The sequence below is a fragment of the Poeciliopsis prolifica genome, unplaced genomic scaffold (assembly GCF_027474105.1).
Source record: "Poeciliopsis prolifica strain line A6 unplaced genomic scaffold, Auburn_PproV2 SCAFFOLD013, whole genome shotgun sequence".
Taxonomy (NCBI): Eukaryota; Metazoa; Chordata; class Actinopteri; order Cyprinodontiformes; family Poeciliidae; genus Poeciliopsis; species Poeciliopsis prolifica.
In genome coordinates, this window is record NW_026562388.1 from 7,036,149 (window position 1) to 7,180,327 (window position 144,179).

General features: G+C 38.2%; 6 protein-coding genes and 1 long non-coding RNA gene across 13 annotated transcripts; 6 read left to right on the forward strand and 1 right to left on the reverse strand.

The window, feature by feature from the left end:
* The first annotated feature begins 618 nt into the window (after positions 1-618).
* LOC129365143 (kinesin-like protein KIF6) lies at positions 619-54,085 on the forward strand. Of its 2 annotated transcripts, XM_055038104.1 has the most exons (24): positions 619-779; positions 2,723-2,832; positions 4,442-4,516; positions 8,979-9,126; positions 9,586-9,695; positions 11,307-11,436; positions 14,822-15,028; positions 15,503-15,646; positions 16,161-16,247; positions 20,639-20,742; positions 21,955-22,060; positions 24,248-24,407; positions 30,002-30,613; positions 38,657-38,759; positions 38,974-39,029; positions 45,213-45,263; positions 46,680-46,764; positions 46,900-47,035; positions 48,499-48,587; positions 51,037-51,126; positions 51,251-51,334; positions 52,001-52,116; positions 53,255-53,945; positions 54,020-54,085. In XM_055038104.1, the coding sequence occupies exons 1-23, from the start codon at positions 720-722 to the stop codon at positions 53,263-53,265; spliced, it is 2,874 nt and encodes a 957-aa protein (XP_054894079.1). In that variant the 5' UTR covers positions 619-719; the 3' UTR covers positions 53,266-53,945; positions 54,020-54,085. The 2 variants fall into 2 exon arrangements, with proteins under 2 accessions (XP_054894079.1, XP_054894080.1); XM_055038105.1 differs by lacking the exon at positions 54,020-54,085 and having other exon boundaries at positions 24,251-24,407; positions 53,255-53,546.
* Positions 54,086-56,887: 2,802 nt separating this feature from the next.
* LOC129365144 (potassium channel subfamily K member 16-like) lies at positions 56,888-59,644 on the forward strand. Its single transcript, XM_055038106.1, has 5 exons — positions 56,888-57,100; positions 57,949-58,063; positions 58,144-58,310; positions 58,404-58,572; positions 58,749-59,644. The coding sequence occupies exons 1-5, from the start codon at positions 56,888-56,890 to the stop codon at positions 58,958-58,960; spliced, it is 876 nt and encodes a 291-aa protein (XP_054894081.1). The 3' UTR covers positions 58,961-59,644.
* Positions 59,645-60,116: 472 nt separating this feature from the next.
* On the forward strand, positions 60,117-66,104 carry kcnk17 (potassium channel, subfamily K, member 17). Its single transcript, XM_055038555.1, has 5 exons — positions 60,117-60,434; positions 62,642-62,756; positions 63,980-64,146; positions 64,248-64,416; positions 64,513-66,104. Exons 1-5 carry the CDS (start codon positions 60,219-60,221, stop codon positions 64,761-64,763), a joined length of 918 nt encoding a protein of 305 aa, XP_054894530.1. The 5' UTR covers positions 60,117-60,218; the 3' UTR covers positions 64,764-66,104.
* Positions 66,105-84,615: 18,511 nt separating this feature from the next.
* Positions 84,616-95,154, forward strand: kcnk5a (potassium channel, subfamily K, member 5a). Its single transcript, XM_055038851.1, has 5 exons — positions 84,616-85,083; positions 90,469-90,580; positions 91,667-91,833; positions 91,919-92,087; positions 92,448-95,154. The coding sequence occupies exons 1-5, from the start codon at positions 84,898-84,900 to the stop codon at positions 93,386-93,388; spliced, it is 1,575 nt and encodes a 524-aa protein (XP_054894826.1). The 5' UTR covers positions 84,616-84,897; the 3' UTR covers positions 93,389-95,154.
* Positions 95,155-103,109: 7,955 nt separating this feature from the next.
* rab3gap2 (RAB3 GTPase activating protein subunit 2 (non-catalytic)) lies at positions 103,110-114,905 on the forward strand. 4 transcript variants are annotated; one of them, XM_055038369.1, is made up of 36 exons: positions 103,110-103,282; positions 103,374-103,499; positions 104,084-104,175; positions 104,366-104,483; positions 104,574-104,655; positions 104,740-104,787; positions 104,861-104,936; positions 105,023-105,124; positions 105,224-105,323; positions 105,945-106,043; positions 106,514-106,662; positions 106,754-106,833; positions 107,131-107,223; positions 107,300-107,439; positions 107,559-107,754; positions 107,839-107,982; positions 108,185-108,267; positions 108,352-108,416; positions 108,508-108,598; positions 108,714-108,835; positions 108,913-109,123; positions 109,888-109,985; positions 110,077-110,185; positions 110,266-110,426; positions 110,512-110,686; positions 110,874-111,044; positions 111,130-111,236; positions 111,851-111,917; positions 112,035-112,105; positions 112,183-112,218; positions 112,293-112,421; positions 112,612-112,827; positions 112,902-112,991; positions 113,078-113,302; positions 113,880-114,044; positions 114,557-114,905. In XM_055038369.1, exons 2-36 carry the CDS (start codon positions 103,391-103,393, stop codon positions 114,713-114,715), a joined length of 4,179 nt encoding a protein of 1,392 aa, XP_054894344.1. In that variant the 5' UTR covers positions 103,110-103,282; positions 103,374-103,390; the 3' UTR covers positions 114,716-114,905. The 4 variants fall into 4 exon arrangements, with proteins under 4 accessions (XP_054894344.1, XP_054894346.1, XP_054894345.1 ...); XM_055038371.1 differs by having other exon boundaries at positions 112,293-112,367; XM_055038370.1 differs by having other exon boundaries at positions 104,087-104,175.
* Positions 114,906-115,024: 119 nt separating this feature from the next.
* Positions 115,025-125,125, reverse strand: iars2 (isoleucyl-tRNA synthetase 2, mitochondrial). 3 transcript variants are annotated; one of them, XM_055038374.1, is made up of 24 exons: positions 124,714-125,125; positions 124,148-124,270; positions 123,854-124,007; positions 123,623-123,771; positions 123,186-123,235; positions 122,982-123,091; positions 122,822-122,909; positions 122,057-122,172; positions 121,790-121,959; positions 121,579-121,669; positions 121,350-121,501; positions 121,089-121,249; positions 120,525-120,627; positions 120,185-120,278; positions 118,921-119,001; positions 118,356-118,464; positions 118,171-118,273; positions 117,728-117,850; positions 117,513-117,644; positions 117,313-117,419; positions 117,089-117,234; positions 116,829-117,019; positions 116,025-116,169; positions 115,025-115,774 (listed from the first exon to the last, which is right to left on the reverse strand). In XM_055038374.1, exons 1-24 carry the CDS (start codon positions 124,981-124,983, stop codon positions 115,629-115,631), a joined length of 3,114 nt encoding a protein of 1,037 aa, XP_054894349.1. In that variant the 5' UTR covers positions 124,984-125,125; the 3' UTR covers positions 115,025-115,628. The 3 variants fall into 3 exon arrangements, with proteins under 3 accessions (XP_054894349.1, XP_054894348.1, XP_054894350.1); XM_055038373.1 differs by having other exon boundaries at positions 122,822-122,912; XM_055038375.1 differs by lacking the exon at positions 118,921-119,001 and having other exon boundaries at positions 122,822-122,912; positions 124,714-125,124.
* Positions 125,126-137,903: 12,778 nt separating this feature from the next.
* LOC129365443 (uncharacterized) lies at positions 137,904-139,000 on the forward strand. Its single transcript, XR_008606516.1, has 2 exons — positions 137,904-137,993; positions 138,434-139,000. It is a non-coding gene; the product is annotated as an uncharacterized LOC129365443 (long non-coding RNA).
* The last annotated feature ends 5,179 nt before the right edge of the window (positions 139,001-144,179 follow it).

The following is a 144,179-nucleotide window of genomic DNA, read 5'->3' on the forward strand; positions in this document are numbered from 1 at the left end:
TGGTGACCTTTTCATAAACATTAAATTCCAAGTTTTCTTTAACACCCCCCTGCCCCTCCCCACACATGCACATATATACATACATATATTACATACATTCATATATATTTCCATACATACTTTGCAAAGATGTTTCAACTTTTTTCTTTGATACAGCTTTTTGATGGAACCCTGAAAGTGGATAAGTAGGGAAAACAAGCTCAAAAATTACAAACATAATATTTGTAAATGTTAACATTGCCAAAGCAAAATATTTCATTTGACTAGGTCAATGGTTTCTGATACAGTCAAAATTCTGCTAATTTTAACTGTAAAGATCGAAATCAGCAGAAGTACACAGCTCAAATATATAACTGTGGGCATAACAAATCTAAAAGAAAAAAATCTGTTAAAAAAAGATAGATAGATAGATAGATAGATAGATAGATAGATAGATAGATAGATAGATAGATAGATAGATAGATAGATAGATAGATAGATAGATAGATAGATAGATAGATAGATAGATAGATAGATAGATAGATATGTATATTTGGTGTCACTTGTTGTTCACTGTGACGTTTTATGTCACGGTGAATCATCTTGTCGTTCAATAGACGATCTTTGAGGTGACCACCGTCACCTAGCAACTAGCTTGTTGCTGGTTGTGAAGGTTAGCTTCTGGGCTAGCCTCTAAACCTTTTGAGGATAGCCTAAAAAGTTTAGTTTTATAGTAGAAAATGGTCAAACAAACGATACAGATATACGGTCGAATTAAGCCCACGAATAAAACTGCGGCGGTAAGAGCACAATTCTCGGCATTCAGATGTATGTCATGGGAAATAGAAGTTATTTGGTGTTAAGATTAGATGAAGGAGAGGGCTACTGCCCGTGGCGTTTAGTATACACAGTCTAGTCTTTATTCAGAGAAGCTAGACTACGCATACGAAACACCAGGTGTCAAAATATGCAAATGTTTACATATATGTTTCATTTTCTTCTTAACAACGACACTTTTTTTTCCCACTGAATATTTTGTTACCTTGGTTTGTCAGTTGTAACTTTAACGATGATGGATCCTTTCCATAAGGTGTCCTAATAAATTATTCGGATGAACAGGAATCCACAAAAGGCTCACAGCCTTTCGAGCTCTGGCACACCTGGAAGGAATGAAGTTGTTTCAGATTGTTTTCAGTGACACATTTCATGGGCGCCTCTTGCTATAACTTGTCTGTTACGAAAACAGTTCAGGCTACAAAGTCAAAATTTTCTTGTCTTTTTTTGCTTTCTAAAACACAATTATTGTCGATGTGTTCTATGTAGTTATCAAATTTGAATGTTTTTATTTTATTGACTACAAATACAATGCAATACAGGTCCTCTTCTGGCAGCTTATGTTGCCTTATTACAAATGAAAGAAAATGACTTATTCTCCTTAGTAAAAAGTTGACTTCATAATATGAAAATTATTTACACTGCCTCTGACATATTTCTATTCTTTGATATGTTTGTACATTGTCAAACAAAACATTTTAACTTTTTTTTTTTTTAGATTTGTTATGCCCACAGATAGATATTTGAGCTGTGTACTTCTGCTAGTTTTGATTATTACAGTCTACAGCAAAATAAAACAAAATTATTTGTATCAGAAACTATTTATCTAGTCAAAAGAAATATTTTGCTTTGGCAATGTTAAAGCTTACATGTATATGGAAACATTATGTTTGTTTTCTCTACTTGTCCACTTTCAGGGTTCCACCAACAAGCTGTATCAAGGAAAAAAGTTTAAACATCTTTGCAAAATGACTAAAATCACTTTACAGTAAATTTTGTAAGAAGTTTAGGCTCCTGTGAGAACATTCGCTCCACATTTTGCATGTAAACATTGGTTCTCATAGGATGCAGAGCTAAAACTGTAATTTCATCTTATTGAAGCGCTTTTCTGAACAGAGCCCCTATTTTAAAAAAAAGTCCAACATAGTTTTGTAGTGCTTTAGTGTTACCTGACAATATCCACCAAAATGAAAGAGCACAGCTCCCTCCTAGGGGCTTTTTCAGGGTTTGGCACACATCTCTGGAAAAAACAGCGTTGATGAGGAGGGGAAAGCAGCAAACAGGGTGACAGTGGAAAACCAATCTAATCACTGGGACCATATCTGTTTTTTTTTTTATTCCTCCGGCCCTGGATAATGCTAATTACATCAGTGTCCATTGGAAACATATGCCAGAGGCTCAAAAACAGAGAACATGGGTGTTTAGAGCACTCCAGCCAAGCCCACGTAAATGGCCTCCAGTGTTAGAGCTCAGTCAATATTGGTTTAATGTTCTACAATTTTCTTTGTCTCCCTTGGGGCCTGCTTTGGCTTGAATCTGCAGAGCCTGCATTCTCGGTGCACTGATCCTGATTGCCTCTTTACTGCTGTTGCTTTCCACAGGATACTTGCACCATAAACTGCCATCTTTTCATTTCTGGGCTTTTTCAATGTTCAAACCACAAATGTCCAAACCTATATTTCTAACTAAAGATGATGTATAGACTTTATGTTGAAGTTGGACTGCAAGTATGACTCCTCATACAATTACGGCAAAAAATCTGTAAAATATATAGCAGACTAGTACATGAATGTTTATTTGACTGCTCTTACATGCTTCCTAAAATGTCATTTTATGGTACATTTTCTGCCTATGGTTGCCATTTTCAGAAGTTATCTGCCTATGTTTATGTTGCCTCTGGCTCCCTCAGGTGTACACTGTGAACCACCAGGAGGAAACAGGTGCCTCTCTGGAGTTTTTGGTGCCCAGGGACCTGGCTGATGGCATTGTTAATAACAAGAGGGAAAACTACAAGTTCAGGTACATTCATTTACATAAGTGTTTGTTGCAAAGAATAAATCAAAATACATATTTGCTTGTGTTTGTCAATGATACTTGGGAAGGCAAAGCATGTTTGTTTATATAGCACCATTTATGCACAAGCTAAGGCAAAGGCTTTCACTGAGAAATAAAAGAACAGGGACAATAGCATTGAAAAGAAATGACAAAAAAAGAGAACTGTTAAAAAATGTATGCATGACATTTAAAGAAAAACAATAAAATCCAAATTTTAGACATAATGAAAGTGAACTGACAAATTAATCTTCAATCTCTATTGAAAGGCTGCGGTAAATAACAATATCTAATCTAACTTGCTGTGAAATAAAGAATGTGGAAGAACTGCAACTTGTGACACATAAATGTGAAGTTGTGTATTGTCAGCATGTATGTGCAGGAAGACATAATGATTCTCCAGTTATCTGAGATAAAAGTAGAATAAGGATTCTGAATTATAGACGCCTGAAGAAGGAACCTTGGGGAACTCCACATGTGATCTTGTATAAAGTCATTGCTGTTTGGCCATGCAGAAAACTGAATGCAGCTTGTAATAAATTTATTTTTTCCATAATCAGTACAAAAAAAAAAAAAAAAAAAAAAAAAAACAAGGGCAAGTAATTAAATATTATTGAGAAATGCAGGTTAAGTCTACAAAATAATTAGCTACCTAAAATATTTCAGGTGAAACCCAGATAAAAAATGTTTTTCTGTAATACTTGTGAACACCAGGTGGAAGATTTAAAGTTATTACAGTTTCTCTCAGAGACACACAATTCAGTGATTGAAAATAATCAAGATGTAGTTACAATTCTGGAATCATTGAGGATGTAAGCAGATTACCAGAGACGGAGCTACATTCTGCTTGTGTTATCCTGGACAATGACATTAGAGTAAAGTATTTTTTTTTAATTAGGCTAACAGTGATTTTAACTAAGACTAATCTGTGACCAACCTAAGTATCAAATTTGTGCAAAAAAAAACAAAACAAACAAACAAAACATGATTAATTTTATGTATGAGGAACAAATATGCCAGATGATCTTAAGTGTAAAAAGCTACAACAAGGAAAGCTAACACTCAGACCTGGCTCATGTGGCTCCATTTGAACTGTTTCCCCATGAATAATTCATCCACAAGTCCTGTCAGTGAAGAGCCAGAACATCTGTTTAATGCTCAGCTGCAGCCTCAAATACCCTCTGTGCAGGGCCCATGCCACGCTTCCAAACCTTAAATTCACAGTTAGAAAGTCAGACAGAAGTGGACACTCAGAGCCTCTGAAAACCACATGGTCTTATAATAGCTTGCAGAGGTTCCCCTGTGCCCTTATAGCAATACAGTTTCCACTTTTAACAACCGTCCTTGGGTGGATTCTGTTCACATTTCTCTGCATCCTTCTGTGGGCTTAAACACGATGCAGCTTTGTTTGTTTTACAGAACAGAACCACTTAGATAATCCTCATCTATTTAAGACCGTAAATATTTAACAATCAGCTGTGGATATTCCAAATAAACTAATTTTTTTGGACTGTTCTTAGCCTGCTTCATTAAATGTGTCATAATAATACTGTGTTTTTTTCCCATTTTTCTCCAGGTTCCAAAAAGTGTATGAACAGCACATTAAACAAGATGTGATATTTGACGAAATTGCCAAACCAGTTGCAGAAAGGTAAAACAAATCTTTGATGTTTGCCTAAATTCTTATCTTTTTTGAAACTTTACATGACACAAGTGATAGAAAAGATCTTGTCTGTGCATTGTACACCCCCAGACTAATGTGAGGCCACACAGATTCAGCCAACCTTGTTGACAGGAAGTTAGTAAAGCTCAGTTTTCTTTAAGATGGAAATGGAGGGTGTCTGTGATGTTTGGCATGTTTTAAGCACTTAAACCACTAAGTGGACGGAGCTGGCAGGCAAGATGGCACACTGTGCCATCACGAGAGTGAAAGCGTTTTCAAGCCACAAAGCTGTAGTCTGTATTTAACACATAGGCTTACAGTAAATGTACACGTGAGATGAATATACTTCTTTGATGCTGTATTATTTTCTAATCTACCATCATAGTTTTTATTTTAGAAAAGGGAAGTGATGGGATAAACACAGTTTTGTTTGCCATATACTGATATGGTCTGTTGGTTGTTTTATTTAGAGCTTAGTTTTATTTCCTGGTTCTTTATTTTTAGTTGGCTCCAATTTTGGTTTCCTTATCGAACTTTTGTAACAGTCTTGTTTTACCTTCTGCTATATTCAAATTTGTCAGTTGTTTAAGCATCTATTTTTAATGTGTTATTATTTTTGCATAGTGCCTTATCATTACTCATGGCTCAATATAAGCTGCCATCTTCTATTCCATGGGGCCAAATGATGTGTTACCTAGATAATAGTCCTGGTAGTGCCTGTGTTTGTCCACTTTATTTACTTTAACATATTGTTTTTGTTATCCGGTTGGATTTTATCTTTCAGCAGCACTTTCAGTTTACTGTTTGTACATTAAACTAAGCTTAGTTTATATGTTATCTTAGCGTGTGCTTCCATCACCATTTGTATTGTATATAACTTTGTCCCTAAATCTGATTTAAAAACACAAGGACACAGAAATTCAGGCATTGTTACAATACATGTGAAAAAAGTCTACCCAAAAATAATCTTTTCATTAATGTAATCTCATACTAAACATGTTGAAACTATTAAACAACTGAGGTTGCAGTCGTTTACTAGAACCCGCTCCCTCATCTTCGTCACTCTTTCTAGCTTCTTCATCCCAAGCAACCAATCAATTGTTCAAATTCTTGCTGAAATCAATCAGCAATTCCCTCCACTTTTTTGTGCTCAGCCTTACTCGTTTATAGTTTGACTTACCTGGAATACGACATAAGATGACACTGCTGTTTGACCCAGTTACTTCTGAAAACATCCCCACTCTGCATTGATGATATTCTGTGAGAATGATTTATTAAATGTTTTTGTCTACACAGAATGAAAGCACAGTAGTTCATCTTTTTAAATAAATAATTTAAGTGGTTGTATTGTGTCAGTGACACTTTAAGTTTTACTTATGAAATAAGACAAGACAATCAGGGAAAGACTTGGAATTTTCTGAACTCAAATGTTTGTTGGTCAAGGTTCTTCCTTGCTTTGTCCCCAGCAAAACACGATGCAGCTTTGTTTGTTTTATCCAGTTGACTTAAGAAATCACTTAGTACAGATATTTGCTCTACCATCTTCTCCACATTCCACCCAACCGTCATTATTACTCTGGGACCTATTTGTGGAATCCCACAAGTACTTTGGATTTACTTAGCTATTTGGAGACATATAAACAATGGTTGACTAATTAGTCTGATGTGTCTGACCTTTAAGGTATTAAATTTCCATCCAAAGCTAGCAGTTTTAATGCTTCTCATTTTGGTGTGGCAGCTGGGATACATCAGCATAAAATCAGTAGTCACTGGCAGGCAGCATCTTTCCACGTTAATTAAAAACTTCTCATGTTCAAGTCTTTGAAATGAGCCTCCTGTCTGTAGTCTAATTACAGAGGCATGACCAGGCATGACCATCCTGTCTCCCTAATCAGACATATCTTAGTCCATCATTAGCTCCTTGTAGCCTCAAGAGAGATCCACGTAATACAAACTCTGAAAATTCCATGGCCAAAGAAGCTAGTTGTTCAGAGAATTGTTTTCCTAGAGTATTGATAGAAAGTTGAGAGAAAGGAAAAAGTGTGATTGAAATTGCGGTTAGCAACTGGGCTAACTGCTGACCTCGAGAGCATCATCAAGCAAAATTCATAAAGGATTTGGGTGAGTTTCATAATAGTTGAATTAATCAGTGCATCTACTGCCAGCATGAAGAGATGAATCCCACACATAGGCTATAAGCGTCTTATCTGGATTAAGGATAACAAGAAATGGACTGTTGGTCAGTGGTCCAAAGGCCTGTTTACAGAGAAAAGTAAAGCTTGCATTTTATTCGGAAATTAAGATCTCAGAGTTTGGAGGAAGAGTAGAGAGGGACAGAGTCCATCATGCGCTTGTCATGAGCCTTGCTTGTGTAGAGACTGTTGAACGTCAACTGCTTTTTTTGTTCCAGGGTTGCCCTGTATTTACCTCCATCCATATTCAACTCGAACTACCTCATCGTCCCTGACGAAAAAAAACAATTACACAGGATGACACTTTCAACACCCTCTTGTTTGGTGTGGGCATTGTGCTCAGGGTCATGTGCTGTTGTAGTTTTCTGCTGCATTTTGCCCTTGGCTTGAAAGCTACACATGTATTTGGGTCTCATCTCACAAATTACGTGAAATGTTAGCTTCTTCCATATGAGTCTATATTAGAAGAGAGTATAACGGACAGTAGTTGAATGTGAAATTCAAAAGAAGAAACCTGAAGTAATATGTTATTGTAGCCCATGTGTGGGATTCATCAAAGCAGCACCTATCATATGAATCTGATCGTTTGGGGTTGGTATTTTGCACACATGGACATTTTGGTTAGATATATTACGCAGCTCTGCGTAACCTCCTTTAAACTTATTTAGTATGAATTAAAATATTAAAAAATAAACCACATGACGTACAACTACTAATACTGCGCGTACTAAATTCCCCGCAGTACTAATTGGCCAAGCAATGTAACGTGGTCCTCTGCAGCAACAGATGGTCAAGCGGAGCATATCATCATGATTTTACACAAACGTGTCTTTGCCTCCACGGCAGAGGCTCCGCTGAATCCTTGAGACTGACTCATCGAACCCCTGGGGTTTGATCGAACCCAGGTTAAGAATCACTGCTCTATGTCCTTCACAGGAGAAATGATTTTGTGCTCAATTGTATCTGTACTAAGTGATTTCTTAAGTCAACTGGATTTTATTTTGGGGTATCAAAAAATTAGGAGGACTGAATACTGTTTTAATTATTTTAATTTGTAGGAAATTAGGAGAGCTATTTATTTTATTTTCTCTCCACAAATATGCAATTCACTTCTGTCTTGCTGTGGTGTAACATGAACCTCTCTGTTCGTGTCTCATGAAGTAGTTTAAAAGTTGTTGGTGAAGAGGAGCCAGTTTGATGATATTGGGCTGACAGCACAGACCAACTGTCTGTATTGTGTGATCCATTCCACAAGGCAGTGAGACCTGCAGCTGAAGTTCAGACATTTCTGTTCAGTAGCCAGGAAAGCTGAGGTGTAAACAGGAACAAGAGCTGGGAAACGCCCAAACCTCAGTGGCACGGCCCAGCCCGCATCATTAGTACTGACATTAAGCTAAACACTGAGCTTGCGTCTTTTCTCCCCACTGCCAATCACCATCATGACTCAGACTTGATTGTACTGATGCCCAATGGCCATCCAAGTGAGTGGATAGATGTTCTATTATAGCTGCCTGTTTTCCTGCACTGCTATTTCACGTATATGTGGAAGATATATGTGGTTGTCAAAAACAAAGTAGAGCAACAACTGCAGTTTTGACCACTTTTGATGTTTTAATCTCACATCTCACAATAGTTTTGTCATTTAAGAGAAAAACTGGTTTCAATCATTCTGTGCACGTGTAGAAGAGCAGCTTCATGCCAAACCCAAATACAGCAGTCCCAGCCTAGTTATGAAGGTTTGGGCTCCTTCTGTCAGTCATACTCCAAAGCACTCCATCCTCACCAGCAGATGTCTGCCGCCATTGGAGCTCTGAATTCACTGGCATGCTTTAATGTGGATTTTACGTGTCAGGTTTTATTCACAAAGACTCTTATTGGCTTTAGGTTAGTTTCAGAAATTAAAACAGAGATTGCTTATAGGGACTAACTTGCTAGTGAGAAAACTCTTCTGAAAATTATTGAACTAAAAGGAGGAAGTCCATAGAAGCAGATTCAGGATTTAGCTTGTCTTTTCTAGTTTTTTGTGTTAGATTAATGAAATATAACTTGCATACTTGAAGATGAATTCATGTATTTAGGATCAGATGTTTTAGTGATTAATAAAACCTTAGAAGTACTCATTTAATCACAACTTTTTGTTTGAAAAAATAGTTCTGCAACAGTTTTGTACATTTGCTCATATTCAAACTGAATGTAATAAATCTGCAGAAAAAAAATGCTTTGAAATTTTCTTGTTGCTCATGATCTGTTCTGTGCAGTGTATTGGCTGGCTACAATGGCACCATATTTGCTTATGGTCAGACGGGAAGTGGGAAAACATTCACCATCACGGGAGGAGCTGTGCGCTATGAAGATCGTGGTATTATACCTCGCACCCTGTCCTACCTGTATGAACGCTTGAACCAGGTCAGAGCAGGCACCTCTATTTTTTTTGTACAGATTCCCTAAATAATTTGGAAAGATGCATGGGTAGGCTTTCTAAAACCTAAAAGCTTTCTATAATTTAGAGGCTACTTTCTGTAATTTGTTTCGCAGAGATATCTTTCTAAAATGTTCATAAAATTTTCTGGAACTGATATGTAACTTTCTGGAACCTACTTTTTGGAACTTACGGGTTACTTTCTGGAACTTTCACAGTAGTTACAGGTTACTTTGAACCTAAATGTTACTTTTTGGAAGTTAAGGAAAGTACCCTGAGTTCCAGCATAATGTAAGCTTGACAAAAGTATTGATTGTTCTATGCATGAATACTTTTTTTTCTTGCTAAATGTAACAGATAAATAAATAGTAATAAATATAAATAGTAATAAAATCTGATGGCTTGTACTCCTACCCTGTCTCGATTTATATAATTTTGCTTCACAGGAGAGCAGTATGATGTACACTATGCACATCTCCTATCTTGAGATTTACAACGAGGTGGGATATGACCTTCTGAATTCCAAACACGAGGCGTCACGACTGGAGGACCTACCGTCAGTTTTTCTCTCAAATTTTTTTGTTTTCCTTTGTAAAACTGGAACCTAAAAATACATTGTTAGAGAAAAAAATAAGGCATATGAGTCAGGCTTTTAGACTTTACATTAACTCATACATGAGTTTCACTGTGATAGTATGTATTTTTCATGTACCACTTCATTTTAAGTCACTTCTGGACTTGAAGTCAAGGTTTTAGGTACCCACAAATCACAGTCTTCTGGAAATAGCCAGTGCCCGTTGTGAACCATGCTGTGGCCATACTTGCTGAATCATAAAGAGGCAGTGGCAGTGACAATTGCCCCATTTTACGTCTGTCTCCATCTTTCCTTCACTCCCAATAATGAATGGTCTCCTTTCTTTCTGAAATTTTTGTACTATTTGATATTGCTTTACATTTGACTTTCCATCTGTTTTCATTACGCACTCATCTTTCCATCATCTGGATTCTTAAAAGTCTGCAAATTACCCTCATTCATTCCATGTTTATATCATTTTTTCGCAAAAGCCCAATAATCAAATTATGTCTAAGGTTGGCTTGGTCGTTGCGGAAAATTAATCTGCCAGGACGCAGCTCTGAATGACAATAAGATTAATATTGTTTTATCAGACCACTTGAATTACCTACACATGTTAACATAATTATCTGCATGTGTTCTCCAATCATTCCTCCTGTTTGACAAGTCAGTCAAGTAGTTGCACTCTCACATCACCGGTGGCTGGATGGAAATTATGTGGTAGGATCACGGGAGTAATTTAGTCCCATCTGTGTTTCAAATCGCCTGATGTGGGCGAGAAACAATCACCTGTTTGTTTTTAAGATCTGGCCCTGTCTGTTATCAAGTTATGAACACCCAGATAGATAAATCACATGTGAGACAAGTCTGCAGGGCAGACTGTTTGGATTTGGTGCTGAGTGACGCCAAGGCCCTGGGAGGTAAATGGATGACATAATTGGCACATTTAACATTGTGCTTTTAGTTTTGTGTTAAATTTTGAAGTATGAAGTCATTCAATAAATGTGTGCAGCTCTGACATTTTTATTTAATATTCCAGGTTTAAAAAAATCTAGGAATCAATCCTACTAGTCTATCAAAAATAAAGAATTAACATTCTTTATTCAAAATAAAGAATTAACATTCTTTAATTTTTTGTAATCACATACAATGCCTTTCAAAAGTGTTCATATTTCTTGAACTGTATTTTTTTTCACATAAAAACTTCAATGTAATATTAGGATTTTATGTAGTTGTCAAAAACAAAGTAGAGCGTAATTTTAAAATGGCATAAAATACTTGTGATTTCCAAAATGTTTGTTATAGGGTCACCTGCAAAGCTTTTGAGTAGAGATAATACAATTTTTGCCCATTTGTTTTTCTAAAATAACTTTAAAAACAGATTGTTGTTTGGATTTAGTTGTGGTCTTTGACTAGGACATTTACCTCCAGCCATCTGGCTAACTTTGGCTATTTTCCCTCTCTCTGCTAAGAAATCATTGCCAGCTTTTGCTCATTATGTTTTATTCATGACTTCAGATTTTTATGATGCATGATGTAATCTATAATTGTCTTTTAAAAGTCTTTAAAAAACATTTTGCTATTTTTTGACAGGAAAGTGATAATTATGGAAGATACAGAACAGAACATCCATCTCAAGAATTTGTCTATGCAGCAGTCTGATAATGTAGAGGAGGCTCTCAATCTGCTTTTCCTGGGTGACACCAATCGTATGATTGCTGAAGTAAGAAAAAGGGAAACATACATACACACGCACACGCCTGCACACACACACAATTTATGCAGTGATCCTCGTCAAGACTAAACCGTAAGCAAAAATTCCGCTGGCCACTTTCAGGGTAAGTGGCATAAGGAATTATTGTTGTTGTTCCTAAAATGCAATATACATACTAAAAGCTACCTTACTACCCTTCTAAAACATAATTTTGGTCCACATTGGGCCTTTTTATCAGTTCCTTTTCCCAGTAAAACGCAGCTTTCTCTCTGTAATTTATGTTTATAATGTGGTGCCTTTTCTTCACTCGCCCAAGCTCCCCTCAGTGATGACAAGATGTGTGGTGGCTCAGCCTTAGTTTTTCAACATGACATTCATGAGGTTTTGGAGGAAAAAAGCTGATTTCACCTTGTTTACTCTTGTCACTGGTTTGCTGGCACTTTTACTGTCATTAAATAGATGACAGTAAAAGTGACCCAGATGATAAGGTTTCAGTCACAGACTGGTTGACATTGACGTCAATTTTTGATGTGGTCGGGATTCTTCCATGAAACAAAAGCATGACTCAGAAATGTGATAGAACCTTGGTTCTTTATTAAGGGGAAATGTAAACTGAGGGGCACGTGTTTGACTTAATGTAATCCATTTGTTCTGTTCCACCCAAATGACACCCTTCTGGGTTCAATTCTGTAAAACTAGAAGGGATATTTTATTGGAAACAGATTAAAAAACGGAAATGAGCTTTCCTTTGGGGAGACTCCACAATCGTCCACCTACATAGAGAGATTTACTTGCTTGTTTTCTCTGGAATTCCATCTCTAGAAGTCCCCCAGAGTTTGAAACAAAGAACCCTTAATATTGTTCATTTATCTCTGACAGAATCCCCCAAGAAGTTTGTTCTCCACAAAGAGCTTCAATAAAGTTAACAGCAATGCCTTCTTTCTTCTCATAATCCCATCCATGTGGATAAAAGATGACATCCATTCATGTAAAACTCAGAAGACCTAACCCTTCTGTCAATGTTTTGGGGGATTTTTTTTCTCCCATCTGTTTTTTTCTGACTTACTTTGTCATCCAAATGGTTTTCTCCCTGCAGTGAACCTGTAGGAATGGGTGCATTGCAGCTTGTCTAAATCTGAACTGCATACTTGTGTAACCTTTTTATGTGTTTCACTTTTAGTCACCAGAATGTCCTTTTGTGATGTTCCCTCCCAGCACTGTGTGTGGTCAGAAAAGCCTGTGGTGCAAACAGAGCAGTATGACTGCAATGCAGTGTGAATTTATGATTGTAGTTTATAGCTTGTAAAATTATAGTTGTATGACACCTTCGGCATCGTCTTAGGTTTTATGCTTTACTACTCTTGCATACCATCCTTATACTAGAATCCTATCATCTCTAGTAATATGAAAATTAGACTATTATAGTGCACACTCTCATCCATTATGGACAATGCAATCCTATTGATAGTGTCTTGTTATTAACCATCATTATCTTGGTGAAAAGAACACAACAGTTAGAGATCGGAGCAAATGGTGAGACCTGCAGAAAACAGCTGGTAGATGTGAGACTATTAACTGTTGAATGCAAAAAGACATATTTTATCTGCTTAATTTTGCTTGGTTACACATTTAAGCAGTTAAAGATTATGTGCAATCCACTCTTCAAACCTTTGCTAAAAATCCCAAAATATATTTTTTTTGTTTCTGTTATTTTTAATTGTTTGTGTTACTTTCAAAATATGGTGAACAATTCAGACATACAACTTTAACATAATCTACATTAAAGTGTAGATTATGCGGCGACGCACAGCAGAGGGAAAATTAATATCGCAATAATTTAAAAACTTCAATAAATTACAAAAACTGGACTAACTGCCTCTGTTTGTTTGTAATTAAATCATCAAAATAGGATGAAATATTTCACAAAGTACAGGAGCCATCAATGGTTAAATTTGAATAAACCAATATAAAAGTATGAAATTGGCTAATATAAAAGATACATTTGTTTAGTTCTTTCTTTCATCTTGACAGAACTGACATGAACCAAACTGTTTATAGATTTATGTCTAGGGAGAATACATATTTTCCTTATCAAAACAACAGTAATTTTCCCATCTTTGATTTAAGCCATATTTTATAGAAATTGGGTTAGAAATAAGGGCACTACTACTATTTTTGTGACAGATTCCTGCTCATCCAACATTGGAACAGTATGGCTTTGTGTTCATGATTCAATGTATTGATGCACAGGAGCACGCCACTAGATGCAACGGTTCATAGGCGATGTCCAAACCTATAATGTATATCAGTGGATAAATCCTACAATCGCTAAAATCGAACGCTACTCCCTTTTTGTTTATATTTTGTGGTCCTCTTCATTCTTCAGAGGTTTAGTGTTGTTTCCTTCAGTAGTTTTTGGTGCAGATCCTCCACAGGCGAAAGGGGGAACAGATTTTTTAATTAGTTTGGATCGTTGGACACAGTATGATGTGACTGTTTATAGATATCTTAATATAGACATATATTTATCCTTCAGTTTTAAAAAACATTTTTTCATGGTTTTAGATGGAAATCAACATGGCCTTTTAGTGCTTTTTAACAGGATTTTTCTTTTCAGCTCAAATGAAACAATCATGGTAATCCACAGAGGTCTAGTGGTGCACAAACTAAAATTATTTATGAAGAATTTCTCTCTGTCCCTGTTCATGACCTTACAGTCATGCCTTTTAAATACAGAAAAGGATCCTATTCTAAACTCCAAAGGCTGTCTCACATTTCTTTAGGGATACACTCTGGACAAGTGCAGAGTGAGGGAATTTGGTCTGAGGAAAGGGAGGACATCTGCAGGTTAAGATAGAGAAATGTCTGTCATTACCTTCTGTGACCCTAACAAGCAGGTGTTGGCACATTTACGTCAACTACTTATGGCTAAGGGAAACCTTTTTTCCAAATTAAGGGGCCTGAGATGTCATGTGTAAATTTATCAAATATTTTTTAACAGAGAAAGAAAAAGGTTTTTCTTCTGCAATGTCTTTCTTAATCACATCATAATAACATAAATCTAGAGGCATGTGCTTTTCCATTTAATTTGTTGAAGTGGCTCAGGATAAGAAAATACAATGTAGTGTAGATTCCATCTGTTTTCCCTCTTAGTGTGGGTCTCGGGAGTCGCTCATCCTCTTTTGGTTAAAGATGTTTTCATGTAGAAAGTGAGTCATACTCTATTTCTGTCTCTCTCCTAAGACCATCCATAAGCCACCATTATCTGTGTACATTGTGTTGGTCCACATGTTTGCAGCTTTCCTGTTAGCTAAGAGGGACAAACAAGATCTATCAAAACTAACCTAAATGCCCTCTAATGTATCTTTTTGTTCTTGGTTCTTGTCTTTCTCAGACCCCCATGAATCAGGCCTCCACTCGTTCGCACTGTGTTTTCACCATACATCTGTGTAGGCGTGAACCCGGCTCAGCTACCCTGTGCCGATCCAAACTGCACTTGGTGGACCTGGCCGGGTCGGATCGAGTCAGTAAGACGGGCCTGGATGGGCAGTTACTCACTGAGGCCAAGTACATCAACCTGTCACTCCACTATCTAGAGCAGGTATACTCATCTTTATTTAAAGATTGTCCTGATTTTTAACAATTTTTTCATCTCATCAGGAAGTAGTTTGTTAGTAATAAGGAGCAACAACAATAAATTATGAAAAACAGGTTTTAAGTTGTGTTTACAGAATAAAAAGGGGCAAAATATGACCTAAAACATTGCATCATAATATCAAAATGTTCTGATAACACTATTCCTGTCATGCAACCACTTATTCCATCTGGTGCTTTTTTGGAAATCATCTACATATTTCTAATTGTTTAAGCAAATTAAGTTGTTGGATTGTGTTGCAAACTGAAATAATCGATGTGTGTTTCTGCAAAGAAGCATTTGAAGGGAAAGTAAAAACTATTTCTGTTTCCTGACTGTTTTTGTACCTATTTTTAGATTGTCTAACCTTTTTCTGATTGACTGATTGTAAACACTCCTGTGTATCATAGAAGTGGTTCATTTTCTGGGTCCTGTCCTCAGGTGATAATAGCATTGTCAGAGAAGAATCGTTCCCATATTCCATACAGAAACTCCATGTTAACATCAGTGCTAAGGGACAGCCTTGGCGGCAACTGTATGACCACCATGATCGCCAACATGGCGGTCGACAAACGGAATCTAGATGTAAGTATCGGCATCCATAACCCTGTTTGGATACCATATTCTGTTAAACCATTAAAAAATTGTAAAAATGTTAGTAGGTAGAAAGAAATAGGAAGAAAAATAAGAAATCAAAGTGTTTTCTGATGTCCAAGTTGATTTTGAAATGCCAGAATGCTCATGTGCCTCCAGTCACACCAAATATTTAGGTTCATCACAAGTATTTCGAAAAATGTTTGGTATATGTAGAAAAAAAAAATTCAACAGCACAATGCGAGTAATTTTTGTTTTTAACACCTTACATAGACAATGCTTCACAAAGTTCTTTTTTAAAGAAAAAAAATAATCAAAATTACAGCTAAGAGATGTGTGCAAAAGAATATCGTCAGCAAGATTTTATGCCAGGCAGCTCACTACGGAAGATTGAGCTTATTTTGAAAAAGTTATTATTATCAAATCATTACATGAGTGTTTTTATTGTCTCCCTTATTGTCCTCCGGAGAAACAGCGACTGATTGTTAAAATTGTTTTTGTTCAGGAGTCAATCTCTACTTGCCGCTTTGCTCAGCGAGTGGCTCTCATCAAGAACGAGGCCAAACTGAACGAAGAATTGGATCCTGCATTGGTGAGACTTTCAGAATCATGTTGCACTTTGCTTGAAACAACACGTCAGCTAGCCCACCAACGACACAATCTTGGCCATTCTAAAGTGGGTCGTCAAAGCTTTGACATTATCTCTAATTTAGTTATAAAAACTAAATGTTTGATTTTGGAATGAAATTATATTTCCAGTGTTAGTCACTTTCACAGCAGGGATTTTCACATCTTAGACCACATGAATATCTATCTAGCTTATGGTATTTAGACAGCTCACATGTCGTGTTTGCATTTTTGTCTATCCTGTTCACTTTTAACAAATTGTTGTTTCGCATATTTTATACAAATACATTACATTTTTTAGAGGAAACATTTCAGTAGGAAAATGTGTATATATTTATCTGCCAAGTATTATGGAAAAGATCATCGACTGGATTTAAGTGACTAACCAGCCCCTTTAAAGTTCCATGACAATGTCACAGCTTTAGTTTTTCTTTGCAATTTTTGATTTATTTTTTTTTATGTGCCTATAACTTTGCATCCTTATGCTCTTTGTATTTAACTTTATCAGGTTTATTTAGTCCCTCTTGAAAGGTTTGGAAAATAATTAACTTGATTTTGGTATTTTCTAGTTCTGAATAAATATGAGAAAAAGAAAGTGAAAGTCTTCCTGCCCTACTGTCAACATGATAAACAATACAGTATATTAAAAAAATGTTATTCCAACCCAAATTATGCTCATTTTTAAATACGACACACATAGAAGTGAGCTATCAATTCACCTTCCCTGGTTCCCTGTAGAACATCTTATATGTAACACATAAGTGTTGTGGGATAATCTAAAATTCATACTCAGATTTTGTATTTATACTTACGCAATGCCTTTCAAAATTAGGAACTTTGAGTTTGGAGATGTAAAAAACTGGGTTCTGCAACAGGTGGATATGGAGCAACAAGTTGCTTTTTCAAGCTTTCGCAATAGGTCTTTCTTTGGCTAGTAACAATAAGGAACGAGATAATGTAGTGAGATATAGAAATACTAATTTTTTTTAATAGCTACAATAAGTTTTGAAATATTTTCATAAAATTCCAACAGTAGAGCAATACTAATAGTACAAGTAATAATTCTTGAGATGATAAAAAACAGTTGGGTTTCATCACATCTTTAGTTCCCTACTAAAGGTAACGTCTTAACTTACTTAATCTAAAACTAGATTTTTTTTTTTTTTTAAGTAGCAAATTTTCTGTGTTGTATCAAAAATATACATTTGCAGCTATAATTGAGTAACTGTAGCTGGACTGACTCCTCTGATTGCGAAGTTGTAAACCTTTAATTTAGAAATGTAAATGTGAAAAATGTCCTGTTTTATACAACACAGTTTTTGACATGCTGAGTGTAATTTACATTCTTTCCCTTGTGAACATGTATCATAAACGTTATGGTGCTGGAGTGTAGCTGAAAGTCAACATGGTGTTGAAATGTCCCTCTGAAGGGATCAGTTCTGAGTCTTCACAGCTGCGTCCACGTCCTCTGCTTCCACTCAGATCTTCCTCAGAATCAACTGCTACTGTAATCCTGCTGCTAAGATTTGGCTGTCCACTTGCAAACCCTTGAGAGGTATTTTTATAAGAGTCTGCGGCTGGCCCCAGTAATTGTGACAGCGTCTGGCTGCTCCCATTTGGGTCTGACAGAGTTACAGCTTCAGGCAAACTCAACCTCCTTCCTCTGTTTATAAGTTTTATCTTGTCTTTTGCTTTTTCTCTCCTGTTGCTGCCTGCTTACCATCTCTACAAGAAAAAGTGTGAGAAGGAATAAAGCAAAGCCTGGAGTGTATTTTATCATTTATAAAAATGTAATTTATTGAGGTTCGGGATGTCACTTTACACGACAGCCTATTGGAGAGCTGTTAATCTCCTATTGGACTTGCTTATTGTGGTAACTGATTTGAAAAGCTGCAGTTTTCACATCACTATTATATTTGCCACATTGCCTAATTAATGCTATGCTGCAGCCAGGATACTAAATGGATTTCTGAAAAGCAGGAAACCAACCAGACCAGACAAAATATTTAGCAAGTCTTTCATGAAAATGGGAAAGAATGAGGTGTTGAAAGTGACCTGTGCTTATAATGAAGTCTGCTGCAGTGACCTGACCATATTAGGGTGTAATTTTCTCTAAGGGCACAAAGGTCAGTTGTAGACCAAATGCTGGTTTTTGTTTGCCAGTGGAGATTTTCTGCAGTCATTTGCTCTTTTAAGATGCCTCCACAACTTATTGTTGCATTTATTTTGTGTACCTTAGACAGACGACTCCAATTAGTAGATACCTGTGACTCAAACAGAAATTTCCTCTCACTAACCAACACGAGAGTTTCAGAAAGTGGGTGCAACATCTCCTCATGTGTTTGGAGAAAGTTCAGTCAAATGTTTCTGCTGTTGGAAGCAATGAGTGCAGTCCACATGTAGCTGGTAATAGGAAATTGTGCCTCCTTTCCCCTCATAAAAAGAGGCCCCTGTAATAGCAACATGTTTGGGAGTGGGATGCTGTATACATGCATTTAAAGTGAAACCTGTGGTTATACTGCAATGCTTACAGTTTATTGTGGGTGGTTTGCGTGTACAAGAGGAGGAGGTGTATTCTAAAGTAAGCACTGTGTTAATGTTTTACATGTAATTGTGTAACGACATAGTTTGAATTTTAGGTGATGGCAGAGCTGTTCCAAAATTGCACATTTACAGTACCTAGCAACTGTAATAACACTCTTTGCACTTTTCCACATCTTTTTTAGATTTTATGAACCAAAAGTTTTTATTTTTTAGATTTTATGTAAATGATCAACACAAAGTGAGGCATAAATTTACAGAATATATATAAAAAAAGCATACACTCTTTCTAAACTCAAAACTTGTGGCATGTATTTGACTTTTTTTGACAGTTCGGATGAATAATTTTGTCTTGGTGAATTGTGCCTTACTACTTCAATTTGCATACCAATAATTGAGCATGCCTGACAGAGATGTTTAATGTCTGAGCAAAGGTGACTTTATTTACCAATTAGGTGACCTATGAAAGTAATTGCTTGCACTGGACTAAAATGATTTAGTCCATCTTGAACCCAGGATTTCTTGCACTCTTTGGACTGCCATTTTTTTTAGAAAGGCCTTTGTGCATTTAGAATACATTATTTTACATGTTCCAGACCTAGACTAAAGATGATTGAAGAACATGCTTGCCACACAGTGATATTTTTTTTTTTTTTTTTGACAAGACAAAATGTGAAAAAGTTCTAAAGCCTATTTTTGCAAGGCTCTGTACATCTTCTGATATTGTCATTACAGTGTGCTGCATTGGTGCCCTAACATGAGTTTGTACAAGAAAAACCCAAAACTACCTCATCATTTTTATGGCCTAAGTCATTTTTTAGCCTTAGAATATGTAAGTCTGCCTTGGTACTGTGGTGCCCGTGTGGGATTTTTTGCTCTGAAATAGACTACACCATCCCGCTGACCAACAGCCAGCGGTCAGATTTTTAAGGATGCAGCTGGGAGAATTACCATCAGAGCAGTGGTTCTAACAAAAAGAGCCAGGGAGCGGCTCTGGTGAAGGAACGGTCAAGCCATGATATTCAGTGTTGAAACATACGATATGGGGTGGATTAGGAACATAATCATTGTTGAGTGAAATGGCACCCACTCAAAAACCTCAGCATAGCTGTGTTTTCGTTCTGTAGCATCCTGAATCAACAGTATCTGGGCATTTTGCTCGTTTTAGATCAGCTAAAATTACCACTGTTTACTTTCGTTAGATCACTTAGTCTGACCTTTGACCTTGTATTAGCTATTACTTAAACTAACCTAGTTAGAATTTGAGGAACACTGCTGAGTTAGTGATACACAGTTGGTATCTTCTGTTAAAGATACCAACTATCCACAGGAAGAGGACAGTTGATGGTAAAAGAGGACTGACATTAACCAAAATGTTTCTTCTGACTAGAAAAATTACTGGAATTTTGAAGTGGTCTAGCTAAAGTCCTAGCTGATAGCTATAAGCATACCAAGCATTTGATGTATAAAAAAACTCAAAACTTTTCTTTCCGCTTTTTATTTATTAATTACTTTTTCTATCACATAAAATTAATACTAAAAACGGAAATAGAATTGTATTTGCAATGTGACCAAAATATTCAAACAGAGCTGGAAAAGTCGAGCATTTCTCTGGCTGTGTTGCGTTGCTTTTTGCCCTCAGGACATCTGATGTGAATCCTCAAACTAATGCTGTAGCTTCTGTTGACACACCATGAACTCTATGTTGTATTCTTTGGATTATAGTAAAAGGCCAAATAAACAGGACAGGATCTCTTCATTTGTGGACTTCGATTTTCCTCTCTTATTGTGTGTCAAACCTCTTGCATCTTTCAGCTCATTGCACGTTTGAGAAGAGAGATCCAGTTCCTGAACGAAGAGCTGGCAATTGTGACAGGAGAGCAGAGACAGGAGCAGCTAACTGAAGAGGAGATACAAAAGTATGCTTTCTCTGATTTTCAAAAATGTCATTGTTGTTTTTCTTTTCCAAAAAGCACCAAAAATTTAACAAAACAAGCATTAAAATAAAGCAAACCAAATAATATGTATCTTGTCTGTGAAACAAAAAACATATAATTATCTATTCTGGTTAATATCATAAAAAAACTGAGTGTCCAAATATTAACTCTGCATTTTTAGTTTACTTTTATTTAGATATCAAAATGCCTCAGGTGTTCTGTGAAACAATCAGACATCTTAGTCCTAAATGTCTGGAATTTTCTATTTCAAAATTTGGGAATTGCAAATACCTGAACAGCCAAACAGGATTTATAAGAATGTAAGAATATAGGATCCATTAGGCTACTGCTTTTACTGATAGATATTCATCAGGACTTAATTTAGATTTCATCAACTTAAACATATCTGGTTGTCTTGGGCGAGACCACAGGTTTCATTAAAGACTTGGAAAATTTCCCCTTCAGTAGCCTCTTTCACAAAAATAAAGGAGATTAGATTGAAGTTTATGTACATTTTTGATAGACCTAGTGCATAGATGTGAATGTAAAGGAAAAGGATACATGACTCTTGAAAGTTTTGTAAATAAATCTTAAGGGCTTGCATTTGTAAGCAGTTCATAAGTAAAACCCACTGCAACCAAATGCCCACATTGTTAATCACTTAAATAATTTACACACTTAAATTGTTTGTAACGTAAAACTTAATTATATTAGGAGTACTTTTTTATTTGTTGTTTTTATAAAATAATTGTGCATGACATCAAGAAATTTTCAGAAAACTAAAATCACAAACTCTCGAAGGCCAGCATGTTTGTGTTAAGCCCTCCATCATATAAACCTGGCCTGTTTCTAAGCTGGACATGTAACAGAAAATCAAGAACCGCACATTGTCATGCCTGCATTTGATCCGTCTGGATGGATGCTTTCTGGTCTTTTCTAGTGGCTTCATCTGCATGTTGGGATGCAGTGTTTGGACTATCATTTAGCGATAGTTTATCAACAGGTCGCTCCAGTGGAGCTGAAACTCACGTTGATGTAAATAGTTTTCTTTGACGAGACCCACATTTTAAACTGCCCGGATGAAGCCATTAAGCATTTGGGAGCCTGTTCAGGGAATGTGATGGAAGATTATAACATGAATTTTGGCATTGCTAAAAGTAAGTCTGTGTTTATTTTTGTATCTTGGCTTTTTAGGTTGGACGAGTTAGTCAAAGCCTTTCTGAATGATCCAGATCCAGATGTGACTCTCTCCCTGGGACCTGACATGAGAAAGATACAGCACTGTTTCTTCCTGATGAAGGTAAAATGATCAGTACTGCCTCTGTTTGTGAAGTGACTGCAGAAATGTGTTTTGTATAACCTGCCTTTTGCTTCTGCTAATTTTATTTATGAAATATTGCCTCCTTTTTTTAGTTTTCTGTCTTGCCACTGTGGCACATGATTCACATCCTATGACAATTTCAGCTAGTTCATTTGTTAATTTTTTCATATTTCTATGAGAAAGTTATTGCTCTTAACATAACTCGTACAGTTACGTAAAAAAACACAATGGATCTGATCATCGTGTCTTACTATTATCCAAATATGGATCTATGAGACAGTTTTAAAAATAACGAAAGTTTCATTTTTTTTTTACTTTTTTCACAAGTATTACAGTGTTGCATATTTTTTTTTTTTGGTGTTTTTTTCATCTAAGATATAAATCAGTAAATATAAACTCAAGCTCAAAAACAAGTAAATTATCAGTTATTTAGAAGAACATATATGTCATGAATTATTGTCCATGATGGTTTTTACACTAAACAGTAAATTTGATATGTTTCATGAAGCTCTTTTGTTATGGTATCTGGACAAAATGATTGAGTGCAAATGTCAGTTTTTTTGGTTTTTTTGGACACCATTTTACAAACAGAAAGTGTATTGTTGCTGCTGCTTCTACTGCTGCTCCAAATGGCCAAGAAAAAAACTTATCCAATACTCACTCTGGTTTGGTTGGAGCCGAAGCATCCACCAGATGCAGTGCCAGATCTCATGTAGTTGTCTGTTTATATTCCCTACAGCTTGTTATGATGCACAAACTCTATCTCCTGTTCAGTTTACATTCCTGCAAGTAACACCTCAGTTTGGTTCCAAGAAACCTGTTGAAATGTGTCTGGTTTAAATTCCATTTCCTTCTTCTTTGGTCCTGACATAGGATTCTGATTCTCAACTTGTCCTTGTTTCAGGGTGAACTCTGATGTGCAGTGTTTTTTTTTTTTTCTTTTTCATGATTGTTTGTGTTGACAATCACAGTGAACTACAGTTCCATAAATTTGCCAATCCAGTTGAGCTTCATGAGGTTTTATGAGCCTCCCAAAAGTATTCACAGCCCAAGAAATATTTCACATGTTGTCATGCTAAAGCCGCAAGCTTTAGTATAGTTTATTGGAATTTTATATAACTGAACATAAAATACAACATAACGTGGAAGAAAAAAGGCTTTTTTTTCCTATTAAAATTCTGAACTTCCTAATCTCTTGCCCTCCACAAATCTTGTTGAAATTGTTGAAAAACCTAGTGTGTTCAATCATGCATGGAGTGCTCCCAGCAAATATCTGTGAGAAAGTACTCTACTAACTTATATGAGGCATATAGGAAAGGAACCTGGCACCTGGTGGTGGCAGCATCATCCTTTTGAGGATGCTTGACAAAGTCAGCAAGTACAGAGGGGATTCAAAAGAAGATCTCCTCAATTCCGGAATAAAATCTGTTTGAGGCTACAAGACTTCAGAGTTTGGTGGAAGTTCACCTCACTGTGGGAAAAAAAAATCCTAAACATCCTACCAGAGCTACAATAAAACGATTTATGTCAAAGCATATGCATATGTTTGAAATTAATTTGGGAATACATGGTGCTGAGCGCTAATTGTTTCTACCCTTCTCGGCATTTTATCCTCACACTTTTCGGTAACAAATTAAAACACGTACCTATTTTATACAAGCACAGATTCACACTTAGACACCTTGATAAATAACCAAAAACGCTTAAGATCAAACAGACACATGTTCTTACTTCAATATTTGTGGCCTGTCTTTTTTGTTTCCAGATGCAGCTTTGGTTTAATAACGTCAGTAATACAGTTAGAATCTTCTTTGTTGAGCAAAGCTCCTCTGTCACATGAAAGCAACCTGCTTCTGCATATGACATATATAAAATCTATACTTCAATAGAGTCTCCGTCTGGAGTTTGGGGTATTTCCACATCCAAGTGGATGTGATTTTTAATGTCATGAATTCTGGTCTGCAAAGTGATATGCATTTAAAAATAGAGCAATACTTTTTCAATACACTATAATTTTTAAAGACAGTATATTTAGGTGTTTGAAAAATTTTGAGAAGCCACTGCCACATTACTAACAATATTTAGTTTTCTGAGCAGATGGGCTGTTCAAAACCTGCATTTATCACAGCTGGGTAAGCTTTCTCTTTCTATGTTCTTTTTTTTTAGCAGTCAGTGATTTTGGACAGAAAAGGTGCCAAAACTGGACGCAATGATCAACAACTGTTACCAACTGGAAGTAGAGAGGAACCCCAAATCAGCAATTCCAGTTCAGCAGCAGAACTGACTAAACTGAACGAAATGCTTAAACAACGTGACGATGAGATTAGTATCCTTTGACATTGTGACCCAGCTGAAATGATCTTTAATTTCTGTTTATCTTTTTCTGACAATGGTTTTACAATGAAACATAAAGTTGATCGATAAGCTATCATTTTTCAGAACCATATAAAGTTAACAGCTCTTGACAATTTTTTTAGGTGGTCCAAGAGTAAAATTGGCTTTCTGGATTGTTAAGGTTGCTGACCTCTGATCTGTACAACTGAGACTAGTTATGAAGGTTTTTGGTTCAAGCTTGATTCCATGGATTTAATTTCAAGCTTGTTACTTTGATGTAAGAAAGAAAATTGCTCTGTTGTGATGACAGAATCAACTAAGCAAGATTTGTTACTGTATCTTGCTTACAAAGGCATAGAAGAATCCCCCAATTTTTTGTAAGTGCTTTAAACGCTGTGACCTGCTAATGGTTACTAGTTATAATCATTATGGTGTGTATTTTTTCTGTCTTGACTGCATTTGATCATCGCTAGTTCAAAATCTAAAACACCTGAACTGATTAAGTATTGTTCTACACTGAGCATAGATTATTAAAAGTGTTAAAATTAATCAAAAGTCTTTATTTTGGCTTTTGAACAACTTTAGGATTAAAAAAGCAAAATAAAGGAAAACTTTACATAGACAAGTCAAACATGGATTCAATTATTCTACACTTAAGAGTGTCGTACAATCCAACAAAGTTTGCAATGTGTGAAAGGTTTACACTATTTGGACAACAAACAGAAAATGATTCTCAGTTTCCACAAAAAAAAATAACTAAACCCTTTTCTGCTTTTATTCTTAGGGAGATGAACATGTCAAATCCATCTCCCTGAATGTCTTGTTACACTTCTAAACTTAGGTTTTGTTACTTATAATAACTCATACACTCATTAAGCTCAATTGTTCCACAATAACAAAAGATTGAAATATTTTCAACTGTGCCACTTTTTGAACTGTGGCAGCACTCTCTACCAAACTGGAAATATCTAATTCATTCCATTTCTTTCTTCTTTCACTACTGACACAAGAATTTAGGAAAATTATAGACAATTTAGAAAGTATGGGAATTACAGACTAATTCCAGTAATAGGATAATTTGCTGTTTTCCTCACTTTTATCAGGAAAGTCTTCCTTGCAGAACTTTGGTTTATTATTATTGCAAAAATATTTGTTTAAAAAATACACTTCTTTGCACACTCATAATGTACTTTTAATACTACTACATTCTTGCCAAGTTCTCCACAAATCCAAAAATATCTTGAAGTATTTGCTCAGATATGTTTTCATGTCATGGCTTCTGTTAATGATAAACACTGTTGATCATAATTATAGTTTTTAAGTTTGAATATAATATTTCTGAAGACTTTAAGGGTTTATTCTCCACTCTACCCCTCTCGTTGTGGTTTCTCAATAAATCCCAGCACATATGTAGGAAAACTTGAGATATCTACTTGATTATTTAACCCGCCAAACCTCAGCTCACTAAAATAAACTAAATATTATCATGCAGATATTTTAGCACAGTGTTTCTTGGACCAAATGTGTGTAATGTGATTTCCTCACTTTGTATATTTTCCCCTCTCAAACTGTCACTCCCTGGTTTTTAAGGGATGCAAATGTGGTCCACGTCAGTGCCCCTATGCGTGTCAGAAAGCATATATTTCAGGTAATAATGCTCCCACTCTACTGACAAAGTATGTTATCTTTATTTTCTTTCATTGGGGAGTTTGTATATTTAAATACAGCAGCCTAAACTGTGAGTCTGTCAGTCATGGTGGTCTGTCTGCCATGTGTAACATTATAGGCTGACCATGCTTATAGGCGTGTCATCACTTCCAGCCACTTGTATTTATCAGCTCATCCCCCTGGTGTCCATGCCTCTAAGTGTTTCACACCTTTAACTTTAATGTGCCAAAGGTGTTTGCAACAACCACCAGTGCTTGTGCTGTGGGCTCACACTTCCCATACTGACAAACAGTCTTTATAGGGTTAATTGCAGGAATGTTGCCTGTAAAAGTGTATAGCTATCCACTCCCCACTGTAGCACCTGGTAATGCTTAGCTGGCCCTGCTGGTGGGATGAGGCAGACGCTAATACATGATGGTGGAACAACAAAGGGGACCAATAAACATTGGGGTGACATTGTATTCTCGTGACTAACCTTAGTTGTTGTGGTATCTGGCATGAAAAGTCAACAAACGCACAGCAAACTGTTTAGGATTTGATTTATTTGTGATGCTATAAACAATCTTGTCTTGGCAGTGTTATGACTTATGGGTCAAACCAAATGGGGCTAATGCTTACAGCATTCTAGTGCAGTTAGATTTACTTTACACAATATATGGGCCTCCAACTCCAGTCTCTGAGAGCATACCAACACAATGACATTATGCAGATTAGCAAACTTGAACGAATTAAAACAGAGTCTGTTCTAAATTAATTTCCTTGCTAGCACTTGTTGTGCTAGTTTTACTAGCATAACATACTCTCCATGGATCTATGTGGAGTGTATGTTGCTTTAATTGAACCTAAAGCAACAATTAACCCCTTCATATGTTTCCTTTTGTTTCATCCCATTGCAACAAACCAAACTGTACATTTGACACATTCTACCCTTTTATCCATTGACGTAATTTAGTGTAGTTCCACAGATCATACAAAGCCTGGGAGGTTTACTTGTATTTACTCTTAGCCGGATTCCTATGATTTGTGCAGTATAACTCAGGATTTATATTGTACTTACGGACTTTTTAGAGTTTTCAGCAGAAGAGCCAAACTATTCATCAGCCATATTTTGCAGCTGTGGTGGAAAGTGAGGATAAAAGATTGAACAAGAGCTCTCTCTCTCTGGGCTATAAAGTGGAACAACTGAGTCTTCTAGAAAAAAAGAAGAGATATATTCACAAGGACAGATGGCTCAATTAGATTTTTCATGGTGCACTTCTGTTGACTGTATCCCAAAAAGATTTGGTTCATGGAATGGAGGGGGGCATGTCTTATACCGCCTTTTGGATATCTCCAAACCTTTTAGCAGGTCAAAAGGTTATATAAATTCAGGAACATATTGCTTCTTAATTTTGTTTGCTCCATTTGTCTAAAGAATCAATTAATCTGAAGGGATTTGAGCAGAAGACTGTCTAATAATTAAAACCAGCATAAATGTGAACCCATCATTATTGAACATTGGGTTTAACTGCTCTGAAGAAAATCTCCTGGATTTATTAACATGTTAGAAATATACGATCTAATTTCAGACGGGCCTCATGCAGCAGTATCCCAATAGTCTTTATAGTCTATATAGTTATCATTACTAGACCTTTTATTGAGTTTATGAGTATGCCAACACACCTTATATTCAGGCATTCAAATCAGCCCTTAGAAGGTCTATGTTGTTGCTGCTTAGCTTTAATTCTATTAGTATTGTTGTTAGCAAATGAATCAATATATGGTTTGAATGCTGAATGCAGGCAGGAGTTTTTATAGACAGCCACATGTTTTTTTTTTTTTTTTTTTACACAAATAAGTGCTGATTGCATAAGATTATCTAAATTGTAGCTTTTGCACACTGGAACTGTTAATTATACTGATTATGTGTAAACATTTAATTGCTTGCAGAGAGTGTTGTATTAACAGAAGAACTGGCATTGGCTTGTCAGCCGTGTCTGCCAGCCTTAGTCTAGCTTTTGTAGACCTGTCCTGTCCTCTGCTTCATATCTATTTTCTGATATACTTTGCATTCAAAAGACATATAGATATTTAATATTGGTAACATTGTAGAACCTAAAGATAGAGAGGTGCAGTGCCGTGTAACAGTACTCACACCTCACAGCCACAAACATTGATTTGTTTTATTGGGATTTTCTGCTTTTCAAATTTTGTTGGATATTCCGTATAAGCTTTTGTTTCTTTTAAAACACAAGCCATTTTGGTTTAATAAAAAATACTTATAGAGAACCAATATGATCAAATTGAGATTTAGGCTCTAAGAAAACAAATGGATAATTCAAATTTTTTAGACTTTGTCAGTCTGAGAAACAGAAGGTATTTTATAATTGTAATTTAAAGAATGATCTTGACTAGGATTTTAAAAAAGCTTCACCAGAAGCTAGTTTGAAACAGTAGTAAGTTAGTCATTTTAATTGCATTTTTAATCAAATGAATATGAACACAAGCTATTAATTTAAGTTTTCATCACTAATGGGATACTTATAGTGTACACTGAAATTGTAGCAGTTTGTGGTAAATTTGTCAGCAGTTACTTTCAAAGTACTTTTATTTTCTGTGATGTCATTGGACAGTTTAATGAGGAGAGTTGAGAGAGATGAGGAGAGCGCTTTGTGACAGAGTTTGACCACAAAATGTTAAGTAAATGACATGCGAAGCGGTCCACAGATCTTACGTGAAACCTTTCAACAGTCCCTTGGGTTTTGTGGTCAACTTTACCATGATGGGATCTTGGTATTAAAAAAGCAGCAATCAAAGGCAACAGGCTGTATGAATTGAAGATTATTTCATCATTAACTATCTAACTAAAGAGGGAAAATTAATACAAGTGTGGTTTTAGATTAGATTAAACACAGGCTGTATTCAAATATGCTCAACAGATTAAGATATTGTTGTGTGATTGAAAAGAAGAATGGAACAGTCTATTGAATCTAACCAATAATCAATTATTTTTTTATTGTTACTTTTTTTCTATGAATAGAAATCCACCTGGAACAAATACATTTTACATTAATACATAATTTATTATTTTACAAAGAAATTGATTTTTTTGAAATATACTTGTAGAATAAAGAGGGCTAGAAGTAGTTTTTAAGTAATGGCTGATCTATTACAATTTTTAATAGAGGGCAGACTTTGTATTATCAACAAGTAACATTTTTGAAGTCCTCAGAAAAGTTGTATTTTGCTGTAAAACTTGGCCTTTGTAGGTCATTTGATATGTTGGTATTGGCAGTTTTGGAAATGGTTGGTTTTCGCTGGAAACATTTTGTTACCACTGACATCCCTTTTGTGTTGACTGACAAGGACATAAAGTAACTTCTCCAGCTCCTTTAGAAAATTATCTACTCATCATCCAAAAAATTACTCTAATTTGAAGATCCCAAAATATCGGGTGACCATGATAGTTACAGTCTTGCCACAAAGACGTCTGTTATTCTCACTGTAAGAAAATTTAATAGCTTACTAATGTGCAATGTGACTTTAAATTATGAGTAAGGAAAAACTAAAACATAGTAAAGGATATTGCAATATCTGGACAGTATCACTGCTGTCCTTCTGGAACTTCTGCTCTCCACTAATACATTCCAGACCGTGACACCATTCCAAGGCTCTAAGACCAGATACTGAGGACATGTCAGCACTCTAAAATATCATTATGGAAATGTATGATCAACTGGAAAAAGGTCACTTATGAGTTGGATTTTACAAAAAGAGCACAAAGTCTAAACTTAGCTTTCGGGGTATTCCTAAATATCTGTCCAGAGATGTTTATTTTAAGCTTTTTATTTTTGTTCTTTGTGCATTATAATGCATTCGCTATTAAGTTAAATATGTTCTCCTTGCTGCGTTTGCTGTGTCTTTAACCAGTTGCTGCAGGTATCCTTGTGAGAAGACTGAAGAAAGAAAAGGAAAGAGCAGATGATGCCATTGCACGGCTTTCTTACATTACTGATTTACCTCATTCACAATCTAAAACAAAGATGGAGACATTTTTCAAAAACTATGGAGGACAAGGATTCACAAGGCTTCACTTGAGGAAAGGAAATAAAACTTCAACAGCAGACCATAATAAAAGAATGTTTAGAATGCCACAGTTTAGAGAAGGGAAGGCTGACATCTCTGCCACCGGCCATGCATGTCAACCATATCCAGTGTTTCAGAATAATGAAGAAAATAATGAAACTTTTACAGAGGATCATATCGGAAAGGTTTCCGCAGCACTGCAGTTGGAAGAGCAAAATGTGGACACCTTACCAATGAACCAAAGAGAAGAAGTGTGCACAGGCCCTTGGCTTAGTGAAGGAAATCTGAACAGCTTTGGAGTGGACCAGGAAGGCCAAGCGTCAACAGCAGTTCAGTTAAAAGTGGAAAACATGGTAACTCTGCTGGCAGGGGACCAAAAAGTGTCCACAATGCCACAGTTTAGAGAAGAAAACGTGGAAACGGTTCCAGTGGGACGAGGACGACCTGGGCAGTATATGAAAAAAGGTATTTACACATTTTGTTCTTTCTCTTGTTTCAGAAACTTGATTTTAATAATAATAAATACTTGTTTATGACACTGCAATTCTAACAGAGTAGTTCCTCAGTTGAAAACTAAATTAATTTTATGATATTACACAAAAGTGGCCACTTTATTACTTGCATTTTACTGGATTGTTTTTAGAATGACCTTAATTTGTTCTGGTTTTGATTAAGCACATTGTGCAGAAAAATATAGAACAGATATGCCCAAAAGGCAGAATAATGACTCCCAAACCTACAATTGTGGCAAACAGCCAATCAAATTGAGCTGGAAGTTTCCAAAATTGTAGCCTTTCACTGCCACCAGGCAACAGTAAATATAGCTAAAAGACTTTCAGAAAAAATTTCAACGTGACATCCAACCTTCCAGATGTGAATCAAGTGATAAGTTTGTGATAAATTGGGTGCTGAGTCTTCAGGCAGGTGATCTCTCCCAGCTGGAATGTAGACAACTTTATGCAGTCATATAGACTGTGGCTGTCTATTGTGAGCTGTGAGCCATGACCAGGATCTTGGATTCCGGATCTGACTTCACACGTCTTTAATTTCTGCTGAATGCAAACTGTGGGATTGTGGGATAATTACAAGATTTATTTTTCAAACTATCTCGTTGTCTCAGCAGCACAGCTGTAGACAGCACAATATATTAGACATGTAATTTGTTGCTTGTAAAAACTTGATGAGTTTGAAAATTGTACTTCTCAGTGGATCATGTCGGGTGTAGCAGAGGCCAAGAGAACTTTGCAATATTTATCCAAACACAGCTCAGACAGTATCTCATCATAATAGGACCTCTATTCAACTTAGTTTGCAGTTTGTAAATCCACAATAATTACTTAAAAACTCTTATTTCCTTTGTTTTCCTTCTAGTCACAAAGTGCTGGAAACAATTTCGAATATGAACTAATGAACCAGACTGCTGGTCACTTTTGTCTTCAATTGATTTCCTGACATCAGTTTAAGATCTCAAGCTTAAATTGATTAGATACCCTTCCTATTTTTCTCGGGGACACAGATTACGATCTACACCTTTGAAGATAATAACAATGTTCAATTGCAACACTTAACACAGCAGATGTTTGTACATTGTGAGTATTGTTTTTCTAGCTGTTTAACGTGAAACAAGAACGCAGAGGTTGCTGACATTTAAGACAATTGAGCTTTTATGTTTCAAGCCAGAGGCAACAATTATTTAGCTTTTCCTGGTTAATTTTGCTTCAGTGGATCTTTAAGTGTGATGATAAACTCAACCCCTTTAAAAAGTTTGGTCATAGCCATCGAGCATTGATGTGTGAGCCAGAAACTCATGAAGCTGTGCTGTTGTCTGTCCGAACCACAGCTCCCTTATATACTTTGACATTTTTCTGCGATAGTGCCCAGTTTTGGTAATAGAGCGAACAAAATGGGGTCCCTGCTGAAAAACAAGCATATGTTTTAACTCAGACAGAATTAATGATCAGTCATATAAAGGGGCAGAACAAAAGGAAGAGCTCTGAGGTATGCCTGCAAACCAGCAGTTGATAAAATCATTCATAAATAATGTGCAACCTTCATTAATCACTTTGTCATGTCATGCCATAAAGGCTAAACTTTGTCATCCAGGTAGTCCTCGCAGAAAAATTTAAGTTTTTGCTAACTTTTTTTGTCCAATTATGACTCACCATTAAAAAATCACACTCCTATTTTAAGGGGTAAAAAAACTAATGAGCTGAGTATTTTTATTCAGCATCTATTGTCCTGTTGACATCGATGAGCTGCTAACACAATGTTACAGTCAGAAGTTATGATTCCATATATATTAATCCAGTCTGGAATTGTTTTTGTGATTCACTTCTAGTCGTATCAGGTTTGGAATTTTCTCTTTTCTAGACTAATTCTCTGACATTCAAATTCAACGTCAATAAAAATCTCAGAAAATGCTACTAGACCAACTATAAAAAGTGTAAAGTTAAACAAGCAGAAGGCATCTTCAGAGCACAAAAAAGTGGCAGCATTCCTGTGGAGTACAGCAGTGGCTAGTTAGTTTGCAGTGAAGCTGTTCCCAGTTGTTTATATATAACTATATAGTAGCACAAATGCAAATTTCTAAACTAACGTCATGGAGATCTGCAACAGTCTTAACAGTGATGATGTCACATACAAGTCAAACTCAAGAATCACATAATAGACACTAATGACAAAGGTAATGACAGCAATGTATCTTGCTCAAGAAGTAGTTCATAAGGCTTTTGTTCCCTTTTTCTGGCAAGGAAGTCATGAGAAATGTTTTAAGAACAGTACTTTGGATACATGATATACTGGTACTCAACCCAGGGATTTAAAAGCAGTATGTAAGGAGCTAAATGTGCTTGTAATTCACTATAGTGGTACATAATACCTTGCAATATGTAAAGGGGAAAAAAAATTACCTGAATTGTTACTTTAATATCCCGCTGAAAGTCTGACCGTTCTGTGGGATCAAAAAGTGTGTTTTACTCACAGTGAGTATAATAGCATAGTTTTAATGTAACAGTCAAAACCTTATTTCAAAGACATTGTTTGCCAGTAAGCTCTCTAAGCTAGTCTACAGTTCGATTTATTAGAAATATGTGCCTTGGTTTTAGATAGACTTCTGACCCAAATGCAAAATACTCTTAGGAGACAAAGATTAAATGGCTAAAAAAATGATTATTAACAAGGAAGTCAGTGGTGGAGTTCAGGGCGTTAGTTTGCATGGTGGAAGGTAGGGTGGGGCTGGAGCTCAGGTAGGAGTGGACCGAGTTTCCAGGTAGAAGCTAAGAGCTGGTTCGATGCCAGACAGGTGGGTTTGATGAAGAGATGAAGTGGTGGGTCTGATGATGTGATGAAGAGAAATCTTAAGGTTGTTGGTCATCGGAGAATGATGCAAAAGTATTCTACGACCAACAGGGAAGCAACAGATAAACGGAAGATGGATGAATGGATGGATGGATGGATAGATAGATGGATGGATGGATGGATGGATGGATGGATGGATGGATGGATGGATGGATGGATGGATGGATGGATGGATGGATGGATGGATGGATGGATGGATGGATGGATGGATGGATGGATGGATGGATGGATGGATGGATGGATGGATGGATGGATGATGGATGGATGGATGGATGGATGATGGATGGATGGATGGATGGATGGATGGATGGATGGATGGATGGATTCACATGCTTGATACACACAGCATAATAGAATACAGACAGTAATGTTAGCTAGCTAGGAAACCTGAATAACTTAAAGATTATGTGCCAGGAGCACACAAAGAGGTAGCCTTCAGAAAGAGAGAACAGGGAAGGAATTATCATAAAAGTCAAATGCATAACGTAACAAATAGGGAGCCCAACGGAAAGCTGAAGGTGCCAGAGATGTTAACACCCAGGCAATGTAGCCACTTTCTTTTACTCGGCCATTAATGAAGCTTGGTGCACTGCAGTTGTGTGGGAGTACCCAGCACACCCCCACCCTCCAGCAAAGAAGAAAGACATGACATCATGTATTGTATCTAAAATCTAAGATAATCTTACCCTTTTTGTGGGTCAAAAGGAAGTTAAATACTGATAAAGAATCAGGCCGCAGCTGTAGTTAAATGCTCTTGTTACTTTGACTCATACTCAGAACAAATTATTCTGGACCACAGCTGATTCTCTTAACTAACCTTCCAGGAGGAGCGTTTAATGGGGCATGGCTCCTAAGAGTCATGTGTCAAAAAAATTATTTATTTTTACAAAATTACCCTATCCATTTCAAAAAATGGATTGATAATTAAGATGGATTTATACTTCATTTTTTAAAGATTTTGATATTTTCTGTTGCTTTTGTAGTTTCTACTGAAAAATCACACTTTCAAGGTTGCTAATTAATATCTTAATGAGAACTTTTGAAGTTTGCATGTTTTTCCTGTGGGAATTATGAATGGAAATAAATGTGTTTAATTAGAATAAATCTGCTCCTTCATTGTTTGGAAATGGTGATCAGAGAGATTGTTCTCTGAAAGAGATTAAGCTTAAATACTTACTTCCGTAACACTATGATGCGTAAGTGGGTTCTTTTTTTCTGAAAGAACAAGGTCACAGATAGAAGTGGCCAAAATTAGTTTTCTCCGTAGGGTGTCTGGACTCTCCCCCAGAGAAAGGGTGAGATGTTCAGGAGAGACTCGGAGTAGAGCCGCTGCTTCCAAAGTGCTCGTTCACCCTCCTCCCCACCCCCATGCACGCATACAGACACACACACACACACACACATCATATATATCCATTATTGACATTTCATCATTGCTGTTGTAAAATTGATGTTGTCATTTTGTTTTAAAAATGTTCTACAAATTGTCAAAGCATTATTTTGAATCAAAATGACAAAAGTAGCATACAAACACATTGATTGTAACCCAGGTCAAAAAAGACCCACTCACAGAAGACTGTATAGTCAGTCAATCATGCATCGGAGGGTTAATTAGCTGATTTTTAAAAACATCATTGCAGTAGAGTATCTCATGGAAACTGAAAAGCTTCGGTAATAAAGTTAATATTTGTGACAGCAAGAAAGTAATTGTTCTGATTTTTAGTAACAGTTGATGTTACTGTTGGGAATATTTTTTTCCAACATTAAGTTGATGTCCTGGACTAAAATGAGATAGGACTGTATTCATAAACCAAATTGTACATTAGCCCAGTTAGGTATGTTATCCATGAATATTGATTCCATTTATTCACGTTAGGAAAAACAGAATTCCTGGGTCCTGCAAACCCTTGCTAGCAATGATCTTTCTGGTTTGGAATGCTTCTCTCATTTCATCACACTTCATGCTGAATCTTCTCTGCTTTGTTTGCTCTAACAGTTTGAGCAGAACACACTTTAAGCTCTATCAGCTGTTAAGCAGCAGGGAAAAGTTGATGCTGTGCAGACGAGCTTTGCAATTTGGGAAATAAAAAAAATGTTTTCGAGTCCATTAAACTGTTTCAGGAGGATTACTGAATAAACTTTATTTGCCTTTGATGGTATGGACTATCACTGTGCAGAGATCCAGAGTCAATTCAGCATCATAAAACTGATGACTATTGACTAACTTGTCACCAAACAAACCATTGCATTATCTTTGCATTAAATTAAAACTCTACTCATTTGTCAGTGTTTCAGTCATTAGGACACTTTAATAAATAAATCTGGCTTGGAAAGAAGTGTTTCTTATGTTTGTTTATTTTTCTTTGATTCTTTAAACAAAAATAAATAGTAACAGTTTTTGTTACTTTATATTAAATTACAATAAGAACCATTTAAAATGTACAAAAACATCAGTAGTGTGTTACTGACTTTGCAACGCTTCTTTTTATGATTGAGAAGATAAAAATATATTTTTTGTGACCTTTGATATGATCTTTTCTTAAAATAACATTATTTAAAAGAATAGTTGTTAAAATCTCAGCTTTATTGATTACATTTCTTTAAAATACACAGAATGTCTAGAATATTTCAGGAATTGAATTTTAATGTACTGCAACATTGATCATTCCTTGGCATCTGGAAATACCAAACTATGTGCATATTACATCATTCGTCATTGCTCTGTTTTAATCCAAAACAAATGTGCTGCAAAGGTCTTTGTATATTGCTCAATAGGTCACTAAATGTTTATATGTTGGAGTTTAACATTTATCCAACACTTCATGTTCTGCAGTCAGCAACCGTTTTGATTTCTCTGTGGCAGATTCTGTTGTGCTTCTGCATTATGGCCAATCTATAACCTGTCATCTTTCCAAAGGACATTGTTGCCGCAGTATTGTGACTCTTCAGGTGAAAATTTGTAAACTCAAGTTGTTATGCTATTTATTTTAGAGGTACAAAATATTTTTTCTTTTATGTTCCAAGCAAGACACATAGTCCTTTTCTGATTATGCTTTCATAAACTTTTATGTTTGCTGTGCTAACTGAGGCCTCTAGCTTCTGAAATAAAGTTAGAGTATTTTGCAGTTCCTCTCAACACTGCATGCTCTAACCTTGGTGAATTTGATCAAAACTTTGCTTGATGTTCAATGTCAGTAAAATTAGCAACTGTTTTTTTTTTTTTAAATGGTTTCCATTTACGAAGACTCTTTTTTGACTGTAAAAGTAGTGGTTCCTAAATTGTTTGGCTTGGAAACCCACATTGATAGTCAGTAGCAGTTGCTTCCCTGAGGTCACTGCTGGTGTCCTTCTATCTTGGCATTGTGTTAACTCAACTAGTTTGCTGCAGAGCAGCAAACTGCAAAATGAAAAAAAAAGTTTTTATAATAAGTTCAGGAATTTTGTTTGATGTTTAAATAGTAAAAGCAGGACTTCCCCCTGGCCTCCCTTCACTGCTTTTCATTTTTTATGGTTCATTAAACATTGTCTGTCTACAATGAAATTGAGAGTTTCAATATACTTGAGATTAGATTGTAAAAAAAAAATATTAGGACCTTTTATATCTATGCTCATTTTATTACATGCTTTTATTATGTAATGTGTCGCCATTACATAATTGAAATCCACAAAGCACACAGATTAAATAAAGTTATCCACATAAACATGAAAAGAAAAACATTGGTGAGTCAAATTCTCCAACTCTGAAGATTAGTGCCATCTTATCTGTTTTAGGTGGTTGTGATTTCTCAACACTTGAAACAAAGAGAAGGGGAAAAAAAAGAGACAGTGTCATTGTATCTGTGTAGTTTTAAATACATCTCTTGCTATGTTAGTGTATGAAATGATGTGATGTTTCTCTAAGATATTCTTGGTATGTTGCTGTTCATGCAAGCCAAACGGTTCCCCTGTGAAAGCCCAAGAGTGAATTGTTGAGATTGGCTCCAACAGTGTATGTCCACATGTTGGCTGCTGGTTTTAGTCAAGACTTTCCAAAAATGAAGAAACACAAATCATTTACTAAACAGCTATAATTCTCAAACAAGTTAGAGTCCTGTGTATGTCCCTCTGCAAATGTCACAAAAGTAACAATAGTGGAAATAGTGGAAACTAATGTCAAGTTTGGGGTTTTCCAAGGTTGAGCATTTACTTAAGTCTGCGTCTTGTGCAAAATAGGATATTCTTTCCATCTTGATAACACGTTTGTTAAAACAAGGAGTTTTGGATTACAAAAAAAAAAACACACACAAAAATCTAGAATGACTCTCTATGAAAATATGTTCCAAATAAAAAACTGTATTTAAAGCATAGATCTATATTTAAATAGATCTTCAGGAAAAATCCCTATTAAAATCATTACGAGCATATAAAACTGTGAGGATGTGGGGTTCAAAATAATTTAATGTCCTAATTTGTAGAAGTTTATGTTGCAGGGGGTGGGCTGTAGTAGGTGTTGCTGACATGCTGTTTATCTTTGTGTTTATATCCCTCCTAACCCTGAACAACAGTCTAATTGTTCTTGTGGTTTGTCCTTGGTAAAAGGTGGAAGGTTGGGGGGTTCAGCCCACATCTGGCTGCCAGATCGGAGTCAAAGGATGTGGGAGAGACCACAGTTCTGTCCAATTTTCCCATAGTTATTAGGTTTGTTTTAGGGGAGTATGACAAATACAGACGTTGTAAATAAGGTAATTTGAATGATGGGTTTAGTTAAGCAAATATTTTAGAGATTAGAGTCCCATACTATGTTTTCCATTGAGTAACAGCCATGATTCAGGATGGAGTGTAAACTGTTTGCTGGAGGCAGTTTAGAGATAAAGATCTCAGCTCTAACCCATCATGTGCAATTATAATTGTCTCTCATTTGTCCAAAGCTAAGCATATCTGTTTGTCACTAGCTAAAGATGAAACACAAGAAATCAATAAAAATCTGATATTATACCTAAGTAGTATCAAATTTGATTTACTGGTTTTAAAAAGATTATATGTGACTTTTAAAATATTAATATATATTTTCCATGGAAACCTCAATGTGGTGTACTACTAACGTAGTATTAATACTTTTGAATGGTGCTTTATGAGTAGTTTGTGTTTCAGTACAGATTTTTATTTCCTCAGGTTCAAAGTTGTCAATGGGAAAACTGGAAGCATTAGAGATATTCATAAAAAATCACGAGGAACATCAAACCATTGAAGAGAATACGAATATACAGAAACAAAGGTGAGAGACAAAAGAAACAAGATATTCCTCACACAGTGTTATATGGCTTTTGCTTGCATTTAAGATTGCTTCTGATACAGTAAAGTTACAAACACGACAACATATAATTTTATTTGATCATTTTCATAATTTTTGCACTTCAAAGCATACACCTTGGTTATTTCCTTAATTGTAAATTTAGTGTAAAAAATATTTGGCTTCTTCTTTTTACCAGATCAGAGGAGGCCAGAAGACTTGGAGAACAACTAAAGGAAGCCAGGAACAGAATCAGTGAGTTCTTTCAACATTTGGAAGTTCTTCAGTAGATATTACATTACAGTTTTTAGCTGTGAACATCTTTCACATCTACAATTTGCTCTCAGTGTTATTCCTGTGGTACCCAACCAAAAAACATCAACACCAGATCACTGTCAGGGTGTTGAGTCCCTCAAGCGTCAGAATATCTTTCACAACATTCCTAAGTTTTCCCAGAACTGGGAGGCATTCAAATTTCCATCCACTTAGAGTGGGCTTCCAACCTGTGCTTTTTACGAGACAATTTCAGGCTGTTTTATGACGATTCTGTTAGAGCTCCCCTGAGTTCTTCCTGATAGTCACTAACTTAACTAAGCCAAAATGAGTCCTGGCATTAATTTGCAATGCAATGTGAATAAATCCAAAGATGTTCACAGTCTCTCTGTTGCAATTTGTGAACACATGTACTTCTTATAAAGCTATGTGTAATGATAGTACAATGGCCTAATTTTACAGTTCTTTGTCTAAATACTAGGTAAATATAAAATTTAACAGCTTTGGGATGTAGTTTTTAATTCTTAGAACTAAACATGTAGATATAAAAGAATTTAGTAAAAAAAATTAAATTGCTTCTTTAAAAAAATGACAGATACAATCTTTCCTCATCAGATGGACTTGATGTAGTGTTCATGAACTTTTCTGAGCTCCTCTATAAAAGCAGACGTTTTGGTAGTTGTTAAGTGTGGGGCGGTTGGGTGTGTCTGATAACAATAGGTAAGTCCAAATAGCTAATAGGATCACAAAGAAGCAGTAATTCCTGTCTATCAGTCAGTTAAAACATAATTTTTTCTACAATGCAGAACAAAACAAATTTTCAAATCAAATTTTCAAGATTTGATGCCTCAGTATACTTTACCCCAAGGCTAACCCATTTAATGCTCAGAGAAAAGATGAAAGCCCCTAAAGCTACATGCGATGCTTTAGAGCCCTCCAGGAAGTTATTCCTGACAGTACAGTTGAAAAATGACTGAATAAGAACAGCTTGCTTAGAAACATCAATAAGGCTCTTCTTTCTAAAAGGAAAATGGCATAAGACACAGGCTTAACACATTTTAATGAACCATTCCCAGCATGTCCTTATAGCAATTTACAAGCAACCTGGTGGAGAGGTAATGATATGGGCTTGTTTTGCAGCCACAAGAGCTAGACATGTTATTACTGAATTTTATTTTATACCAAAGTACGGTATTTTAGAGTAGCCTGTCCATCTTTCGGATATCTGAAGTTTGATCGAAACTAGATCAACAGCAAAAATTATGCCTGAAACAGCAGCAAATATACCAGAGATTGGCTGAAAAAGAAAAAAAATCAACATACTTGAAAGTCCAAACCTCAAACTTAATGTGCTGTGGTGGAACTGTAACCAGAATAAGTAAACCTCATTGAAATTAAGCGTCGAAAAGCAAAGAAGTTCCCCAAATTTCCCCACATTCACATAAGTTTGTCAGCTGCTTATTACAATAATAACAATAGTCTTCATTGTCAACAGATTTTGAAAATTGACTTTGGCGTTTACATAGTGGTTAAAAACTATAAAATAAGTTTTCTCCTAAATTAGAAAGAGAAGCAGATTCTGATTGTGTAGTTAATAATGTCTCACAACTGTTTCCACAGAAACACTTGAAGACATCTGAAGACAACTTTTGTATGTTATTGTCTGATGCAAATTTATACAGTAGGTAGAATGGAATTAGAGTTTTATGTGAGCTACATTTTCTGTTACAAAAAAAAAAGTAAATTTTAAAGTTTTCTTTACTCTTGTGATGCATCCACTCTTGTGTGTTTGTGGTTCACTTCACCCACCAGTAAAATAGGTATGTTTACAGCATGACCACGCCTCATCCCTGCCTTGGATCACTCTCAGTGGTTTGGCCGTTTGTGCCCGTTACCCTCATATATGCCACCGTGTATTTATCACTCCTGCTATGTATTGTTTTCCTCCTTTCACCCCAAGAAGTGCTGACATGGCCATGTTTGTTTTGCATCATAACGAAATGAAGTCTGTCGACGTTTAGTAGCCCTTGTTGAGCCGTTTGACCCACAAACAGTAAAATAAAATGAGGATAAACATTTATATGATGTTCTTAGTTGAAATGTAAAATATATATATATATTATAATTTTAAAATGTAAAAAAAAATGTCATTTTCAAAAAAATGTCTCAAAACCATCTGCAGTCTGTGAATATTATTACATTATCTTTCAGATGCAACTCCATTCTTCTTATATTAGACACCGTTTTTAATCAAAACAAGTGCTGCTTCTTTCGGCTGGTAACTCAAAGCTTCTTTGTCGTTTTGGAAACCCTCCTTGAACACTGTCAGCCACCTATGTCTTATGGGTAATGTACGCCATGGAAAATTTTGATGTAATATTGTGAATTTCATTTGCTGTTGGATATACCCAGCTTAGAGGGTTGGTAGCAGGGGATAAAAAGAGAGATGGAAGCGCGAGGAAACACCAGTGTCTAAACATTACTCTATTGTACTTGGCTACGGCACGTAGGTCTGGAATCCAGTCCCATTGGAAGAGGATACATTTTGAGCCTTTCAGTTCAGAGAGTGCATGCATGTGTATGCACTCTCAGAAAGATCAGTGATTCGCGTCCTCTGCAGTATAAAAAGTGGAAGGCAGCTGGAAGCAAGCAGCATTTCCTGATTATTTGGCCAGATGTTGGAGGATTTATGCAGCATACTCTTAGGTAAAGCATCTGGTATCTCTTAGGTAATACACTCTGCTCACCTTTAAATGAATGACCTTTAAGCCCAAGATGTTTCAAACAATATATCATTATCAAAAAATATATCATGTGAAAGCCTCCTTTATTTTTTCCTTCCAGTGATCGAGGCATTTCTTTTTTACATGGTCTTGATCAATAGTTTTTCATGTCTTCTAAACCTTTCACTCTGGCTCTTGGCTTTTTCATGGATTAATTATGCAGTTAGAGATAGTTCTTACAGGGCCTCGAAAAAGTAAAAAGACTATGTGTTATGTGTGAAGCTAACATGACCCTGAACAGACAGGGGTCAAAGTTGATTACAAGATGGAAGGGGGTAAGTGAAGGGCAATCAGGAAAGACAATTTGTTAGAGATCACAAAAGACTTGAGACTAGAGTGACGGTTTCACCTTCCAGGAGGAGAACATGCAGCCAGAACTACAATGAAATGATTGAGATCAAAGCAGATGCATTTATCAGGATAGTCCAATCAAAGTCCAGATCTGAATTCAATGGAGAATTAGTGGCAAGACTTGAAAATCAATGTTCATAGATGGCCTCTAGCCAATTTGACGAAGCAGGAGCTATTTTAGAAAGAATGGGGAAGCTCTATTTGTGTCTATGTGTGTAAAGCTGATGGAGAAGACATAAACCTCGCTTCTGTAATTACAATAAAAGATGTCTGTTTGTAAAGGGTGCCAGAGCATGCACTCTGACACCCCGTAGTTATCACACCTAATATAAATCACACCTAAACTTTTCAGTTTTTTTGTTTTTTTTATTTCAGTTTTTTTGTTTTTTTTATTTTTTATTTTTTTATCCTTTCCACTCACAATTATGCATCACTTTATGATGGAATGTCATGTAAAATCCCATTAAACTATGTAGGATGCTGTGGTTGTAAATTGGGTCTTTGGGGATTTTGCTACCACAGCCTTTCACAAAGATGTACTTTATTCCCCCTGCACTGATGAAAAACATCAAAAAGACCCTTTGAGAGATGATGATCTCAGAACGGCAAAAACAACAAAATAAGGAAAAGTTACAAAGTATTTAGCCACACTATAACTATTTCAGCTGTCATGCGTCACAGTTTGGCATAATAAACTAGATTCCGCATCAGTGTTATGATTTATGCACTACTCATGTTGCAAATACAATTGTTTTGCATAAAGTTTTCATGTACAGCTGTTGTAAATACAGCTATTCAACAAACAAAAAAAACCAGAAACGAGACTGTTTAGTAAAAGTTTTGGTTTACTATAAATAACATTTTATGTTTCATCTCTTTTGACATGTAATATTTGTTGTAGTAACAAATATCTGTAGGTTTTTCTTACTGTTAGGTCGATTGTTTCTTGGCACAAACAATATACCCTTCTGTTTACATCAGAAGCTGGTCTAGATCCTTGATTCATGGTGTACTTTAAATCCCATTCAAGAATCTTGCCACCAAAATGTGGGTATTTATTGAAACTTATAGCTTAAAGCTTGTCTTCAGAGAGGATAACCCTTACCATATGCTATTCATATGCTATGTAAGTTCAGTTGCAGTGAGTTGCAAATAAAAGGGACATTGTGAGGAAAATGTTTCTCCACAATTCTGTATGTGCTGAGTGGACACTCACACTGCTTGTTCTTTATCAACAGGTGATTTGTTGCATTGTTACTCGCTCAGTTTAGATTTTTTCCAGGATGGGGAGAGTGCAAAACTATTTATATTATGCATGCGGTTCTCATCAACTCTTTTACTTTGTTGCAGATGCAGTGCATTTCTTTGGCATATAAAGCGGCGGCTATTGAAGGAGTTTATTGCCAGGATTTCAGTTGCATTTAAATTGAATCTGTGGTGCTTTGTCTGGCGACTGCTTTTTACTGCTCCACAAAGCCAGCACGCAGGACTTGTCAGATATTACAGATTTGTGGCCACAACTACTACACTACGTAATGGCAGATCACAGGAATTTCCCACTGTGGTTCCTTTGTTTTGATCTTAGTGTTGGCGATTCTGAAATGCTTATGTACATGCTGTGATGGATTTAAACAATACAGACAGTGCGCTCATCTTATCTTTATGAACTCCCTTTTAGAGTGAGGGTTTAAACATCTCTTAATCCTTTAATGTTCTTTTGAAGACAGACTCGACATCAGTAGTGTTTTAGAGTGTCGTGTTTGTTAGAGAAGGCCCAGGCTACCCACCTGACCACAAAATGAAGCCACAGGGCGTCTCAGATCATTTACATTCTCAGCTACCCAAATACATGGCTTCATGAGAGGATCCCAAACTCTGCTTTATACTTCATAACCATTTGGAAAAACAGTCTTGTCACGGGCACCATATGACTCTGTGTGTCCTGTATAATGTTTCACTTCATCTGTTCAAGTCTCTGCTGTCTACAGAAACCCCTAAAGTGGTTTACTTTGAATGAAAGTGCTTGTGATGCGCTTGGAAAGATGAACTGGTTGCACTGGCATTTTGCAAACAATTTTAAAGCTTTCTGAGAGAAAGTGCTGACTAAATGCAAAAACCTTGTGGGTTTAGAATCACTTCAATCCAACTATTGTAGGACAGCATGGGTGGTATTTAGTGTAAAGGTACTTTTACAGGAGAGGACTTCATCTGGATTTCTCATCTATGGAGCTTAGGCCTCTGATTTTAGATTGGACATAGCATCACTTTGCAGGGCTCAATTACTGAGCAGTTTTTATGTATAAGACCTAAGGGATTGTGAAAGAAAATCACAGGCCCTACCATTCTGCTACCCTTCATGTCTGTTTGTGTGTGACCCAAAAAAACCAAACATCCCTTTCATGCTTATTCCTGACATTGTTTGCACAAATAGCTACAGACACTCTCAACTTAGCAACTCATCCAAAGTGGTGAAGGCAATTTGCCAAAGTTCAAACTCAGCGTCAGAATTGGGAAGCACTGGGGTTGGAAGTGACTTTGAACAGTCCATGGCTGTTGGGGCTTTACAGGCCAGTCCAAGTGTTTCTGAAACTGCTGATCTGCCCAGATGATCACAACCATCTCACAAGCGTACAGAGAACGGTCCAGAAATTATTTCCAGTGAGTGGAGATTATGCTGATGTCAGGGTCTGACTTGTTTGAGGTGACAGAAAGGCAACAATAACACAGATAATGTATAGAGAATGTCTCTGAAGATTCTCTGCACATGTTGAAACTTGAAACAGAAACATCAGCTGAGGATTAAAACCTTTGTATCTGTGAAAATCGCAAATTGAGGAAAATGTGGAAATGCTCTTAAAGAGGCTTCAAGTGTTGCTGTGTTTGTTACCACAAATGTATTTTGTTTTCAGCTTCCTATTTAATATCTCTTACAGACTCCTGAAAGATTATTTGAAAACACATTTAATGTTGAAAATGGTTAAAAAAAAACAAAAAAAAACATGTTTTTGTCTTCATTCTTCTTTGTCTTCAGCTGAATTGAAGAAGCAGTTGGAGACACGGAGGAGACAACGAGCAGCTCATGGTATGAAGATGAAAACTTACATCCATCTATTCATCCCTACTGGGTTAGGGAGGGGTGCTGGTGCCTATCTCCAGTGAACGTTTGGGCGAGAGGCAGGGTACACCCTGGACAGGTCGCCAGTCTGTCGCAGGGCAACACTGAGACAGACAGGACATACAACCATGCACACACACAGTCACAGCTAGGGAGAATATAGAGAGACCAATTAACCTAATTGTCATGTTTTTGGAATGTGGTAGAAGGCAACCCACGCATCCACAGGGAGAAAATGCTAACTCAATGCAGAAAGACCCCAGCCCAGCAAGTACCTTCTTGCTGCAAGGCAACAGTGCTACTTACTGCGCCACTGTGCAATAAAAACTTACATGATTGTTAACAAGATAACTCAGATGTATGTTATACCTGCACACAATGGTACATTTTCTTTACAGCTTGTTTAGAGTGTTCCACCATCCTTCAAAATAAAAAAATAAAAACATTTGATGCATGTGAATGAGACGTAAGGTCAGGCAAATATATTATTTTATAAACTTTCCCATTCCTGCATTTAGAGCGAAGAAAAATATAAGTTATAAAATACTTTAACTGTGACAAACAAGGATAAGAAAGGTTGATATAGTCGACAAGCTCACTAAAAGAGAGCAGCTGCATCTTGGGGGCACCAGGCCTTCATTAGAGTCTCTCCAAGTCATGTAAACCGTCTGTTTGGGAGAAGGACATCAGAAAGCCTGTTGTCACAAATGTAGTTGTGGAGGTTTTATAAACTTGACCTTTAACTGAAGCATGTCCTTCCAGCACAGAAAGATTAAACTTTTTCCGCAACAACCTCTCCAGATGTGTGTGGTGTGAAACACAGAATGAAGAAACAGAAAAACATCACACGCCTACTGTTATGTATGGTGGAGGATCTGGCATGGGGCAGAGGAGTTGTTTCACGATCGAATAAGTTTGATTTCAGCTTTTTCCTGACCATGTGTTGAAGTGCCTTTGAACATTTGTACACTGATGCCATATCAGTGTATGGAACATCCTTTTATTGTTTTTCTAAACTTGTCACTCCTGAAAGGATGGAAACCCTGAACTTTCTGGTTGCTTTTGTCTTGTGTGCATTAGTGGCCACTTCAAAGTTTTTACAGAAGGCCTAAGTGACTGAAAGCTTAAATACCAAAGCTACACTCTGTTAGCTCCTCTTCTGATGGTTTTGATATGTTACATGCTTTGATGAAAAAGTTTGCTAACATTTTCCTATGGTTTTGACGTCGAAGGGCTTTTCTTGTTAGTTAAAATCTCAACCCCAGGGAAGAGTTCATAGTAGCCATTTTTTATTGTACATGACCAAAATAACATTTAACTTACATTGTACTTCTGGATGCAAATTTCTGAATATCTGCATGTTTAAATAGAATTACCTTATAGCTGTAACAGGGAATGATACACAGGATGAGGAGAACGACCCCCTGGAAGAAAGCCTTCGCAAACAAATTAAGCAAGAGAAAGTGACGTGAGTTGTCTCAAATAACTTACCGAATGTTATTCCAGTTTCCCCCCCAAGACCCTGGTTGGTCTGATTGAACACAGCAGGTGCTGTGTAACGTCAACTAAAGATACATTTTGCACTGTTGATATCCCTCGTCAGCTACAACAGCACTCTTGGCCGCCTAAAGCCTCTGAAGACAGAGATCGAGCATCTGCAGCTGTTGATGGACAGGGTGAAGGTCAAGATCCAGAAGGATTTCCAGAAGTGGTGGAGTCAGGAGGCTTTGAATCTGCAGGTGACTGGCCTCTTTTCTATCCTTGTGACAATGCATCTTACAGTGTCTTTTGCAATTCATACCCTTGGACTGTTCATGTTTTGTCATAAAAACAAAACAGAAACATGAGTATACTTTACTCAACAAACCAACACAATGTAGTGTGTAACTGTAGTGGCTGAAAAAAAACACTAATACAGATTTTTCAAAACTTTTCACAACTAGGAACTTATAACCGTCGAATGAAAGAAAGACGACTATAGTGCCATATTTAACTCCCAAGCTCAGACACACACAAACAAAAAACAATTTTGTAATACATGTTAATGTCTGTCCCTCAGGTCAGTGAAGGGGTCTGGCAAAAACGACAAATAAAAAAACTTGTTTTAGACCAACAGGCAAACCAGTGTGCGCTTAGATGTAGAGCTTGGCGCAGAGCCGGCGGTCCGACAGAGACTTTATGCTGATGCTCCTAATTAAACAGTTCCAAACATCTTAAATATGCATACACACAAAGATCTGAAATAACAGTAACAGCAATATCATGCTTGCTAAAATTAATAAAGAACATTGTATCCAAATGGAAGGACATTTATACTTTGAGACAAAGTGTGAAAAAGTTCAAGATTTATCAAAAAAATTGTTAGGAGCTGTAAATCTGCTCAGATTAGAATGAAACAACAAAAAAATGTGATTCTGATCCCTGGTTTGTATCAATGTTTTTCTCTTTATGAACTGGGTTTCTTGCCATACTGGTGTTTGAGCAGTGCTGACATTTAGCATGTATACTACCGGACAAATGTGCCGATAGCTGCCGCTGTCACAAAGCTAAATGGGACTTAGTGGGAAGAGTAGGAGGCAAACAGAGATGCATTTATTTTTTTCCTCAATTCCATGTGACTCAAACACTAACAGAGTGGATAATAACATGAGTCAGAATCTATTTTAGTGTAATATACAAAAGATTGCAGAGAGGACGTCTGACAAAGGATTCAATTGTAACAGTGACTCAGTGAGGAGTTTGATAACTCAACCTTTGCTCAGCCTGGACAACTGTTGAGCACATTTCAGGCAACCAGCCAACAAGAAGATGTAAAGCAGGAACATCTGAGGAGCAAATTCTGCAGACCTTGTGAATGGAGAAGAGTGTCTCTCTCTTTTAACTCTGCAACATTTGGTTATGAATTTCTGAATGACAGACGGTGAGGAAGTGTAGCAGACTTCACACATGCAGCTGTGCCTCACAAAGCTGAGCATTTTTCTTGCCAACTTATGCCCAAAAGCACTGATCCAGGATTAGGTGCACACATGCACTTGCTTAAACTTTGCATTTGCTAAATAACGAACCAGAGCAGTAAACCATCAGAGGCGCTTTCTTTGATCTGTTAGATGTATGTAGCATGCTCATGTTATTCTGTTGGGCTGTTTTTTGTTGACAGTTGTTGTAGAAATGTTTCAGTAATTTTTAAAAACATTTTTATTAGGAATCTGAGTCGGAGGCTGAAGCCGGATATACCTCTGCATCACAAAGTGAAACCTTGCAACCATCTTTACCTGGCACTCCAGGATTTTGGTAAGACCTTTTCATATATATATTTTTATATATGCACTTTTGCTTTTCTACCGAGTATTGTGAATTATTACAGGTCTCAACAGCCTCTTTTACACAAAATCTGGATTTTTTTGTCACACTTCTGAAATTCCGGATGAAATCTTGGTGACGTAGTTTTGTCAAACAACAACAAATTACACAACTAAAGTCTTCCTTTATATCTGGTCTTTTCATTGTTTTCTTTGCAGCTATGTGCTGCACATAGAAGATAATTATTTCCTCCTCTTTTTTTATTCAGTGTTTGTTTTTAAACCCTGAGGACGTCCTTGGACAAATAACCAGCTGTAATCTTCATCTCCTTTAAATTCAAGGAGACTAACATAGGCAAGCTGGCTAGCATTTTGTCCGAATTGGAAAAGTGACAAACTTTTTTTCTTAAATTCTGAAATTCTTTTCCCCTTTTATGCTCAAAATTGGAAGATTTTGGGGAACAATTTGTTGCTTTTTCAAAGAATTTTGAAGAACTTAAGACAAACAAATATATGTAACTCCTTGAATTGTACTGAGCTGTGAATTTCCCTCTGGAATTAATGAAGTACATTCATTCATTGTGGTAAACACCTTCAAAACATACACCTTCTGATTAAATTTAAATGGAGAAGAATTGCTTGTAAGTCACAAGTTGCATAAAAAAAAAGCAGTTGTCATCAATTACTTATTTCTGCAAAATACATTAATGTTTGATCTTTCATAATTAGTTAAATTACTCACCAACATGCTTCTGATTGCTGGCTTCCACGGAATAGACATTGAATATTTGTCATCACTTGCAGGCGATTATGTGCATTTGCTTCACCATCTGTCTAACGCCGTCAGCCAGAGGACATTCACAACATAATCACAGCCCGTTATTATTATCTTAAAGCTGCAGTATCTCTGATGACAGTTATTAATGCACACACAGTGAGGGAACGAGTCCAGAGTTTGTCAATGCTTTCCTCAGAGACTGATCACAGAAACTGCCCTTGAAAGGATTCCTCTCATGTCTGCTGTTCGCGAGTGTTTACTACCATATGGCCATTTTACAATATGCTACTTTATTTGCTGACATAATGCAACCAGAAAGGTTTTAATTTTTTTTTGTTTTATTTGCTCCTGTTTCTTTCTCTGACCTGTTATATTTTCACTTTGAAATAAGAAAAACTACAAAGAAAGAACAAAGAAATTGCAGAATCCATGTCAAGTGTAAATTCCTTTTGCAAACTGCACTTATACATATGTCATGGTTTGAAGCTTGCTCAGAACTGGACAGAGAAATCAAACCACTATCATCACAATTTTGAAATTGTTTTTTTTTCCATTTTTCCATTTTCCAACCACAAGCTTCAGCTTCAGTATGTTCACAACGTGTGTGAAGTGAACAGAAAAGGATACATCATTTTCGAAGGGAGGCTTTAATCAGAGAAGCAGTTAAGAGGGCTTTTGTAGCTCTGCAGAAGATGCATCTGTTGCCTGGCTGGTGCACCCCACAATTCTGACTTCTATAAAGGAGCTGGAAGGAGAAAACCATAAGAAATCCTGTAAAATATCCCACAAGCCATGTAGGGTACATTGCAAACATTTGGATAAATGGGCTCTGGTCAGAAAACCCAAAGCTGGACTTTTTGGCCAACATGCAAAACATTTTGTGGTAGAAAACTAACAATGATCATCACCCTTAACACAAAATCCCCACTACTTATCATGATGGGGGCACCATCCTGCTGTGGGAATGTTTCTCTTTTACATGGCCAAAGAGGACTGAGTTTAGCCTGGAAGAAACTTGCTAGAGAGCCCAAAATAATCAAGACAAATTGTTCAAAAGGTCAAGCCTAAACACCCAGCCAGATCTAATTTCTACAACAAGAACATCAAAGGAGAAATCTTGGTTCTGGTATTGCATTGGAAGCGTGATTACAACAGATAATATTAGCCACTCACTAGAATCAATATTTTCTGCATGTACACAAACGTTGGACAAAAACACCATTAAACTTTGGTATCCTCTCTCTTCAAGTAACCTGTGTACAAGAAAGTTGCTAGTGACAAGGAATTATTTTGGATTATTTTGCAGGTCTAAAATGCAGCAGCAGATTTTATTTGAGTTATGAAATAAAAATGATAAAAATCACAAATTGTTTACACAATACATTGGAATAAAAGTCAGACATGCCATATGTTGTTGACTCAGAAAAACGTTCAAAAAGCATGTATTTGGCCTTCTGGCATACTTTTCTCAGTGTTTTAAAAAGAAACCTTGTGTTTAATTTTGATTAACCTGCAGAAGAAAAGTTTTGGCTGCTTTATGCTGTAGCTCCATCTGGTGGTACAAAGAAGAGGACACAGATAACTTCCATGTTTAAAATACAAACCTATGCTATTACTTTGACGTTATCTCTGTCTTTATGAAAGGCTCTGACTTCTTCCACAGCACTCCTGCTCTAAGCAGCACAATGAAAGAGTCTCCATCAAAGGAGGACACACATCTGGACAATTCAGTCTCTTCTGCTCTGGGTCTGAGGTCAGTCACTTTTTAATTCTCTCTTCTTTTATTTCATGAAAGTATGTCTGCATTGTACTACATTGCAGTATGTGAACTAAAAAAAAGATGAGAGTGGAAATAACTAAATTTGTCTTACTTTCAGCTGTCTTGCACACATAGACAAACTTCCAGCACCAGTTTGGTCAGCCTGGAACAGGTCCCAAGAAGAGAGTCAGAATTCCTGGAGGTACATAATCCAGACCTAAAAAACAACCAGAATATGTCAATTAAACCAACTGTTGCTCAGCTGAAAAGTTAATTCGAAGAAATGTGTTATTTTTCTGGTATCTATTGAATGAGCTGTGACTCCTTAATTAAGCCACAATTTTTTGGCCTAATTTTTTAATGAATACTTTCATACAAACCCACACACACAATGGTATGTGTGCAATGACTCCGAAATCCATACATACAGCCCAGACCTGCAGATTTTATAGCTGTTCTGTGTTTTTTCTTCACTCACGAGAGCTGTCATAAATTTTAATGTCTTTGTGAAGTAATGTCTGCGAGTAATGTTCACAAATCAAAAAAGTCTTGCTTTAACCCACATGCTGAAAGCCCCTTTTTACAACCACTGTTAAACACTCACTGTAATATGTATATGCTTCCTCTTAAACAAGCATTCGCAGCACAAACCCACTTTTGTTCTGTAGCAGGGCTCTGACACACAAGGAGCTGCTCTCTGTCAAAGTTTCTGATTTCAATTTTGCTCCATGAACAGTTAACATGTTTCATACAGGGCTCATATATGAAACCCTGAATGTTTGTTTGCTTCGAAACAAAGACGACCGCTTTTTAAAAAAAAACAAATTTCAACCCTTGGCATGTTAGAGTAACCACAAGTATGTTTCAGGGACCTTTCCACAACAACCCTCACGTCTTCTTCCATTCCATTGACTGGAGATCATGAAGTTGATTCTGACATCATGGCCTTTGTTTTGGCCCGAAAAAATTTCCTCAGCAGGATAGGTAACACACACACATGTTCTCTCAGATCTTTCTGTCTTCTCAAGAACTTTGCATTGACTTCCATTCATTTTTTTTATCTATTTCAATAACCTGCACCCGGCCCTTACAATTCTCACCTTGGTCCTAAACCTAACCCCTAACCCAAAAGCAGCACTTGTTCTTATTGAGACTTAAAGTGTATTAAATACAAGGTCATATACAGAGGCATGCACTGATACAGTTTTCACACAAAAATCGGTGCAAACTGTTCTCATGGGTGATCATCACTGCACTCTAGTGGTGTGATGAGTTACAATGCATCACAAAGTTTTGTTCGCATTAAAGAGCTTGAGTTCATCAGACAATACAGTGCCTCAAAAAAACTTGAGTTTTTCCAAGTTTTGTCCCACTGGATTTCAGCGTGGCCATTCTGACACGTCCATGCACTTTGATCTAAACCTTAGCGGTCAAACTCCAGGCCTTCTGCAACTTTTCGATGCATCTCTCGTCCTACACCCCACAACCACAGGACTCTGTAGAGCTTGAGGGGATGAGGAGGTGATTCAGTCCTTACATTAAGGTGTGTTGGACTTGGGACACATCAAAAAGTTGCAGGACAGCAGCCCTCAAAAACTAGAGTTTGACACCCTGAACTAATTTTATTATTAAAATTTGGCCTATTGGCTGATTTTGAGATTAAATGTCTCACAGCCTCCTAGTTTTGGTGCAAACCTTAAACCTCAATCTACCTTCAGTTCTACTATTCATTTTCCATTTTCTGATATTATGGTTATAACAGTGTTGTTGTAGAATAGTTTGACATATTTACTCAGAGAAACACCAGCTCAATACATTTGTCGGTTCTCCTATTTAAAATTTTGTGTAGATGTTTGCTTTGCCAACAGCAGATTTTGTCGTCAGATATCCAGAGAAGCTGAGGTCATAATCTACTTGAGCTTTTACACTACTTTTTTTTTTTTACAACACAAGAAAAAACAGTCTGACTTTTAAGGCATCTTAAACTCAACAGCTGAGTTGAGTTTAGTTTTTAACTAATAGAGGAAAGGAAAAGTGCACCAAGTGTTGCTATCTGTCAAATCTGTGCTGTGTTAGATATGATAGCCACTAATCAAGTAGGTCTGTGCTTTGTGTATTTTAGGCCCCCGTTAAATGAAGTGAAGATCTAACAAGGAGCCATATCATCACTTCCAGCCAAACGAATGGTCTGGGAATTTGTATTGCCACACACCACTCATGCTTTCTTATTCTGGACAGCAGCATAAACCACAGACTATGTCTAACGTTTGATCTAAACCCTTTTACTAATAAAACAACAGAGAAAAGACATAAGAATAACCAGAAAAGAGCTGCAGTATTTGTTGAAATCTTGTGAAGCTTTTTAATTGGTGACATGATGTTTCAACATTTAGAAAGAAGTGCTTTTTTATATTTCCAGCTGAGTTTGTTCTATTAATTTTTATGTGAATTAATATACAACTATGGGATGTAGTGTGAATAATAAAGCTCTTCATTACTTTGCCCAAACAATTAAGGCAAAAATAATGCAACTGTGAGATCCTGATATGTCTGAACCATCACTTCATTGTGCTGTTGTTCTGCACTCTAGGAAACAAGTTGCTGCCAGGGTGCAAAGTTTTTATTTTTTGTAGTTTTGTCCTCAGAGAAAAATACTTTTGCGATGCTACAAATAGCACCTGTGCTTTGTGTTGACCTTTTTATCCTATTTTCTTGTTCAACTCACCAGGACAGTTTACCTAGCAAAATTTTCTCAATCTCAAAAGGGGATCTTCTGTGTAAGAGGAAAATTCAGGAAGACAGCCCATTACTAGGTAAATTTATTCTTAATTTCTGGGAAAACCTTGAGGTCATTGTATAAAAACAAGTAATCGGCTGTGTCCTTTAGATCTTTAGATCTCCTTAAAGCCACAGGGAAGAAGATCCAACCAGCCACTGTGGAACCACTTCTACCTTTCAAACAACTTGTCAACATTTTGCATTGCTTTGCATTAATTTGTTTGACGGATGACAAGAAGTTGCACACTTTGCATTCAGTTCTAGGCTCTTGTCGTTGCCTTGGATATTTCACCAAGACAACTCACCCTTCAAAGTCGTATCTGTTACATCGCGTCGCCATAACGTTAAACTCCATTTTGACGACTGCATGAAATGTTTTATGATCTGTTTAAATATGGAGTAGTAGAAATCCATTCATCCATTAGCTAGAAGACAGAAGGCGGGTACAAAATTCAGTTTCTAGACAGAAACTGAATTTTATTTAGTTCACATTACAGTATTCAGTTCCTGTTTGTGTTCAATTCATATATTTAAAATATAAACCAATATGTATATATACAACCAATAACATCCATGCATACTGAGCAGCCATAGAAACTGTTTCATTTTCATCTTAATTATTAGAGGTCGACTCACCGTCCCCATTGCAATGGGAATCACAAATTACTTAATGGATTAAATATTTATTGGGCTATTATGCTTAAGGCACCAATGTTGCCTGATGATAATATATTTATAACCATTTGCATTTACTTTTTACTTTTAATGCTTATAACTAATATAGATATTTGTGACTGTTATCAGAATGCTTATTGATAGTTATATATGCATTGTGATGATAGAAAAAAAGAGTTGGAAGACAAATGTGCTTTTATCACAGCCAGTATTGCCACAATATTTAGAAATAATATTGCAATATCATTCTTTAATGGTATGCATTCCTGGTCATTTTAATGCCATCTATGCTGATTCATTTGATTTTTTTCCATGTCACACAAGGAAACAATGTGTTTGATGTGTTTGATGCGTGGCCCCACCAGTACATCTGCACGTGGAGCCACAACTTAACTTAAATGTTGTGACAAAACCATCATCCTAAATACGTAAACACCTCTGCCTTTTACGATACAAATCATTTGAGGAAAGTATTAAAGAACTTCTGTCATTATCCTGGCATTTAACTAACAAAACCCAGGTTTTTTGACGAAACTCAGATAGTTTAAAACCAAATCTACACAATAGTAAGAAATCATATGTAAACTTGGTTTGTGGTGGTAGCAAAAGCAGCAGAAGAAGCATATCCAAGACATGAGGCCCATCTACACTGCCATGACTTAGAAGAGACCAAAGTGTCGAGGTGAATTATCTCTTTTAAGTGTAGCTGCATCCCAGTGCTGTCCCATAGAGTTGCTTAAGGCTGCAGCTGTGGGTGTGGTGTATTCTTTGACAAACTGGGTAGAATCATCATAGTAAAATACTATTTGTAAACAGGAAGGCATTTTAAGGTTATGGAAAATAGCAGGCACATTTTAACAGTGTCAAATTTGCCTTCTCTTTAAACAAGGTTTTCCAAATTTCCAGTAATCCAGCTAAGTTCTAATTAATCATGATGAGGCTATGATTAATTATAATAGCATCACTATTCAAATGAAAGAAAGCTTAAAAACATTCTGAAATTAAAACCTGTCACCTGCTTAACACAGTTGGTTCTTAAGAAAAAGGAAACGGTTTTCACTTTAAAAGGATCTTAATTATTTTGGATAATTTGGAATGTCTCTGAGCAGTAGCCAGGTGGTACAGTAAGCTGCAGCTCCAGCGATAATATCTATTCAGCCACATTTCCACATAATGCTGTTAAAGATCTTCATTCTGAAAAGCTTTTTTAAGTCTTTAGTTTCTGGTTTATGTTCAAGAAATGTTTCAAACTCCTCCCATGTGACAATGAACAGCTCTGGTTCCAGATGTGATGGAAAACGTGCAGAAACTGTTCCAGCTGAGTTGTAAAAAGACTGAGCATTTATACTGGTAAGACTTTAAAAGCTAATTTGTAAAGAAACTGAATCAGACGAACGAGACAAAATACCACATGTATCCAGGCCTGCATCTGAGACTAAAAGTGAAATACTGTAAAAACAAAACCGTTGGCCTCAGATACAAGCTCTGATACGTGGGATTTTGTCTAGTTGAAATCACAACCGTCAGAGTGTTTTATTTGTGTTTTTGTGTTTTATCTGTCAAAAAGTAATGCAGTCCTTAGCAGCCCCACCTTCTGACTATTGACGGCTGGACTGTATTTTATTTAGGCATCAAATGAAATGCATTAAAATTCTTGGATGTAACGACACAAAATGGGATCAGATCAAAGGATATAAATTCTGCTCTCAATTTATTTTCTACTCCGGACGTCAAGCGTTGCAATAACTTCCAGACCAGCTCCTCTAACATATTGACAGATTTCACATTTATACAGTTAAAGCACCGCCAACCTCCAGATCCCAAAGTAGGAGACCAGCATCCGAGGGTGTCAAATGGAAACAGGTAAAACATTAACTTTTGTTCTGCTGACAAGATACTGCCACTGCTTCCTTATTAGTGGAAACAGAGGAAAGCTTGGGACCAGATGTCGCTCGCTAATTGAGGAAAAGAGTTTGCCCGTTACCTCAGTAACCCAGAAATCAGCACCCATGCTCCTCTGATCAATGAGACTGAAGACTTTGCCATTCAGAGAGAGATACATCAGCCTGAGCGGCTGTGAAGTTAAGCAGGACTGCTTTTTTCAAAATACCTCCCTTTTTCTTTTAAGAATGCATTTTTCTAACGTAACAGGGCATCTATTTGGAGAACTTCACAAGAACCGCTGAACATAGAAATCCAATCTTCCTCTTTTTTTTAAAGTACTTTTCTGGGGGGTTTTTTTCTGAGCTTGAGCCCCAGGCATTTTTGTCTTTTTCTGGTGTTGTGGTGGGGAGGAGGGTTAATGGCGTGGTTTCATCTGGCTCGGGTCAAAGTGAACTGGACAGCACTTTTAATTTTGGCCCACTTCACATACCTGCTGATCGGGGCTATCATCTTCCAGATTCTGGAAAGAGAAGCTGAGAGCAACAATAGAAACCACTTCCAGCTGGAGAAACTACATTTCCTGACTAATTACACCTGCTTGGATGGTCCTGCCTTGGAGAAGTTTGTCCAGGTTTGTTTTTTTTTTCGTATTATTAATCTGAAACATTTTTTTTTAGGTTAGGAGAGGTTAAAATGCATGGTTTAGAGTTATTTTCCACTGTGTGGAAATAACAAAGGCTTCAGCCTCATACAAATAAAACCAATTCATTATGTCAATATTTGGTACATTTGGTTTGTAAAGCTGAAAAATCAATTTTATTATTAGGTCAGGCTTACCGCATTAAATGGTTTTACAGTAACTGGTTTGAAAGATCAATAAGTTTGTCGTAATTTACAACATTTGACAAAATCATTACCCAAAGTGATTTATCTCAAGAATTTAAATGGAGTGGCTTCCATAAAAAGATCTGTTAAAATTAATTTTAAAAATGATTGCAGTAAAATATGTTCATTTCCAATCTATTGGCTTATCTTTATTCATCTTGACAATGGTGGCAGTGGTGTAATTATTTATTTTTTATTGACCTTTTTTACCTTTTTAGTTTATTTAGATTTTTATGGTTATATATTATCTGTTTTTAACAGTACGAGTCTTTTTAAAAAGTATTATGAAATGTCTAATTTATTCCCTTTCAGTTGTGTAAGTTTTGCTAATTGAATAAAAATATTTGAATACTACCAAGCCTGATGTAATTTACCCTGACAAATAAATGACATTAAATCAAATAAACTGAGGAAATCAGCTAAATCATTTCTTATTTCTAAAAGAAATTCATGTATAACTCATTGTAGATTTAAAAAAAAAATGTTTGTTTCACAACCTTCTAAACCCAAGCTTGGTTATGCAAGAATATTTCTGTTCAAGCCTGTCAATCATTGCTGATTTATGTTTTAATGTGCATTTTACTCTGTATGCAGGTGATTTTATATGCCTGGGAAAAGGGAGTGAACCCCTCAGGCAATTCAACCAACCCCAGTAACTGGGATTTCAGCAGCTCCTTCTTTTTTGCTGGCACAGTTGTCACAACCATTGGTAGATTGATGTTTTAACCTTTCAGCTCCCGTTGTTGTAAAACACGATGCTTCATTACATCTTACTTGTCTGCTTCACAGGTTACGGAAACCTCTCCCCGAGCACAGTGTCTGGTCAGGTGTTTTGTGTGTTTTACGCACTCTGTGGTATTCCTCTGAACCTGGCTTTCCTGAAACAAATGGGCAAGTGTCTGACCATTCATCTGGGTCGACTAGAGACAGGAATAGTGGCGGTTGTTCCTCACAAGGTTCTGACATGGCTCTCTCTTATTTTGCAATTCAGCGTATAAGTGATGGTCTCATATATTGGCTAAATAAACAGTTTTTTTTTTCTGTCCCAGAAAGCCGTGGAAGCGCTGGCAGTCAGTTTGTTCTTCATCACCGGCAGCCTGCTGTTTCTCGTCATCCCTCCTCTTCTGTTCAGTTATGTGGAAGGCTGGACATTTGGAGAGGCCTTCTACTTTGCCTTCATTACCCTCAGCACCATTGGTTTTGGAGATTATGTAGTGGGTGAGTAGAGACAACAAACCACTAATGTGCTAGAAAGGCTGCAGCGGTCACTTCTGTCTACCTAAAGCTCCCAGGTCTCATTCTGTTGAATAAGTCAGCGAGGCGTTGGAAGATTAATGTGCGCTCTGAACTCAGACAAACTCTCTTAACATGTTCTTACATGTTTCTGCTTAAAGGCACCGACCCAGGGAAGGAGTACATCTCCCTGTACCGCTGCCTTGCGGGCATTTGGATCATCTTCGCGCTTGCTTGGCTTGCGCTCATTCTTAACATGGGAGTGAGGATCATAGAGAACCTGGTTATCCTAACTCACCCAGGTTTTAAGAAGCATGAAGAAGAGGATGAGGAAGTTTCCTCCAGTAAATTAGAAGTCACATCAAAGATCTGACAATGGACTTTAAATTTTTTCAAGCAATATTATAATTTACTTAATGTTTTTTTTTTTCCTTTCTCTCTCTCTAAGATCTCTCTTAATACAAGAAGAGGCAACAGCAGTTTTAATACATGCATATATTAGTGATGTATTGTGTTCTACCTCAGTGTGAAAGGGTTAAGGCTTGGCTTGATCAGGAATCTGTTTTTTCCATTCTATGTTTCTCTTCTTGTTCTCTTCTGATTCCCACCCGTATGATTAGATGTTCAAACAGGAAGCTCATATCTGGGCTGTTATTTCATGACACCATGTCAGATTGAATGTGTGTGCGTGTGTGTGTGTTCATTGTCAGTCCACATCTGTGCTTGTGTGCTGATGGGAGAACCAAGTGAATTGAGCACGGACGGCTATCTTAAACCAACACATTAATCAAGATGGTGATGCGAGGTGGAAAAAAAGGAGGATGGCCCTCACCTGACACTACCTTATGTTTTTCAGAAGACACGATTAAAAACACTAAATACACATATCTGACATTCATTCAAGATGCCGTGCAAAGGAGCTCATACAGCTGGGACTTTTTCACAATTTGTCATGTATTCACAAACTTTTATGTTTTTGTTCCTATTGTATTGCACAATGATGGAGTAGAAGGAAGAGGACGCAGGGTTCATTAGAAATAAAAATCTGAAATATGTCATATGTCTTCATTCCTGATGAATCAATACTTTTCAATACAACCTTTCAGTGCATCGCAGCAAACTGGTTTAGGTTTTTTTGGGGTGGATCGCTATCATCTTTGCAAAGCTGGAGACAGACATGAACATCTAGATATATTCCAAGATTAAATCACATTCTGCTAGACTCTGTTTACTTATTCGGGGATTGCCAAAGACAGTTGATGGCGCTATTTTTTATTAAGGGGTATTATTTTGAAAGAGATTGTGTTATCACATAAGATCTCAAACTTCCCATTAAAGCCTTTGGTTCTAAGCTGACAAGATGTGAGAAATTTTGAAGCGAGGTGCATATCTTAGTTTTCCTAAGACATGGTACATTCCTACTTGTGCTGCCGTGTCTCCCTTATCTTACTTTGCTCCTCAGGATTTGCATGTCAGGCCAATGAAGTGATTCAAACAGTAGTGCTCTGGAAAGGTTGATTTGCCTGTGATGTGAGTCCACCAGGTAAACTCTCTCTACTCTTTGCACCTGACTGCAGAGGCTGAGACTCCGAGCTAAAATTGGAGGTCAACGTTCAGACTGCCAGGCCAACATGGGAGTGAAGGAGATGTTTAATCTGGCCCGGGTGCCATCCATTCTCATGCTTGGTTTGATTTATGTGGCCTATGTGCTGATTGGTGGTGTGATTTTCTGGAAACTGGAAGGAGATCTTGGAAGGAAGGATCTCTCCAAGTTACTCCTCAACAAACAGAGGCTGCTGATGACGTACAGCTGCCTGAACCAAGAAGGTCTAGAGGAAGTGGCTCAGGTAAGGTACTCCGAAGTCTGATTATGATTCAATGGATTAGTTAGAATAATCTAAAGTGTAACATAGACGTGTAAACTCCTAATTCACTTGTCCTTTTAGATATCGCTGCACTCATAATGGATCACAATACACTTCTGTGTCATTTGCTTAGTAGATTTTTAAACATAGCGAGGTCTGTTATGTGATTTTTAAATTTTGATTACATTTAATGCAGAGGAATTCTTTCTGTGACTTCACAATCATTTTAAAACCTCAAACAGAAAATCAAAATTAAAAAATAATTTGTATATTTTGCCATCAGATTTTAATTTAAGTTTCAACTAGAAACCTTCATTCTATCATTAGAATAAACTCATAAACTCACTACCATCAAACATGCTATGATATGCATCAGATGATCAGAAAGACAGCAAAAAATGTAAACAGTTGGGTCCATGTTTACATGGTTTTGGGACAGAAGAATCTGGATAAAACCATCCAGGTTGTCCTGGATTTGTGATGATGCGGTGGAGCATCACAGTTTATTAATAACCTGCAAGTGAGTAAAGGTCCTATCTATGCAAAAGCAAATTGGAATCCACTATGTTCCTGCATACATTGATAGTCTTGATTGTTATACAATAATAATAAGGTTACTATAAAGACACATAGATTCCATTCTGAATCCTAAAGGATCTTGCAGCCGCATTATCAGCCCTGATCAGGTGTTTTGTGCTTTTACATCTGAGAGCACATTAAATGTGTGTTAGGATATGTGGTCATAAAAAAAATTGAGGTGTTGTGAAATATCTCATCTAAACAAACGTAGATACCTTACTTGTTAGTCCTGAAACCTAAAATCATATCTGATGTTCTCTCTGCAGAAATGCTAGTCCAATTTTTCTATGATTGTGTTCCAGTTTAGATTTGGTGTCTTGTCTGTGGGTAAAGTGATCAAAACTGAATCTTAGTACACCACTAATATAATGAGAAAGACTTTGCAAAGGAGAAAAAATCCACATAGCAGAAAAGTTATACTTTAGATACTTAAGCCAGTTTGAAAAAACACAGACACAGAGTCAGGTGTTTATGATCCAGCTGAATGCAAAGCAGGTGTCCAATCCCTTCATCTAATAAATCATTAAAATACCCATTAGCTTTACTCAATTGAATCCCAATGGAGTGATTCATCCTGTGAAATACAAAACAAACCTAGAGGAACATGACAAAAATATTAGAAAAATATCACATCTTATTTTTAAGGTACCAGGATACCACACACAGCTGTATTTCTGTGCACAGTGGAATAATTTATTGTAATATAATTCATAACAGAGTTGAATGTTGAATCCATTAGAAGAAATGTCTTCATAGGAAAATTTAGATTTTATTAGTGACAAAAATAGGCTTTTGTAGAGCTAAAATAAATCTCGCATAAAATTTGGAATTTTGGTTTGAGCCTTTTGAAATTTGGGAAAATTAAGAAATTTGCAATAGAAGTTCGGGAACAGACACAGACTTTTCAAACATGACTGTTTGATTTGATATCAAATCTAAGCAATAAAGAAAGGGGGTGGGGAAGCATGTAATAACAAACAGGCAACCCCTTTTTCATGCAAATATCTTGTGGAAACTTTTAACTCTGCTTTGCCTACATGAGTCAGACCTGGAAGGCGTTGACTGGCCACAAAAGTTCTCAATGTTCTGTTAGGAGAACGCGGGATTTATTAAAACACATAAGAAGCACACGTAATATTGACGTCTGTTCAAATTTATGTTAGAACTTGAAACTATTGACCAGGTGAATGTCCTGCCACTCAGTAATAGAAAGACGATTATTTGTATTGTTTTAAAGCAAATCCAGCTAAATTTGTAAAGAGGAAGAACAAAAATCTCAGATATAAGCTAACTCCCTGCATATTTACTTGTAAAGCCATCGGAGTGTGAATAAAACAACCTTAACGTAAAGTATTGCAAACTTTGACCCTGTTATATGCAGTATTTTTAATATCTCACCTTTGGTGCTGAACTCTGAACACAGAGGTGGGAAGATATTCTACTGTAGAATGCTGATTGCAATGATTTATTGACCAGAATAGCTCCACGGTGTTCTAAAAGTGGAATAGATTACTGTGAACAGGAGTCACACGTGGTTAATAAAGTATGATTATATTGATAAATGTAAACTGTAGAAAATTTCAGCCTTCCCTTTTTTTCCCCTCTTTTAGGTTGTTCGAGATGCTTCAAAGGCTGGTCTGAGTTTGAAAGGCAACCAAACCTCGGATGGCTTCTGGAAATTCACCAGCTCGGCTGTGTTTGCTGCCACTGTGGTTACAACTATAGGTCAGGACCACATACTTTTACACACTTCCTGTGAAGTATGACCTGCTGAAAATGACAGCCTGCCCAGTTATATATCAACCTAATTTTGGAAATGATATCTAATCTCAAAAGAAGGCCATTGTGATAAAAATGTGTCTAGATGATTATGTTTGGCTCACTCTGTCAAGATTATTAGCTTTCTGAGTACAGCTAGAGTAGTAGTTAAAGGCTAGACCAGTTATGCACCATTATTCTAACATGTTATTTTACTTATTCTATTTCTACGGTTTACTGCTATTTCCTCCCATAGTAAAAATCTCGTAATTTAATGTGTTAATTTTCTACTAAAGTGGATTATCCAACAGAGGTAGAAAAGTACTTACAAGTGCATTTACAGGAACAGTTTCCATAGGATTTAATTTTAGGAAGTTATCAGCTGTCCAAATTGACTAAAAAACTGATCATCAGGTCTTTGGAAGAAAGGGAACACCTTTGCCAACCGCCATTGAATTTCAGGAAGAATAAGGGACACCGAAAACATGCAGGACAGGGATACTTGAGGATGAGGTTTGGGAACATTTTTTGCCATGAATGTCAACACTGGTAAATAAACAGCACCATGCAGACCCAGGAAAACAGCAGACAGGTCAGGGATAACGTTGTGGAAGAGGTTGAAACAGGGCAACATTGTAAAGCAATATCCCAAACCTTGAACATCTCACTGAGTGCTGTTCAATCCATCATCCAAAAATGGAAAGAGTATGTCATAATTGCAAACCTTCCAAGAAAATGGCAATCCACTTCAAATAAAAGGCTTTGTGTTGGCCTATCCCAAAATGTGTCAGTGGAATATGTGGTTCTATAACTCACATGTGGTTATAACATGACAAAATAAAAAAAGTTCAAGGGACATTTATAGTTTTGTAAAGTATTAAAGGACACAGTCTTCCCAAGAACGAACCTCCCAGCAAATTCACTCCAAGGTCAGACTTTGCAAAACTGAGAGTAATGTCTGAAGTCCAGTAGCTCCACCAGCATGTTAAATGAGACCAGATGTCTGGCCATAGTGCACACCTAAGGCCATGAACTAAGGACGATGTTGGGGTGTTGGTGGTACGGGCTTGGTACATGCTGTCAGTCTGTAGGGTAATGTTATTTTTAATCATTCATATTTACAAAGATAAAGATAAAGCAGTCCATCTGCCATCAAACGGTGAGATATTATAATGTTTCTATTTTAACAGGTTATGGAAACATGAGCCCCAGTTCAACAGTTGGTCAGATCTTCTGCGTCTTCTTTGCACTCTTTGGGATTCCTCTTAACGTAGTGGTGCTCAACAGAGTGGGCAAGTACATGCTCGCATTGGAGAGAAATGTCTCAGACTTCCTAGAAGGCAAATCTGGACGAAAGGTAAGCAAGTGATGAGGACGAAATAAGTATTTTTTTTTTTTGTTCTGTTCCTTGGAATGTGGCCAACGTCACTGTTCTCTCTTTCCCTGGTGAAACTGTAGGGGTGCACACGGTTTTTTGTCCACCTGTTCTGCTATGTCTGTGGCACCGTCCTGTTCTTCATCGTGCCCATGCTTGTGTTCCAGCAGCAAGAGGGCTGGACCTACTCCCAGGCCATCTACTACTGCTTCATCACCCTCAGCACCATTGGTTTTGGGGATTTTGTAGCAGGTACAGCACCGCCCAAAATCCCAAACATCCACCTTACTGTTTTAACTTTTATTCTTGATTGTCACAAAGACACAATTCTTTGGTGTTGCTTTCTAGATAGTAATCCAGACAAAGACTACCCTGACTGGTACAGCGTCCTCATGGCCTCGTGGATCTTTTTTGGCCTGGCCTGGCTCGCTCTGCTCATCAACCACTCCATTGACATCCTGGAGCGGCTTAACTCCCTCCTCAAAAAAGGCTGCTGCAGTGAGAAGACACAGGAAGAGTCTGAGAGCACAGACAACAACAACCCTGACACTCAAATGGAGGATGATGATGAGATCAAGAAGACTCCAATAACTCAGTAATCTATAACAACAAGGTGTAGGTTTTAGTGAGTCAATTACATGACCATTAGCCCTATATTTAGGATATGGGAACTGGTGACAGGCTGTGAATGCATGTGTTATCAGGCTATAAATGCTGTAATTCTTCATAATCACCAGTTCATTAGCTGATCAAAGGTTGCAAAGTTCTGATAAGTGGCCAGCGAGCCAAAAAAGAAAGCAACATGTCTCATTATGTTCCACAGAGGAGATACAGTTTGTGTTTGTAGTTTGCGTTGTACGAGTCACTTGTACAAATTTCCAGAGATGCAGCAAATAGTCATACATGAATCTGTGTAAAAATAATGATCTATATCATTAAAAACCTATGTTTCATTAAGATGTAATGCTGATGATGTTTTTATACTCCTCATTTAGTTTTGTCTTCTTTAATAATCACTTAACAAAAATCGGGCATCTGTTGAAAAAAATTTAATTTAAAAAACTAAACTAAATTTAAATTTTGTTGACCACTCCAAACAGTGATGTGTGTCTTACATTAAACTCTAACTGGGTGATTTAGGACTTGCAGATTTTCAGAGACTTAGGTGCAATTTTTATTTAGGCTTTTTACTATTGAGCATCAATTCAGCAGATGACTAAAAACTGTTTGTTTTTTTTATTTCCATTTGAGGAATATCTCAAATAGACTTTAACTAATGAGTCATCATTAGTCAAAGCTTAGACTAATGATGTCAACAAGTAATCTTAAGATCATGATTCATTCCTTTGTCTCAGCTGGACTATTGTAATGTCCTTTTTACTTGTTCAGGAAGAATAGGCTGGCTGCTCTTCAGGTTGTTCAAAACTGCAGAGAGACTGTTGGTGGGCTCACACAGAGGATCTCATATGGCATGTTTTATAGTTGCTACACCGGCTGCCAGTCAGATCTACGTTTTAATTTAAAATGTTAGTCTTAACCGTCTGAGCTTTACATGGACAAGCTTCTTCACCTATTGTTGATTTGATTTAAATAAAGACCTCTTTGTATGTTCTGAAGTAACTGAATCAGAACCATTTTGTGGTCCTCTATGCATCTGCATCAGAACTCAAGGAGATTGATCTCTCCAAGCTGGCGTCACCCAGACTGTGGGAATACACTGCCTATGTATTTTTGGACTCTGTTGATACATTTAAAAACCAGCTAAAAATATTTTTATTAAAAGGTTTAGTGGGTTTTTTATGAAACGCATTTTTGACTGTGTTGTTTCTTTTTTTGTCGGCATTGTAGATTGTATGTTCTTGGGCTACTCTTTTTTGTAAATCACTTTGTGACATCTGTATGGGAACTTGTGGTACATAAATAAATTTTTATTTACTTTACTCATTTCCTTAAGAAAAGTACTGGTATTATCCCCAGGCGCCAAACCGAGATCCCTGTAGACTACAACCTGAGGTGGATTCACAGAGCCTAAAAACATCTTTACAAAAAGACTGAAGTTCGGGAAGTTTGGAAAAGAATAAGTAAACAGTCTGGGCCATTTTATATTTTACAATTATCATATTTGTTTCAATTCAAGGTTTTTCAGATAGCCTAGATACAAAAACATTTCAAATGCACCTATTTTGTCATTTCACAAACATAACTAAAAAGTTCCACGCAGATGAAGCTGTGACAAAAGTGATTCTTGTCCAAATAACTTTTTGTCTTAAAAATCCTGTAGAGAAATTGTACCGTTCTTCTGTTATAGAAGTAGGTCGAAGCAGAGTGGAAACCTCCACTGAATCTGTCTGCAGTTCAAACTCATCAGCTGCCAGCTCCAAGGCACTTGGCAGCCGATAGTCTTTGACACATTGGGGCTATATGACAGGCTCATTCAAATTAAACTTTCAAATCTAACCTCAAATCTAGAGGTTGAAATATGAGAGAAATGGTTATGTTGCATAATATGATTAATGACTCTCTGAGAGAAGTTTATGTGTGTCGTTTTGCATTTACTATCTTAGTTTTGTGTGAAAAACATTTTAAATATATTGTGCTACTTTAAAGACAAAATTGAGTTAACAATATAACTAAGACATCTTAAACTAATAAAATGTGTTTTTTCCGCATCTGTTTATTATATCAACATTATATTAACTCAACAACTTTGTTCTTACTTTAGTCTACTGCTGGTATCAGGTGCGAAATCAAATATGAGAACACATGTGCACACTTGAGAAAAGACCTCATCGGACAACATGGTTTTATAAAGAAGTCAAAACTAAGCTACAAAGAAATAACCATTTTAAAAAAGTACAAAATCTGTTTACATTTCTTTTTATGCATTTCTGTTCCAGGATTATTATCCATGACATCTGCATGCTATTTACTTATAGATTTCTGTTCAATACAGTAAGAGTAGCATATTGTAACTTAGGCCAAGAGAATGGCCTAAGTTATTTTTTGCCAAATTATTATTATTATTATTATTATTATTATATTATTATTATTATTATTATTATTATTATTATTATTATTATTATTAACTTTTGTAAAGATAAAAAAAAAAGAAAAAACATAATAAAGGTCATTATTTTTGGAGGAGACGATTTGGAAGATCAGGTTTGTCCGATACATTTGTGCTGAAGTTTCCCTGGGAACCACGAGGTGGCAGTAAAGGCAAAGAAGCAAACAGAGAATGTAGTTTCAATAACACAAATTTACAGTATTGATTATCTCTCCTCAGTCGACACCATTTCACAGCAACAAAATGTATACATTTCGTCCAAAAATTTGACCTGATGCAAGTTTTCCTGACTGTTACGTCACTGGCTCAAAGTCCAGAGAGAAAGCATCGTGCGGCCTCTTGTGCTTTGGCACTCTGGTAAGAAATGCAAACGCGTCTTGAGGCTCATATATCAGAAAGCCAGGCCACTCTGAGATGGAGTAAATAGCAAACACAGACGGAAAGCAGCAGGGGCGGAAACTGAGAACGTGTTAGACAGATGGACAGCAATGAAAGACACATTAAGTTGGTGGAAAAAGTGTGGAAATATCTAAGGGGAAAGTGTAAGATTCCAGACTGCAGAAGAAGGCAGTTAAGTTTTTTTTTTTTATTCCCTGTGGGGGTTGTGAAAATACTGTAGAGGGGGGAAAAAAGAATGACTGAAAAAAATACTGCCGACCAGCTGAATGCCTTCATGGACATGGTTCATTGAGAATTGTAGAGTGCAATAGAGTTAGCTGTTGTTTGCATGCATATTAACCACAGTTAGAAAAAAAAAATCCACCTAATTTATTTGCCACAAGCATGGTTTGGATATTCTAAGCTGAATCAAAGTGGTAAAGTAATTTTTTTTTTCCTACTAATTAATTTAATCAAGATAAGCTCATTACTTTTGTGGTTTGTCACCGTGGAAGTCAAGATGTCAGGTTCTCATTTTACAAGAAAATTTGAGAGATTTCCCACATTTCCTTTCCATGGAGTGGCCGCCATTTATAAAGTCGGGTTCTAGCTTGTTCATGGGAACCTAAGCATCTTCTGAGCGCAATTTACAAAGGCAAGTGACGTGACTGCTTCAACTGTAAATGCAGTACCAAGATCTGGTGACGTGTGAATGCAGTAACCAGGTATTTATGGATTACATAGATGATAAGTTGCAGCAACTATCTGCACAAAGTGCTTCTTCTTAAAAAGAAACACATACAAGCAGGTTGAGAGAGGAATGACAGTAATGCCTATGTGTGAGCATTCTTCATGACACCAAACATGGCATGGTGCATGACCCTTGACTTCCAGAACCCGCACATTAAGTGTCTCGCAAAACTTTTCACAACTCTGGGCTTTCTTACATGACGTCCAATAATAACCAATAATTTCATTGTAATTTAATGGTATTTCATATGTAAGAACAACTCTTAACTAGTTCATGGCTGTGAGGTAGAGTAGCTGGGGACTTGAGCTTTAAGTTTGTGCACTGTATCACACTAAAAGCATGCCCCTCTTATGACTAAGCAAAATGGGTTGAGTACATGAAGAATAAAGAAATGCTCCTAAAAGCACAAAGCAATATAAGTTCCTCCTTTTTCAATAACATTTATTGTGCATAACCAACTGGAGAGACACAGAAGATGGATTAACCTGCACAGAACATTTTCCTTGCACACATACTGCTGCCAAGATTCGAAACAAAAAATAGGGCAATAGCAATATACAAGTAGTTGCATGTTATATTCTGCAAGACAGTTTATGCAAATCATATTAGCTTACACAGCACATTTTGTCTGACAGGGGGGGGAAGGATCAGCACATTCAAATGAAATTGAGATCAATAAAACATTCCAAAATGACCATTTTTCATATTCAGTCCCAAAAACTGCAAAGCATGACATTGCAGAATGACAGAAATATGGCTTTGTGGTTAGTTGTAGTGAAATTTCAAATATTTTGTCTCAAACCATATCAACGCCTTGCTGGCTGGCAGCAGTTGGTTGCATCACAACATGGCTGTGGTCAGCAATCATTGACAAGTAAGACTCGCTGTTGCTCCAGTCACGGGGCTGAAACAGAACTGTGGACAGCATGCAGCGAAACTGGGACTGTAGTGAAAATAAAACACTGCTGAGGGGAAGTAAAGTTTTGTAATAGAAAATTTGAAGAATACATATTTTATATGCATTCATATTTTACACATATTTGGCGTGAACATTTTTTTTTTAACTAATTGTATTTAACTTTAAAGCCATCCTTCAGACTTTAAAATGAAATCACTCAATCGTTATTTTATAAAGGCATTGTCTGTTCTCCCAGAAACAAGTTGCAAGTCCATAGTGATATCTATGAACCTGGTTAGAGTTGTTCCGCATACATTCATATTTATTCTTCTTCATTTTTTTCTCGTTACTCACGTTCTCATTGAAGTTACTGCAAGGCAGACAGATTTATAATGGGCCAGATTGCTTGTTTCATAATTGGTTATTGTGTTTTGTTTTTTTGTCATGTAAAGTACTCTGAACTGCCTTGTTGCTGAAATATGCTATGCAAATAAACTTCACTTGTTCAACTAGTGTAAAAATAAAAGTAAATATTGTGATTTCATACTTATGTCAAGCCAAAGAAAAAAAAAGAAAGTGTTCTGTTAGGGGATTACACATAAAGAAAAAAGTTTTCAGAAATCTATAGTCATTTTCTTCAAGTACAGGTCTTAAGAGTCTCCACAAAACAAAAGTGCCTCCCTCATATTTACTGAAGACTCCACTTTTTGTTGTTAATCTTCTTTTGCAAGAAAGTGTGCCTCCCACTTGGGACGCCTGTGTCCCATTTTACGCATTTAAAAAGTGGCACTGTGCTCACGCATCAAGCAGAGAGGAGCTGTTGTAGTAATGACTTAGACTTGGACAGGAACAAACAAACAGATTCACTGTCATAGTTTGCAGGAGATTCTCCATCCATGTCAACACACATCCAGGCTCATAGGGCATCAAAGTCGAACTCTGGCTCAAGCATCTTAAGTTTAAACCGTGAAGCGGCTCAAAAGTTTCAGAATTTATGTAGACGTGTCAAAATTTTTTCATTATACTGTACCTGTTGTGACTTGGATTCACTCCAAGCAGGATATGCAGTTTCTCTACACATTCTTACTGATAAATGTTGAATACCTGCGACGAAAATTCAGACTTATTCAACAAGTTGTATTTGTCTTTAATAATTAATGTTTTTGTGTGTGTGTGTGTGTTACTCTCTGTTGCACAATAAGGATGCTTTTTTTTTCAACAGAAATACAGCATTCTCATTCTGCCTCCGAAGTGTCCTGCATTCACCTGTTTTGGTGACACATACCTCTCTGCGTCAAACCTCGTCATCCTCCCCCATTTCTCACCAAACCTCTGTTTGTGTGCATTTTTGAACCTGACAGATTGGGCAAGCTCCTTGTTTACTTTCCCTTGCAAAGCATCAGCTGCAGCTCTCAGCCGAATCCCGGCAATTACTGTAATCAGCCGAGTGACATGCTTGTGTGGAGTTACTGCGGTTTGCAAATATTGTGGGAAAATGTATTCATATATAAAAAAGCTTCACTTTCCTCCTCTCAACAGGCATTGAGATGTTTTTGCCTGAATGTGTTTGTCCTCTGGAGGTGGACAAACACCCGTCCTCTCCTTGCGTCAGTGCAGGTTTTTGAAGGCGTGTAAAGTGAGAAAACACATAAAAACAGGAAGTTTGGCTTCAGGAAAAATAAAAGGAGGGGAAGAAACCCAAAAATACAAAGGTCATGTTCAAACATTGGAAGCACAACGGAGCAGACAGATAATAACTCCTGACTGAAGTGTCCTGCCCAAAACACTGCAAATACCACCACCCTCCTCCAAGTACTCATTAACAGCATCAGTAGCAAAACATGTCTGTATCTATTTGTCAGGTCAAACACGTGCAACTTATGTCAACCTATTCCCAGCCTTGCAACTGAATAAACTAGTTTTGAACCGTCTCATTAGTTATATGGAGATAAAAGCCTCCCAGCTCAATGAGTCCAGGTGCGATGAGAGCTTCCAAGAAATTGATATGTCAAAATTAAAAGCAGTAATTGGTCAAAGCTCAAAGAAGACTCCCTGCCCTCCTCTGAAAGGAGTAAACGTGGGCGAATTTGATCAGGATTCCTTTTGTGCATGTCACAGTGGGAGGAGACTCATAACTCTTATTATGGATTTACTCATTCCTATTGAAAATGTTAGATTTTGTCATGTTTTAACTGGCTTCTCATCACCCTGACCCCTAATTTGCCATGGTAACACATGGTGCTGGCAGGGTCATGCTGTGGGGATGTTGTCCTTCAGTATGGACAGGAATGCTAGAAGATGGGTAAAGCCCAGTCCTGGGCGGACGTCAAGATAACATGATGTTCACCAACACTATTCTACTGACTAATTCTTTGACTCTGTACAGTCAATAAAAATCAATATTTAAAATATAAAAACTTTAAAGTTTTTAAAGGATCTTCGTGGGATTTGGAAAGCTGACGTTCTCCCACTCTGCGCGGCAGACAAACCTCAGTTTTTTTTGTTTTTTTTTCCTGGCAAAAGAAAAACATCTTCTTGTCCACACATCCTCATTCCCCCCTGAACAGCTGCATTTTGCCTGTTATCCTCCTTCAGCAGTGACTGACGCACAGGATGTGCCAATAGTAAACGCCGACAGGAAACATCATTCTTGTTTATCAACATCCAACTGGGATCACGGAGTCCAAGGAAGACATGGATAAGCTTCAAATCCGTCTTTCATTATCTTCTACATGACAACCAAAACTGCAAAGAGGAAGAAAAAAACAAAGAATGAATATAGAAAAAAGTCATAACATGCCCACTGTTGTGCATGAGGGAGGATCTGTGATGCTGTTGGCCTGTTTCTGGATGAAAGGCTCCGGATGTCTTAGCAGGTTGTAAACCGTCACCTCCTTCCTGCTTCTTGATTATTTTGATTTTTGTTGTTTTGTCAGTGTTTGGAAAAATGTATTTTCAATCAAATAATTTCTATAGTCAGCTTTTTGATTTATTTCCAAAGCATATCAGTCATTGTGAAGTGCAGAACATATCTGAAACCAAACATGCACGGAAATTGAGTCACTCATTTATATGAATGATGGCAGAACTTCTCTAATGAGACCATGTGAAAATCTCTCAAGGAAATCCCAAATTGACTGCAAATGAGAACAAGTATTCTCCAATGTTGTCTGTTCATTTAAAAATAACAACAAAAAAAACATCGTCTACATGCAAAGTATTTGTTTTTAGTGGCTTTATGGAAACAAAAACACCTGTTGTGTACAAATTAATAGTAAATTGACTTCTGGCATTTGAATCCTTGGAATTATGTTTTGACTGCTACATAATTGAACAGTAGTTTCACACTCACAAGTAAAATATGTACTTATGTGGAAAAAGGTGAAACTGACGATCACAATATGTTCCTCCAATATAAAAATATTTTAGAAACAATTGTTTGAAGTGATGGGAAACTAACAAATGCTCATAAAAGTTTTACTTATTAAAGTTACCTTTTGCTTTCGGAACAAAAAACAACATTCAAACATCAGTCATTGACTAGAAAACATTAAGGTTGACCTCAACGTGACCTGCGAGGCCGCAGTCGTGAATATAACATTTTTCTTGAGCTGAAACAGTGGTCAGTTTACTCACCTCCTGAAAACACACTATTACTACTTCGAGTCCCGCTTACTGGCTGCAGGCATCAGCAGCATATACACACAAAAAAGACCAGTCTGTGTATTTACAGAGTCTGTCTGCCCTTGGTTTTCTCCGCCTGTGACTATGAGTGTATTTGCATCTCTGTCCCCAAACTAACCCATATAGTCTGATGCTAACTCATGGTGAAACAGTATAACCCTCCAGTGATAGTGGATTCCATGCTACTACACTAAACATGTTTTTGTTTTATAAACTGTGAAGTCTGGTAGTCCTGACAGCTCATAACTGGGTGTGTTCTTGTTGACAGTCCTCAGAGCTGAGTAGCTGTGGACCTTAAACATGTTTGTCTGGCTTCCTGTGATGTGGTCTTTGTGTTTTGGGTCATCTCCCCTGTCGAGCACAAACATTAGACCTTTTGTGAACTCCTCCTTTCTCCCTGCCCCTAGAGGAAGGGAATGAGTCCTCAAAAGGCTGCAAAGAATATGACACCTTTAAATCCCAAGGCAAGCAACTCTAACGTAATACAAGCACATGGAAATGACTCACTTCTTTGTGTCCTGTCCTTGCCAACTACATTAGTGTATCAAAACGTGTATCCATCTCACAAACCCATCCACAAACCATTTACCCAAAACAGCAAAAAACATACGGCCCAAATGCAAAACCAACCAAGAAATGACCAAAGACATAAAATGACAGCTGAGGACATTAATAAAGAGAATCAGCGAAGAAGTGGTAACTCTGGAGGAGCTGGAGAGATCTATAGCTCAGGTGGGACCATCTGTTAACAAGACAACTATTATTGGTGCACGCCATAAAACTGGCTTTTATAAAATGGTCAGAAAACAACCATTGTAGAAAGAAGTGCAGACCTAAATCCCATTGAGAATCTGTGAGCAGATTTAAATGTTTTTGCAGACTTCCCTGTAATGCAGCTGACTTTGAGATAATTACCAAAGTTTCTGTTTGTTGATGTCCAAAGCTGGTAAAGACATGGCCCAAAATAGTGCAGCTATAATTGGAATGGAAGATTGATCTAAAGCAGCACCATCATTGTTGTTTTGGGGTAAATCAAGTTCATAAATGCTCTTAAAGGGCCAGTTGTACCATAATGTGTAGATCAAACCTGTTACACTGTTAAGAATATCAATGAATTCTTAAAATCAAATAAATAAACCGATTGTTTTTGTGACTTTTTTTTTTTTTTTTGCAGTACAAATCAAAATGTTAGTGGTATTAAATTGGAAATTTTTTTCGTTCATTTGTAACGGTAAATGAGACTTTTCACTACTCGCTATATAGATTGTGGACTATATTCTGACATCAATTAACGCAGCTGCTTAGTACAAGTAAGAACGTTTTTGACCATTTTTGAGAAAAATCTGCAATATACTCCCAAGTACGTTTTAGCGCAAAAACGTGCGAGGATTTGTTACTGTAATTTCCACAACAATTTGCAAGAAACTGAAGGGACTGATTGGGATGATTTGGCAGTATGATTTAAATATTATATTTACACATAGCGTATTATGTTTAAATGTATTAAACATAACATTTAAGCAGATTTAATGTTTAGTCTGGAATCTAGAGGGCCACGTAAAAAGCTACCATGGGCTGGATTTGGACACATGTGATCTAAAGTATTGACTAAAGCTTAAAGAATTGAAATGAATAGCATATCTTTGATTTTCATTAGTATATGTTTTAAAAACCATGTGTCATTTTTCTACAGTGAAAAATGCTCTTTATGGAGACAATCTGTGAAATGTATTCACAGGTAACGAGAGTGTAAATCATTTGAAGCCACAAACCTGCTGCAGGATTATGTAACTTTTTCAGCTTAAGCACTTTTCGCACTGATTTTCAAAGCACAATTTGACAGTTTCAGAAGAGGCTTTCTCAATTGTTAAACTTTAACTCTGACCTGTGAAGCATATAAAAAGGCTGCCTCCCTCTTTACACACACCCCAGTTTTTCTAGGAATTTACCGCAGCCACAAACGTAGGAACAGATGTGCATGAAAAAAAATACAGTTCGGTTGGCAAGACACAACATGAACTTTATAGGAGGCATTAAATAACAATGAATGTGATGTTTGCTGCCGTTCTGCTTTTATATAGTGTCCATAGAGTCTCAACTTTTACTGCTTTGGGGTTTGAGATCCAACAAGATGAGGGGAAAAGCTGGAGTCTGTTCACGGTTACAAGTTCAGTCAAAACGTCAAATAAGAATTAAACAGCTTTCAAAATAAAAGTTTATTGTTAATACTCTTGCAAACTTATTTACTAGAGCTTCTGGGGAATGGGAAAGCAACTAAACAGTTTACAGAAGAAGCATTATAGTGCCTTCACACGTTTTCTTGCTCTAATCTTAAAAGCTACCTCAGACAATTTGTCTCGCTTCTCAGCCAGGACAGAAAGCATCCTCACACTCTCCCCCCAGGCTACTGGCTCACATGTTCCTGCCTATTACTGAATAAAGAGAAAATATGTTTCAATATGCACAAAATGACAGTAACTGTTGTCTGGCCAGCAAACTTGTGACTGTTGTCATGAGAGGCTGTAATTAAAGGCTTAATGTGTCTGTGGCGTTTGCCTGAATAAAGGCCTTGTGTGAGTTTTTCAAGTTCTAAAAGAGAAGAGAAAATGTGTTTTAGTTGCAATGACAGAGATCTTCAATAATTGGATGGATCTAATTACAATCTAGTTTGATTGTAATCCTACTTGATCTAAAGCAAAGAATTTATGGGGGCTATTCTGATTAACATTGACGACACAGATCTGTTTATTTCTGAGCAATTGCTGATTAATTATCTATTATTGCTATTCAACAATAAATGTGATGGAACCCAGTGATAAAAATTTCTGATACTGAGGGCAAACTTTGAACCCGGATAGGAAGGTACATTTGTTAGGAAAATTATTATCTTAAGTTCATTTACTTTTATATTGGATGGTTATGTTTTCATATTATTCCGTGTGTTGTTTTCTTTCCCTTTCTTTTATTGCATATTCTCAACTGTCTTTTAGAGTGTTTTCTTGAGGGTTGGAAATGTCTCACCGATTTCTGTGTTAAGGAGCCACATTGATCTTTGTCTATGTCCTGAGAGTGGTCATCCTTGTGTCCCAACAATGGGACATCAACGATCCTGAGAGTGGTCATTGTTGTGTCCCAAGGATGGGACATCAAAGGAAGACTTCCAGAACATCTTGTAGGATAGTGTATTGGTCAATTGTTTGCATGTCTGAGTGAGAAAGCCAACCTCTTTGTGTATTCACATAATAATAAAAGTCAGTTGGGGACTGAGAACTGACGGAGTTGATCTCAGACAGCGTTTGGCAGCGGTTCTCTCCGCGTCAAGCTCTTCTCCCCTTTTCTGTGGAAAAATAATTTGTGTCTTTGGTTGATTCTTGCAGGTTGGGGAACAAAATAAACCCAACAACATTCCAGGGCTTCAGTGACTCCAGTACACCGGGGAGCACTAATCTTTGTTTCTAGAACGGTTGATCCAATGAAGACACTGATGAATCGTGACATTTCAGACTCGGCTGCCAGTCGATGGCATGCCTTTGCTCACCCGACAGTGTTTCCTCTTTGGCTTAAAGCCTCTCCGCAGTGCAGACAACCTTGAGCACAAGATTTAAGCACCCCATGGCATTTAGCCAGCAGCTCAAGGTTCTATCTTTTGCTTTAACCACAGATTGTAAAAAAGTTATCAAAATGATCACATATTCCTTACAATGCAAGGCCCTGGGTTTGCACCAGCACAACCCCAGCAACCCTGGGTGATTAAGGGATCTTTGGAAAAATCAGACAAACAGACTTTCATCTATTTACGTTTGCTAACTTTAGAAATGACTTTACCAGCTAGACAGGCAGACAGCTGTTACTTTTGTTTTCTCCCAAAACGCAGTTAGCTCCAACACCCATTTCTGTGAAGTGACTCAGTATGAAAGTGGAAGTGAGCTGAAAATCTTCTTACTTTATGAGAAGCTGTTCTGTATTTACCAGCTGCAGCTTGAATTAGCACTGGGTGAACACGCTAATATTCGCCAAGTGCAACATGCTCAGAGTAGTAGTGTTAAAAACAGTTTTCCAGAGCAAAACTTCTCCAAACACAAAGAAGAAACCAACCCACAGATGACAGCAGTAGCTGTTTAGGAGTCTAAACAGCGACTGGCAGTTTGGTTTTAGTCTCCCTTGGTGGGGCTGAGCACCTCAGTAAACTGGGCAGTCTGAGTTAAGAAACTCCGATTGGGTTCCTGTAGGACAGAAATCTGTTTCAGCATTCACTGATGCTATTACTCAGGTTCTGACATTGCTCTGACAAGCTCTTTTGCTTTATTGTAATAAATGTATTTTGTAATTCCATGGAACATTTTGATGATAATGAATAAAATAAACACTCTGCATGTCCATACATTTTCAGATACCCAAGAGTAGAAATTTGGTTTTCTGAAGAAAAGGAGTATAACTCTTGACTGATATTTAAAATGATGCGAGTCAGAGAGCAATGAAACTAAAGTCACTACTTTGAAATGAGCACCAAGAATGGGAGAAAAACAAAACCACTACGACATAAACATAAATCCAAGGATGGTTTAAGTTAAAAATAAAATATTAATGTGGAAAAAGGTCAACATATCATCAGGTTGAAGCTAAAAGAAGTAACAGGGCAACGTAGCGTCACTTATGTTAGTGTAATGCAGTGCTTCTCAAATAGTGGGGCGGGCCCCCTTTTGGGGGGCGCGGTGCGATACCTGGGGGGGCGTGTGATCCTGGGGAACAGGCTTTTTTTTGGCCGTACTAGTATAAAGTGTAATTGCGCACAGTAGGCGGCAGTGGCGCTCTCATTGTACTTCTGTCACGTTTGCGACAGTGCAACATTTTATGACTTACAAGACAACAGGTTTGCCTTGGTTAGCAGTGTTAAGTCAACAAAAAGCTCCGACTGCGTTCTGTCTATGGCCTCCGTTATTCAACAACCCCCAACATGAAAAAGTTTTTCACAGGGATGAAAAGAAAAGCGGAGAGAGACAAAGATAATGAGACAACAGAAAGTCAACCGAAAGCTAAGAAGAGGAAATACGACGAAGCGTATTTAGCGCTTGGCTTCACTGTGACTACAGTTGGAGAAGAGGAAAGACCGGTGTGTTTGCTGTGTCTAAAAATGCTCGCAGCGGACAGCATGAAGCCAAATAAATTAGCGCGTCACTTAAATACGTTACATCCCAATCACGCGATAAGCCGCTAGAGTTTTTTCAGCGAAAAAAATGTTAATAAGGAAAAATGTTATGCAGAGGTGGATAGTCACGGTGGGGAGTGGGGGGCGCGAATAGTTTTCTTCTTGCTAGGGGGGGCGTAACGGAAAATAATTGAGAAGCACTGATGTAATGTGATGCATGCAGAAGTAAAATAATTCAGAGAGTTACACTTCACTCCATCCAATCATCTGTAATCCACACAAACACATCATGTGTGTCTTTCCATGTGTAAGAACCATTTTCGACCAAGTCATTTCAAGGTACAATTGCTTGGTCTTTCGAATTTCATCAAAAATTGTATCTCATTACCAGTGCGATCTTTGACTCTTTAAAATATAAGTGACTTTATGATTATAAGTGTTAATCTCAAAATTGTCTTTATAAGACTCTATACACATACATTAATAGCTCTAAAATTTTATTATGTCAGTAAGCTAGTAATTTCTATTTAAGACATGGTCTTTTCAATATGTCAAACTAGCCTGTGGCCACTACATCAGTGTAACTCACAGCCAGAGATACCATCAATGTCCCTTTATGTCTTCCTAGAAACTCCTGCTGTATCTGAACCGTCAATGGTGCCTCTGCAGCCAGAACGCAGTGATTGTGTTACATGGCTGCACAGAAGCAGCACTCAAACACAAGACCTTCCTTGTTACACAGGACAACGACTGATTGTCAATTATATGCTTTCCCTATTCTAGGAATATTACTGTTAACGTGTAATGAGCCTACACAAGTTTGTCAAGTCTCACTTCAAGGAAAGGATTCTTTTTTTTTTTTTTAGGAATAACGAACAAGTCCTGCAACTCATCCAGTTCATAGAAACCTTAAAACTGTCAAGTCCTGTATAGATTGTTTATGCAAGACTTTTGCAATGACAGAACACATTCCAGAGTGATTGCAGAGTTTAAGATTCTTGTAATCACCCATTTCACAACAAAAAAGGCAAAAGATGACCATATTCATGATTTGGTGTAAAAATACAAATGGCAATGAGACCTTTAGGGTCTAAAATGAAATCTGAAACAACTGTCTATCAAAGAAAGATTTCAAGGGATTTGCACATTTGTCTTGCTAGAATCCCAGTAAACAATTCGTGGAATACGTTCAAGCACATCACCGGGCAAGCTTAAGCTTGAACAACCTGAAATCTTTCATCGCTCAAACAGCTCTGAGAAAGAATGAGCAAATGATCATTCCGGGAAATCTTTGTCAAGTGCTTGAAGTTACTTTTACTGTTTGAATTAAAGTTTACACCTGCCAAGCTGTGTGTTCTGGATTAAAAGGAGCATCAAAACCGTTGTCAGCAACAACTTCAAAAGCAAGGCTCAGTGATGGTACTATGCTTCGCAGCCCTTCAGATGAAGACAGCATGAATGCAGCAACATAGCAGAGAGCAATATGTGTTGCCTTCAAAACTTTTTTCCCAGGCATGCCCATGTGTTTAGCAGAAAATTCTATTGTTGTGAATTGGCACTGTACAGATAACGTGAATTGAAACTGAACTCCAATCCATTATTCAAACCATTGTTCCAGTAGGAAGCATGTACTGGAGCAGCCTGCCCATACTTGTGTTCCCAAATCTGAAATGTGTCATTTAAAGACTTCTGAACTTCACCAAAAAAATCTCTTGCATCTTAAAATGTGTTTGCAGGAACAATGGAGCAAGACGGTACATTGAACTTCTCATTACCAAAATGTTGTAACAGACAGAAAATGTAATAATGTTACTTATTTTAAACTTTTTTCTTATTAAAGAATGCGCTATAGCAAGACATTTTAACTTTTTTATAAAAATCTAAGTATATGCATAACTAATTGTGTTTGTACAATTTGCACTTAAAAGAAAACTTGGATTTTTCTAGCATTGCATGAGCTATTGTCTCCCATCATCCAGGTTCTACACTTGGAAACTCATGATGACAGACATTGAACGAATTAACTGATTGTGCAAGTTTCCTTCCCATCAAGAGGCCTAGGTAGGTTGGGGAAGATGAAAACACTGCACAAACATAATACAATGGGACAAGGAAGCATATCTTTAGTTTCACGTGGTCAAACTGCTGTACACACCTACATTTGCTAAAAATATCCCATCACAAAGGGATGGCATACTTTATTATACAACAAGGGAACATATACACTTACTTCCACCATAAATGCCAGTTTTATTTCTCAATTCCAAGAAAACGTAGAGTATTCGGTTTAAAAAGCTTAAAGGGAATTCTCTGAAAAGCAAGATGAGTATTTCCTGTTTATGTCAGAAATGACTTATGTAAAAAAAAATAACAATAATAAATTCTAACAATCTCAGTTAATCTCAGCCAGAAACCAAAAGAGTTTTTGTGTTCCAGCCTTGCAATATTTATCTAACAGTTCAAGTTCAAGTCTTTCCAAGATTCCCCTACAGATCAACCCGTCTTTGGAGACTACTGGTCACAAAATAACACATGTGTTAATGCATCCACAGTGGCTAATCCGTTATCAGATGTGCCTTTTCCGTTGTCTTATCTGGACTCCCAGAAAATACGGAAGTCGAAATCCCAACAGAGTTTTCACAAGAGACCACCATCATGGTCCCTTAGAGGGGTATCGCTAAACATCCGTTAGACTACAAAAAATAGTATTCCAATATTTGGAAAAGACTAACTGTATTTCAGTAAATATTAAGAGAAATATGACATTTTCTCTGTATCTTATCTTCTTGGTCCTCTTGTTAAAACACAGTCAAGCTTCCTGATTTACAGAGGAGAAATGGTTGTTGTTTTGCGAGCAGGTTTTGTGTTGTTTCGCATGCAACAACAACCCTGCCAGCAGCAGTTTCATGCATGTGTGACTCATTTGCAGCCTTGATCCAAAGAATGATCATTTCCTGCTCTGACTGCTTCTTGGAAGAACTGTTGGTAGTTTATTTTTTCACAGCTTGTCATAATACTTGCTGAGACAGAGTTGCAAAGTTGGAACATAAATATCTGTATCTGTTGCTACCTTATTATTTAAATGCATGAAATACACCAACGGTTTTAACATGCATTGCTAATAGTATTTGCCTTGGCCACTATGCACTGGATGCAACTCAGAAATCTGCCAGAATGATGTATAGATGGACATAGAGCATGCAGCAGGTATGACTTTTATGTTATATGCAATGAGATGTAAGTGAATAAATTAATTACATGAACTGGGAGATTACTATTCCTGATCAAGTAGTGAGATTAAACTTTTCTCAAGGCATGCACTAAAAGCATCCCGATGAATAAAAAACAAAAAACACTGTTGGCCTGGACAGGAAAAACATAGTGAAACACATATGAATAAAATACCAAGAAACAAAGCAAAACAGGCAGAGTAGTCACTGCAGGAGGTAGCCATGTCTTAAATGTGGTAAAAAGAACTTAATGTTTGCAGGTAACACTGACAGAAAAAAAAACACTAAATGAACATGCTGAAACACTGGTATTATATGTTGAACTATGACAACAAAACCAGAAACCATAAAATTAAGACAAACAAAACTGAGGATACTGAAACCAAAAGTCACAAGCATTTACATAGAAAAACATCAGCTCAACCTTGCCATACGAACACACTAAAGTCCTGTTCTAGCATAAAACCACATGTAGGAAATCAATTGTTTTGGCAATTATTGTTATTGCCAAAATTTAATTATTAAAACACTAGGAGATAACTGAACAGTTACAATTTATTTAATCAGAAAAAGCAGGAATAGTCTGACTCCTTTTCACCTGACACAGGCATGTCAACTGAAATTGGTAAGACTAGAAGACATTTACATTTGATTACTGAATCATAATTTGGCTAAAATACTGCAAAACTGTGTAAATAAATAAAATGTTTTGAAATGACACAAAGTAAGGATAGGGTTAGGACCTAACCTTAACCCTAACCCTACTCTGCTGATATGAACCTTGTGTTAGATAAGGTTAATGGAAATATTTCTACTAAAACTTTCCTAAAAGGCTGTTTTCCTTCTTATATACGGTACTCATAAAACTTCATATACATAAAACACACAGTTTAATGATTACGCCTGGAAACCTAAACAGATCCTCGTAAAGCTTCATTTCCACAAAGCTCTTTGCATGCAAGTCTATCATGGGAGAATCTCAAATTTAAAGCTGTTTAGCCATGTCCAGATCTCCGTGTGTGAAACACCAATTGGTTTGTGAATGGGATGTGCTACGAGGGCTTTGAAACCTCAGCATGGGGCTCAACCAGCAGTCCAATCATTCCTGGGATTCTTCTTTCTGTCAGGAATCGCTGCGATCTCAGATGTCTGACTCGCTTTATTCCAGTTTGTTCCTATCTGGAATTTGCTTTCAAGTGCTGGGCATGCTGACAGTCTGAATGATCACTACCTTATCAACACAATTATTTTGTAATCTTATTTTCACGTTCATTTATGACTATTGGTTTTATATTAATAATTTTAGTGTAGAGAGTGTGATTAATAATTTCTTTTCTAATGCCATATTCTGGTTCTATATAGATAAGAAAAAAATAATTTTCAACAAATGAAATATCATTAAATCACATTCATTAATACCATGCTCTTGTTTATTTTCTTTCATTATTGTGAATACTTTTTCCACAATATTAAAAACACAAACTTGTGAAATTAAGCCAGAGCTAAACTTTTAGGTGTTGGCAGCATCATGGAGTGACGTCGTATTTCAATATTGACAGAAAAAAAGGGAGAAAAATATCAAAAGGTTGGCACTTGATCTAATTAAAAATAATAATAAAAAAAAAACATATATAGGTTGCAATTTTAATTGCATGGACTGGAGCTGCAAAGTATCTTAAAAATGCAGCATAATTTTGAAAAGTTTTCACTCTCTCTCCATATAGTCTAATGTGCTATAAAAGAAAGAAAGGAAGGAGAGAAAGACAGTCTTTTTGCACATTAATAATATCTTTGATATGTTCAAAGAACAAGTTAACACTTGCAGATTGAGTGCCTGTCCCACAGAGCTCCTTTGATATTTTGCCCTATCATCAGAAATGCAGTGTTTTCCCAATGAAAGCATGTGTAAGCACAATTGCCGCTCTCATTTTTAACTTTCAGTCCACTCAGCAAATCTTTCCTGTACATTTCTTTTCTCGCCAAAGCAGCACATGGCAGACAAACAGCAAATTCCCTCCCATTCTTTTCCTTGGCAACAATTTTCTGGCACAGTCTGATTTAATGGAGAGCATTGGTAAATATCAGTTTTTAAGTATTGTCACAGATTCTGGATTAGATTGAGGAACAGCTTCCAGCAGAATAATAGCATGATGCCGGTGGTGGCAGCATCATGCACCATGCGCCATGCATGATGTCGCTGCCAGCACACCACACACGAACCGATTCCACTCACAAGCATTCAGATTCCAGAAGAAAATGCAGTAAAGCCCCCAACATGCCATACGTGAATTTAGAACAATGAAACAGGGACGACGATGTGGAAGCTGTAGCGAAAAGTTTGTAGACTCATTTTAAGCGATAAAAGACGAAACAAAATGAAAAAAGCGTTTGATAAAAGACGACATGTGACATGTTTATATTTCACTGAAAAATATTTCTTTTTACCAACCTTTTGAGTTTTCTTATTTTTTTTCTTTTTCATCTTTTTTCTTTCAAGATTAAAAACAGCATCTGTTTGTTTATAAGAAACGTTAACAGCTTGAAACTTCCATCGTTCAAGTTTTATTATTCTTTTAAATTTACCATAAAACTTCAGGGTTTGAGCTTTTTGGATTTGTGCTGCCTGTCACCCAAAAAGGAAAAAAGAAAACATCCAGCTTTTCTTTAAGTTTTTTTTTTTTTATTATTATTCAAGTTGGGCTATCTTATTTACTTGAAGAAATAAATGCATCTTCTATAGCAGAAATGTTTAGCTTTTTAAAAGTTTGACCAGAATCTGCCTGAACAGCAGAACCTTTGGGGCCAATTGTTTTTTTAAGGCGGGGCCAGTGCCTGTTCAGCTCCTCCCACTGGATTCTACTGGCGCAAATATTGTTTTATCAATCCTGTTAATGGATATATCTAGATACTTTATTGCGGTGCATTGTATTATTAGGGCAATAAGATAAACTATTATATTCTACAATAAATAACTATACATAGACATTTTATTTGGACAGGGAAAACGTTCAGATAGTTGTTTTTATATCCAAATTTGTAATACCAAATTTATTTCATTTGATTACGATGCAGCTTAGAGCAGAGTCACATAATATCTAAGTGTTTTTTTTTTTTTTTTTTTTTTTTGTTTTGTTTTGTTTTCTGTTTCTACGAGCTGTGCACCTGTACACAAACTTCAAAGCAGTTAGCAGCCCCAGCAGTGCTTGCCCTCCCTCGACTTGGGGCGGATCTGCGCAACTCCACCCTCCTGCTCTCTCTGCTTTAAGGTCGCATTTGGCCGCCGGATGCGCACGTGGGAGCATATGCAACAAGTTGAATGAGTTGGCACGCGCGCTCGGTCCGGCTTTTTAAACTTTTAAACTTTTGCTTTTTTGGTGCCCCGCTATTTGTCTGTCGCGAGACCGATGGTGTCAGCTGCCGCGCGCTCCTCTGCCTGTTCCCAGCTCTGTCGCAGCGAAGGAGAGACTCCCGTGAGCTTCAACTTTGTAGAGTTTCTGAGAATGAGCTTCGCATAACGTCGGCATTTTTCTTTATCTACTCCCCTCCTCTTGTGTTTGCCCCGCTCCGCTGCATAGAAGTATGGTAGATAAAGGCCCCTTGCTGACTTCTGCCATCATCTTCTACCTCTCCATTGGGGCGGCGATATTTCAGGTCCTGGAGGAGCCCAACTGGAAGGAGGCTGTGAAGCAGTATAGGAAGCAGAAGGAGAAAATACTTGAGGACTACCCTTGCCTGTCCAAAGATGACCTGGACAAAATATTAGAGGTTTGTTATTTATATTGGTTATCAGAGAAGTAGCTGTTCATGACTTATCTCTGCTTGGTTGCAACAAAAATGAATGGGCGTGCTCTCATGGAGGGGTGACCCAGGATGAGACTCAGCTGGTTTGTGAAGCTTTCACTGCAAACTAACAAAGCTCCTGAGGAATGAGCCGGTGCGAGGCCGAGGGTCAACACACCCTGCGAAGAAGCGCCTCAAGGCCTGAATTCTCTCGGGCACTAAAACTTGTAGACGTTGCCTTATCTCCCTGTGGCCGAATGATAAGTAATTTATAGCATGTGGCTCTCAGCTGACTGATGCGAGTTTTCTCTCCTTTGTCTGGAGGAGTCATTGTTCAAAGAGGTAGCAGGACTTAATGCATTGAATTTTACATTTCTCATAGCTTTAGTTCTGGTTTTTGTGGGCCCTGTGCTGGAGTCTTTCAGCCAGCAGGGACTGAATTTATGAAGGGTTTGGGGGGGTTTCATGATTTTTGGTTGACTTATGATTTTTTTTTTTTCTTTGAAATCCCAAAACTTTTACATTTATTTGAGATGTTGGAACATGGCAATAATTTCTCTTTGTCTTTATCAGGTTATTTGCAGCTTAACTAATTCAATTTTGGGGAAAGTGCTGCCTTTTCCTCTCATTTTCCAATCCCAGAGACATGTCTGAACCTGTGCCCCCTTTTTTGGGTCCAGTGTCAGGGAGATTTATTATCCTCCCCATCCCCCTTCTGTCTGTCCTCTTTGTGTGCTGGTGGGGGGACTGAAAAGGGATATGCACATGAACCCCCCACCTCCTCTCCCCACTGTTCATAACAAATGTGCTTGTGAATGAAATCAGGGGAGTAATCTGGTCGGATGATTTTGGAAATTTCCCATTTTGGCAATTGATTATGAAACTCAACCAAAAGGAAAAGGAAACTTAAAACACCTGTTTTATGCTCTGCAAAAAGGATTACATAAAGTTATGGGTGCAGCTTCATGCCGCTTTGACAAGATTGTATCATGCTATTCAGGCATTTCTACTTTTTTTTTTTTTTTTTTTCCAGATAGCGTTTGCTGTTTGTCAAAACACCTGCTGCAAATGTGCCGGTTTAGGTTTCCCCTAAAGATTGCTGTAATTTGGCAGAGGTTGTTAGATTTCCATGATGGAAACTTTGTAAGCAGTTAAAACTTATAAAGCAGCTCAACAAGGAAGGCGACACTCGTAAAAGTCAGACCTCTCTGCTTTATTAACAAGAAGTTTACTATTAACCACAGGCATCCTTGCAGTGCGCACAGTTCACAGATTGGGTTTTACAACCCATCAGCACTGGTGCGTGAGAGGCGTTTATGAAGTACGATGAGGGTGCTGCTGGCAGAGACGTTTTCTACTACAGCTAAACCATTAGGCCCTCTTCAGTGTTATACACTAGGACCCTTTTTTCCCTTTTTACCCCACAATTTTTCACAATTGCAAAAATAAAAGTCTGAAGAATTGGGAAGTTTAAAGCATGAAAGTACACCTCTACAACCTGTACAATGCTTACATGCACATTTGTGCGTCAGTTGTTAAAATGTGCTATACATTTGATTGCTCTGAGTGTAGTGCCATCTTCATGAACTTGAAACTTTGGCAAAGATAGAGCCTATATTTGAAACCCTTTTTTTTCTGATATTGTTGTGAATTGTAAACATGCACACAAAACTTTGTGACCCACTTCCAATCCGTGGTCTCCATCTCTTTTTGACCTGTTGATACCAATTTTAGCAGAGTATAATCTTTCTTTAAGAACAACACTATTCAAAATATTTGTCAGATAACTGATTAAATTACTTGAATCTGACATCCTAAGCCGTCTTTAATATTTTTGCAATAGTGATCAGCAACCCAAAAATAGTCTCCATTTGTATTTTCTTGTGGAGGAGAGTTAAACTTCAGTCCTGAAGGACCAGTGTCCTGCAACTGATATGCTTTGGTGAACTTAAGCTGAGAGACATCTAAAAGCTAGAGGACATTGATTCCAGATAATTGGAGTTTACACCTCTGCCTGGATGTAGATATTTAACTTTGAAATTTCCAGAAGTTAGCCAACATTTCTAAATCTAACTATCACCCATGTCAGACAAAAAAGCTCCAAAGTATAACTGGTTGGCTGTTCTCTGCTCAATCTTCCTGCTATCTCTTGAAATTCTTGCTCTCTCTCAGATCTTTAATGAACCACAAAAACATTGTGTGTTTTTAAAAACTCTTCTTAGATCACAGATGATTTCTTGGTACATCTCAAGTGACTGTCAAACAGTGCTGGGAGTGAAAGAAATTCAACATGTGGCAGCAAATACTCTCTCTTATACCAACCTTAAACATTGTTTTTCTTCACCTCAGCTTGTGTTTCGACTCGATAACTTTCCTAATTTTAAACATGAGATGAGGCAGATAATTCAGTTTAATCATTTTGCTGCAAAAGTAAGAGTCAAATAAGATTTCAACACCCAACAATCACGTTTGTGGCAAAACATCCTTTTGCAGAAATACAGGGGGGATGATCAGACAGGAATGAAGTGGTGAGTTTTCAGGAAGAGCTTTTTGTCTTGTGACTTGGATCTTGAGTTGCTGTTTTCTAACAAGAAATCCTTCCTCATTTTGAAAGTAGAATGTATGTAGATACAAGATATTTATTTGTTAGAGCTCTTCCAAAGGGATATGTTCATCTAATCTTTTTAATCAGGTTCTCAATTACTCCATTAAACCTCTGGAAAGATTGAGCAGTATTTAAAGTTTAAGTAGTTTAAATACAGTATTGATTGTCTTAAAACAACTTAAGAATTTAAACCTGTATCATGATTTACAGCAATTACAGAAGTTCAGTTTTAAGAAGTCCTTTCACTGACAGCTTTCTTCTTTTATCCTATTAAATATAAAGATCTGATGGGTTTTTCTTTCTTAATCAATGAAGCCACAGTCCTGATTTTTGTTAGAGTTAGTGCACTGAGTGGTGTGTTTACTCAGAAGCTGTTTATAACCCAATTATGGGAATTAATTCGTAATGACATGGAGGAGCTTAAGTGACTCTTTTGTTTGTAACTCTGCAAATCTACAAGCAGCTGCATTGCAGTTGGAAGTGGAAAAGTACAGAGCAACTGTGGGAGCTTGCTCTGCAACCAGCTGTCTTGGTAACCTTTTTTATATCTTGTTTCATTTTTATCTCCCCCAACTGTGTGTCAGGCTGTCATAGAGTGACAGAGGAGGATTAGTCAGTCAGGGTGACAGAAAACCAATCTGCAGAATAAATAGGAGAATCCTACTTTACAATTTTGGTTTGAAACTTTCTTTGAATACTCTGGAAATCAGTCGTATTGTTAACTTACAGTAAGATTGGTATGCGATTCTCGTAATTGTGAAAATTTGTGTTTTCTTTTTCTTTGTTTTTGCTTATTTGTCCATGGAATATAAAGGTGTGTGGATCCTCTCTTCTGTTGAGGAAGAAATTATCTGACCTTTTTGTGGTCATTTTAACCCTTGTCTGCTCTGTTCTGAAGGGAAGCACTTCTTGTTGGTATTTGTCATGTCAGCTCACAAGCTCCTTTTAAAGTGCTGCAGACTGACTGCCAGCATGAGCCCCCACTGTGTTTTATAAATTCAGCAGTTTTTCTTGGTAAGTCAACAATCATCACTTCCTTATCTGGCAAGAAAAGTGTCACCATGTTTGACTTTCCCTTATTAGGTTAAAATTAGATGCAACGCTAAAAACACATTAGCGCAGAAAGACCACAGATGTGATACACGGCTAGCATTACTTAACCTGCATGCTGTATAAATTGTAGATACTTGACTTTAGTTTGTTATTTCCAAAAAGTTCCCAGTAGTGAGATCCCAACATGGCCAGAAAGCAAGAGCAACTTTCTGTTATCCACTGATAGTCCTGCTCTCTTTTGCAGTCTGAATGATCCCCATGTCTGCGTTTTTCCCCTTGTTCAGTATTAAATATTTCTTATATGGACAGTAGCTCACGTTATCTTCACTAAAGAGTTATTTTTTTCCAGCTGTACATGGAAGTACCTTGGTATGGGAGATTCACTGGTTGTGTGTGTTGTCAGCTGGCCAGTCACATGTTGGAACTGATAAAGCTGGAAGGTCATTTTCACATGCGCTCACCTGGTTCCAAATTATTTTATTAAATTTCAAAGATACTACAGATATCGGTTAAAAAGTCATTGTCCTAAGAAATGGATTCTAAGAACTACAAAAAGTGCCTAAAGAGCATTTAGTCAAGACCACACAAAATGTGACCTGTGTTGGATCATTACTGTACAGTATCTTGAGTTGTTTTAAGTTCCACAGCTGTGTTAGCCTCTGATCCAGTGAGATTCTTCTACTATTTATACTAAAACTTGAACACTTTAAGGTCAAATGACATTACGCTCAGATCACTGTTTACTTTGGCTCCTTGTTTATATAATGTAACCTGCTCCACAGTGCTGAATGGACTCCCGGATTTTCTTTCAAGTTATGTCTGATCGCGTCATTCATCTGTGTACATTTAACTGGTGCCAAAATTTTTTTTATCTTATGAATATTTTTAAAGCAAACACTGTTGTGACATGCAAATCCATCAAATTCTTATTAACTTAAAGTCTTTCTCGACATAAACGTGATCAACACAAAGCCTCATAATCCAACATAGAAGCTTTGTTTTTCAGCCAAAGAATTGCTCCCCTTTGTCTGGTAATTACAGGGCAGAGATGTCACAGACCTGTTATTAGTAAACAACCAAGCTTCTTCCAGCATGTTGGAGCTTATGTGAATTTTGCTAATGTGTGCACATTTCCCCAGCTACCAGTACGGCAGGAGAGGGAGACCTCGGGGCAATGCATTGTCCCAACACACATGGTCCGGAGTTTGCTTATTCCCAAGAGGGCGAAAGTCCAGTTTTTGTTTTGGCAGCTCAGGGACGTGTATGGTCAAGAATGATTGATTAGGAGCTGTTCGCCTCAAGCTGTGGTTATCGAAGTATGGCATGCATGGGGTATTTTGAAGACAACTTTCTTGAGATTTCTTTCTTGACATTTGTCATTGTGCAGCTGAAGTTGAGAGGATGTGGCACTTGCTTTTCTGTTTCTTAGTGATGAAATAAGCAGCATCCCATGGTTCTGGTGGTTAGTTCCCTGGAGATGCAATCATCCAGGAAGGATATGATAAAACCAATTGCATTGTCACTTATCAGATTTATCAGACTCCTTTGATCTTGGCTGAATTTAAAATTTTAAATTCACCAATGTTTCTTTACAATGCCAAGGTTGATAATCTTATGTTTACAAACCAACTCTCATTTAGTTAATTTAATCTAATTCTATAAGGTTCTATTCTATGCAGTTTCTTAACAATGTCGTTTTCTTTTGTCTTCAGGTAGTGTCTGATGCTGCAGGCCAAGGGGTCACCATAACTGGCATTAAGACGTTTAACAACTGGAACTGGCCAAATGCTGTCATCTTTGCTGCTACAGTCATCACTACCATTGGTACGTGTGATTTATTATAAAATTCAATCAGTTTTTTTAGAAGCAGATTAAATGACATTTCAATTTTAGGACATTTTCTGCACCAAAGTCCGATGCTGTTTGACGTTATTTGTATAATTTTTAATTGGCACCTGTAGTTCACAATTATAGCTTCAAACAGAATTTCACAAGGGGCTGTAACAGAGAAATCAAGTTTACACTGGACAATGTGATAATTGAAGAATTATTGCATTAAAGAATTAATGCCAGAATGGGTGTATTACAGGAAAATTGGAGGCAGCTTTACCATCCTGAGAAGTATTTAATCACTCTAACATCTGATAAATATAGCTAATTTGCACAGAATGCTAAAAAAAAAAATTGTAGGAGGAATGAAGTTAAAAAAAGCCAGAAGAGTTTGTGTAACCACTTCTCTCTTGTTTTTTCCACAAATCATGAAGTGAGAATTAGAAAAAATATGACTAGATTTTTTTTTATCCTGTAAATATCTTTAAAGTTTTTATAATATTTTTAAAGATGTAACACCTACTCATTTTTTTTCCTGCTATCTTAATATTGCTTTGTGGTTTCATCCAGTAGAATACTTTGAATTAATAGTGTTTCTCATAAAAATTAACAGGTTGAGTTGATGGATATATTATAGACCCGCTCTCTGGGTTAACCAAATTTAATGTAATTTGGATCCATCCATCCATCCATTTTCTGTACATCCCAGTGGGCTCGGGAGGGGTGCTGCTGCCTATGTCCAGCAAACGTTTCAGACGAGAGGCAGGTTACACCCTGGACATGTCACCAGTCCATCGCAGATGTTAAACGCTTGAATTGAAATTTTGATATATGATTTATTTCAGAAATTGGCTCATTAAATTATTACAGGTAAACCAATTATCTAGAATGGATTTATTAGATTTCTTTATGGATTTGTGGCATTTTTGCCACCCGATAAATGTATTGCATTCTTGGCTTTTTGTTTCTTTTCTTTTATGATAAAATCTAATTTGCGAGTTCTGTTATCTGCTGTTCGACATGTATGTCTAATTTCCTGCTTTAAGCTCATTTTATTTTTATTTTTTTAATTCTTTAAAGGATATGGAAACATTGCCCCGAAAACTTCAAAAGGCCGGGTATTTTGCATCTTCTATGGGCTTTTTGGGGTGCCCCTTTGTCTTACCTGGATCAGTGAGCTGGGCAAGTTTTTTGGTGGCAGAGCAAAGCACCTGGGACAGTTTCTAACCAAAAAGGGGTTTTCATTGGTAAGTTGTTTTTACTTTTAGTTTGTCAATCCTTCAGGAAACATCTGTTTTTTTCCCCTATATAAATATTTGTTTTATTTTCCAGAGAAAAGCCCAGTTTACCTGCACAGCCATTTTTCTTCTCTGGGGTGTGCTGGTCCATTTAGTCCTTCCGCCTTTTGTGTTCATGTCCCAGGAAGGCTGGACGTACATCGAAGGGTTGTACTTCTCTTTCGTCACCTTGACCACAATTGGTTTTGGGGACTTGGTTGCAGGTGAGCAGATAACTGAAACATTAAAAAATAGATTAGAGCTTATTTTTCTTTTAAAAAAAAGTCTATAAAATGTCCTCATTTTAAGGTCTGAAATGAGTATCCCTAATTTTAGACCTTTAAAATGTAGGCTGTAAATGACATTAAGTAAGGTTTGATCGTTCATGGCTTCGTTGATCAAGCTCTTCCAGTACAGCTCCTTCTTAAGTTAAGAGCTGTACTGGAAGTGTTCAGCAATGGCTGTGAGAGCACTAATCTGTGTCATACATAAGATAAAAAGATCTTATAGTTTTAAATTTAACTGAACTTTTCCTTTTCCACCTGTTACACAGAAAAATATTAACATTTTCTCTATTTCTGTAGGTGTAGAGCCAAATAAAGAGTATCCAACTCTGTACCGATACTTTGTGGAAGTCTGGATTTATCTGGGGCTGGCCTGGCTGTCCTTGTTCTTCAACTGGAAAGTGCGGATGGTGATTGAAGCCCACAAGGCTTTGAAGAAACGTCGCAAGCTGCGCAAGCTATCTCTTGAAGAGATGCGCCATTACAAAGAATCTCACAAGGCTTCTCTTCGTTTGTCGCCCACTCCCAACGATGTGAATATTTTCAGCTTCTTGTCCAAGAAGAAGGAGGGGTACAATGACTTGATAAAGCAGATTGGTAATAAAAATGAAGGTAATCACATGACCAGTGACTCCAGCAAGAAGCCCAAAGACATAAGTCGCTCCATGAGTTGCAATGATGCTCCCGAATTCAATGGTCACACCATTCTCAGCCTAGACCGTTCACCACGTCAAAAGAGACGCTACAGTTTCAGCGACCGTGTTACTGTTGCCTTTTCAAAGTCCAAAAACTACCTGCTGCGTTCAGATAATGGTTTATTGCTAACAGAAGAGCAGGCAGAGGGTGACCCAGAGCAAGACCAAATACAAATGTACGAAAACCAACTTGACAAAGACGTTGATGTAGAAAGCAAGGCCACTGGAGACTGTGGGGCAGGAGGTCGGAGGACGTGGGACTCTAAAGAGTACCATCCTCTAACCATTCAGAATGCAAACATAACTTTCATAGATGAAGAAAACTTTCTGAGCAGTAACTTGGAGCTGGATGACGAGGACGCAGATAATGACTCCAAGGCAAAAATCTCCATCACAACATGTGATGAAAACATTGAAACAAACTCCAGGGAGGATCAGAGTTCTGAATGCGACGGGTCCATTTTTACAAGCGACGGTTCAGAACACGGCCACTCCTATGAGAAGCTCGTGGAGGAATACGCGAAGGAAGACAACACAGAATCTTGAGCTGTGAAAGCTGACCAACTTGGTCGAGAAATCTCTTTGGTCCCTTTACTGTCAGCTGGAAGTATTTGTATTCCAATGTGAAACATCCGAGTGCATATCAAACATCTGAGATCAACTTTGAAATGGACAATCAAACTGCACACTAATAAAGAACAATAGAGCATGAGTTGTAACCTCATGAGGAGTCAACATGTGCTCAATTAATGACTTTCTTTTTTCAGTCGGTTTGAAGAGAAATCACTTATTTTGATATATTCAAACCAGCAGCAGTTGTTTGCGAGTGATTTTTATTCCTGCTCATAGCCTGAAGTTATATGTGGAAATTGGTTTGATTTCCCATAGTTTCAACTATTTCTCTTCACCATATTGGTGCTTTTAAAGATATTTATTAACATGAAGGACAGTGTAGCGTTTGAGTTGCCGTGTGGGTTTATGCATCTGCTGTTGCACAATTTTAGTCATATCAGGGTGTATGAAAGTCCACTCCAGGGCAGTCTTGCTTTTACAACCTGAGCCAAACTTTTGTCTTAAAATTAAGGGGTGAATGAAAATTTGTACTGTTTTTTTTGTATTTCATTTATTAAGGTAAGCTCTTTTCGGAAATTGGTGTTTATAATATGAGCAACCCAACTGTGATGTCTTCCATCTGAGCTCTTACACCAACCAAGAGAGAAAATTATGATGAACAGTAATAAAATACAAGCCAAGTTGAGCCTTGAACACTTTTAGCTGTTTCTGCTCTGCTGCCGTCTGCATCCCAGTTGACAGCTTTGCAACTTCAGCACTTGTATTTTTTTTTTGTGCTTAACAGGGGATAAAGCTTTCACAGCAACAACATTCTTATGTGCTGTCTCTGTAGCATTCTTTGAATTGATTGTGTTTGTCATGTAAATATTGGCCAAGAACTCACCAGTAGCCACAAAGCCAGACCCGCTTGGGACGTGGCCTTGCTGCTTGTGTTTGCCTTTGGGGGGCTTGCGCCAACGTGAACAAATGAAATGCTGCTCTTGACAGGCAGCTAAGGTTAACTCGTGGCAAATCAATAAACTCTTGACGCAGGTCTTTCATATAGGTGCTCCCCGTAAGTGTCATTTGAGCATGAAACAGAGATCTCAAACATCTCCAGTTTTTAGTCTCGCTGGCCTTTTGCACACAATGTCTTGCACAAAGATTTAAAATGGTGTTAGTTGGAATGGGTAAAAATCAACAATTTCATAACGTGTTCTTGAGGAGTCTTTATTTTTTTATTTCAAATTAAAACCAAATTAGTTGAACAAGATGCTTGTACTAAGTGGTCAAATTTCAGGGTTGATTTTATTTTCCATGTGAACACGTCAAATGCATGTTCTGACTTATATTACTGCCTCATTATGTGAAAAGCCTTAACTCCACTGCAAAGCAGAGGATGCACAAAACGGAACATCTTTTGAATGTATTCTGAGCAACTCTCTGACTGGTTGTTTTCCTCACATGGTGGCATTTGTTTTTCCTTCTCTGGTAAATTTCATCACAGTTCCACCATTTTTTGTTTTCCTTATGTGAACAATATTTTTTCACTGGTTGTCTATGCAGCAAGGTACTGCTTTGGACAGAATTGCAAAAAAATATATCTAAGATTAGATATTTTTTTCTCCATTGTGTTAAACTCCAGTATAATTGTCTGTAGTTCTGTGTATTTTTTATGGTTAAATTATTTGTATTTGTAAGTTTGTACATAATTTTCATGAAAACTGTATATTTCTTGTAAAATAAACTTGCGTCAAATATTTTATTTTCCACTTGCAGTGTTTCCATAATCGGTGTTGGTGCACATTTTCACAGCAGCTTAATATATCCCAAGTTTCACTTAAGATTACATGTAGAAACTCGCCCATCTGTAAAATATTGCATAACAAAACCAACCTCTGCACACATCTTAAAATTTGTTTATTGCCCATACTGAGTTAATGTTTGAAAAATTTTAGTACGAAAGAACACAAAGCTGGAAATGCAAACCACAGAAAAATAAGATGATTTTAACAGACTGAAATCTAGGCACTGAAAGTTTTCGTGCCATTCTTAGAGTTCTTGAAAATGAAAAAGTTAACCAGTAAACATGCTGGAACATTTAATTGAAGAGTAAATGCAATTAGATAGGAGTCTATTTTGAAGAAGTGAGTTCCCCCAAATTTAAAGGAACTCATGGTGTTCCCTAAACAGGCTAGAACTGTATCCACCTGAAGGGCCCATTTGTATCAGCACCCTATCAGATATGTCGTAGTGAGATGCTTGAATGCCGAGACACTATAAAAAATCAAGTGAAATACTAATTGCAAAGAAAAATGCCTGCAGCAAAACAAAATGAAACCATAATTAGCGATCCTTCCTTCATGAGTTGTGGTGGGGGTTGAAAGCTGAAAGATTTCGAAATCAAAGCATCCATAAGACTGTTCTGGGAATCTCAAATAATCCTTTCAGTGCAATTGTTTAGCTTTGAAAACAAAGATTTTTGTTTAGAGAATTTAGAGAATTCTCTAAATTTAGAGAATTTAGAGAATTCTCTAAATTCTGAGAACAGTTTCAGACAACACGCTTAATAACTTAGTTTCTGCCTATTCTGGCAGCATTTGCTATAACTGCTAAAGACATCAGACGGCCTGTGTTTGGCAACTATTGTCCTCTAAATGAAGTCACTGGAGTTGTCAGGATGTCATGTCTTCATGTTGGCACGCCACATTTCATTTTTAGAACCAGAACAGGATAGCCTTTTGTTTTTAAGATTAAAAGAAAGTAAATCTTGCAATAATAATATCTTTTATTTTGTACAGCGGTTGTTCCAGTTATAGCATGGCTACAGCTTAGCTTTTTCTGCTAAAAAAACAAACAAACAAAAAAAAGCATCCTCACAGTATAATGCAGCTACCATAATGTTTTTTCTACTTTGTTATTATGGACAACTTTTTGTCTGTTACAAAATCTCTATAAAATACAAGGATTTGTGTCACATGACTACACTGTCTGGAAACTTTTGCATGGCACTGTATCAATCCACTATTAGCATTAGAATGAATAAAATGCATTTTTAAATGTAGAGAATTAGAATATTGCTCAGAAAATATAATCATGGATCAAATTGTAAATATTTTGCAAGTGAGGGCCTGTCAGTTTTACATAACACTTGAAAGTTCAAACATGAGTTAATCCACCGTTAATGAATGCTATTTTGGGATCCTAATATATGTCCTTGTAAATTTATGTCTATATTATTATTGGAATGCATCTGATCTGTCTTGTCATATTGACAGTCATTGTCATCTGCCTTTATAGATATTGCAGATCAATCTTGAAGACACATCAAGCCTTATGTGAAAGGTTTTCCTCCTGCCCCAGTTTTTTTTAATGCAGATATAAATGTGGCATCCTGAAATGAAAGCGTACCTTAAAAATATTAATAGTTGTGTTTTTGAGAAGTCCTTATTAAATAAAAAGTCAAGTGTACATACTGAAAACTATTCTCTCAAGTCAAATTTTTCATTTGAATATTTAAGTAAACTAAATTCCAAAAAACATAACAGTTTACCTGTTTCCATTTCGTTCCCATTAATATTTTGACTCCGTAATTGTGTCCTTACCAACTGGATATTAGTTTATTTCTATTGCTACTAGTTTAAAATCTCAAGTTGGTTTTAATTTACATATTATTCCCATTCATGTTGCTTGCTATTTTCATTCATTGTTGTTCTAACCCCATGTTGAAACGTGCTGTCACTTGAAGGATGAAAGTTGGCAATTTTTGTCTTTTGATCTAAGCAAGATGACCAACAGTTTCCTTCTGTTTATGAATGGTGAAAAGATACATGGAAGTAGTCAAAGGCTCCTTATCATACATAATAAAGTTGTGCACAATATGCTGAAAAAGAACAGACAACAAGATAGTGTGAAAAAGATCTGATCTGTTTTTGTTTTTACTTCAAATATTTGTCATATCATAAAGAGATTGTAATCATTTGCTGTGTGATATATACAATTATATGCATCGAGGTTAGAACTCTAAAAATGAACACTGCTAAAGAGAATCATTTTACTTTTGTTCATCATCCAATCAAGAGAAAAAAAAAAAAACGTCATTATGATCTGGAATGTGCACGCCATATTACCTGTGTGCATTAGATCCTTTTGTTCCAAGTAAAAATTTGAACTCATGATGATTTTGATGGCTGCTGAGCCAAGCTAAAGACGGGACCCAGTCTGAAAATGTGCTGAATGTGGTGGAAACCAGAATGTCTCCTATTACTGTGGGATTCCAGGCACAACATTTATCAGCCATCTGTGACATCTTCATTCTCCTCACTCTGCAGTATGAGCCATTACGTGCAGACAAGGGACTATTAAATGACTTTGAAATTTCAAATCATATGTTTATAAGAATTATGCAGTTGAGAAGTTGCATTTTGGGATGATTTTCTCTGAAAATACATTTAAGACACTTAGGATTTACACTTTTACACTTTGGCTGCTCCTTTGCTGATCTGAAGCTGGACAAGTTTAGTCTGATTTTATCAGACAGTGGGAACAAGGTTCTGTCTTATTTAGTGTATGTAAATATAAAAAGAAATAAATGTATTAGGGAAAATATCTGAAAAATAAAAAGCTGCAATCACCTGGTTGCATGAATGTGCACATCCTTAAATGACTTTAATAAACCATATTTTATTTCAGTTTCGTGAATTTTCATGAGTTCTTAACTGGCAGCAATTTTTGTGAATCTAATTTGAATTTTGAACCTCTATTGCATTATTCATCAAGAAAGGTCACCAATAACCCAAACAATCTCAGTGTACAACAGTATCAGTCAGGGAAAACATTCACTCCTCTGTGTAAAACAAAGGCAATCAACAGAAAGGGGAGATAATATGAAACAACATTGACAAAGTTACAAAAACTGGACATTTCTCCAAACGTGATGAAATGATGAGCGTGGTCAGGGAGGCTGCCAATAGACCAACAGCAGCACTGAAGGAGTTTTCAGGAATTTCCAACAAGAATTATCGATTGACACTGGCATCATAGTAAATCTGAATCACTATCATCCAACGTGAAGTCTGACAGTAAATGAAAAGGTTTGGAATTGCCTTGCCAGAGCCAACAGCTTAATTTGGCAGATCTGTTGAATCATTTAAAGAGACAAGATATGTTCTCACAATGAAAGAATTTAAGAATTTATCTGAGCCAGTGTGAGAAAATATTGTCAGGTTAAGATGTGGGAGGTGGACAGATTATCTCCTAAGAAGATTGAATACTGAAACTGAGTCAGAAGGTACTTTAGAGAAGTATTATGGACATGGGGCCAGGTCATTGCACCTTACTGAGATTTGCTGTGTACTCCTTGACTGGTTCTGTATAAGCCTGATTAAAGAAAGATTAAAAGAGACATTCAAAATATTAGAAATCCTCCTGTAAAACAGTCCCAGAGCCTTGATCATTGAGGAATACTTTATATGGACATTTTTAATGAGACCCGTAATGACTGAAAGTTTCAGAACAACTCTTGTTTCACCTTGAAATAATCAGAGACAGTATCTGAGATCAGACCTGAAGAAACGATTGAAATATTTCTTTGAAATAATAAGCTTGCTGAGGGAACAACACGTTTTTGTTTTTTTCTCCTGGCTTTGAAGGCCTCATATTATTCTGCAATAGCCACAGATGTAGCAGGAGCAAAGAATCTTGTTTCTACAGCTTCACAACATTTCTGACAAATTTAACATGTCAGCAGTGATTATTTGGTTTGGTTGCAGGATTTACATCAGGGTCAGAGATTTAGAGATACTGTTCCTCCTCTTCTATTGTGATAGCATCTTGTCTATCACTAAAACTGCAATAACATTTGCTAACTTTGCAATATTATGTGAAAATGGTTCAGTTTCTTAACATGCAAACATGACCCTGCAGTTACTGCAAGAACATAGATCAGATTTTATTTGCCATAAAACATTTACGTGTGAACTTTGGATCCAATGTTACCCCAAGCACAACACTGATTACAAGGTTTCATATTGGAAAAAAAACACAGATACTAAATGGATAACAGAAAAGGCAAACCTAAATTACAAGTGCAAATCGTGCTTGAAAGCAGAAAAATCAGTGACATAGGTGCAACATGGAAAATTGAGCCAAAGTGTGATGAGCTGCTGAAATATTGCACGCACATGTCGAACAGGAAAGTACAGCCAGTAATCATGAACCAAAGGGAGAACATCATCTTACGACCACATGTGACAATAGTCCAAAAAACAAACTTCCTGACGGTTTTATTTTAAATTCCTACTTTTGATTGTCGGTGCATCAAAGCTTTACTCCAAATGTGTTTCCACTGGGGAGTATCTTCCCTGCTCACTTGACAGGGACTGATTATGTCAGCTGTTACCTAAAAAGAAAAACATCCACTTTCTACCTCTTCCTTTAAAATTTCTGCAAGACGGTAGGAAGACAACAAGGTGTTCTCAAGTGCTTGTTTTCACACTGCTGAAATCATAACTTGAAGAATTTAATCACATACTCTATGCACTGCTATTTGTAGAGATTTATTAGGCAAAAGTGTTTACATCTTTTGAATGTTGCATTTTTTATGGAACACCCATCAACATAAGTCTATTTTATTAGGATTTAACTCGGAAAACGGCAATACAAAGTTGTGTATAATAGTGAAGTATTCATAATGGATACAAGAATAGCTTTAAAATGGTGACATGTTGGATCATCAGTGAACATAAATTTTCAGATTTTGCTGTGGATTCTCAAGTAAACGTTGGTGTAGATATTTGAGCTTTTAACATTACATGTTTCGAAAAGTATCCCCAGAAAATAATTGTGTTGTTTCCTGTTGTGTCCTAGCCTGGGTGAGGTGCAGTGATAATTTCCCCCACCAGTGTTTTGTACGTGAGACAAAAAGCTAAGTTTCTGGCACATCTAACCAGTGTTGTCTCTTCTACATGTCCCATTATTTCTCTACACAGCTCGTGAAAATATACAAGCGTGGCAGATACAAAAGATGAGGTCACATTTTAAAGATGATTCTCTTTAAAATTGCGATATGAAGTATTTCCACCTGTATGCTGATGTGTTTTTGAACACCAAAAAGTTAAAAGTCTTCACGGACTTTGTCATTTCAGCTTTAATACTTATCTTTTTAGGTGTGGCACTCTTTACAATCAACAGGAGGAATATGCTATTTAACTCGTTAAAGTGATAAAGATATTTTACAGCCAATGCAGCAGCACCAGAGTGATGCCCTGTCAGCTTATCTAACCTGTTTAGTCAAAAAAAAACTGCTGTATCGCTGCATATCTCAGACCTGTGACACAAACAGGACTTATTTTTAGCTTTTAATTCAACATAGTTTTTTTTTTCACTGTACTTTCCCAACAGCCAAGTTGGTATAGTGCATGACAAATACTGTCTCCCACCTGAGCTGCGTAATCTCAGCAGCTCCTCTTGAATTATCTGATGCGTGTTCTTCTTGCTTGGCCTGTTCTTATAAGGTGGAAAGCTATATCTGAGTATCTTAAACATCTCCACATCTTTCTCCCTGACCCGTCTGGTGTGTAATTTGGTCTTCATTCTGTCTACTAATTGAGCAGCTTTTCTAGGCAATTGGTTGCACTGGAATTTATTTGAGGAAATCACTGTTGAGAGGCCTGTAAACAAATGACCTCTCTACTACACTCAGACTAACTGTGTTTTATTTGTAAAAAATAAAATATATTTTTTCTGTCACTTCACACGAATGTGCTAGTTTATGTTGGTCTATCACATCAGTACATTGAAGATACATGCATTGAAGATTGTGAGTAAAATGCAACAAATTGCACAAAAGTTGAAGGGTATAAATACCTTTACGAGGCCCCATATGCTTTTGGTCTACCTGGATCCTTCTGACGTCACATCTTGTCTGGAAACCTGCAAAACAAAACCCAAGGTCTTTTGACTCCCAGTAAGTTTGAACAAATCAATGCCATCCCTTTTTGTGTGCCAGTGATGCATCTATCTTGCAGCCAAGCATGCCAACTCGTTTTCTTGTCAACAAAGGAAGAGGGGGAACCAGATGGAGAGTTGTTGCCTGGGCCCGTAAAACAGAAGAAACGTCAACACTTCAATAAGCAGCGGCACAGGATGAGGACACGTGACGAGTCCAAGGACCTCTCTGACACCCAATTGTTTCCTGAGTTTCTATGTCCGGCCTTCCGCATCGGAAACTTTTGGGCACCCCCCAGAGGGTGTGTTTGTGTGGTCGTGTGTACTCTCAGTGCATGTGTGTGTTTGTGTGTGTTTGCAAGCGCTCCGTAGGTTTGTAAATGAATACGTAAGGAATACACTGGCAGGTTGCCCATTGCTTTTTTAAGAAAGGATGGGAAAGAAAGATGTGGAGCAGTGTTTAACAATACCAAAAGCAGCTGCTCATGTTTACAACATTGGGTTTTCAGGATGGAAAGTAGTAACGGTGACCTTTGAATCACAAAGAGCAACAGGCTTTTGGGGGTTACGAAAGTCCAAACTTCACATTAGAAGAGTTCTTTTGTGTTCTTCAAAGACATCTGCACAAAGTATCATGCACCAATAGGTATAACATCATGGGATCAACATTATAAGAGACAACACTCCAACATCTCCAAGTTGGCAATAAGTATTGCTGCCAAGACTCACCTCAAAGTCTTGGCAGCAATTGGCAGAATTATTCAAACAAACAAGTTTGTTAAAAATATTTTTAAAACCCTGCTTTAACACTTCCAAACAGTGTCACACTGTTGTGTGCCATAATAGAAAAATCAAAAGAAATATTTTTATTAGCTTTTTCAAAATAATATAGGCTTTTATATTAATTTACCCATGTAATGTGCCATTATCAAATTAGAAATTGATTCTTTGAATCATTGTTGGGTTCATGAAAGTGTGAAGCAAACTGCTGAACAACAGTGTAACTGAGTTCATTAATTAACAACTCAATTTTGACAGTCTCCATAGGTAATCTTCTGAGTGGCTAATTCTCTGAAAAAGGGTTGATTTTTTTTTTACTAACTTTTTTTCCCCAGTCATGTTACTCATTAAATAGTAAATCATCAGAGAAAATTTTTCAAATCATTTTTTTTATATAAAATAATAATAATAATTGAATTTACACGCCTGCAAAATCGTTGTTCTACCGCCCTCTAGAGAAGAAATGCAAACCTCTCAGTCCTTGGGAACTGAAATGCAAACCATGTCAGTTTCCATGGACATGTGTGTTCAGTGACACTTATCTGAGTTTGACTTTGAAGCAATATTTTCTTTTAGAAATAATTATCATACTTACTGCTACTTGAAAATTGATTCTTGTTAAACATTTCATAGATACAGAAAGCCTATTTGGCAACCTCCTATATTGAACTCGTTGCTGTTACAGTTGTCTGAGTAGAAAGTAGAAAAATAAAATAAAATTTAAAAAAACCCAAAACATTTTCTTTGAATTAATTAATTAATTAATTGCTAATTCTAGTAGTCACTGAACATAATCGATGGACCTGAAAAAACTTTGAAAAACTTTGAAACCTCAGACCTGAAACAAGATTAAGTTGTTTTTATTATTTACCACTGAGTTCTAGACATTTTCCCGACCGGTCTGCGTGTTTTGACTTTTAATGTACAGACAAGCGTTTCTCATCAACGTTTTATTTTGAAAATCTCCTGCACAGCCCCAACCCGGAAACAGAAATGTGTTGTTATGCTAATGATGTGTCATCAACAGATTTGGGTGGAAGCAGTAGATAATGGGCAAAATAAAGCCAGCAGACAGTTATTGATATTTGTCTAAGAGCTTGTGCAAGTTTAATACGGAGGATTTTGTAGATAACAAAGTGTCGTAAAGTTAAATTCGGAGACGTAAGTTGACAAAAGCAGCGCTTCTCTTCTGAACTGTTAGCAGGGAAAGCTAACTGACTCTCTTCCTCGACTTCTTTTCGGTTCCTGACAGGACAGGACGGGAGAGGGATGTCCTGCAGCTTGTTTGAGTTTTGTCGGCTCCAAGAGCTCAAAACAGTCCGGGACTTCTTGTTCCAGAACCAGAGTAAAGAGTCGGTTGAAGAGAAGACTCAAACAGGTGAGCTTAACTGTGCTAAATGTTGATGGAGATGCTCCAGCAGCAATGAAACGGTTGTATGGAGTCCTGTTAGCTTAATGTAGCTATGAGGGAGCATGAGTCCGAAATGTTCCCAAGGAAATGTTTGTCCTGATGGAATCAATGACATAGGTTTGATTGTTTTGTTAGATACTGAGGAATATCTGAATTAATGTCGCCTGGTGTGGTTCATCCATGTGTTACCAGCGTCCTAACACAGAAAAACATGGCCCTCCTTTTGTCCGAGCTTTATGCAGATGTCTCATAGAGATCCTGTGGCTTTTAATATTCTCTACGTAAGAAGCTGTTTGCAGTTCTTCTAAGAAATCTATCATGCAACGAGAGATTTCACTGTAAACAACACATTCAAATTGAATTTATGGAACCTACTGTAGATTGTTTTAAGCGTCTATTCTGCCATGTTAATCTTTTTAGTTTTCTCGCTCTAAATGTGAACATGTGAGAGTTTTTTCCATTGAGAGTTTTTCTGTTTATTACTGTTAAGTTATTGCTTTGAATTGATTACTGGATAATCCAGACTTGAGGTCGTCTCTCGTGTTTCTCAGCAGAAAACGAGCTTTCCTGGGATACCTCTGACTGGGAATCAGGATGGGATAACAATGAAAATAAGGAGGAAGAGTCTGCTTCTTCCACCAAGGTCTGTGCTTTTTTTTTTGTCTCTGTTTTGCTCTTATGTATTTAGGTCCAGAAAAAACTGAGACATAGAGGGAGTAAATATTAATTATTTAAAGAGAAATAACTGAAAATGTTTCAAATTGCACACAGAAACACTTACAACTGTAAGATAGTATTCTCCTTCATGTCCAAACACCGGCTGTCCTCTGCAGACAGAGGAGGAGCCATCGGGACAGAACCAGCCATGGCTTCAAGACTGCGTTGTGTCCTTGTCGCCCTGCGCCGACCTGCTGGTTGTGGCTCGAGAACAGAAAGCTGCTTTCCTCTCAGGTCAGAAATTAAAACTTTCACACAAACACAGTTCTCTGTAGTCTTTATTGGGAGCACTGTAATTTAATTTCAGGGTTTGGTTTCTTCCAGCAAAGTGGCGCACAAGTGACAGTGGCAGAGAGGAGATGACCTTGGCAGTGACCTGGAGTGGACACCTCTGCACAGAAGAAGGGTGAGTAAAGGTCAAAACTGACTATAGATCAGCTGATGACAGGAGAAGTAATAGTAATCCACAGAGGAATGTGTTTCTCTTCAGAGAGAATGTCAGCAGTGTCATTGCTATTCCCCTGGCCAGTCAGAAGAGGTGAGAATTACCTACTTGCAAGTTTTAGAAGAACGTAATGACCATATCATAACTGCATATTTCTGGACTACAGGAGCTCCACAGGAAGGCCTGACTGGACCTGCATAGTTGTGGGCTTCACATCTGGTTATGTCCGCTTCTACACAGAGGTACTCTTTAGCTTCTGCATCCCCAACTCCTGTAGTCACAGACAGTCTGGGTAACGGTGTTTTTTCCTGTTTTATTATCAAATCAGAGCGGGGTTCTTCTCCTGGCCCAGCTCCTACACGTGGACCCTGTTCTGCGGCTCAAATGTCGCACCTACGAAATCCCTCGTCATCCTGGAGTCACGGAGCAGGTAAAAGGGAAACCCAAATGCATCAGTCGCAGCTGACACGTTTCACAATCCCGCGGTTGAAGTGTTAGTTATGAGCTAATGGATAATCTCTCTCTGCAGCACGAGGAGCTCAGCATCCTTTATCCTGCCGCTCTGGTCACCATCGACGGCTTCAGCCTCTTTCAGTCACTGCGGGCCTGCAGGAATCAGGTGGCGAGAGGTACAGCTGCTTTACTTATTACGCATAGCAGGGAGGCCTCTCACGCGGTGCTAATTGTTCCTCAGAGATAATCGGAGATGTGTTTTTCTTGCTGGCTGGGTGGACGTAGTGATTGCTACGAGACTTTCAGGTACAGCTGAGGCATAATTGTTCTTCTAATGCGTTCAGGTTAGCAGCTTTTTGCTATGTAAAGATCTGCTGTTGGGATTTTAGCTCATAGTGCTCTGAGGATCAGTGCTTCTAGTAGCTGCAATGCAGATGTTTAGGGCCTTAATTGATCTCCTTCAGCTTGCATCCTGTCTGAAGGAATCATTTGATCTATTAAGAAGGAGCTTGATACTGAAAGAAAGGCCTTGAGTGATTCTTGTATTTGGAGTCATGAAGTACAGCAAAACTATGAGCGTACGTTCACCTGCTGAGTGGTTAGCAGCTGTGAGTCTCCTAGCAAAGAATCTTCTCCTCTGTGTTTTTTTTATTAAACGGCAGAAGTTTTTCTTCTATTATGTCTTTTTTTAATAAAGCTTTGAGGGCTTTAAATGGAAGTGTGTTTGCCACACCATGTCAGTTAGTAGAAATGTTTAAAACATTGAGCTGAAGGTGTTACTGTCTCTCACTGTGCAGCTGCAGCAGCAGGAAGTGATGTTGTCCCACCTCCTCCTTTGGCCTATAAGAAGTGGGGTCTGCAGGAGATGGACACCATTGTGGACCACAGCAGTGTGGGTAAGATATTTTTTATAACAGTTATGAGTGGATTTCTCACAATCTGCCTTTATTTTCTGGATTGTTGTGCCTTCAAAATATTAAAACAAGTTCCTTAAGCATTTTAACTACAAGCATAAGAGGCTTATGTAATTGTTCTCCTCTTGGTAAAGCTTGAACTTTTTCACATTTTCACATTAAAGTCCTGAACCTCAGGATTTTATGGGACAGAGCAAAACGATCTTGCTCTTGATCTTGCTGTAAGCTTAAAGTTGTTTTCCTAGAAGGTGAAATTCTTCTCTAGTCTTAAGTCTTTTCCTTCATAGATCAGATTTTCCTCCTTGAACAATCTGTTTTTAATTTCCATCTGTCCTCCCATCACAGCTGACCAGCTTCTATTACAGTGATGAAATCTTCCTCCATTTAAGTATTCTGCTCTACTTTGTGTTAATGACTTTAACTGTGCAATTACTTCTGTCCTCTGGTTGCAGGTGTGATGACACTATGTGTTTTTGACCAAATGAAGAATGCGTCCATATTGGGGGGGTTTCATGCATCGGTTAAGGGAAGCCCTCCTGCCATGAGCCAGTTTGTGACTGTAGGGACTGGGCCGTATGCTGGATTTTACTACGCAGTGGAGGTGTGTGTGAGGAGAGTAAATAAGCGGTAAAGCTGTGTAATTGTCTGTTCTGTGGAAAGCTGTATGCGACGATCTCTGTGTGTGTCTGTAGGGAAACTCTCAGCCTCTGCTGTCCCACGTGGCTCTGGCTGTGGCCAGCAAACTCACCTCAGCCCTCTTCAACGCTGCCAGGTTCGGAGATCTGCGAGCAACATTTGCATCAAAGCTGCACAAAAAGAATCCTGACACAATGAAGTAGCGAGAAAATGATGCACAAGGCAAAAATAACTCAATGTAGATAGTGTCCAGAATATTAATTTAAAAAGTAAAGAGCGTGTTTAGAAACACAAAACCATCAAGTTATAATATGATTCTGATTGGATTCTCTTTATGAGTAGTAAGTTTTGCCTCTTTTCCTGTTTCTAATAGTGCTTTAATTAACTCCTCTGTTTGTTGTATTGTTTTGTGCTCTTGCCATTCTGCTCTCAGTGGGTGGTTAGGGTGGAACAAGAGCAAGAATGAAGAGGAAGCAGCTCAGAAACAGAAACCTAAAGTGGAGCCGGCGACCCCTTTAGGGATCAGGTACTGTTCATAATATCTGGAAGATAATCATGTTGATATTTTCTTTGTCCTTAAACCTGACAACCTGGACTTCCAGATTTGGTCTGCCAGATTCCCGGCGCCACGGTGAGTCCATATGTCTGTCGCCTTGCAACACGCTTGCTGGAGTCACGGATGACTTTGGTAGAGTGACGCTGCTGGACCTGGCAAGGGGTGTCGCCATCCGCATGTGGAAAGGTAAGACGAGAAGCCAACACAGGGGATGCCCAACATGAAGAGAATCAAGATGTTCTCCATTCCATCTTTAAGTGAACTAACGTGACCATGTAAAGATGTTTATTTGGTCTGGATGACAGGCTACAGAGACGCCCAGCTGGGGTGGCTGCAAGTTCAGGAGGAGCGTGTTGATCGGGAATTCTCGCCCTCTGCCTCCCTCCCTAGACGCCACGCCCTCTTCCTCGTCATCTATGCCCCTCGTCGGGGGATCCTGGAGGTGTGGGCCATGCAGCGGGGTCCTCGAGTCGGTGCATTCACTGTAGGCAAACACTGCAGGTACACTTCATCTGTTTACTTCGACCAAATCTGAGGTTAAAGTAGATGTGACTTAAAGTAGATGTGGACTTGATTTTCTGTTAGGCTGCTTTATGCCGGCTACCATCTGATGGGGGTAAACAGTGTGACCAGTCAGGGCTGGCAGCTCCACACGCAGCAGGTGTGTCTGCTGGATCCCACCACCGGAGCTCTGAGGACCATCAACATCCCCTTCCATCTGGCGCTCAGGTTGGAACAAAGCAGGGGCTGTTGATCAAATGTCGCAAAGAGATATCAGCTACTATCTGGACACGTACACGTCACATTAGTCTATTATGTTTGAGATCTTCTCAAGCTATCACGACTTGAGAAGACCTAAAACTTAGTTTATTTTTATAATGAAAAGCTATGACAGCTTACCCTGTCAGCCATCTCGGTCTCTTTATTTCAGTGATAAAAAGAATGAGCGTGCCAGAGACATGCACCTGCTGAAGAGACTGAGCGCTGTGCTGAAGACTAGAGACATGGACTCTGGTAATGGACATGTGACTGGGAGCAGAGTGAAGACCCAGAGACGCTGAACTGTTCCTCACATGGTTTCTTCTGGTTGGTTTGCAGATTCCTTGGAGAGAGAAGCAAAAGGTGTCTTGTTGGAAATCAAACATCCTGCCATTAAGAAGCAGGTTTGTAGATTAAAAAATCAAAGTGTAATCATATGATTATTTGTATTTTTTATAGTTATTATCCTTAATCTTCTCTCTGGATTCCCTTTAGGCTTTGGAGTCTCTGCTGTCAAACAGGAAAGCTCCAGTCTCTTGTCTAACTAACGTTACTCGTGCCTTACATGATGCTTTGAAGCAACAAGGTAGCGTGACAAACATCCCTCTGATAAAAGTGTTCTGTGAACAAATGGTAAAATTAAGCATATCTCAATTAAAATCTGTTTAAAATAAAACAAAGCTTGTATTTCTGTCTGACAGATGCAGATGAGGTGGAAGCATCACTACTCCAGCTCTGCTCCTCCCAGTTGAAACTGCTTCAGCTCTACTCCGACATCCAGCAGCTTCAGTCGGCTGAAGACACAGAGGCCTGCTCTGGAAATGTCTGCGGCAAAACACCTGAACTACACCAAACGCAGCGTTCCTGCCCTCTAACTCGGGCTCCTTTCCCCTCCTGCAGGACTCCCTCGAAGGCATAGAGGAGGAGTTGTCTCGTGTCGGTCCCACCTTGCAGCGCTACGCACACCTCAGCTCCAAACCCTCGGTGTCTTTTGCGCAGGACTCTCCCGACACGCCACTCTCTGCTCAGGCTTTCCTCACTCAGCTGGAGTGTGCCGAGGACGGAGAGGTGAAGGTGAATCGCAGGTCGGATGCAGAGTGGAACCAGCTTGGTGAGAGTTTGAGGCCTTTACTCCTGAACAGATACAGTGTAGAATAATTACACTAATAAAATAAAAATTGGATATTTGTTTCATTTATAATAATAAACCGAGACAGATTACTCATATTTAATTACTATTTGTCACATTTATCTGTGTCATCTTTCTATGGTTTCCGTTCCCAGGTGCCATACTTAAAGTTTGAAAAATTTAACATAAATTAATAACGATATGTCAGATTTGGCTATTTAAATGGAGAAAATTGGACTAAGAATATGTAAAAACTACAGCGTTTGGACATATAAAATGTGTAGGATCCTATTTTAGGTAGTTGAAGATACATTTGTTAACCAATAGGCACTTGTGATTGTTCATTTGTAGCGAAAAGATGGTTTTTATCTTATTTTTGTTTAATAAACACTCTCCTGTTCTTGGGAAGTCATGGACACAATATTCAGCCCATTTGCTCAAATGTAAGTTGCTTAGTCTCAGAAAACTTTATAAAAAAAATATGACTATATGCGTTACATCACTTGTTTGATCTCTTGAAGCTATTGATATTTTATTGATATAAAATAGCTGGCAGGCTTTAAAATGTGTAAAAAAAAAAAGTTGTCAAAATACAAACAAGAATTTCAAAATACCTAAAGAACTATTGGTGTTTAAATCAGATTAACTTCCTCTTGGCAAGTTCAACCTCTTTGTGAGTTTGTGAATACTGCTTGATCTGCTCAAGTCATGTTTTTAATGCAGCCTTTGTTGTTTGTTCTTTACAGGAAATTTTATGTTTTGGGGCTGTTTATGTGGTAAAAGTCCCACCCATAAAGTGTGTGACACACTACAGCTGGCTGGCATCAGCCCACAGCAGCTACTGGTACGATTATGTCCCACTGAAGGAGAAGTCAGAAATGTAAATGTCATTTACTTTTCCAGGGTTTGGTAATATCTGTTTTCTACACCTGTAGTCTTTGTTAATGAGTGTGTGGCTGCAAAGGGAGAAGGAAGTGCTTCAGAAGCCAGTGGAAACGGTCAGAAACCTGCACACACTGCTCATCGCACTTAGCAACATGGACGGTTTGTGTTCTAATCAAAGAGTGTAGAGGAAATAGCTTCAAAAAACAAAGGTGATATTTTTTTCTTTCCTTTGTTTTTAGGTGCTGTCGAGGAGTCGTGGGATCCACAGTCTGTCTCCCCCTGGTGGCAGCAAGTCCGATTCACATGCATCCAGTCTCACAACGCTGCTGCCGCTTTACTTGCTGCTTTAGTCGCTCACCGTGCCGCCAAGGCGAGCATCACAAGCAGGGCTGACAGCAAGGTACAGCAACAGATGTGAAAGCTGTAAGATTATGAGGCGTTCAGAGAAACACTCAGTGTTTGGGCTTTGCTCTGCTGGGTTACAGCTGCAGTCCGAGTGGGAGGCCGTGTCATTGGAGCTGGAGCAGTGGGTGGTGTGTGTCCGTCAGCTGGAGGACGTTCTGGTCCTGCAAGCTCTTCTGTTGGTGCCTTCTCCTAAGGCCACAGCAGGGGGAGCTGTAGTTCAGTGCTCCATCAAAACGCTGCAGGAGGGAGGCACAGGTGACACGGGGAAGGGATGATGGAGTTTTTTTGTTGAATGATTTTCAGTAGAAGAATATGTGAAGATATATGGCCTTATGAATGACAAGTGTTTCATGTATTGTTTTTAATATTCACTGCTGGGACGGGTCAGAACTGCTTTTTTTTTAAATGTCTTGGGTTTTCCTCCTTATATTTGTCTTTTAAGGTGGTATTGCAGACAGTGTTTCCAAGTGGGTGTTCAGGCAGAACATGGCGCCGGAGCGACTGAAGAAAATTCTCCAGAGGAAAGAAACTCAAGATACAGGTGACCAAAAGGAGCAGAAAGAGGAAAGAGAAGAGGCAGAGGACTGCCAGGAGGAGGCAGACAGGACAGCAGGTGGCAAAGAGGAGATATTTCATACAGATTTTAGATTACTTATGGATTTTCATATTATAACACGTTTTCTGTCCGTGTTTCTCAGAGCTGTTGTTGGCGGTTTGTCAGCGGTTTCCAGATTCTTTGTCTCCTGACTTGCTCTTCGCCCACTGCTGCTGGGAATATGTAGTGCAATGGAACAAAGACCCAGAGGTGCACAGATACACTGACTGCTCTGATTTTACACTGGTGCTTTTAGGGAATACCAGCTTTATTTTTGAATCGTACACTTTCATAAAGGTGACACAAAATGATTTCCCCTGTTCTTCAAATGATTAAAAATCACTGAATGGTAGAACGCCAAACTCTTTTTCTGACAAAGCTTTGATTCTAGTATTTACTTTCAGTCACACCTCACTGGACCTGGAAATAGTTTACCTTTGAGTCGTCTTTACTCAGCAACAGAGTCTAAAACAAAGAGCCTTATTGTCAGGGTGTCCTGGTTGTTTTTGAGTCTCTGACCGGCTGGTCTCCAGCAGATCAAGCTTATCATCTAACTTCTCAGTACATTCCCAATGAATGTCATTGACTGCCTGGGAGAGAACCAGAAAGGTTCCGTGATCAACGTTTTGAAATAAAGCATAAAAAAAGACAGATTTTCTCTTCAGTGGATACATTATTGCATTCTTTTCTTTTTACTAATATGCCTTTGATCATCTCTAGATGGAACAAAAATGTGTAGTCAGGCTCCCAACTGTTTTAAATACAGAAGAATGAGGATAACTCCAATTATATGTATATATACTGACATGTTTTTCACTGTGCAGGAGGGCCGATATTTACTCTTTGCTGTGGAACATTTAAAGTTGATCACCAGTCCTCACATTCAACTAGGTTAGTGCTTTTTCTTATCAATAATACACAGGAAATCTTCATATTCATTTAGTCATTTGATGTCTCCTGCTATATTTTTCCAAACTTCTTGCATGTAAATCCAATGATTCTTTCCAGGTATTTCCACAATGATGTGGAGTACCTTCATCGTCAAGCGTTTCTCAGCAGCTGCTTTCCTCATGGAGAAGGTAAGACACAAACTTACAGGCTGCTGTGGCCTAAATATACGTTATTTCAGCCAAAATGACAGGCTTTGTTTCTTAAGGTGGGGAAAGCACCAAAAGATCGCTTATGTCGACGGGTAAGTTTGTCTCGGCGCAACACAATATTCAGTGTTTAGGTTGACAAACTGAGGAATTATGCTTCTGTTGTCAGGATGTTGGGATCGGAGACAAAGCCATGACGTCGTTCCTGAGCTGCTGCGTCCAGCTGCTGCAGATCCTCATGGAGGTGACTGGATTACTGGTTAAGAATCAGAGCTCTTTGTCTTTTATACCTTTCTATGTAAGTAAATGAAAAGAACTCAAGCGAAGCATGGAGAGTGGACAACGCCTGGTAAAAGAATATTAATTAGGCCTCACAATGAGGATGCACGTGGAGGTGTGTTGGGTTTCACGCATGCCGCTCTGCTGTGAATGCATATGTAGGCCCGGTGAAGCCGCTGGATTTACTGAAAGTGGGTGGATGCTTGCAGGCGGACTCAGCCATGGAGGAGATTCCAGCTCCAGGGTTTTCCGTGGAGGAGGTGTGGAGCGGAGCCGAGGGCCCCGCTTCCATAGCTGAGCTGGCGCTGGAGCAGAGAGGCGTTCACTACCCTCTGGTGCAGCACCACTGGCTGTTGGCGTCGCTGCTGCACGCTGCCATGAGCTTCAGCGTTAAAGTCAAACCGCTCAGTCTGTTTGACAGCAAGGTGAGCGCACACATGAACGCAGCAGGTCCTCGTCTTAGATTTTGTTCATCTCAGCGTATATTTGTCTTTTTTAGGGTAAGAATGCTTTCTTCAGAGATCTGACCACCATCCAGCTGATGCCCAGTGGAGACATGGATCCTTGCTTGGTCTCACTACGACAGGAAGTGAGTGGTGGAATGAAATGTAGAGGATGATTTTGATCAATTATCTTTGAAGTCTGTTATCATTCATACTTCCTGTTCTGGATAAGTTCCTCCTGCGGGTGCTGACTGGATGGGTGCAAGCGATAGACGACCCTTCCTGCACCTCCCCAGCAGCTGCCTCCACATCGCTGCCCTCTGAGGGACCGAAAGCGGACTGGTGGCCCTCCCTGTGCATAGACCTGGGATCCCTGCTGCAGGTCAACCCAGACATCCTGCGCCGGCACCTCGTCTGCGAGCTTTACAGCCAGGGCCTCGACCTGCGAGCTGAGGAGGTGAGTGATATTCTGTTATGGCCGACATTTCCCATATTTCTAAACATTTGCCTTTCAAAAAGCAAGATTGTCTTTTAATCTTTTTAAATAAATAATCGGGAAACCACAGACAACATTTTAAAGGTTTGTGGATATTAATCTAAAACCAGGGGCCCTAAACTGTTTGACAAAATCTAGAAAAGTGAAACTTGAGTAAAGAATTTTCCAGCTCTCGGCAAGTACGGAAGATCATTTCTGTCCAAACTTTATTCCATCCTTCCATCTTCACAACCCATCCAACTATCTATCCATCTATCCTTCGATACAAGTCAATTGCCTGTTTTTATAACAGTCAATCTGACTGTTATAAAAACTGTTAAATTTATTGTAAATGTAACATGTTTGAAAAACTTACCAAAAGGACTGAGGACCCAGGACATTTGAGCTTGGCGAACATTTGAATTTTGGATGATTAGGATCAGGTTCAGTTTTATAAACTAACAATTTCTGCATTTATTTTCTATGTTCCTGCAAGGATATTATATAGAGAAATAACCTCAGCATCTAAAATGCATCAACTCTCGCTGTTGCCTTCTAGGCGATTCTGCAGGTGGAAGATAAGGAAGTTCTGGGCTCCCATCTCTTGGTTCTGACCGGTCAGAGGCTCAGCTACTCCCTGCTTCACAATCAGAACCAGACCCAGGCTGCCATGGAGCTGCTTGCCCGCCTGCCTCCAACCCTCTGCACCTGGTTGAAGGCAATGGTAAGACAATGGCAGCTGCCCGCCTTCAGCAGGCGAGAGGCGGGTTTCACCCTGCACAGGTCGCCAACGTGTGTTATTTCTGCCTGCTGCGGTCACGGCGGCTTGTAGCAGACTAAAGCAGCATATCATGAGACCCTTTAACTAGGCTGTCCAACTTACAGCTTAAAGAGTTGAAGGCTATAAGTCAGTAGGAGCTTTATAATGTTGAAGCTTCCAGTTAGAGTCTTTGGTGTCTGTGTACCGAGGCTGACCTCTATAAAACCACACATCAATCTATGCGTCTCATATTGTGGCTCTTCAGCTACGTGATCAAACGCACAATCTTTGTGACCAAAATATGTCAGTTGAAAAAAGCCACTTTTGAATTTAGTTGACCAAGTTTCACATGGTAAAGGGGAAAAGAAATGCTTTTATTTCTGGCTCTACTAGTCAAATTCAGTTGGCTTTGACATCGAATAATTCTCATAAGAGTTAACTTGAATGGGAGGCTGACTTGATCTTGTATGCTGCAGGATCCCAGCGAGTTGAGATGCCCCCTGGTCTCTCTGTCTAAGACCACCCGACTGGTCAGCCGTCTGATTGAAATGCTGCCAGAGAACCACGCCCAGTACAGCCTGGCCCTGCACCTGCTGGAAGCTGTGGACGTCCTCTCTCTGTCCACGGAGGACTGATTTCCACTGACATGGCACTAAAACTCCACAGCTGAACATTACAAATCATCACCATCATCCATGTTTCATCATTTAAATCATGTTGATTCCGACTTCAGTCCAGTGTTAATGGCTTTTAACTTTTTGTTTTATTAGCTCATCAGGTTTCTGTGCATGTAACATTCATGATATTAAATATTTGTGCATTGTGTTTTCAGGATGAGTTATGTTGAGGATCAGGGAATGTCACATTAGTAAAAATGTAACATTCTATGTCTGGGTCTGAAACTGTCATTTCGGCCTTCGCACAGGCAACCCGTGTACCATAAATGAAGAGAAGGATGTTATATTTATTTATATATGCAGACAATTCCGTATTAGACGCATCTGGTATTCTGTAATTTGATGTCCAGCAGGGATCTGATACAGAATAAAGAAATTTCTCAAAAGCTGGACTAGATTAGCTTGCTTACCCAACGTATAAGAGAACAAAACTCTCTGTAGCACATCCTAGCATTTGCAATGGTGCAAAAGAAGGAACTGATTTTATTATACAAAGGTAGATTTATACAGGAACTCCCCCATGCTATCTTCTATCCAGTATACACTCCTGCTATAGTCACATAGTGACACTTGTAGTGAAATATTTAGCATCAACACATTTAAAGGAGCACTCATACCCCATCCTTCTTATCGCCCAACTATTTACAGCAGATTTCAGCATTTCTGGTTTGAGTTCAGTGAGGAAACATGAGCACATTGAAAAGCTACAGCTTGAGTCTTTGGATTATTTTAAATCTGCAATGATGGTTTGTTGATTTAATATAAAACCTTTGCTGAAGTTGATAAACAGCCAGGGCGAGCGTTCCCACTGGGAGTGCAAAGCAACTTCTTGATCCTGACGTGTGCACGGGTTGTCCTGGTAACAAACGTGTCAGCCGGCATGTGAGACGACTGCCTGGCACCGTGGACACAGACAGTCTGCAGACTCTGAGGTGTAGCGGCGGCATCGCGGGCAGCGCGCCGCAGACGTGGGCATCACAGCGATGCTGTAGGGGCTGTCCTCACGAATTACGCCACCTAAAATACACAACATGTTGCCGTCAGGCGCAATCTAGTACAGAAGCTCTGACAGGAGAAATCATTTTTAATTTCCCTTTTTGCAATAAAGTGTGAATGTCTTCATTTTTGCGTAGTTGGCTTCCTGTTTGGAAGATTTGTTTCATTTCCATTTCATCCAAAGAAAAACTGAAAACGTCTATTGATCAACGCCGCTTTACAAGCTTAAAGCGATGCAGCTATCAGCACTTTTGTGCTGGACTCATCTCACCTTCCAGGTTGATGAGGAAGGTGCCGCGGCTCAGCAGGGCGTCTGGATGCAGGTCGCGGGGCAGTTTGCTGGTCAGGTTGACTCGCGCTGCCATCATCAGCTCAGCCAGCTGGGAGTCGGTGGAGCTGGGCTCTTCCTGGAGAGACTGAGAAAAAGATGAGAAACAGGTGAGTTTGACCCAATGCAGATGATTTACAGAAGTTGCAGGTGGATCAGAGGATGGCTTGGTTTAAAACAATTGAGTCAAGCCATCGTTTTTTATAATTAGTCAATAAAAAAAAAATCTTATGTATGGGAGATTTCTTCCTATGACTCTTGAACAAAGTAAAAATGTTTTTTTACTTTTAGTAAAATTACAATTACAGCATCCTCTCCTTGATTAAAGCACTGATTGACACAAATTCTACAATATTCAAACAAAATTAATGACATATTTAAAAATGTGGACTGCCACATTGGCTATAATCACTTCTTCCTAACCGTTTTATTACACTATCCCCATAAATCTTTTAGAGCATGTTGGCCACTAATTATCCATCCATCATTTCAATGAGTTGTAGTCTTTTACAAAGTACTTTGATTCTTTATCAGGAAGGCAAACATGACAAGTGGTACATGTTTTCTTACTGACACAAAAAGAAAACAAATACTGTTTTTTTTTCTATCTTTTGTATTAAAATTAATTTAAACTCCTTACTTAACCACATTGTTAAGGAAGGGAGGCCTGGAAAATGTTGTCCTCTAAAGTGAGGCCTATATATATATATATATTTTTTTTTTTTTGAGACTTCCAGTGATTCTTACCTCCATAAGCTCAAACAGGAGTCCCGGTTCGATGGCAACCGTCAGATCAAACTGGCTGGCATTTTTACCAGGAATCGACGACAGGAAGGAGTCCCGAATGGCGCAGGCTCCTTCCACAGCCTCCTCCAGGCCCGGGCGCCGCCACACGGAGCTGCTTTTGATCCACCCGCTTCTGAATAACGTCTCCGCCTCTGCAGCAAAAGAGCTCTTGCTTAGAAACAATCGGATCGCTAATATTTACACTGTTTCGCTACACATACTGTCGTGTCCTGGAGCGTGGAGGTAGACCTCTTCTGCTAGGTGAGGCAGAATAGGAGCAACAGATCGAGTCACGCCATCCAGAATTTCCTCTAAGGCAGTCTGACATGATCGCCTGCCCAACGAGTCCTCCGGACTGCAGTACAGCCTGAACAAAGGAGGAATAAAGAAAAAAATGCAAGAGTGGAAATATGCAGTTATGTTGTTGAGGAAGGTAATCAATCACCTGTCCTTTATGATGCTGAAGTAAAAACTGGACAAGTCTCTGGAGATGAAGGCTTGGAGGATACGGATCACTCTACCAGCATCAAACTCGCTGTAGGCGTCTGTAATCTGGACAAAGAAACGAGCATCAAGACCACTTAGAATAACCACAAGCCGCTAGTATGGAAGCAAAATGTCAAGAAGAGTCCGACCTCAACACACCTTTATGCTGAACTCCCGCAGCAGGTGCAGCATGTACTGATCGATATAGTACATCTGTTGGGGGTCCACGGCTTGCGTGCGCTGGTCAAAGCCCTGCAGGTTGCCGAGCAGAAACCTGAGCGAGTTCCTCAACTGGAAGATGAAAACCAGTCAGAGGAATGAGGAAGAGGAGGCGCAGAGAGAAAGGCTTTGAGAAGGTTACATCCCTCTGGTACCTTGCTGATGCTGTCGCGGGCTGAGTTAAGGGCGCTGGGTCCAATCTGGACTTCGGAGAAGATGTTTGATTCTGCGACCCACCAGCGCAGAACATCTGCCCCGTACGCCGGTACGCTGCCGTCCTGAGAGAGACAAGAGATTATCCAATCTGATCATTATCGACACAAAGAAGTTTATTGCTAAATAAGTTAGCAATAAACTGAGTGAATAAAGAAGGACAGAGTTGTGACTATAAAAAACAAAACAAATAAATGCTAGTAAACAAAATGAATCCCAGTTTCTAATTCTTTGTTTTGGTGTCCTTATTTGAAATTTGTTGTCTTTACCTTCATACAAATACAATTACATTTCATCCACCAATAACATAAATTTAAATAATTTGAAAAAGAGCCAAATATATTCCGATGGAAAGTTGAAATAGATCTTTTTTTTCTCATTTCACCTCCTTTCCGTTAATGACTTCATCAGGATCCACAACATTCCCCAGAGACTTGGACATCTTTTCTCCTTTCTCACTGACTGCAAATCCGTGGACCACCAGAGATCTACAACAGGTGGATTTCATTTAGAAGAGATGAAACTTGATCTCTGGAGTTCTTACTTGGATTCATTCATCGGGACACTCACTTGTAGGGCGCTTTGTTCCTGACGGCCACGCTGGTGAGCAGCGAGGACTGAAACCAGCCTCCAAGCTGGTCCTTTCCCTCCACATATGCTTCTGCTCTGGGGTCCGACTCTGCAGGGAGGCAGAGGAATGGAGTGAGGAAAGAAGCGGTTAGTTTGTTTCGCAGACAACAGAACATTCTGCAGAGACGACGAAGGGCAGCTGTTGTTAGTCAGAAAGGAGGCAATTGTGTCTTCCAAGTTGTTTTTGGTCGTTCCTAATCATAAATGAAGGCACCCAGCCAACCTGAGCCATACTACAAAACAAAGTGACAGCAAACAGAAGCAGTTGGGATCAATCCTGGAAAAAGAACAGTCACAGTGCTCTGCGAGGCAAAGAAGAAAAAAAAATCCTGCATGCAGACATATGTGAGAGCTTCAGATTCATGCTGAGCACATTAAAGAGAACTCTACTCCACATCTGCGTTTTGGAAGCTCTCATTAAAGGACAAAAAAAGAGGAGAAAACAGGCAGGCAAGATAAAACTGAACAGCCTGCAGCGCCCCCTGCAGGTAAATGTCTGAATAACCTGTAGCTAGAGGTTTGAGGAGCGAGTCAGCGAACCAGCTGAGTCGGGATTCATGCTCCTCGGATGCTTCCTCCATTTCTTCTAGAAATCACATCCAGACAGACAGACAGACAATGTCACTGTCAAAGAAACAAGCTCAAAGAAAACAATTTGTTATTTTTGCTATAATTACACATATTAGTCATTGTTTATCAGTTTAAAAATACACGTATTAACACCCTTTGAACTTCTTTTATCAGAATAAATTCCAATGTATTTTATTAAGTTTTGATTAGATGGATAGTATCTGACAGTGCGACAGTCAGATAAAACACTCCAATCCTGTAAGAAAGACAACAGTATCTCTTCTTTTGCTCTACATTTTTAGTGGTGAAAAGCAGTTACACATGTATGATGTCTGTATTTGCATGTATTGTTACACCCGGTGGTGGACTGGTGTCCTAAATAAGTTCAGGGAATATAAACACCATTGCAAGGAATTACAATGTACATATTCTCCTCTTCCAGCTGTGTTTAAAACAAACTAAAACCAAGTTTCACTGAACAATTTAAAATACACGTTCTTCTATAATTTGCATCCTACTACAAAGACATTGTAATAAAAAATAAAATATTGATTTTTGTCCAAAGGTACTGAAGCAGAACTGCACATGCAGCTTCATAGACAGAGGACAAAGGATATGGAGGGACAAAAATCTGAGAAAGCATCTAATGATGTTTAAATATTAAATTCCCAAACCGATTCTGGGTCACACAGTCAACCTGTCTTTTTCCAGAGCGCTGACAGAGCTTGACTCTATAATTCTGGATGGTAACAGCAGCTACGGCGGCTAATCACACCTCACCAAAACAGCTTACTGGTTAAGGTGGATAAATGAAGAGGCTCTAAGCAGCTTTCTGTACTTTTAAGTTAATGAAAGAAGAGTTGATTAAAAGCAGTGTGAAGGCTTTCGGTCTGTGAGCGGCTTCACTGAAAATGAAGTGAGCAGATAAGAGGCTACATTTGCGTTTATTTACATTCCAGAAAACTGAAAAAGAAAGTTATTGTAGCTTTCAGCTGCTGAAGACAAAAGAAGTCAGTTTGTCATAAAAATAAATAAATAAAAGTGATTAATTTGTCAGCTGGGTGTGTGTGTGGTCTGTGCCAGATGCCTCTCATGCAGTGTTTGTCCTCAAATCCAAGCGTTGCCACTGAGAACCGAATAAAATTTTTTTCTCCGAAACAATTTCTTGCACTTGGTCAAACTGGGGTATTCCCTCATACCTTCCAGCACAGCTGCCCATGATGCTCCACTGTCAAACCAGATGTCCAGAACATCATCTCCTCGAACGTAGTCGCTCACCGGTCCTGCTTTACTCTGGTGAAGCAAAAAACATCCCAACACCTTATTTCCAAACTCAACTGTCAAGGGGAAATAAGTTCCTATAAATAACCTGATAATTGAATAAAAGCCCAATTCAATTCAAAATATATTTTTTTTCTTGTTATCTTACATTTTTTTTACTTTGGGGTGATGCAAAGTAGATAAACTGTGTTTAGCTGCAGTGATTCTGGAAGGTTGAAGCTAAATGTTCTCTTTATTCAAAATAATATTTACTCTCACCTTCTTGAGAACCTCTGGGGGCAGCAGAGCCTCCATGGGAAGCTCCCACCAACAGTCGCTGCCTTTTTCTTTGAAGAGTTTTGCTATGTGGGAGACTGTGTATCTGCATAAGATCCATGGGTGTTAGATCAAGTTTATCATACTTCAACCAAAAGTCAAGCAATGCTGGACAGGATATTATTTTTACTTTTTACATAAACAGGCAGCAAATAACTAATAAAGTCTCCCTAAAGTCTCCAGCACTACTTTATTTTTAACTTTTTTGTACATTTGTAATTTTGTTTTGACACTGGGAAGCAAAAAAGTTAAGACCTAAATCAAAGATCTCCAGGTCAAAAATCAGTAACTTTCGGAACATGTGACGATGCATAAATGGGGATGATCTTCTAAATCCTTCATTTTTTTTAGACTCAAAACTACCTCCTCCATCAAAGAACAAGCTCTTAAGTTCCTTTACAGACCTAAGAATCAACATCAAATTATTTAAAACCAGAGCTTAGTGGAAACAAACGACTATACAATAACACAGTAGTGACGTTGTAGTTTGTGTGACATTCAGCATACTTGTTAATGAGAGGTTCCCCGCTCTCTTTATGGTAGAAGACTGGGATTGGGACGCCCCAGCTCCGCTGCCTGGAGATGCACCAGTACGTACGTCTGTCCAGCATGGTCAGCAGGCTGCCTCTCGCTGACTCCGGTAGAACACGAACCTTCTGCAGCGCCTCCTACAGGCACAGAAGCAGACTTTGTTGAAACACAAATCTAGATATCGCCTGAATAGATCAGTATTCTTGGACAGATTGCAGCAGAAAGCGGTGACATTACCTTTGCCTTGTCTTTCAGTGATGCAGTGTTGATGAACCATTGTTTACTGGGCCTGATGACCACAGGCTGCTTTGTCCGCCAGTCATTCGGGTAGCTATGAACGCACTCCTCCGCCAGAACCAAAGCACCGCTCTCATTCAGCATGGAAATCACTAAAACAAGTAGTAAACGTTTCAAAAAATACCAAAAAAAACCCAGAAACATGAAGGCTAATTCTGACTCCATCTACCTGCATCAGTTCCTTCAGTCATCACTGAGAGGTTCTGCAGCTTGGGTCCTGCCAGCTCTGTGAACCTGCCATCTTCATCCACCATACACTCCTTCAAAAAAAATACATTTGTGAATGTAAAATTTAAATGTTCATAAGCTTTACTGAACCATAATGCAGCAGTCCATGGGTTAAAACTAAATATAAATAAATAAGTAAATAAGTAACACACCACAGGCAGTTTAAACTGTGAAGCTACGCTGTAGTCGTCCATGCCATGAGCAGGTGCAGTGTGGACCAATCCCGTCCCTTTCCCCATTGTCACATGGCTGGCTGGCAACAACGGGACTTGCTTGTCAGGAATGGTAGGATGTTTGCAGATTCCACCTTCAAGTTGTGAACCTTCGAAAAGAACAAAAGAAAAGAAAAGAAGTAGCCATGCTTAGGTTAGTAAATGACAAAAACACCCTATCCTTTTAAATAGATACCAGAGCAGTACCTGTGAAGGTGACAACAGTCTGCAGTTCTGTGCCCAGCAGCGAGGCGAGGCTCGCTGTGCGTTCAGTTGCCAGCAGCAGCAGCTGGGAAGAGTCGGCCCTCTTCACCACAGAGTACCTGCAAACCAGAAACATGAAAACGATGCTGTTACTGGTGCCAGCTGTCATTTATTAGGGCTCTTCGCATCCTAATAGGGCAATCAAATATAAATTGATCACTTTTGACCACAGAAAGCACTGCATTTTGGGAAAACGTCAAACTCTGGGACTCTGGTGTCTGTTTTTTTTGTAATAAAATAATCTGTGCTGACATAAGGTCCAACCAAATATAAATTCAAAACAGAATAAGACAACAAATCTTCATCTACTCAGGCAGTCACTAGCAACATGACTGCGTCTATAGAAAGAGCCACTCAGAAAGGATCACTTTGTTATTTCTGGTAGTGAAAAAGTTTTGATATTGTAATTTACAAAAGCCATTTCATACCATTCTTTATGTAAAATGAGCTTAAAGAAAGTTCACACTTCAAAAATGTGTGTTTTAGAAGGCATGAACATCATCCTTCATAAGGTGAGATAATCTAAATCAATATTTGTGGATCTGATTTTTTTTCTTAGCCTAATGGCAAAAAATATTAATTTCAGCTCAACAACATGTAGCAAAATTGGACCAGATCTAATAAAGTCGTAAAAGAAACGCTATTTGATTTGAAGGGACTGCTGAGAACTTTCCAAACGAAAAGTGTTCTCTTCTCAGGTGAACTCACTGGGCGTTGGGCATGTAGCACACAGCCTCGTTGGCAGGGATGGTCCAAGGCTGGGTGGTCCAAACCAACACCGAAACATTCTCCAGACCTGCTGAAACCCGCAAAGAGTCAGAACATCTCTCCAGGATTGAGCATAACTTTACAAGGATGACTGACTCACCTTCCTCTGAGGGAATCTTTGGAGGCAGCGTCGCCAGAGGGAACGTGGCGTAGACGGCTCTGCTCACATGCTCAGGGTTGTATTCCAGCTCCGCCTCAGCCAGGGCCGTTCTGCAAAGAAAAGCAAGAGCAGAGGAAAGGAAAGGTTGGCAAGACGAAGTCCACGTGTCTAAAGTCGATATGTCGCTGCATGTTGGTCCCATACCTGGATGAAGGAGACCAGAAGATGGGTTTGTAGTCCTGATATACCAGACCCTGAAGAGCAACAGAAAAGGATGGCAGCACCAGAAAAAGTTACTAAAAAATAATGCAATTCAAAACCAGATATAATTTAAGTCTTTATCACACAAAATGAACTAGTTTGTGCTTATATCTCACAATCTGAACCTCTAAAATGTTTGAAATCAACCAGACCAGATTTTTTTTAGCATTTTTAAGAGCAAAGTAGCTCAAATCTGCACGAGTTTGCAGAAATACTGTGCTTTTAATTTGGTTTTTTTTATGTGTCTGCATATTTAAAAAACACACTGTTTCATGCTGCAAGAATGGGTGGCAAACCCTATCAGTTTAAATTCAATGAAAGTAGGAAGGGAAATCCTGGTTAAAACTCTGTCTGATACTTTAACTTTGAAGAGAACCCACCTGGTCATGCATCTCCTGGAAGACCTTTAACTGAGCCGCCTCATATGCTCCGTCAAACGTGTAGTAGCACTTCTCCCAGTCAGCCATCACCCCCCAACGCTGGAAGGCGGCTTTCTGCCGAGCTATCGCCCTTTCAGCGAACTCCCTGGCTGGAAGGAGCAAAACACAAAAAACTTTTTGTAGTAGCTGGAAATCTCTGTGAAAAACAGGCATCAACCTCTCCATCCTCACCTTTCTGTCTTATCTCCAGTGGACTGAGACCACTAGTGCCTAGTTCTCCCAAAGCTTTGAGCTCTATGGGCAGGCCGTGGCAGTCCCAGCCGGGGATGTAGTGGACCTGACGTCCTCTTAGCATCTCAAAACGGTTACGGATGTCTTTCAGGATCTGAACAAAATTAGTAAAAAGAGCTTTAAGGTCCCAAGACCTAAGTAAAATATTTTTTTAAATACTCATTTCCTGCAGCAGCTTTTACAAAAAGGCACAATACAAGCAGGTAAAACCTCAGACAAAATTATAATATTTACTTTGTTGAGTGCATGTCCAACGTGAGGGTCACCATTTGCATAAGGTGGTCCGTCATGAAGGCAGAACTCTTTCTTGGCTTTCCTTTCTCTCTGCCATGAATACAACTCTGCAAAACCACATTCCTGCAAAAAACAAATTATGCAATAAAGTAATTAGTGCACTTAACAAAAACACAGTGACCGCTTTAAGTTACAGTACATGTTTTTATAGTTACTAAGATGTTTGTGTTAATATTTGCTCTGAAAGATGACATATAAATTATTCCAAACTGAGTTACCTTGCAGTGTATGTATTAATACCTCTTTCACTTTTCCATATTTCGTCACTTCACAATCAAATCATGTATGTATCTTTTGGGGATTTTATGTGATTAACCATAATATAATACAGTATAGTATGCTTGTCCCCGATCATAAACCTGTCAGGCTAACTGAGCTGAGTAGTCGTAGTCCCTCTGATTTTGCTTTGTTTTTTAAAGTATGACATTGTGTATTATGCTATAGTTCTACTTCGCAAAAACCTCGCATTTAATCAGGGGTGTGTCTCCGTTTAACAACAGCTGTACCTGCTGGATCTGAAGTTCCCGGTCCAGCAGCTTCTGTCCAGTCAGTTTCATGGGGAACTCAGTCCGAGGAAGAAGCACTGTGTCCCGGTACATAGCATGGGCGGAACCAGCCTCTGCGGGCTGAGCGCTGCCTTCCCCGGGACTGGCACCATGACGGCGGCTGGAGCTGCAGCCGACCGCGCGGCTGAGAAGGAGGCCACCTCCCGGTTGTGACCTCCGTCCGCATCTCGCCAGCGTTTGGTACACTGGCGACACCCGGGTCAGCAGCATGGAGAGGCGAGGTAACTTGGAGGACAAAATAAAATAAAATAAAATAACTGAAAGTGTCTGTTGTCGGCTTGCTGCTGAGTTCAATCAATGTGTTGGCATGTTTTGTCCTTCTGTTTGACTATGTTTCTTCCGGAAGAAATTGCACCAAGGACACCTACGGTGTCCCTGTTGGGACATATTTCATCCACGTTACCCGCTAGAGTGCGCTGTTGAATTGTCGGAAAGCCGAATAGCATTGACGTTTAACTGCGCAATAACAAAAAATGTTCTAAAAAAATTAAATTCTGGCAGTTCATTTTAAAAAATCTGTAAAGACAATAGTCTTATTTCCAGTAATGGTCACTATGTTACATCAGATTATTGATGTAACAATCAACTTTTTGTGTAGCAGCAACAGCAAAAAAAACTGATGGCAAAATAACAAATTAAGATAGAAAGAAAAAACACTTTGCCACATCACTTTTATTTTTCAATACTCATTAAATCAACAATTACAAACAAGGGGTAATGTAACAACATGTCTAAATAGGGTAAAGTACTTTCAGTGACAAAATGGTTTTACTATCTAACTGACATTTAAGTTCCAAGATCACATATTAAATGCATGTAAACTCATTATCAGAGTTTTTTAAAGCAGTTTTAGAAGACTCCTCAGATTGAAAACCTTACTTTTTGCAACACCTCTATGACTTCATTCACATTTAAATCAAAATTGTATTCTCCATGGTCCTTGAAGGCCACACATAGACAACAGGTGTCCTCTATTAATTAATGGCATCCCTCATTGGTATAAAAACCTGGGAATGGGTTTTTTAGACATTTATTTCAGGACTGATCATAAAAGTGCAGCAGACATTGGTCTGGTGTACTGCTGCCAAGATGAAGTGGGTGTCTGGTGTGGTCCTTACAGCTTTTCTCCTGGCTTTTAAAATTTCATCTCAGGTTTGTTTATTCAAAATAATTTGGTATGGTATTTTATAAGTCAGTTTGGACAATAGGTTTCAAATGGCATATTTGAACTTGCATGCAGGCTTTTCTACTTCATTAAATAATGAAAGGTTTCACTATTGCAGGTGATCTGGGCACAGGATAATCTAAGCATGTCTACTGTCAGCACTATTGCCCCAACTACTGATGGGACAAACTTAACCAGTTTTGCCCCAACCGCTGACAGCTCGGTCTCTGCCAGTGTCACGCCAACAGTTGGCAGTACTGCAACTGTGACTGTCACCTTCAACTCTACCTCTGGAAGTACTCCTGGGAGGACTGCAGGCAATCCTCTGCTGCTCCTGGCTCTGCTCTTGGTGGTTCCTGTTTATGCTTTGTTCCAGTGATGTGACTGGACTGGACTCTTGCTGTCAGTTTAAGTTACAGCTCTTCAAAGCTGGATAACCTTAAACACACTTATTTCCACTTTATCCTGTTTTGAGTTTTTAGTGTATAAACCAAACTATTACCTTTCTGATGTCCTGGTTAAACTTGTATTATGGAAGTTATGTGGGAGGGAGGTGATATCTGAAATTGTACTGGCTAAAAGATTTAAATGAATCTTGGGAAGCTTTGTTTTGAAATGCTTCAGTTGATAAACTTCGTATATTTATAAGAATTTCTGACTTTTAGACTGACTAAATAAAGCTGAACATTGAAAAAAATGTCAAACTTGAGTCCATGGTAACTGCAGTAGATTCTAGACTGTAGAAATTGACTGGTGGCTGTGCTTTGAGTCCTGTCTAAGATCTTTTTTACGCTTCCTGGTTTGAAAACGGATGTGGGGTTGGACAATAGCGTTAGCATTAAAAGGCTTGGAAAATGGCTCAGTCTCGGCGCAGTTTTTATTCAGTCCCTGGTTGTTCATGTGGGGCAAGAAAATCCTGCGTTCCCGACGGACCTGGACCAACGGAGGCAGTGGATCCAGGCGATCCGAAGAGATGAAGGTCCGGACTTTTGCATAAAGACGGGGAGCACTTTCGTATGTAGCCGCCACTTTACACCGGAGGATTTTGTTAGCGGATCCACCACCAGCAGCCTTAGAAGTTGGGCTGTTCCTTCACTGTTTGCCTGGAATAACTTCACTGCACCGGCAATGAGAGAGTCTGCTTTCGAGAGGGCGAAGAAACGGCAGTTTGTCCTCTCTCAGAAAGCTAGCCAGGCTGAAAATGCTACTGCGGACCATGACTACATGACACATACACCCGCCGGAGCGGTTGTGCGCATGCGTGGGGCCCGGGCGGATGTGCGCATGCGCGGGGCCCGGGCGGTTGTGCGCATGCGCGGGGCCCGGGTGGATGTGCGCATGCGCGGGGCCCGGGCCGTTGTGCGCATGCGTTTTATAAAGCGGATGTGGGTTTGGAAAACTTCCGGTGGCTATAACGTTAGCATTAAAAGGCTATAAAAATGGCTCAGTCTCGGCGAAGTCGTTTTTGTTAAGTACCTGGTTGTTCATGTGGGGCAAGAACACAGCGATATCTTTCCCATCATGCGTTCCCCACGGACCCGGACGAACGGAGGAAGTGGATCCAGGCCATCCGAAGAGATGAAGGTCCGGACTTTTGCATAAAGACGGGGAGCACTTTCGTATGTAGCCGCCACTTCACACCGGAGGATTTTGTTAGCGGATCCACCACCAGCAGCCTTAGAAGTTGGGCTGTTCCTTCACTGTTTGCCTGGAATAACTTCACTGCACCGGCAATGAGAGAGTCTGCTTTCGAGAGGGCGAAGAAACGGCAGTTTGTCCTCTCTCAGAAAGCTAGCCAGGCTGAAAATGCTACTGCGGACCATGACTACACGGCATATCCACCCGCAGGTAAAAGATAGTATATTGTATATATTTTCCATGTAATATAATTTCAGTAAAATATAACTGTTGCTATAATAATATTTATTATGATCACATAATAATGGAATTATGAGATTATGTGGTTATGTATTTTGTGGAGAGATTAAGTCAATGGCTGTATACATACATGCTCTGGCTCACAACATGTATTGATCTTCACAGAAGTAATGTTTCAAATATATAATTAAAACATATTACTAACCGTATGTTTGGCTATTTTATTTTGTGGTTTTACAGGTGCACTTGATGAAGCTCTGGATTATATCGAGGAGTTGGAGGCCAGACTTCAAAAAGTGGATTTGTCTGCTACACTTTTTAGCCGCTACTTCTGATGACCAGATCCGGGTCTACACCAAATTTCCATCTGAATGTGTGTTCTGGATCTTTTGGGAGTCCATTGCACCCTCTACATCATGCCTGGTGTGCTGGACCAGAGCACAGAAATTTGGAGAGGAAGCATGTGCTGAAGCCAGCCCTGCCCGCTGCATGCCTCTGATTGATGAGTTCCTGATGTACTCATTCAGGGTAGCAGTGGGCATCAAGGAGCAGCTCATTGCTGACATGTTTCAAGTCAGCATAGCTACTGTCAGCCGAGTGACCATCACCTGGGCCAACTACCTCTTCACTGTGTTCTCTTCCATCAACCTGTGGATTAGTCGTGAGAAGGTAAAAGACAGTATGCCTCAGAAATTTCTGAAGTTCTCTCCAAATGTCCGTGTCATCTTGGACTGCACAGAAGTTGCTCTGGAAACGCCATCATCCCTCACCTTACAGTCTGAAACGTTCTCTGCCTACAAGAACCACACCACTCTCAAAGGGCTGATTGGAGTTGCTCCCTGTGGGTTGGTGACATTTATTTCAGCGTTGTATACAGGCTGCATCGCCGACAAAGAAATAACGAAGGTCAGTGGAATCCTTCCTCTGCTTGAGCTGGGAGATGAAGTCATGGCAGATAAAGGCTTCCTCATTCAAGACCTTCTTCATGAAGTTGGAGCCAAACTTATCATTCCACCATTGAGGCATCCTGGTCAGTTCAGCAAGGAAGAGACAGAGGAGAGCCAGACCATTGCTCAGCTGCAGATCATTGTAGAGCGAGCAATCGCTAGAGTAAAGTGCTACCACATCTGGGATTCCCCGGTGCCTCTCACTTTAATAGGAACTGTCAATCAAATCTGGCACAACTGTTGTGTTTTGGCAAATTATCAAGGCCCATTTTGTGTTGCAGATTAAATTATTTCTGTATGTTAATTGTTGTAATGCTATGTAAAAAGTAAAATGTCTAGACTTTCACAAAAAATATTCAATTAAAACACACTTTGGCAGCACATTTTACTTTCTTTTTGTATTAAATTGAATTGCACGGAAAACAAATCAAGTACAATTTACAATATCTAGTAAAAACAAAAAATCCATAACTATTTCATATTTTATAATTGTACACCATAGATTGATTTAAAAAAAATACTTAAGAGAACCTCAATGAGAAAAATTTTAAAACATAAGTTTCAAGACAACTGCAGATAAGAAAACATTTTTTTGTAATTTATCCAACTGCCTTTTAAAGACATTTGCACATCTCTGTATGTTTCATGAGTAACAACTATTCACAGTGATTCTCACAGCTTGAGATTGGATATTTGAAATGCAAAGGAACAAAAGGTTAGTTACACATTTTATAATTCTCATTGCATTGACATGAACACATCAATGAAGGTGTTAAAGTAAAATAAGTCCAGTTTAGATTTCATTTGATCAATGAAAGCCTCATCACGCCACACCCGCTCAACAGTTATTGTTGTTGGCGTGTCTGTAACAAAGTGGCACCATTTCAATCCGCTGAATGCCAGCTGACCCTGTACCTGCCAGTAGTAGGCGTGTGAATGCCTCAAAACTGAGTGGTCATCCTGGACCTTGAGGTGAGCAACCTGAGATGCATCATTCTTCATGCTGCTTTTTACCTCAACCAGTCCAAACGGGGTTGATTCTGACGGGTTGTACACCTTACCATCTGGAGTTGCACCAAGATATGATGTGTCAGGGCGAACAATGAATCCCACAGGAAGCACATTGACCCTCAACATCTCAGGATAGTTTGGCAGCACCTCAGACTCCACCTGCAGACCACGCTTCATGGCGGCAGTTTGTTTAGTGGAGCCACTAATCATCCGAGATGCCAGTGCTGTGGCAGCAGACTCCTCCTCTGCACTTCCTCTGCAAGCATCATGGAAACGGCTAGCAGTAAGTCTTGGTTGTCGAAGATGAACCCATGCAGGACATCTGTACTGCTGTCTTGTTCTGGCTTCTATTTCATAAGACATTTCCAGTGACACTTGCAGAGAATGAAGATGCATAAGTTGACTAAGTGTGGGCACAAAGCACATATTTGGAAGACTATGCAGCATCAAAGGAAGAGAAGGGAAGTCTGGAGACTTTCCTTCTCTTCCTTTGATGCTCTCTTCTCTCCTCTGGTAGCATCATTCTGATGCTACCAGAGGACTTTTCAGGTGGGCACTGATAAGACATTGGTGAGCCCTGTTGCACAGACCCAAATTTGGATGGAACCAGCTCCAAATGTGAAAGACCATCTAGGACAAGAGCGATAAGTGGTTGGAACTCCAGCTGGCGTAGTTTTTCTCCTGATGCCAGAATGTCGGGATCTGGAAGTGGTCCTACAAACATCAGTGACATAATCATAATAAATTTTGACAAAGGAAACATACGTGTAAAAACATAAACCAAACGTTATACCTGTGTAAGCTCTGTAAAGTGTGGAGTGCAGATATCTTTTCCCCATAGTTTTGGGCTTCTGCACCACCATGTTGCTGGCAGGTTCAGGATGTATCCCCTAACAAGAAATACACAGAAAGATGTCAAACTAAAGAACAAATAAATGGATGAGTGAGCAATTTGTTAGGACATAATGGGACCGATTTGGCACAGTTTAGAATTTTACCCAACTTGCAAATAAATTAATTGATAACGGTTGAGCCTGTTTTTTTTTTTCATTGCCTACAAAAAAGAAATATTCCAAACAAACTATGAGAGAAATTATATTTGACACAAGTAATATTGAGATTACAACAAATTTTATATGGCGATTATAAAACACAGGTGGGAAAGGAACATAAATGGCAGTGCGACACAATCAAAGGAGGAATAAATTGTGTACATAACTATAGTACTGTTATTTTAAGATCATATGTGTATGACAGTATATGCAATGTATATAATTTAGTATATCTAGTATATTTATATATCACACCCCATAGGACAATGTGTTCCACTCTTTTTTTCTTACCTGTGTTCTTGGTCTGTGTCATCTTTGTAAATCACTTGTGCAGGAGGAACAGTTGGCAGCTGGAGTTGGGAGTAGTGTGCAGTCTGGTGAAGAAGTGCAACTACATGATTGCAAAAACCTTTACCAGCTGCACAGCTACAGGAATAATCCAGTAATTCAGCCTTTTCTTTTCCAACACCCAGTGATATCTAAAATAGACAACTGTTTTAGTAACACATATATACATCAATACATATAGCATGTTTAGCTTTAAACAATAGATTCTAGTTTGAAGGTAAGCTTCAACAACAGCAGAAAAAACACAGACTATTGCAACCGCAACAAAAACAGAAAACAAATAGCAACCTCTGAACAGGAAGATGTTAGAAAAAGCTCTGAGTTGTCCAGAAGTCTTACGTGGAAGTTCTTAATCTGTCACACATGATCAGGAACTCGAACTACAGAACAAGAGCCAACCGGCTTTCTGACTGTTTCAAACCTGCATCTTATGCGGTTCCTCATTTTTCTTCATGGATCTGAAGCCTCTAGCTCTGACAACTACCTGTCCCTCGACAATATTGGACACTGCAGGCATGCAGGAGTAAAGCAGTTTCAACATCAAGCGTCATCTACTATCTCATAACTAAGTCCTAGCAGGCTGTTTTTCACAAACTGTACTGGCAAATACATTTCAGAATGTAATCAGAATATAATTGAAAAGTTTAAATTATGTTTGTCTCCAATATTCCACGTAATTTAGCAAACTAAGTTAAGCTTCATTATGATGTTTGTGTAGCTCATATATTGTAGCTAGCGGTTAGCTCGCTAAGCTACGTCTTTTCTTACCTTGATAGCGTGGATATATCTTTCGAGGAAGAACTTGTATCCTTTCACACGTTTGTTGGTGGATGGATTAGCCGCTGCGATTTCCTCCGCATCTGCGAAATAAAGGGCTGATGCGGAGTAAGGACGATGAAAAGGACCGGAGGAGGAGAGCCATTTTTCAGAGTACTGTAATTTCAGTCACCAAAACAGGAAGTGTCGCAGCCCTATCATATACAGCTTCCGGTTGCCGTGAAAAAGGTCTATTTAAGGACAATTTTACCTCGGAAACCAGTAAAGCTGCTTTGAAATGGTCCCCAGGCTAAAGTGGCTTTCTGTTTTCAGTAATCAGACCATTCAATAGCTGTAAATTGAACTTTAGTGTCAAACAAGTGCAGGTCCAACTACTCTCCACACCCATTTATCCTTGTAGCAGTTGTCTCTCCATTGGGGGATTATTTTTTTCTTTTCCCTCCACTTAACATGGCCTACCATAGAAACTGAATATGTGTTTGGACAGACTTTGTTGTCAAAGCCTCTCCATGGACTAGGCCTCTGAAGTAGGAAGGACACATTACTGTAATAACCTGTGCTTGGAAGGACTAACAAACTAAAGTACTTTTAATAAACCAGGCTCTGATATTCAGGGTTTTCCGTTTTAAAATGGGTGCTAGTGCCTAAGTGACCAATGTTCTAGAAACCCTCAATGGGAGACGATGCAGTCTGCAATGGGAGGAAAATGAAAGTGTGCACCTTCTGCCCGGTGGTATTAAAAATATCAAAAGCAGTACTTGTGGAATATACAGAGTTAATAAGGGCAAGTTGGATACTGTCTTTGTAGCATTTACAACTGAAAGACTACAAATTCTCCTTTCATTCTAGCAACAATTTTCAGTGCTGCAAAAATAGCCGTCTATGTTTTGCATAACTTCTCTTGTGAACACAAGTCAACCTGTTCTTTCAAAGACAGACGTCACTCATATGTTTTGAAATGTGAGCAAAATGGCACCATATTTCCCTATATGGTGCCAGGGTTTTTACATTCAATGTTCTTAAACCCAGGGATTCACTTTGTGGTACCTGTTGAAATGACAATGTACAACTTTCAGTTTGAATCCTAATCATTTCATTTTGGGGTAAAGGGAAAAAGATTTAAAATCCTCAAATCAAAAAAAGTACGTTTTCTATTAGGAAGAAAATGAATGGGTTTGAACATTTTTTTACAAATCTGAAAAGTTTGAAAAACTTTTTTTTTTTTTTTTTTGGCCTTACTAAAATTAAGAAAATCGGCGCTGATAAATTGGCTGGTCTATATATCAGTGCACATGCACCACTAACAAAATTATTGTTCAAAATGAATAAAAATGAAGATTTGGACTATATATTCCTGAGTGTAATTAATATGTAAAATATGTGTTTTACTTCTTAAATTACTTAAAGGTATTTACAGATAAATTTAGTGAAATGCACCTGCACTTTCTGTGTTTCATGTGACCCTGCCCTACTCTGCCTCCTACTAATCAATATGTGCATTTAATAAATAAACTTTAAACACTATTTATTGTTTTATTGAACATTTTGAAGGACAATTTTCCTATACGTTTCTGATGGTCATTATTAAACTGGTTTGGATTAGGAAAACAATACAGCTCATTTACAGTCACGTACATTATAAACTCTTTGTTTTATTTATCAATATATTTTAGCTTCAAAACACTAAAGATGCGCCTAAATATAGATTAGTACAATTAATGATATTATTTGATTGTATAATTTCAATACAAACCTTGAACGCAGCATGGGTTGGGGTCACGCACAGGATAGTGTTGATGATGATGTTGCTGATGTCACTTGCAGTATAAAAGCTCTGCAGCATCTCCTTTTGAGTCACTTCCGCGCAATCTGTGAGCGCATACCTGCTCTTCAACCAGCAAGATGAAGAAACTGCCCGTCGCCTGGCTGTCAGCTCTGCTGCTGGCTTTTTTCGTCTCATTCCAGGTTAGTTTATATTGTTGTTTTGTTTTTCTTCTTGAAAATATTTCTTCTATTTTTATTGGCATTCTTATTCTGGCGGGGATGTTTGCGTGGCATTTCTTTCAGGCTTTATATTACACCTATTTTAACTGTTTTTATTGTGCCAGTGGCACCATCAGACATTTCTCTGCTGATTTAACGCTGGATTTAAGTAGAGCTACTTTCTCCTCGTCAATCTCGAATCGATCGGTGTTTTGGTTTCTGTTTTAACTGCGTGGAGCTGTGATCTGCACGGGCTACATCTCGACGGACTTGCTGCTTGTTTTTTGCAGGTGGTCCAGGTAGACGCGGGAGGCAATCCAAACGTTACCACACCCGGACCCAACAACACCGCCAGCGTGAGTGGCATGACCACCGCCGTTCCGCTGCTCCTTCTCCCTTTGACTTTAGCGGCGGTCTTCCTTCACGACTGGTCCCGGGGTTGGGACTAACTCCATCCGTCTTGTGGACCCAGATGGAAAGTGGATGCAAAGGTGTACCGCCTCAAGATGAAGACCCCTAAAGAACATTTTTTCATTTCATCCGTTTTACGCACCAAAGCAGGACTCGCCTTTTTCTTCTCTTCACGTCCTGATCCTTGCTGGGTGTCTTATGAGCTATAAATCGGGAAGAATACTAAAGCTGTGTAGAAATGTTTGTGGGTGTGGGAGAAAATGTGTCTGTCAAGAGGTTTTTTAAAAAAATGAAAGTAGTTCTGATCAACTTCACTGCAAATATTTGTATCTATTTAAGTGCTGCAAAACTTGAAGTAAATAAAGGTGTAAAATGTCTGCCTTCATTTATTGCTGGGGGGACTGGAGAATATTTATAGTGCATACACCACAAAAAGTCTGACATTGACTTTACCTACTTTTAAACTGCACGAGAGTCACTCGACAGACTTCCACAACCCCCAATCTTGACTGCAGCTGACAGGACCTGCACTCATGGCTCTGCAGAAGAGATCAAATCAGAGGAACAGAAAAAAGTGTCAGTTTTTGAGGGCTGTACTGGTAGTTAAACAGATAACTAGTGCCCAGTGCTTGTGAAAAGTGCTTTTCCTTTGAAAACATGAAAACTGCATTGGTTAAATGCGAACTGAGTTGGAATTTTGTGATGGCAGATTCTAAAACATCTTTAGCTTTGTACTCTATTTTTTTTAAAGAAAACATACAATTTTTAATAAAGTTAATTACTGGATCAGAAATCACATTTTACTTAACATATATGCAAAATAAGCACGGTTTATAATAAATCCAGACCCTTTTTGCAGCTACATTATTGAAAAAATAAACATGTGAGTTCAGCAAATATATTTATTTTTTTAAACTGTTATTTGTTATTCAACCATCAGATTGGCACAAATGTTATACGCATTAAGCTTTTGAGTGTTTCGGAAATTGCTCATATTTGATGTAACTTCTGTGAAGAAACACTTCAATAGAAATATAGATTGTGGACGCTAATAATTTCGTTGGGGAGATTTGTGCTGCTGCAAGATGTTTTGCACTGGTATGGTGTTTTAAACTTGAGTAGCTTCAGTGGTGGGCAAACTCTTTTTTGAACAATATGCACACAAAAACAGTCTTTTCCAGCATTCCATCTTCCATCACATAATTTTTTGAAAGCAAAAATAAATCCCCAAAGAACCAAGTACACTGGCTTTGTCGTCCATTGCTGTTGTTTGTGGATGTTGCTGGTGCATTGTGTATATTTAACCTGAGTGCAGTTTGCCCCCATTGCCCCCCATCTTCTCTGAATCAAATTACATTAGTGTCAAATGTTTGTCCTGCCTTGCGAAGCATAACAATTGCATGCACTGCTGTCATTTTAAAGATATTAGTGAATACTGTAAGGGTCACCCAGCCCCCAACATTTTCAAATCAAACAAATGTGGTATCAATCAACTGTGCTACGAAATTTTTTAGCCGCACAATCTTGGCCCAATTGGTTGATTGTTAATGTAGGGTGACAGGTTTATCTCTGATGACGTCTGAAAACATTTTAATTAAAGTTTTAAAAATTGCACTGGTTTTCTTCACAAACCAGCACAAAGGTGGCAAAGTTTATTGACACCAAATTAGTTTGTAGATGTGGAATGGGCAGTTGACTTTTAGATGCTGGTGTAAGACTACCTTGCTTCTTTCAATCTGCTCCAGGGAAGATATAGCTACAATATAGTAGCTTACTCTCATTAGTGTGGGAATGTGTGTGAATGGGTGAATGACTAAATGTGGAGAAAAGGACTTTCAGGTCATTTGGACTTGATAAAGAACTATACAAGGACAGACCATTTACCTTTTTGAGATTATTTTACAAATGTGGCATAGGAGGGACAATCAATTTGCTCACCTTCTCATGGGTTGTGGCGTATTATAGAAAGGTTCAGCACAAGGTCAGTAGGTCATGGAAATAGATCTCAAATGGACACTTCTCTTCAAGATATAATAAGAAGTGACTGAGTGGGCAGTGTTGCATTGTCTGACCACTTACTGGTCAGTCAATGCAAGAATAATTTCCAGAGATGTTGCTTTTGTACCACCCAAGCCTGGGAGAAATGTATGGCTTTATTGCACACTGAGTACTTCAAGAAATATGGAAGCGATGAAATAACCCAAAACTGAAGGATACCAAAGTCACCAAATGGTGAGAAGGAGCCTTATGACTGGCTTGTGATTCCAGGCCTTGGGGTCCGGTATAACACCTGAATCAAATGGATCACCTCCTCAGTATGCAGTCAAGCTCTCCAGAGCCCTGATAATGGCCTGATTTTTTTGACTCAGGTGATCTGAAGCAGAGACGGACGAAAAAGATGCATGACATCAGCCCTCAATCCCTGGAGTTGAAGATTCCTGGACTAAGACTGTTACTGTATGACAGCGTGACTTACAAATGTTCACAATTTTTAACAACATAAATGAAGGCCTATACTTTAGGCCAATACTGATCTAGTTACTGTGATGACACTACAACTACACTATAATTATGCATGAACACGTAAGCTCTCAAATGTAATTTAGTTAGAAAATACAGATATTAAAATCTGCATTTTACAGTGCAAATATTGCACTAAAGTAATGATGTAACAAGGTAAAGGGAAACATTTGAGATTGAATGGGATTTCCTCATCCTGGTCCACAGGGGTTGTTGTCTTTCATATTTTAGATCTCTGCTCCAATACACCTGATACAAATAATGGCATTAACTGCTGCATGGATGTGAAGGAGGAGGGTTTAATACCAAAGATAACATCACTATAGACAAAACTGTTTTTCAGTGATTTTAATTTAAGCAAAGAAACACATGTGTCCAAATCAACTTGAACAGTGGCTAAACAACTAATTGCCCTTACTTTTGTCCTGGTTGTGTCACATTTGGGTGCAACAATTGCAAAAGTAGTAAAACTTTACTCTTTGTTGGTAGTTGGATATGGTAGAAAAACCACATTGGAGGGTTTTTCACCATGAATGGTGTGTTTCTAAATTTGGGGTGGACTTGCTGATGTTGTTTGGATAATTGACACAAATTTATGGCAGGACATATTCCATCTCCTTTCTGATAGAGAGCAGAATTTGTGGCTCTGCTGATTAAATACACACTAGCATGAGTTCTCAAATGTTCACAAATGTAAACCGTGCCCATTTGAGACTTGCAAAGTTTATCTGAAGTCATTTTGAGTAAAATCTTTGTCTTACTTTCTTCAGCTTTCCAGTGCCATGTATCCATTTAAATACACATTTAAACAAAAACAAAAAATGGCCGCATCCTGGAATTGATTCTGAATATTTTCTTATCTCAGCTCTATCAAAACATTAAGTCAAATATGGAAATGAGACCTTTCACATAAAAACAAAAATAAATACTTCCATCCAAATGGGCTAAAATAATGCATGAAAAAATGGGTGTGGTCTCCAGCTTGGAAAATTCCCATACTGATTAAAACATCACAGGGTCCCTTCCATTCTTCACTTGAGGACACAGAATCTCACTGGAACCATCAAGCTGATCAAGATGTTTGTTTTCTTTGCAGCTGTTCTGTTCACTTTCCATCTGTCATCAGAGGTCAGTTTACATTTCAGAGCTTATTATTATTATTATTATTATTATTATTATTATTATTATTATTATTATTATTATTATTATTATTATTATTATTATTATTATTATCAAACAAACTTGATTAGGTGCTTCTCATTTTTGGGGGACTGGTAACTTTCATGAAAGTTTGAATACTCAGTTATGAAAGAAAGACTAGTTTCCTCTAATTAGAATTCTTAAACTTAGATCTGAAATATTTTCTTCAAATCTAATAATGACTAAATTTAAGCTCCTGCTGTGATCATGAGTTTGAAATGAGTGGACTGCGGCCTTATAGTGATCTTCCATATTGCTCAGCACCTTGTGTTACATAGAGGTTTCTCAACTTCAGCACAATTTTTTCATAAAAGTACTACTTGAAGCAACATTTTAATTTGCATTTAAACCATAATAACTTATTGCAGACTGTTTGGGCAACAAACACCTCTGCTACAACAACCACCTCTGCTCCAACAACCACCACTTCATCCAATGCTACGACTCCAAATGGCGCCCCATCTTCACCCTCTACCTTCAAATTTCCACTGGTGCTGCTTCCTCTGGCTTTAACAGCTTCCCAACTTTATGTCTGACGCCACAAGATGACAGTTTGGAAAGTTGTCATCTGCTCATCTAACATTATCTTCAATGGAAATCTTTCAAGAAATCTGCCTATTTAATTTTGTGGAGGGAACTATATCAAGGTTTTCATGGACTACAGCGATCCAGCAATTGTTGTTGCTCTACTCAAGTCCTGATTTTCAATTGGTGCTGTCATGGACTTTAAGATTTTCTTATTCAGAAAAATTCTTATATTTCTGTGTGGTGGTGGGTCAAAATGTCTTAACATTTTAATTTGCTTTCAAATTTTAAGCGGTGTGCCTTAAATCCTTTCAGTTGAATGAAGCTGTAATGACAAATGTATTCTTGCTGATTTATTGTAGAACATAAGTGAATGCATCTATCGTTAAATAAACTGCCAGTGAAAGATATGCATACTGTGATGTTTGGCTTCTGTTGCCTCTGGGGCTCACTGGGTTTGCTTCAACTGTTGTAATGTGAACAAACCTTTCATTCAACACTGTGCACTGAAGTGGAAGTTGTGTGACATGAGAGGCAGTAATATTTAAAGACACAAGTGACTCTTTCTTTAAATTGCTGATTTGCCATCTCTTAAAATCATGCTTTTAAACTAGTCCTTCCCTTCAATGGTTGGGATTTGCATACAAACTGTAATATGAATAAATATTGTTGTATCTCCAAGATACAACACATTTATGTTTCATTTTTGGAAACATTGTATCATTGGAAACAACTTCACTGGCTCCCTGTCACATTCTGAATTTAATTTAAAGTATTGTTGTTTAGAGTCAGTGCAGTTTACAACATTGCCCCTCCTTACTCGTCTGATCTTCTGCACATCACCACCCATTCATGTTCCCATCGTTCTTCCTATCCATCCACCTCAGTATTCATCCTCTCAATTTCATCACCATGGGGAAAAGAGCCTTCTCTTACTCTGCTTCCTCTCCTCGCCCTCTTTCCTGTCTGCCTACTGCTGAAAATACAAGCCACTGGAGCCACAAAAACTCTGAGAAAAAAATTATTAAAAAAAAAAAAGTGTGTACATTCCAAATGATCCAAAGTATAAATCAGTGCAGTCAAGTTCAGTGTACAATTCAAATCGGTTAAAAGCTTTTCTGTCTCAGAAAATCCAACAAGTTGCATAGTCATTGAATTGCTGTTGCATTTACTGTGGACAGCTGCTTGCATTAAGCTGTTCACTTGACTGCAAGCCTTCATACTGTGCATGCGGAAAGAAAAAACTTCCCCTCTTAACAAGAAGAAACCTCCAGCAGAACCTGGCTCATTGTGAGTGACCAACCAGAGATTTAAGACAGAGCAGATACACAAAAAGACACAGAAGCACTGATCCATGAGTACCAAGAAAAGTAAAAAGTTAGTGGCAGTAGTTGCACCTTTAGTGGCTTCAACTAGGAGAGAAAAACAACTAAACAGATAAGCAGAGACAGTCTTCAAGTATATTGGATGAAAAAGAGCAGTTGATGTGTACATTTAGATGCAGTAAATTCTCAGCCAAAAGCTTTGGAGGAGAGAGACTGTCATGATGTTGGTTGCTGAAGTGTGGACCCAAAAGCAGAGAGGCAGCAACTGAGTTAGATGACTGAATGAAAAAATGCTAAACACTTACAAAAGATAGAAGATCACAGGTAACAGCAAAAATTAAACCCCAGCCAGGAGACATGGGGTAGAAACAGGGAGACACAGAGGACTGAGGAGAATAGCCATAAGAATCAGATGAGTAATGGGAGAGAATGAGAGGCTAAAATACTGGGATGTAGAGAGCAAGACAAAACCAGGATTGATGAGCTAATTGATTGTAGGTGAGAGCGGTAAGTAGGAGCCATGCTGAGGGTTTTGGGAGAAAGTGGCACAGGGCAACTATATAGATATAGAGGGGAACACAAAAGAGTGATTGAAGCAATATATATTTTTTAATCTAACACTAAAAGAAAACAAGATAAACTAGAAAGAGAGGGGAAACTATGAAAGAACCAAGACAGAAACAAGGCTGCTCTAAAAATAATTAGAGCTAGAACAGCTAGAAGGACTAACCAAAGAAATAACCTAATTAGAATCACCAAATAAAAAATGGGCATGGCTTCAAAGAAGAACTAAACCTAAAGTAACAAGAAAAGAAAACTAGAAACACTACAAGGGAAGCTGAAATAAGAAATAACTAGACAGACAGAGACAGAGGTAAAAAAGAAACTAAAAGACAGAGCTCAGAGCATCATTATTAGGAGTGTTTCCTCATCCTGGTTCTCAGTGGTTCACTGTCCTTCATGCTTTAGATTCATCTCTGCTGCAACATGCCTCATTTAAATGATATCATTAACTGCTGCAAGGGTTGAGGAGCAGAATTTAATACTAAACATAACATCACAGTTTTTCAATGATTTTATTTAAGCAGGAGAAAAAAAAACCTATCCAAGTCAACTTGGACCATGAGTAAAATCAAATCAGAATCAATTAACTTTTATCTGTATTGCACATTTCAGCAACAAGGCATTTCTAAGCGCTTTATATCATAAAACCACAGAAAACATAAAGTCATACAACATAGAATCAACAATTGAAACATTACATTTACTCGACTACCATCTTTAAATTCTTAATCAATTATGCTTCAAAGATGTCTCTAAAGAGGTTAATTTTTAGTTTAAATGTAAAGGCTCTCAATGTTTCAGCAGTTTTGCAGTTTTCTGGAAGTTTGTCGCAGATTTGTGGTGCACAGAAGCTGAATGGTGCTTCTCCTCATTTGGCTCTGGTTCTGGGGATGCAGAGCAGACCAGAACCAGAAGGTCTGAGAGGACTGGAAAGTTGATACAACAACCGCAGATCTGTAATATATTGTGGAGCGAAACTGTTCTGTGATTTATAAACTAACTGTATTTTAAAGTGTATTCTCTGAGCTACAGGGAGCCGTTGTAGAGACTTTAGAACTGGTGTTATGTATCTTCTTAGTTTTAGTGAGAACACGAGCAGCTAAGCATCTGTTCAGTGATTGGATGGTTCAGGCATCTGTTCAGTCACATCATAATGTAAAGCTGTGTATCATCCTCATAGTTATGGTAATTAATCTTATTCTCTGTTGTAATTTGAGCTAATGGGAGCAAATAGATATATGGCCCTGGTTGTGCCATGAATGGGTGCAATAATTGCCATGGTTTAACTCTTCTTTAGTAGTTGAAAACATACCATTTATGGTTTTCATGGTTTTTGACCATGAATGGTGTGTTTCTAATTTTGGGGTGAACTTGCTGGTGTTGTTTGGATCATTGTTTGCAGTATCTTTAAGCGTAGGGTCACAAAATTACGACTATACTTGTTCCATCTCCTTTCTGTTAGAGAGCAGAATTTGTGGATCTGCTGATAAAACACACACTAACACGGCGAGTTCTCAAACTCACTATGAGCTTCAAGTGAACTTGAGCAAGCCTGCAAAGTGTATCTGAAGTCAGTTTGAGTGAAATCTTTCTTTTTTAATTTTCTGATTTTCAAAACCATGTGATATACTTTATTCAACAGACTCATGGTCCACAAGATACACAACACAACACACAAAACAAGAGAAAATAAAAATACAATAAGTAGTCATAAAATATAAATATAAATCTTATAGAAGACTTGTATACCAATGTTTCCAGAGAGCAGACTGGTATCTTAGCGCTATAACAGAGGGATGTGAAAACATTACAAGAAGATTGTTCGGTGAGTTACCCAAACGACACATTAACTTGTATATCATATTTCTCAAAAGTGCCTGAAATATTCTGACATGTGCGTTACAGAACATTTGACTTGCACTGCTGAACCTGGGTTTCTTGATCAAAATTCTCAAAGAGTCATTATAAGCAACCTTAAGCTTCTGCATACTAGTTTTTTAAAATTTGCACCACAAAGGAGCTGTACACAAGGACGTACAGTAAGCTTTAAACAGGCTTATTTTTACCTCATCAGAGCACATATGAAATTTCCTCCCCAGAACGTTTGCCTGGGCGTATAACATGTGACACTGCCTATAGATGTCATTATCATCAGAGATGATATCCAATTAAATACACATTTGAAAAATGTGACATTATTTTTTTGCTTATTGATAATATTGACCCAATCCTGGAAGATATGCAGAATATTTTCATAATTAGGCTACATAGAAACACCCCCCAGTCAAATATGAAAATTAAGGTCTTTCACATCAAAATATGAACATACACTCATTCAAATGGTGTTGAATAATGCATGAAAAAGCAGGTGTGGTCTCCAGCTTTGAAAGTTCCCACAGCAATTAAAACATTGCAGAGTCTCCTCCATAGTTCATTTGAAAACACAGAATCCTACTGGAATCATCAAGCTGATCAAGATGTTGTTTGGTTTCTTTGCAGCCGCTGTGTTCACTTTCCATCTGTCATCACAGGTTGGTTTACATTTCAGTGTTTATTATCATTAGATAAACTTGATTATTTACTTCTCAATGTTGCAATATTTCCTCAAAGTTTAAATATTCTTAATTTAAGCCCTTGTTGTATTTGTGTTTTTTAAGTTTAAAATAAGTAGCCTACTGCATTTCAATGTTCTTTTACACTGCTCAGTATCTTTCCTAGCTCCAACACATTTTTTTCATAAAAGTTCTATTTGCTTTGAACATCAAGTTTAACAAAAGGCAGATAATAGGTATTAAAACAATGAAACACGATAAAGTCTACTGCATCCATAAAAGATAATGTTGAATCCTGAATAGAGTCCAGTGTTCATGGGGAAAATTTTAATTTGCATATAAACCGTAATGTTGTATTACAGGTGGTTTGGACAGAATCAACAAACACCTCTGCTCCAACAACCACCTCTGCTACAACTACCACCTCTGCTCCAACAACCACCTCTGCTCCAACAACCACCTCTGCTACAACTACCACCTCTGCTCCAACAACCACCTCTGCTACAACTACCACCTCTGCTACAACTACCACCTCTGCTCCAACAACCACCTCTGCTACAACTACCACCTCTGCTCCAACAACCACCTCTGCTCCAACTACCACCTCTGCTACAACTACCACCTCTGCTCCAACAACCACCTCTGCTCCAACAACCACCTCTGCTACAACTACCACCTCTGCTCCAACAACCACCTCTGCTACAACAACCACCTCTGCTCCAACTACCACCTCTGCTCCAACAACCACCTCTGCTACAACTACCACCTCTGCTCCAACAACCACCTCTGCTCCAACTACCACCTCTGCTCCAACAACCACCTCTGCTCCAACTACCACCTCTGCTCCAACTACCACCTCTGCTCCAACAACCACCTCTGCTCCAACAACCACCTCTGCTACAACAACCACCTCTGCTACAACTACCACCTCTGCTACAACAACCACCTCTGCTCCAACAACCACCTCTGCTCCAACAACCACCTCTGCTACAACAACCACCTCTGCTACAACAACCACCTCTGCTACAACTACCACCTCTGCTCCAACAACCACCTCTGCTACAACTACCACCTCTGCTCCAACAACCACCTCTGCTCCAACAACCACCTCTGCTCCAACAACCACCTCTGCTCCAACAAACAACACT

Coding starts and splice junctions, on each gene's coding strand:
- rab3gap2 (XM_055038369.1), top strand. CDS start 103,391: ATGTCCTGCAGCTTGTTTGAGTTTTGTCGGCTCCAAGAGCTCAAAACA. Junction 109,986..110,076: donor TCAGCCCACAGCAGCTACTG/GTACGATTATGT, acceptor CTACACCTGTAG/TCTTTGTTAATGAGTGTGTG. Junction 112,422..112,611: donor TGTCTTTTATACCTTTCTAT/GTAAGTAAATGA, acceptor GGATGCTTGCAG/GCGGACTCAGCCATGGAGGA.
- LOC129365144 (XM_055038106.1), top strand. CDS start 56,888: ATGGCGTGGTTTCATCTGGCTCGGGTCAAAGTGAACTGGACAGCACTT. Junction 57,101..57,948: donor CCTTGGAGAAGTTTGTCCAG/GTTTGTTTTTTT, acceptor CTCTGTATGCAG/GTGATTTTATATGCCTGGGA. Junction 58,064..58,143: donor CACAGTTGTCACAACCATTG/GTAGATTGATGT, acceptor TCTGCTTCACAG/GTTACGGAAACCTCTCCCCG.
- LOC129365143 (XM_055038104.1), top strand. CDS start 720: ATGGTCAAACAAACGATACAGATATACGGTCGAATTAAGCCCACGAAT. Junction 9,127..9,585: donor TGTATGAACGCTTGAACCAG/GTCAGAGCAGGC, acceptor TTTGCTTCACAG/GAGAGCAGTATGATGTACAC. Junction 15,647..16,160: donor TCGACAAACGGAATCTAGAT/GTAAGTATCGGC, acceptor GTTTTTGTTCAG/GAGTCAATCTCTACTTGCCG.
- kcnk5a (XM_055038851.1), top strand. CDS start 84,898: ATGGTAGATAAAGGCCCCTTGCTGACTTCTGCCATCATCTTCTACCTC. Junction 85,084..90,468: donor ACCTGGACAAAATATTAGAG/GTTTGTTATTTA, acceptor TTTTGTCTTCAG/GTAGTGTCTGATGCTGCAGG. Junction 91,834..91,918: donor CCAAAAAGGGGTTTTCATTG/GTAAGTTGTTTT, acceptor TTTATTTTCCAG/AGAAAAGCCCAGTTTACCTG.
- kcnk17 (XM_055038555.1), top strand. CDS start 60,219: ATGGGAGTGAAGGAGATGTTTAATCTGGCCCGGGTGCCATCCATTCTC. Junction 60,435..62,641: donor GTCTAGAGGAAGTGGCTCAG/GTAAGGTACTCC, acceptor CCCCTCTTTTAG/GTTGTTCGAGATGCTTCAAA. Junction 62,757..63,979: donor CACTGTGGTTACAACTATAG/GTCAGGACCACA, acceptor CTATTTTAACAG/GTTATGGAAACATGAGCCCC.
- iars2 (XM_055038373.1), bottom strand. CDS start 124,983: ATGCTGCTGACCCGGGTGTCGCCAGTGTACCAAACGCTGGCGAGATGC. Junction 124,271..124,713: donor GGGAACTTCAGATCCAGCAG/GTACAGCTGTTG, acceptor TGTTTTTTGCAG/GAATGTGGTTTTGCAGAGTT. Junction 121,250..121,349: donor CACTGAAAGACAAGGCAAAG/GTAATGTCACCG, acceptor CTGTGCCTGTAG/GAGGCGCTGCAGAAGGTTCG.